Genomic DNA, 144,179 nt, shown 5'->3' on the forward strand with positions numbered 1-144,179 from the left:
TCACCACCATTATAAAAGGGACAGTGTAGGCTAGTTCAATTTCATGGCTTTCCCTTCAGGCGCCTGTTGCAGTATGGCCAGAGCTGATTACATAATCCCATAAGCCTCAGTTTCCTCATCTGCAAAATGGGAACAAATCAATGCTTGCCCCATACAAGTGCTTAGAAAAGTGATTGACATGATAAGCACTTAATATACATTAGCTGTCATTAGATCACGATGCAACCTTCGACAATACTGTAGAGGAAGGTATACAGTCGAGTGGTCAAACCCCCTCCCAAAGAGTAACCGCTGTCAACCTTGAGGGCGATGCCATCCAGTTTTGTTTTCCTAGGCATTTATTTTTAGTTTTTAGATAATGGTGATCGTTCCTGAGTTATTTTTTTTTAACACTTTAAGATTTATTTGAGATAGATATATAGAGAGAGATTGCCCATGTGTGCATGGGGGCGGGGGAGGGACAGAGGGAGAGAGCCTTCAAGCAGACTCCCCACTGAGCACGCAGCCTGATACAGGGCTCCATCCCACCACCCTGAGAGCATGACCTGAACCGAAATCAAGAGTCAGACACTTAGCGAACGGAGCCACCCAAGCGCCCCTAAGATTTTAAGTCATCTCTACATCCAACACGGGGCTCGAACTCACAACCCCGAGATCAAGAGTCACATGCTCTACCAACCGAGCCAGACAGGGACCCCAATCCCTGAGTTATTTTCAATGGTCTTCTGGAACATGGAAAAGGGCAGGTAGCCCAGTGACGGTGGAAGACAGGCCACCCAGGAAGGAAAGGAATCCTTCTTTCCTCCTCTGCTGTGATTCCCAGTGCTACAGAAGAGAAATATCAGAGCTCCAGACAGCTGTTCCTGGTGCACTAGGATACAGTATGTCTGAGCTGGCCTTGCAGAAGTCACAGGTTCTGTCACCGCCTGGGGGTGGACTGAAATCTCGAGGGGCCCTGGGGTCCCAAGAGACATGAGAACCCAAGGACTGGCTGTGAAAACAGACTCAGCTTTCAGACTTCACCCCACCACTCCTGCCCACCTCCTCCCTCTGAACTTGGGTCCAAAGACGGTGTGTAGATGGTCTGTGACTCTCCTTTCCCACCTTCTATTTGAGGAGGAGGAGGTTGCTAATGAAAACAAGCAGGTAGCCCACGACAGGGCAACTGGAGCCCAAGTTTCTATAGAAACCAAGTCATTCCTTCACCTCCCAACACATTTCCCTCATCTCCTGACAAGACTCTCTCCTTGGAGACGTGGACAGCTCTGACATCCATCCTACAACTGTCCCCTCCGGCCAACCAGCAAACATTGCCTGATGTGCACCTTGTAGGTAGAGCCAGCAGGTAGCTCGCGTGAAGACTGTGCAGCCATTATCCAGGCTGGTCCTCGTATGAACCGTACAGGGTAACAACAGTCACCCGAGTTTCAGACAGGGAAGTCTAGCATGTGGTTAGCCATAGCAGCTTTGCACTCCTCTTAGGCACAGATGGGGTGGCTTAAACGCCAGGAATTCATGGTCTCACAGTTCTGGAGGTCCGAAATCCAAAATCAAAATGTCCACAAAGTTGGTTCCTTCTGAGGGTTGTGAGTGACAGATCTGTTCTGGTCTCTGCCATTGTCTTGTAGATGGCCATCTTCTCCTGTGTCTCTGCCCATCATCTCCCCTGTGTGTCTGTCTCTGGGTCCTAGTCCCCCCACCCCAACTTTTTTTTTTTATAAGGTCACCAGTCATACTGGATTAGGGCCCCGTCAATGGCCTCACTTCAACTTGACTACTTCTGTAAAGACCCAATCCCCAAAGAGGTTACACCCTGAGGTACTGGGGGTCAGGCCGCCATCTTTTTTGAGGGGCCACAGTTCGGCCCGTAACAGGCTCTCAAGTCCCACCCTGAAGGGGTATCCTACTCTATCACTTACTGGCTGCTTAATCTCATCTTCCGTGTGGACTTCAGCGTGAGGACTGCATGAAATGTTTGGCACTTCCCGTGGTGCTTAGTCAGCCCTCATTACTACTGATGAGGGAGGCAGATGCTGGGGATTCTCCACCTCAGCTCTCAGGCCATCTGACTCTCCCTGTGGCTGTGGCACATGCAGATGCAACACCTGGACGAGAACCTGCCCCTCCCCGCCGCCACCCCGTTCTCTGCCTGGCGATTTCTTGGTGCTACTGAAGGTTGCTCGGCCCACACAGGATAGTCCTGAAGTGCCAAACATTTCACGTCTCCAGGGGCAACCCTCAGGCCCTGAGACATAAGCACCGGGAGTTAAAGTACCCCAGCTTCCCTGTCATGATTATTCTCAAGTGTATTCTCCGGGGTCCCCAGCATGGCTGCGCCCCCAGCTGCCCAATGCTAGCCCAGGCAGCCTTCAACTGCTTTTCTCCTTTCTCTGTCTTGTTCTTCCATTTAATGCTTCCTGGGGTCCCCTTCCCGGTAAACAAGCGGCACCCAAGTTCTTGTCTCAAGGTCTGCTTTCGAGGTACCCTGAGATAACGAGGAGAGAGTAGCTAAGAGAAGTTACATGACTTGTGCAAGGATACAAGGTCAGGAGGCAGGTGAGTCCACGATTTGAACCACGGATTCTTTGGCTCCAGAGCCCATGGGCTCGGTCACTGGTATTCCCTCCTCTCTAGTGCCCAACACCTGCTATGTTCCTATGCCCTCATTCTCTTTGTTCTCTCATGCTTTTATCCTCTTCTTTTTTTAAAATTTTAAAAAAGATTTTGTTTATTTGACAGATTGAGATCACAAGTGGCAGAGAGGCAGGCAGAGAGAAAGGGGGAAGCAGGCTCCCCGCTGAGCAGAGCCTGACACAGGGCTCAATCCCAGCACCCCGAGATCATGACCTGAGCCAAAGGCAGAGGCTTAACCCACTGAGCCACCCAGGCGCCTCTTTTATCCTCTTCTGTACAACCACGATAAGGAAGTCATTCTGTAGAAAAGGAAAATGGCTTCCCTCTATTTCTCGTGAGAAACTTAACCTAACCTAGCCCTCCTGCCATCCCCCTTGACCTCCAAGCCGTATCAGGGCTCTGAGTCATTGGGACGGTTTGTTACGCAGCAGTGGTAACCAAAACACCTTGCACTCTTCATGCCCCAGGTTCAGGAAGAAAAGATACTCAAATGCATGGCACAAATAAATAATCTTTAATTTCAATAAATAGCTCCCTGTTATATCAGACAAGAGGCTGTGGGAAAGATACAGAAGCATCCAACAGGGAGAGATATATTCTAACTGCACTAATTCCTTAGCATGAGAAAAATGACTTCGGTTCACACACAAACACAGAGAGATGCTCAGAGTATGACAAGGAAGGAGTCCTTTCGGATGGGAGTGTGGTGGCCATTTTAATCAGGTAACTGCTTTTGCAAGTCTTCCATGTGCCACAATCACCATGAATCAGTCCAAAAAGGTTACTTTTGCTCTATCGTATTCTATTTACTTGACATACACACATGCTGTTACTGAAGGTGGGGCCTTGACAGACAGGAGGAAATCAGGTGAAATTTCACTGGGGGGCGGGGCAGAGAGAAGGGAATGCTCAGGACTGAGGTCCTGCTGACCACCTTGCTCACTGGGCGGACACACAGGGACACACATGAGAACATTCCCCATGGGGAGGGTGGTTCTTAGGAATAAGCTAACACAAGGACAAATTCAGTCAAGCCAGGGAGGTTTCTTATACTGGAATATTTTTTGAGGCCATTTGGTTTCTCCAAATAGTCTGATCTACCACGTCCACTAAAGAGAAGACAAAGTACTTACACTTTCGGGGAAAGGTATCAGGTTTGAAGAACCCCAGGGAAGAGGAGCCTGTTCAGAAGCCACCCAATCGGCTGGTGTGCCTTTTGGGTGTGGGCGTCAGGCCTCCCACACACTGGCCAAGCTCCTGGAGAGTTTCATCTCGATGGAGTCTGGCACCCTTGGGGAGGCCCTTTCTCTGGCCTGAGGGTTTAAAGTGCATTTGGGGGAGGGGTATCAACAGTAGCAAGCACTGTCAGTAAGTCTCACAGCAGAGCCCACTCAGCTCATGACCTAGAGATGGAGTTTCCAGAAAGTTCTCAGGCTTTGCTCATTGAGGGCAACCATTTTGTGTTCAATAGTCAGCTTCCTCTCAGTTCTGAGAGGATTTAGTGTGTGTGTGTGTGTGTGTGTTGTGTGGATGTCATAGGCATGTGACACGTTTTCTCTGTCTTAAATTTTCTTTCTTTTTTTTTTTTTTTTTTTTTAAACAAATGAAAGCTGCTTTTGCTGCAGGCCTCAGGTCACCTCCAGCGAGGCAGGAGACACGCGGTCACACTCGGCCCGGGACCTCAGGCTGTGCCACTGCTCCACGGCTGTGCGGTGAGTGTTCAGCATCCGTCGCCAGTGGTTGGATTCGGAGGGGCCCGAAGAGTACTGGCCGATGACAATCCTTCCGATGAAGTCATTGCTGCTCTTCATGTTGTGGCCAAACACTGGGGAGCCAGAGGGACGAGGGCGGCGGGGAGGAGGTCAGAGAAGGAGAGAAACGGAACAGGGAGGCGGGAACAAGACAGAGGTCGTTAGTCTACTCGTTCCTCAACTGCAGACACTGGGCTCGTTGCTTTTAGGACATCATCTGATTCCTTTCATGGTAAGAATGCCCCACTTCCCTCATCTCATGCGCCTGCAAGTCCCTTCGCTCCAGGTATACCAGATGGTCGGCCGTTCCTCACCACGCCAGGCACGTTCCCGCCTCCTGGCCTCTGCAATGACTGTTCCTGCTGCCAGACAGCTGCGTCCCCCACAACAGACAACTTTAAACTCATGGCTGTTGCCCTACCATGCTGTGTACAGAGCACTACAGCTGGGGAGTTCTACGGGGACAGTCAGCCATCACTGAGTCTGGTTGAGTAGTTAACCTGGGATTTCTCAATGGCGGCCACCATGAACGTTCCTTGTCACAGGAGCTGTCCTGGGCACAATGCTGAGCGGCACCTCAGGCCTCTATGCACTCGATGCCATGAGCACCCCCTTCACCAGCTGTCACAATCCAAAATGTCTCCAGATGGGGCCCAATGTCCCCTGAAAAGCCAGTTTGTGCTGGAGAAGAGCCACTAGGTGAAGCCATGGGCCACCAGACATCCTCGGTGACCATGAGGCTAACTCTGCGACCTGAGACAAGGGAAGGAATCTCCCTGAGACTCAGTTTCCTCCTGGGTTAAAGAGGACTCTTGCCAGTACTTTACTTCAACTGTCACTGTAAGATTTTGAGGAGACAATTTGTGTAATGTCTCAGCACATGGTACCTAGATAAGCACTCAGTGAAGGTAATACTGCGATTCTGACCCCAAATTTCTGTCTGGCGGAGCCTTTTATAAAAGAGGCTTTATGTTTCCTCTGTTCCAGGAAATGGAGGCAAGTTCCTGAGAGAAACAGCCATGGCGATTTCTTCTACCCCTTGTCGTACTGCGTGTCTCTTTGGAAGGCTTCTCTGTTAATTCCGATGCAAGTTTAATTTGTGTCTTTCAAGCCTAATGAGATGGTTAGCTTGATTTATCTTCCCAGCCAAGTTCTGCCTAATTCTTTATCTGCGTGTGGGTAGTCCGGGCATGCCATCTCGCTAACGGGAAAGCAGGCTGCGTCTGTGTTATAAATGAAGGACTGCAGAATGGGAAATATCACAGATTCACCCAGCATGAGCCGAGCAAAAGCGGGCTGGATCCCAGGAGGGAAGCCGATTATCAAATAAACCAGCTAAAATATGCAGCCAAAAACAGAGTTTGAATGCTAATGAGCCTCTATTCTCCCCCATGGGGCTCACATCAAGAATTCTAAATGATAAAAATGGGGAAGGGGGTTAATGGGGGGGGGGGGAGAAAAGAAAAGTGGAAAAACAAAAACAAAACCCCATCCATGGTCTAAATACCAAAAAGACCCAGGGTGAACAAGACTAGCCTGTACCAATCAAGCCCTCTACCACTCCGGTATCCAGTGCCTGTCAGCAACGTCGACAAAAATTGCACCCTGTATAGTTTTTGTAACTTGGTGAAGTGTTCGGTACGCACAGGGGAACGTTTACATGAAGATCCCTTGTAGAAGGGGAAAACTAGGACAGGAATCTTCGCTTAATAAACAACATTACTAAGGAGCTCTCTAAGGCATTCCAAGTTTTTTTTTTTTTTTTAAGATTTTATTTATGTATTCATTTGTCAGAGAGAGAGAGAGAGAAAGAGGGCACAAGTAGGGAGAACGGCAGGTAGAGGGGGAAGCAGGCTCCCCACTGAGCAGGGAGCCTGATGTGGGGCTCCATCCCAGAACCCTGGGATCATGACCTGAGTGGAAGGCAGACACAACCGACTGAGCCACCCAGGCATCCCTTGAGTTTTTTGTTGTTGTTGTTTTTAAAGGTAACACTCAGGTTTGTTTTGAACGACGCCTAGTGGGCAGTATAAGGTTTGAAAACAAATTAAATGAAAATAAGTTACTGGAGTCCCCTTCTCTGGGGGCCTTGGTAAAGCAAGATCCTAGCAGGAGGCCATTCCAGGCTCTTTTTGGTGTTCTTCCTTGGGGGTAAAATGTTTTATCTTCTTATGCCTCTCCAAAGCTCAAAAATGAAAATGCAGAAACATCCTCAGAGATGAGTGTACTTTCCCCTTGGGAAAAAGGTTTTAGGAAAGGAAATCTCAAGCTCTCCCATGTATTGCTGGTGTAAGAGGAAGCTGGTTCAACTTTAAGGAGAGGTTCACAGTGGCTACTCAAAAATGTTGTAACTTGTGATCCAGCAATTCTATTTCTAGGAATATCCCATAGAATTATCTGCACAAATGGACAAAGATATACATACAAGGATATTCTCTGAATATTAGATATTGGATAATACCTGGGTATTAGAGCCTCTAAGCCAAATCTGGTCCACTACCTGAGTTTTGTAAATAAAGTTTACTGGAACTCAGTCCAACCCATTTATTAACACAATGTCTACGGTTGCTATGACACTACAGAAGCAGAGTTGAATAGGTGCAAAAGAGACCGTGTGGCCCACAAAGCTGAAACTATTTTCCGTCTGGCACTTTAGGGAAAAGTTTGCCAACTCCTGCCCTAAAACATTGTGAGAATAAAAAATGTAAATAACAAAAAGTGTCCACAAAGAAGTGTACCTGTGGCTGTGCCCTGTCTGCCCCCTCAGCCTACCCTAGAGGCTATCCCCCCAGCTCTCAAGCACCCCGAGCCCTCGCCAGTCTACACCAGCTATGCCTTATGGTGGAGTCTTTGGGCCACTCAACAGCAGTTTGACTGCTGCAGGGGCTGGAGACTGGAGTCAGCCATTTGGATGCCTACAGGACAGATCGCCTGATCGATATCCGATGCCAACGCTTGTGTGAACCTCCCTAGATGGCAATCCTTCAAGTGCGTCTCCCCACATCATTCCTGGGACAATGAAGTGCTGTCCTCACAACTCCACTGGGAGAGGGCAACTGGAAACTCATTACCTGTTCTCTCCTGCACTCTGCCCTCTGTGCCTCTTTCCTTTGCTGATCTTGGTCTGTTTCCTTTTTCTGTAATAAACTGTAACCATGAGTGTAATAGCTTAGCTAAGTCTGTGAGTCCTTCTAGTGAATCACTGAACTTGACAATCTCGGGGATCTTCTAGGCTGCAGTGACCCACTCATCAAATATCCCCAATTGGCTTGCCTCCCTTTTCCATTCTCTTAGCAGTACTTCCTGGGGTCACCTCCTTCGTAGCCTACTTGAACCCAAGTCATTGTCTTAGGATCAGCTTTGGGACGCACCCAGACGAAGACTGGCGGAAACTAATTAAATCGTTTCTGATGTAATAATACCATGTAAACCAATGTTGCTGTCAAACGAGATAGATCTCTCTCTCTCTCTCTCTCTCTATATATATATATATGAAATAGAAAAATCTCCAAGACATATTGCTAGGAGACAAAAGCAAGTTGCAAAATAGTATATGTAAACACAATCTCTTTTTTGTTTAAAAAAAAAAAAGTTAATATATAGAATAGAAAACTATCTGGAGGAATTTCACCAAACTGTTAAGAATGGCTCTCTCTAGGGAGGGGAAACAGGGAACTTTCTGCGTTTGGTATTATGCAAGAATGGTTTGCACTTCTTACAGCACATACCGTTTTGGAAAGGAAACAAAAGAAAAAAAAAGTTGTCATTAGAGAATCCACATCTAAATCGCCAGAAGGGAAAGAAGACTAAAAGGAAGTCTAATATCCTACGCTCCTTTTCCCCACTTGCAAAGTTACTCGGTGTGGTGAATCACTTGGCCCTTGAAAGGTAGGAGCTCCTCAGTGATTCAGCCTTTCGATGGGAAGCAGTTGCGGTTGTGACCATCTGAGTTAATTGGCAGGCTTCGGCACTTGCAATTCACTTGGTAAAGTTATGGCAATCTTCACAGACTTAAAAATCGAACATTTGAAATTCAAATTATAATAAAGTCAAAGCTGAATAACACTAATGACTTCTATGATAAAAGTCCCCTGGGAGAATGTCAAGATTTGCCATCTCTGTAAATTCCGGGGAGCATGTTGCTGGAGAAATGGGGAATTAAGACCGGATATCTACAGAATCCGGAGAGGGGCTCAGAGACACAGCGCCAGAGGCCCTTAGCCCCCCATTTGACAGATAAGGAAACCAAGTCACTGAGCTAGTTGGTGATACAACTTGAAGTATTTGCAGCAAATACCCCGGGAAGGAAGCCAATTTTTTTTGTCACTAGATCCCTACTGTCCTCCTCCTTAGAGACAATCACAATTAGAAATTTTGTCGCAAGTCATCCCCAAATATCCCTACTGGTGGTTACGGGGAACTCCTTCCACTGCAGTCATAGTGTCATTGCAGGACCATGCACCCTAGTCATCTGGAAGCAGCTTCCCAACACCCACACAACCCAGAGAGCAGCACAAAGGCATTGCCACCATCAGAACAGGTTCAGAATTCGTGCACGAAACCCATGGAGAGGGCTCCCCACGTTTTCCCTGAGAACCTACATACTCCAAATACACTTGGTCATCTCATTTCCCCCTCTGCAGTAATTAATTTTTTAATTTAATTTTTTCCCAAGATTTTATTTATTTATTTGAGAGAGAAAGCACAAGCCAGGGGGAGGGGTAGAGGGAGAGAGACAAGCAGACTCCCCACCATGCAGGAGGCCCGAATTGGGGCTTCATCCCAGGACCCTGAGCTCACGACCTGAGCCAAAAGCAAGAGTTGGACACTTCGCTGACTGAGCCACCTGGGCACCCCACGAAGTTTAAAAAGTACAGCAGAACGGGGCGATTTGGTGAAGGGGCAAACAGCCCTGTATTCACTCACAGAGCCAAAGTATACTCAACCATATCATCAGTTATTTTTATAGTCATGACTCAATCAGTCAGAAAGCTCAGGGCTCTGGTTAATGGGTCAAAGGAGGTGTGACAAGTTCTCTATCAAACACAGTAAAAAAATATGAAGCCTTTTTTAACATCAAAGGGGAGTGGATTCAGTCAGCGGAAGCTGAGCTCACACAAAACCCTTTAGTGCCCCTCCCCGCAAGGTTACAGAGTAGAGCAACCTTCCCGTCCAGCAAGGCGCTCGGTTACTGGTCACTGTGTTCCCTCCCTAGCCTCAACAAATCTCAATTGCCCTGATGCGACAGTCTCAGAGGATGGCCCTCCGTGCAGAGAGACAAGCCACCAATGTCCAGCTCTATCCTCAGGGCTTGGGTACTCCTGGAATATTCCACTTTCTGGAATTTCAGACTCAACTATCTCTAAAGAATGACCAATCTATTTCTGTGGCACCAATCACCATGCCAATTTAGGTGAGGGAAACCTCTTTGGCAAAACCAAAGCATGCTGAGAGGCACCCGCTGGGCTCAGGGACCAGGTTTTGAAGGAGCGCAGAGACTAACACTGCTTTATTAAGCACCTACTATAGGGGCGCCTGGGTGGCTCAGTGGGTTAAAGCCTCTACCTTCGGTTCAGGTCATGATCCCAGGGTTCTGGGATCCAGCTCCACATCAGGCTCTCTGCTCAGCAGGGAACCTGCTTCTTCCTCTCTCTCTGCCTTCCTGTCTGCCTACTTGTGATATCTGTCTGTCAAATAAATAAAATCTTAAAAAAAAAAAAAAAAGCACCTACTATATATGTATGGCCTGGGGCTAAGCACGTCATGTGGGTTAACTTGCCAAATCTCCCTGTCCACGCTGTAGGGTCAGGTTTCTCACCTTGAGTCCTACTGGCATCTGGGACCAGATCATTCTGGATTGTGGGGCTGTTCTGAGTGGTGTAAGATGTTTAGGAACATCTCTGGAAAATGCCACTAGCCGTCCCCTCCCCAGCTGTGACAACTCAAAGGTACCTCCAGACATCACTGTGCATCCCATAGGAGCATCCCCTAACCCTTCTCCACTGAGAACCACCGCTCTAAGACAGCTGCTACCACCGGCCCATTTTACAGCTGAGGGGATGGAGGCCCAGGGCAGTGCAGAGGGAGACTGCCCACTGCTCCGGTCCAAGCTTCGGTGCCCTGAGTGAGTCGGGGGCAAGCTGAGGCTTTCACATGTTGATACTTGCTGGGAAAATGAATCTGTCCTTCCCCGCAAGAGCTAAACTCTTTTGGTTGCTAATTTAGTTTGCCAAGGCAGCCGGTCTGGAAGGGAAGCTGGATGACTTAGCATGTGGGTGTCATAAACACTGCAAATTAAAAGGAAAAAAAAAAAAATCTCAACAGCTCCCCATTTTGCATATTTGGTTCCAAGGTAATACCCCCACATGCAGCTTCGAGGCTGATGGCACAGTGTAGGGGTGCCCCAGGTCATGGTCAGAACCCCATCTCATCACAGGCCCCACTTGGGTACTGAGTTGCACTACTGGTCCATTTCTGGGGAAAAAAAATGCATGAAGCCAGCAAAAAGCTGTTTCCCAGTCTTCCCTAATTCCTCAGCATGGAGGGATCCCCACACTTCACCTGGATTTTCAAGAGTTATCTCAACCCTCAGAAAAGCACCATAACAAAGTACTTGTCCCTCTTCCTCCTGTGCCTCCTCTCCAGAAGCCAGCTCAGATACACCCCAGCAAAGATGGTACCCATTCTCGTCTCAACTTCTGCAAAACTTTCTCAGCCTATAGCACTCCCTCTTTTTTCTTCTTCTCTCTGAAAGCTAGATGCTGTTTCAGGTGTTTCTTAAAAACAAGATAAATCACAACCTCTGCCTGGGCCTCAGTTTACCATTTATACAATGGGTGGGTTTATGTAGGTTTTAAGGCCCTCTTCAACTCTAACATTTCTTTGGTTCTAAGAAGTTTCATCTGTGACTTCAGAGTGCGGTTTCACATTTCTGACTGTGAGAACTGATCAATATTCTTATTTGATTTAACTTCTCCCCAGAATTTATTCTGAAATGTGACATGATATGAGGATGTTCTAAATAGATTTATTTATCCCATAGCTATCTATTGTCCCTGAATATTACTTCCCTGTTACTTTATGATGTATGTTAATTATTAAAATTTTTACACATAATAGTATTTGTTTTTGAGCGACATTTTTGCATTAATCTGTCTTTATATCAGCACCATAATATTTTAATGATTGTAGTTTTATACCATCTTATAATCCAGAGGGCAATTCTCCCCACTCAATACTCTGATTTCTCACAATTATGTTATTTCTGATGAAATTTATAATCACTTTTGATAGTTATTACCTTGCTCTCTGTACATTATGTTTAGTTACAAAACTAATGTATGCTTATTATAACAAATGCAAGTAATGCAGGAGTAAATACACACACACACACACACACACAAAGAGTGAGGTTTCATCTGGGCGCCTGGGTGGCTCAGTTGGTTAAGTGACTGCCTTCAGCTCAGGTCATGATCCCAGAGTCCTAGGATCAAGTCCCGCATCGGGCTCCCTGCTCCATGGGGAGTCTGCTTCTCCCTCTGACCTTCTCCCCTCTCATGCTCTCTCACTGTCTCTCTCACAAATAAATAAATTAAATCTTAAAAAAAAAAAAAAAAAAAGTGAGGTTTCATTTTGTGATTCATAGCAGCTGCTTGGACAGAACGTTTTCCTCCATGTTTTTCCTTCCAACGGTCAAAATAAAGAGTTTAGGTAACAGTATTATTGTAATTAAAAAACAACAATACTAGGGCCCCTGGTGGCTCAGTTGGTTGAGGGTCTGATGCTTGACCTTGACTCAGGTCATGATCTCAGGGTCATGAGATCGGGCTCTACACCGGGTGAGGAGTCTGCTTAAGATTCTCTCTTTAAAAAAAAAAAAATGCTCTCTTTCCCTGTCCCCCTGCCCCTCCCCCACCATTCCCCCCTTGTTCATGTGCGCACACACACATGCTCTCTCTCACTCTCTAAAAAAAAAAACCAAAAAACAAAAAACAAAACCTCAAAAACCAAAACCAGCAATACCAAATCCTGAGTCCTGTATGCTAGGCACTGAGAAGAGTAGTTTATATACATTTTTTCACTCAATCCACACCACAGTCCTGTTAGGGAAGGTACCATTTATATCCTGCTGCAGACGGAGAATGTGAGGCTTGCAGTGGTTTGGAGGTTGAGCGCCCGAGGTCACAGAGCCGGCACGCGGCACAGGACACTCAGAGCCCAGCAATACGTTTCCGTCTCTTGTCTCAGAAAAGTCTCACCCATTCCCCCTTGCACTGACCCCGCTGTATGAGAAAAACAAGACCTGGGGCAGAAATACATTGCATGCACATGTGTCAGAAGGGGAGGGAGCCCCCCAGGATGGCCTGTAGGGCAAGAGGCGTCAAGAGTCAGACTGAGCCTCGGAAACCCCTCGCGAAGGGGCCACACTGGAGACCGTCCCATCGTCTCCGCGGGGCCCAGCAGGGTCAGGTTTGCCTCCGTCATCTGAATGGCCTCTTCTTCAGCTGGCCAGCAGACACAGAAGCTGTCTTCTGTCTCCAGACTAGTGCTATGAAAACTGTCACACTAGTGCCTAACACTTGCATAGAACTTATCACGGGTCAGCCCCCGTTCCATGCATTCGCGAAGACACCAAATGATTTTACCCACGTGTCTATTCACAAGGAAGTCGATCATTATCTCTTGGGTCTAGAGCTCACACACCACCATCCTGGCCCACTTTCCTGACGAGGGCCTGGAGAGAGCCCTGAGCACGGGCTGGGACGTCACCTCGACTCGCTGGGCTTGCCTTCAGTCCTCTTGCCCCACTGAAAGCACAAGGCCCAGAGGAGAGGCCTCTTGTGGCCAGGTCTTTAGGAACTACCACCGGATTAAAGTGAGTTGTTTGATTCCTTGAACACAGGGGTTCTCGGCTGGCCCCATTCAGCTCCCAAAATTTACGGTGTAGGAGCCACTTGGATTGTCACCACTGGAGAGGAGATGCTGCTTGCCATCCTACGGTACAGCCTCACAATAATCCACCCGCCCCGAATGTCCACAGGCAACGGGGCTGAGAAATGCTGCCTTCAGGGGAAAGCATGCGACCTGGGGTTCCCCTTCATTAATCCACCATCATGAACTGGGGAGAGGAGGAAGAGGTCTTTGAGGAGAGAGGTGCAAGAGGTCGCCATGGCTTATGGATGAGGTCTCTTCCTCCTTCCTCAAGACCCAGGAGTCAAGACTGAAATTCCTCTTGGGGCACCTGGGCGGCATGGTGAGTCAAGTGTCTGACTCTTGGCTTCGGCTCAGGTCGTGATTTCCCCTCCTTTAGAGCCTGAAAGGGCAGAGTCTGCTTGAGACTCTCTCTCCCTCGGCTCTTCCTCCCCCCACCTCTCTCTAAATAAAATAAATCTTAAAAAAAAAAAGAAAAAGATTAAAATCCCTTTTAAAATTCCCTTGGACCACGGCTGGGCCGTTTCTTTACTCCTCTGTGTGGAAACTGAGCCATGCCGAGCCTGCGTTTATCAAGACGACATATGGGTTGAAGCATCACTTTAAGATCTGAATCACACCGTCTAGAAGGAAGCATTTAGAAGTGTGACGATAACGTAATGTGCTTGTTTTTACACGAACAACCAAAATTTGTCTGTCTGAAAGAGAACCATCCTTGTACACTCGTCTCAGAGACGCTGGCATTGCTCAGGGGGAAATACTACAAACCAGCTTCAGAGCCTGCTGCAAGACACCTGTTGAAGCTTCCGGGGGATAATTAACCAAATCTTCCCCCTCTCTGTCCTCTGAAATAACTGAGAAACAACTGGGAAAACAAAGGAGAAAGACCGCAGACATGTGAATCCCTGGGAAGGCTCTTAAAAAAATACTAGTTCCCAGACCCCAGCCCAAGAGGTTCTGTTGACAGGTTTGGGGCGCAGGGGACTGGATGCCAGTGTTTTTCACAAGCTCCCCGGGAAGTCTCATGGGGTCAGGTTAGGTACACTGTGTTGGCTGCAGAACAACGTTATCAGCAGGACTGGTAGTTCAGCTAGATTGTAGGAAGGGGCCTGACCCTAGTGTTTGTTTCCCTGGAATTAAACTTCTCTGACCAAACACAGTGCAGGCTTTGTCGGAGCATGGGCAGGCCTGACCAGAAGGCTCAGGGAAGGAGCTACAGAGAATGCTCTCCGTCGTGGGCATGTACGTCCCAGCAAGAAGAGGAGGGCTGGGAGACCCTGAACACCTTAATCCCATCCAGCAGAAGACCGTGGACCTTCAGATGGAAAGCTTACCAGGGTCCCAGTCAGGTAAGTCAATTCCTCCCTGGGCAAGTAAATACAAGATAACAGAGAATAAAGCAAATAGTAAAATGAATAGGGGCACCTAGCTGGCTCAGTCCATTAACTGTCAGCCTTTGGCTCAGGTCATGATCCCAGGCTTCTGGGATCAAGTCCTGCACTGGGCTCCCCGCTCAGCGGGGAGCCAACACCTCCCTGTCCCTCTTCCCCTCCTCCTCCTCATGCTCTCTCTCTCTCTCAAATAAATAAAATTTATAAAAATAAAAATGAATAAAGAAAGCCCAGAGGTGTTACTTTAGTATAAGGATAGGCAGACTTTTACCATGAAGAGCCAGACAGTAAAGATTTTAGGCTTCAAGGGCCTAGAGTCTCTGACCCAACTCCTCTGCCATTGTAGAAGAAAGAAGCCACAGCCTATATACAACTGAAGAGCCATGGGTGTGACGTAAATATATATATTTGGTCTCTGCCCCCACTTTCTGACACAAAGCTCCTAAAACTCTCGTAATTTCCCAAGTGATGGGGTGATAAGAACATCTCGTGTTATAATATTTGGTCTTAGTCCCGGGATCATGTCCCAGGAGCTTCGAAGTCCCAAGGAATCGTCAAGTGATGCGTATCCTCCCGTATACTAATGAGATGGTCGGTGGCGGAGGTCGCCAGAGAGTTTCAGGATGGGAGCTGCTGCCAGAAAGACCAAGGCGTGATGAGAGGGTTGGACCTTTCAGCCCATTCCAACCCCCAGCCTCCAGAGAGAGGAGAAGGGAGGGAGACGGACTTAACCACCAACAGCCAACGGTTTCATCAATCAGGCCTATGTAATGATTTTCTCTACGCTAAACTTCAACAAAAAGTCAGCTTTAAAAAACAGATGAATGGGACTAATGTTTGTAACTGATCTTGAAATGCTTGAAAAAAATATGAACTGAGAGACAGAGGGATGGATAGATGTGTGGTAAAGCAAAGAGCAAAATATTCATTGTAAAATCTAGGTGGTGGGAATATGGGTGCTGACGGAATCATCCTTCCAATTTTTTTTAAAGGTTTTCCATAAAATGTTGAGATCGTAAAAAACGAACACACAAACTCAACTGTTTCACTTTCATAGCTGTTAACCTGTTTTGTTTTGTTTTTTAAGTAGGTTCTAGGCCCAATGTGGGGCTTGAACTCATGACCCTGAGATTAAGAGTCCCATGCTCTACTGACTGAGCCAGCAAGGCACCCTTTTTAATCTGCTTCTTTATGCCAGAGAAATATCAGTTTTTAGGTCTGCGTGGTGACCCCATCCACAGACTGGTCATGGAGTTGTTGAATCCCAGACCAGAAGAGAACCTGGTGAGCCATTGGGGACACAGGAATGAACAAGGCTTCTCTACCTGGAGAGATGTCAAGCAGCGCCTGGTGGGTCCTGCCAGGTTATCCCAATGACCACAATAACCAGACCACATGTGGCCAGAACACTCTCCTGGGCCTGAATGGAAGGGTCCAGCACCCTGATATTCCGTCTGACCGCAACAGCAAACAAAAGATTCAAGTCTACTTTGGACCAATGAGCATACTGGATCCTGCTCCGGGCACGCCCGTCCCTTCCACGCCTTCCTCCTTCCACAGGTAAAGCCCATGAAAGATGTCCTATACCATGAGTCATCCAAGAAATGCAAAATAAAATCACATCCACATGTTTTATTTAAAGAAAAAAAAAATTTCCCCTTGGTTTTGTTTACTGAAGTATTTTTTTTTCCTAGAATAAAATCCACCCATTTTAAGCACACAATTGGATGAATTCTGATGATTGACGGAAATCATTTAACTACCACTACAATCAAGATAGAGTTCTCTCTCCCTAAAAAAAGTTCTCTCTTAGAAAACAAACAAACAAACAAACAAACAAACCCTCTTCCCTGACCCCTGTGGGCCAAGTTTCATTGTCACTAGAATTTCATAAAAATAGGATCATATAGTATAGACTCATTTGCACTCATTTAGCTTACTGTTTCTGAAATTCAGCTGTCTGTATGTGTATTCCTATTTTGTTCTTTTTTTATTGCTGAGTAGGATTCGAAGATACAATGTATCACAATTGGTTTATTCATCCAAGATGGGCACTGGCTTTATTCAGTCAATAATGGGCATTGGGGCTGTTTTCAGTTTTTTGCCCATTACAAATAATGCTGTCAGGAACATGGGTGTACAAGACCTTGTTGGACACCTGTTTTCACGTCTCTTGGGTAAATCCCTTCTACTTCCAGCAGCATCGCTGGTTTGTATGGTCAATGTGTGTCTAACTTCAGAAGCGAGCACACTAGCAGAGGGAGCGGCAGGCAGAGGGAGAAGCAGGCTCCCCACTGAGCAGGGAGCCCGATGCGGGGCTTGGTCCCAGGACCCTGGGATCATGACCTGAGATGAAGGCACAGGCGCTTAATGGGCTGAGCCACCCAGGTGCCCCTTTACTTTGCATTTCTAATGACTAATGAAGTACAGCATGTTTTTAGGTGTTTCTTTGCCACTGTTGCGTCTTCTTGCAAAGTGCATCTGTTCAAATCTTTGCCCACTTTTTACTGGATCCTAGACTGTTTATCTTGTTCCTGAATTACTCAATTTCTTTATATATTCTGGATACAGGCTCTTCATTGGATATGTTTTACAAAAAATTTCTCTTGGGATGTGCTTTGTTCTTTTATTTTCTTTACTACATCTTTCTTTCTTTTTTTTTTTTTTTAAGATTTTATTTATTCATTTGACAGACAGAGATCACAAGCAGGCCGAGAAGCAGGTAGAGAGAGAGAGGAGGAAGCAGGCTCCCTGCTGAGCAGAGAGCCCGATGTGGGGCTTGATCCCAGGACCCTGGGATCATGCCCTAAGCCGAAGGCAGAGGCTTTAACCCACTGAGCCACCGAGGCGCCCCTTAACTACATCTTTCAAAGGCAAAAATTTTACATCTTGATCAAGTTCATTTATCACGTTTTCACTCATTTCAAAATAAAATAATTGCACACCCTGGGCTTTTGAAGCCAGGGACCAATGTGGAACTGCTTTGCCTAGGCCAACTGAGAGATGAAAAACTAATCTAAGACAAATTTGGGTGGGGGGTCAATGACTGCCCGTGATTTTTTCCCCATATATGTTAAGTATTATACAAGACAGAATTAAAAATTAAAATGCTTTTTAAAGGTAAAAATTAACATCTCATAGTTGTTCAACACTTCATAATCTTCAAAGTCTGTTTATTTCTGCCTTTCAAGAATCCTTTTTGGGTGGGGAAAGGAGTTGGGGCCTTTGTGGGCCATAAAGGTGTAAAAAATTCGCCAAAGTCATCTGTTTCAAACGCATAGTGCAAGAAGATACAAGAGTAAAAATTGTCACTTTTTCAGGGGGACTGCAGATTTTTTAAAAATTATTTTATTTATTTTAGAGAGAGAGAGAGCAGAGGGAAAGGGAGACAAGCAGACTCCCCGCTGAGCAGGAAGCCCAATGTGGGGCTAGATCCCAGGACCCTGAGATCACGACCTGAGCCAGAACCAAGAGCTGGATGCTTAACCAACTGAGCCACCCAGATGCCCCTGCACTGCCCTTCTTGACGACAGCTACCCAAATGGACAAGCATACATGCTTCAGCCAAGCAAGGCCCACCGGTGTGTTTTTAGCTCATGGTACACTGAACATACCCACGGAGACATGCCGAGGGTGCCCACCCCAGTAATGTTCCTAAAGGGCAAAAAAAACCCCTCTGGAACGAATCCCAATGTTACCAACAGGGGACTAATTAAATACATTCCTCAACTCCTAGACTTAACGAAATATCACGTGGTCATTAAAAATAACGAGGGGGAATGTGCACTCCGCGTCAGCCACACCGACCTCCCCGCTCTCTCCCCCCCACCTAAGAGCTCTGGCCCTTGATACTCTTTTTGGCTGCGATGCTCTTGCACATGCTCTTCCACGTGGCCCATCTCCGACCTCCTTCCCATCTTGGCTCCAATGTCACCTTCTCCATGAGGCCTGGCCACCTTAGAAAAACCTGCCATCCTCCCCCAACCTTCACTATTCTCTGTCTCCTCCTTAGCACGGAACTGTAGACAGTTATTTGCTTTGTTTACTACCTGACTTCCCACATTCAAGAAGTCATCTGCTGAAACCACGATTGTTGTCTCATTTGCTCACTATTGTATCCACAGCACCTGGCCTGCGTATGTGTAAACATGCCAGCATGGAAAAATATCCCCGATCCAGTGTATGAAAAGAGCAAGCTGCATAAAAGTAGATCTATTCTGGACACTAACACTAGTGGACAGAGATACACACACACACAAACACACACTCCTGTATACCTGCCCCCATACACACGAACACACGGGCACATTTTCACACACAGAGAAATGTATCTGTTCTTAGAGTGAAGGCTTGTGAGGAGTGATTACCTTTACATAGGAAGAATTAGGGATTTTTACTTTTTAGTCTACTCTCTCCTATGTGGTTGCACTATATACACACATATATTCATACGTATGTATATATGTTTGTATAAATATATATTCTTTATCATAACAACACTGAAAAGCCACCAGAACCCCTTTTTCCCTTATAAACCCTCGGTGTCACCATACACAGGTGACAGGCACCCACCACAAGGTGGGGAGGAGCAGAAATCAGATTTAAACATCCTGAGCGGGGGGCGCCTGGGTGGCTCAGTGGGTTAAGCCGCTGCCTTCAGCTCAGGTCATGATCTCAGGGTCCTAGGATCGAGCCCCGCATCAGGCTCTCTGCTCAGCAGGGAGCCTGCTTCCCTCTCTCTCTCTCCGCCTGCCTCTCCATCTACTTGTGATTTCTCTCTGTAAAATAAATAAATAAAATCTTTAAAAAAATAAAAAATAAAAAAAATAAACATCCTGAGCGGGCTCCCCACCCCCTCTCCCACGGAGCCAGGCTACGGGCCATCTGTCCAGGTCACACCACCGGGGAGACGGGTTCGTGAGCCAAGCGGGCAGGTTCTGTCTGCCCAAATTCTTATGGAAGCTGGGAAGCCATTTGAAAAATCTGCACAGATGAGCACAGATTCCCTCGGGTTTCTGCCTCTGAATTCTTCACACTCAGGCAGCCAAAGAAAAACTGCTAGAAATGCAGAGAGGGGAACAGGCCATCGGGAGAATCAACAAGCCTCCGAGAGGGGCAGGACTGGGGAAGGACTGGGGCAGACTGGCTCGGAGCCAGCACCCCCTCGCCGACCCTCTCCGCAGACTCGGAGACCAGCAGAGACCACTGCCCAAGCTCGGGGGTGTCGCCACTGTGGGGTGGAGGTGGTGGCTGGTCCACGCACTGTGGGATGTGAGCAACATCCTTGACCTCGACCCACTACATGCCAACAGCGCGCCTGGAGTTGTGACAACCACGAACGCTTCTGGACGCCGCTGGGGGACATCATCAGCCCAGCCGAGGGCCCCGGGTCTGACGACTTGCCCACGTCAGCAGGTGTCCAGTGCTTCACAGCCTAAAGGTTATGTGGCGAATTCACTAGGAGGTCCGCTCTCGTCAGGCGGAAGTCCCCGAGGCTGGGGACGCTCACGGCGAACTCAGGGGCAGCGGGGGCTCGGGGAGACAGTGGACCAGGCTTGTTCGGGGCCCAGGATGGCTTTTATTTGCCACCTTGGGTAGCTACGGCAGAGGTGGCTGTGAGGTCACCAAAGTCTTTTCTTCTCAGACTATAAAGCCAGCCTCCCCCGCAGGGAGTTGTAGCCGAGAGGGTCGGAGTGGAAGTGGAAGGGATATTCCCAACTTCTAGACCCAGCCTATTAAAACTTCCCACACAATCCTCCCCTCTCTCCCTCTGCTAACCACCAGCTGGGGCGAAACCTTCCAAGGCCCGAAAAGATGGCAGAGCCACAAACCGGACAGGGCCTGGCTCGCTGAGTCCCTGCACGGGAGGCCACTCGAGAAAGGCCCACAGACACCAGTGCACGAGCAAGAGATGAGCTCTGATGGCGGTAAACCCCAAACCAGCACGGCCAACCCGCGCGACAGCAGCCTTTCCTGACCTCGGCTAACACAGGAACGTCTGACGAGTCAGCTGAGTTTGTTTCCTCCTCTGTAAAATGGGTGTAACTCTGGTACCTCTCTCATTCAGTTGTTGTGAGGATCAACTGAGAGAGTCCTTGGGGCTGTGCCTGGACTTACTAAGCCTTAATGGAGGTGCCTCTATTATGAGTGAGAAGAGAATGTACCCCCGAGTCCCTGCCCTTCCCATTACCCCTTCTGTGACTTCTTTTCTGAGTCACGCTCAATAACCTGGGAAAGGACGATTTGCCCCAGGCCTCAAATGCCTTAGCGACATACAGAGGCTTTAGGGAAACTTCTGGTAGTAAGGCTGGGGACCCTTATTTTCTCACACAGCTGTCCATGCATGTCTGAAGCGTACTGGCTCTTCCTTACCAAAGATACCACTGAGAGGCCAAGGTGACCTTGAATAAAAATGGAAGAGGATCTCACAGACGAATCAACCTTAAGGCTGTCCTTTTGCTTTCTCCATCCCCGATAAAATTAAGCAAGATAAAACCTAAAAGCCAGAGCACCTGGGGGGGCTCAGTCAGTTAAGCATCTGTCTTCTTCTCAGGTCATAATCCCAGGGTCTGGGGACTGAGCCCCGTGTCAGGTTCCCTGCTCGGGGTGGGGGGGGGCTGCTTCTTCCTCTGCTGCTCACCCCTTTGGTGCGTGTGCCCCCTCTCTCGTCCTCTCAAATAAATGAATAAAAATCTTTAAAAAAAATTCTCAAAAAATCTAGAAGCAAACACGTTAACAACTTTGGCCCTGAGCCAGTGGACAGTCTTCCTGGGCCTGCTCTGTAACTCAGGATCACAAAGACAGTGGCCATGGGTTAAGCCCCCAAAGACCCTGCCTCCCCTGGCCAGTGTGGGGGCACCACACAGAGTGGGAAGGCCAACCCCTGTGCCCACTCCGCTGATCTTTCACCCACCTGTTTGTGGGCGAATAATGCCCTTGGCTAGGCAGTCTCTAGAAATGATTGCCATTACAAGCCAACGACTTCCTGCTTTAGTGTGGGGGCTGGGAGCTAGGCAGAAACCCAGGGGAGCAGTTTTCACATCAACTTACACGCAGGGAAAGAGAAAATTACACCCACTGAGCATCTGCTATGTGCTAAGTATCCCCGCACACATATTATCTCACTCCTTCGTGAAGGCAGAAGCCACATCTGTCATGTTCACTAGTTTCTCCAGTGCCTAACAGTCTTAGGCACACAGTAGGTGTTCACTAAATACTTGTCATCTGAGCTTACCATGACCCCTACTTATTGCTCTGATCTCACGTGTAATTTACTCCCTGCATTAACTATGCTCTGGCCACTTTCACCTTTTTACTCACTCTGCCCCAGGGCCTTTGTACTTGCCAATTCCTCTGCCTAGAATGTTCCTCTCCCCAATCTTTGCCCAGCTGGCCCTTTCTCAGCTTATATTGCCCAGTTTAAAGGGATGCTCCAACCCCCGTCACCACAGTTCATTACTACTTAGGTATTGATTTGTCTCACCCAACTAGCATGCCAGTATCAAGGAAGGATTAATTATTTCTGCCTTTCTGCTATTTCTCCAGCAACTAGGCACTGCACTTCAGCATATTAGGGGCCTGATAAATATTCGAGGCCGTGTAACTCAGTGACTGAGAGCCCAGATTCTGGACCCACATCACCTGACTTTGAATCCTAACCCCAGGTCCTGGGGCACACTACTCCTCCGAGCACTGCCTCAGTTTCCCCAATCATAAAATGATGGTAATTCCTACATCACAGTGCTGCTATGAAGATTAAATGAGTTAATGCATATATGTCTGCTGTCATTTTTAGAGACAGAATGAGCCACCTCAAGGTAGATCTTAGATGTGTCCAAAAGACAGAAAACGCAGGCTCCATAAGATGAAAAGGTCCTGCTTGGGTTGATTCAGCAGCCAAGCTCTTTCGGACCTGGTTCTCTGACATCTAAGCCGAAGCTATTTTCACAAAGTTTCTCCAAGATGTAGGGAGAGAAAGGACACCCAGCCGGTGCCCCACAGTCCCTAGCCTTTTAAAGGTTAAGCCTTCTCCCCACTGACTGGCGGCTCAGGGCTGGAGCAGTAGAGAAGGCAAGGGACAGAAGGGCTGTCCGGAAAGGATATTCTTGGTTTCTGATTTCTTCCATGTGGCAGCCTTCATCTGACAGCCACCAGGCTCTGGCCCTGGCTGCTGAGCCCAGCTGCTTCTCGCCAGCTTGGAGACCCAAAGGCAAAGCTGAACCTGACCTTCACTGGCTCCCCTTTCACACTCCCAGCTAGGGCTCTGCAGGGACACATGTGGTTGGACAAATCCCCAGTCCCCTGATGCTTTCCCCCCTGGGGAGGTGCCTGGAAGGAGGGTCCATCCAAAGGCACCAGAATCATTACACAGCCACACAAACGGAATAAAGCTCGCAGGAGCCCTGGCAGCTGGACTGGTCTTTAAAGGCTGCCACCAGACCCCCAAATGAATGTTTAAGACCCAGCCAAGTTTTACCACCTGGGTGGATGGGTTTTGGCAGCTCAAGGAGCTCTCTGGAGGAAAGGTGAGGTGGGGGTGCCACGTGGGCTCTGTGCTCTGCCAGGAGAGCCCCAGGGTAGCAGCGGTCTGCTTCCATCTCCTGACTGCTTGGCTGGCTTTCCACCTCTACCCACGTCCAGGTTCAATGCCACAATCCACTGAGCCCTCACTAAGGGCCAAGCACTATTCTAAGCACATTACATACTTCATTTCTTTGTCCCTACAACACCCTAGGAGAGGGGGGGGCTGAAATCTACTGACGAGGAAATCCTCATTCAGAGGGTTAAGTAGCTTGCCAAAATAGAGCACTGTCCTTTATATCTAATCCATGAGCCCTTTCTGTTGACTCTGCCTCCTACATTATTTCCCACTGAGTAACTTCTCTGAAACCCTTCTGCTACCTCCCTGGTCCAAGCCACCATCCCCTCCCGCTTAGACCAGCGTCCCAGATGGTCTCCTGTGTCCCCCTCTTGTCTCCCGACAACGCCAATCTCCATTCAACAGCTGGAGGAATACTTTAAAAGAGGATCATAGCACTTCCTTGGTCAAAACCCTCCAAAGGTTTTTCTAGGCACTTAGGGAAAAAAAAAAAAAAAAAAATAGAGCTTCTACTCTTACAGGCTCTAGTCAACCTGCCCGGTGCTACTTTTCCAAACTCACACTGCCTTCTGTGCTCTGGACATATTGGGGTAACATAGGAGAACAGATGAAGTGTCTTCTTGCTATTTGAAGTGTGGTCTTTAGACCCCAGCATCAGCGTTACCCAGAGCTTACTAGAAATCCAGACACTGGGATGCCTGAGTGGCTCAGTGGGTTAAGCTGCTGCCTTCAGCTCAGGTCATGATCCCAGGGTCCTGGGATGGAGTCCTGCATCAGGCTCCTTGCTCGGCAGGGAGACTGCTTCCTCCTCTATCTCTGCCTGCTACTCCCTTGCTTGCGTGCGCGCTCTAAGTAAATAAAATCTTAAAAAAAAAAGGAAAGAAGTCCAGATGCTCAGGTCTCTTCCAGACTTACTGACTCAGAATCCACATTTTGACAAGGTCCCCAGAAGATTCCTACGCTCATTAAAGCGTAGTGGTTAAGAGTGAGGAAGACTTTGGAACCAAAGAACTTGGGATGGAAGCCTGGCCCAACCACTCACCAGCTGGGTAACTTGGCATCAGGGACTAGCTACTTCCTGCGTAGTGAAGAGCTCATCTTATCCAAAGAGAGACTTTGGCTCTATACCCCTGGCTCCTTGAAGGTGATTTCCAGGCTCGTGGAATATCTGGCAAAGGTGTCTTTGTTCATCTAGGGCTCTAGCCACAGGCAATGGGGTTTACAGCGACCGCTTTGGGGGCCCCTAGAGAAACTGATGACTAGAGGTATTAGCGGGACCTCCAACAGGCGCTGGAGACCAAAGGCCAGCTCCCTGAGAGTACAGGATTGAGCCGCAGCAAAAACTCTGGACACCTAAGGCTCAGGGAGCTCCCTTTGTTGGCAATATTCTGTGCACATGGCCCAGTCGGTAAGCAGGAGGAGGGAACACCATCCATGACTCCATGGGGATAAAATAATTGAAAGCTCCACATCCCATCCCCCGTGTGTCTCTTCCCTGGGCTGATTTTAATCTGCATCCTTTTGCCATCCTAAAAATGACAGATCTAAGAAGCACCTTCCTGAGTCCTGGGAGTCATTCTCATGAATTACTGAAACCGCATGGGCTCAGGGACCACGCATGTCCAGCCAGCTGGTCCAAAGCCAGCGCAGTCTTGTGAGGACCAGGCCTCCCGACTTTGCAGCGCAGTCTTGTGAGGACCAGGCCCCCCGACAGGAACTCTCTGGCGTTCCCTTCCCTGAGCTTCAATGTACCCAGCTGAAAAATGGCTACAGAGTAGCTCACACCTTCCACGTTTATCAAACGATTAAATGAGATAATGAACGCACCCGAGTTCCACGATAAACACACGTACGATGTCCCCCGTGGTTTGGTCAAGGAAACGGAGGGTCAGAGAGGCAAAGTCATTTGCCCCCAGTCAGAGGCTGAAGCTCGGTCTGACTGACCTGAACCCTGGTGTGATACTGTCTCCTCGTGACTTGCTATCGCTTTCCGGGAAGGTTCTGCTCAGCCCACGGTCCAGCCACCTGTTAAGGAAGTCATGGGGCCTGGGGGGTAAGTCGCCCGCCGCCGTACCAGGCTCCCTCCTGCTTCTCCTCGCTCCTCTTTTTGGGATTCGCATGACACGAACACAGGACACGAATACTTGGCTGCGTCAACATTGCTCCATAGGTTTCTTTTTTCCCCTTCTGTTCCTCGTTTCCCCCAATCTTTTTATTCTGTTGCTCACAGTGTGTACTTTCTCTCCATCTATCTGTATGTTCCTTAACTCTTTCCTCTGTCATCTGCATTCTGCCACGGACCCCATCCAGTGAACATTTTATTCGATTCGAAATTTTCTACTCAAGTTCTTTTCTTCTGTTTCTCTACCAACCCGCAGCAGCCTCCGTCTCAGCATACTTTTCAAGAGGATTCACCCTGCCTTCTTGGCGCATGGTAACAATCACTGCTCTAAAGTCTGTGTGACCATCCCACCGTCTGGGTCATCCCGTGGTGGGTGCCTGCTGATTATGTTTCCTCTGAGAATTCGCCAGACTGGACTGGTTCTTTATGAATCAGGTTGTTCCAGATGGTATCCTGGATGTCTTGAATATTAGAAGACTCTAGGTCTTGCTTGAATCCTACTAAATATGGACTTTTTTTTTTGGCTGTACCAGGCAACTGAGTAGGTTGGCTTCAGACCACATGTTCTAACCTGCCTTCGAGGAGCTGTTAGGCCAAAGTTTTTTGCAGTTTTCAAAGGGTCTTCAAGGGCCAGCTGCAGACCGGGGCAGTCATCTACCCTATAGTTCAGTTCTCAAAGTCTCTCTTATACTGTTCAGGGTCGTATTCACTCTGTGAGGGCAACTCCAGGGTGAGCCCAGGAGTTCATACCTGAGTCTGTGGGCCTCCTTTTGGAGCTGTGTCCTCTCTGTAGTGTTTCCCACACTCTGGCTCCCAGAGGCCCCCTTTCATTACCCACTGTCTAGAAAGTGGAGGCTTTGGTCCCCCCTGCTCTGCCGCTTACTTCCCATGACTGCGTCTGGGTCTGGAGCCAGGTACCCCCGCCAGCTCCCACCACACGCTGCCAACCCCAGCACCCAGCGGGGAGCACAGACCAGGCCGGTTCTGCAGCTGAGTGGGCGCAGCCAGTCCGTCCCTGGTTCCGGGACGCCAAACCAGCTTTAGGGCGATGGTGATCAGGAGCGGACACTGCTCAGGACGTGACCCTGGGCTATTCACCTCCAAAGAGCCAGCATTTCAACGCCGGAATTATTAAACAACACTGGAATTATTAAAATAATAGGCATGATTTTCCAAGGGGCTATTTCCGGGATGGGCAGGTCCACGTGCTGAGCTGCCTTTAGTTCCCATGAGAGGAATGATTTGCTATTTTAAACATGTTACACAAGACAAAGTCCCGGCTCAGAGAGGGGGAGGCATCTGCTTCAAGTCACACAGCTGGTTACCAGTGGGGCCAAGATTCCAACCAGAGTCTGCGTAATTCCAGGGTCTGCTCTTCTACGGCAAGGTCCAACAACACTGTCCTCATCACCATCGTCACCATGTTCAGTATTTGCTGAGCACGGACCATGCAGAAGGCACTGTCTAAAGTTCTATGATGTACTGAGGTGGGAAGAGAAGGAAACTGCATGACAGGGATGTCATTTGCCCAAGGTCACATACACCTGCTGAGCGGCAGAGATGACATCTGAACCAAAAGCTGCATCTCACTCCCACCGGTACTCGGAGTGGCCCCCCAACCGTTTCTCTCGTAGGCAGGGCTGGGCCTGGTGCCCAAGGAGTCGCGTAGGGAGAGAAGACAGAGGCTGTGGGGAGGCTGCAGGGAGGAGGTGGGGCAGAGGTGGGCTGAGGCCAGATGTTGGGGAACATCTGTGTCCCAGAACAAAGCCACAGCACCTCTCCATCTCAAGGGATCTTCTGGCCCTTGCAGAATGGGTATGTCCCTCTCAGAATAATTTCCTCCTCTCTCCTCTGCTGGAAACCCTCAGCTTCTCCAGGTCTGCTTTCGCAGCATGTCCTCTGGGGCTCATCCAGCCCTGAGGTCTTCCCGGTGGCAGCATTGCTCTCTACCTCCCCTCTCCTCCTCTGCCACCCCCCACCCGCTCCCCTCCCCTGCACCTCAGCTCACCAGCAGATTCAATTAACCAATTAAATGCTGCAGCCACAGAAAGCCAAGCAATTATGGAAGCAGACCAGGTACCTTGGAACTCAGTCTCACAGAGGGGCCTGGGAGGCCTCCAAGCAGACAGCGTGGTTGGGGGAGGGAGGCAGAATACTATGGGCAGTTGCTGCCAACCCTGGGCTGGGTCAGAGAGGCCACTGGGGAGCTATGAAAAACACACCTCTCGCCCCAAATATAGATGCCCTGGCCCACTCCGTTGCCCTGCCTGGGGCCTGGGCATCAGGATTTTTTTTACAGTCCCAACATAACACTAACGACAGATGGGATTAGCAGTCTAGTGGAGATGCAGGGGGAAGGATCCCTGCAGGAGCCTGATTCCTTCTAATGCACGTGGAATGACTGGTGCTTACCCAGCCGCTCTTCTGGGGTCTTCTGTGTATTCTCTCCCCCAAAGTGTGGTCTGCAGACCCACAGCATTGGCAGCACCTGAGCGCCGTTGAAAGGCAAGAATCCCAAGCCACAGACCAGGCTGACTGAATCAGGACCTGCGTTTTGAACAAATCCCTAGGAGACATGATGAATGGAGACTCCACACTCTCTCGTCCTAGCTAGACACTAAGGTTGGCAAAAGAGCTAGGAGTGTCAGTCACTGCCTTGGTTTCTCTTCTTGCGTGTTCCGCAACTGCCTAGACACTGGTTATCACTGGTGGACTTCCCCTCCTTCTGAGCCTGTGCCCAAGGTAATTCCCATAGCAGCTGCCTTGAGCATGGGGCTTCCCTGCTCAACCTGTCAGCCCCCAGGCTGAACGATGATGTTGGCCTCCACTTCCCTCCAAGACCTCAGTTTCCCCTCTGGGCTGTAGGCCTATCTGCTCTCGCCCCACTCCCCACAACCTTCCACGTCCAGCTAACCTATCACCGGCTCACTCCCCGGACAGGCTGGGCATTTGCAACACACCTTGCTTTTCTCCTTCATAACCTCTAGACTGATGCACAATTACGTCATGATTGCTTTGGTCTTGGACTGACGTCCGCCTGTCCCCCACTAGAATGAAACACCATGAGAATATAGGTCACAATAGGTGGGTGGCTCAGTTGTTGATCCTCTGCCTTCGGCTCAGGTCATGGTCCCAGGGTCCTGGGATGGAGGCCCACATCGGGCTCCCTGCTCAGCGAGAAGCCTACTTCTCCCTCTCCCACTCCCCCTGCTTGTGTTCCCTCTCTCACTGTGTCTCTCTATTAAAAAAATAAGTAAAATCTTAAAAAAAAAAAAAAAAGAACATGGGTCATGAACGTCTGGTTCTCTGTTGAATACATAATACACAGTAGGTGCTCAAAAAATATTCAGTCCGTGGAGACTGACACTTGGTCAGCTCCTGCCCCAGGGAGCTGAAATCTATCCCCACCCCCGCCCCTAACATCAGAGGCGGCTTCTACTCTCCTTTCTCTTTCTATCAATCTATCCACTGGAGGTACCTCATGTAAGTAGCATTCTCTAGTATTTGCCCTTTCATTTCTGGCCTACGTCCCTTAACAGAATGTCTCCAAGATTCACCCATGTTGTAGCATGTGACCATGTCCCTCCTTTGAAGGCTGAGTGAGTATGCCCTGAATGGATAGATCCCACTTTATTTATCCATTTATCCATCTGTCGATGGAGACCTGGACTGCTTCACCCTTTTTGCTACTGGGAACAACACTGCTAGGAGCCTGGGTGCGTGAATGTCTGTGGGGAGTCCCGCTTTCCGTTCTTTTGGGGATATTCCCAGAAGGGGACTTGCTAGATCACAGAGTGACTCTATTTTTAAATTTTTTGAAAAGGCCTCATCAAGCTGTATTTCTTTTTTATTTTTTTCCTTCCTTTTCTTCCCCCACTTCCACGAATAGCGCACTAACCTCAGTGGCCAATTCTACTCTACGTTTCCGGAAGGCCTCTGGGCCGCACGTCATTCTCTCATGAGCTGAAAAGCAATTTTTCCCCTTTTTTTAAACTTCAGCTGCAGAAATCACCTGACTGAAAACTGCAGAAAAACCCTCATCCCACACAGGAAGGGAAGGGCTTAAGCAGCCCCGCCCGCCGGCTGATTACGGGCTTTTACCGGGATTCTTGGCACACGCTCTAAATGCAGCTCAACCTTACTTTTTTTATCAAGTGTTTGGAAACAAGATAATAGGCTAGGTTTCAGAGCCTTTGCCTGGAGGTGACAGCTTTCCACTCCTACCTGACAGATAAAGCAAGTTAGAGCGTCATGGATTCGAATTCGGAACAACGGCAGCTTTGCCCAGACAGATCCCAGCTCTACCGGATTTATCACTACGGTCAGGGCCCTCTAGGTAAAATGCCATCCCAGCTGCAATTTCCATTCACAGTTATGGCTCCAAACCCTGACTCAGCATAGAAATATCTGCTTTTAAAAATACATAAACACAGATAGGGAGACAGCCAACGTCCCCAGCTGGTCATAGTCTCTGGGGTGGGGTCTGGTCACTGGCAGCCCTTTATGTTATTTTTTTCAAGATTTTATTTACCTATTAGAGAGAGACAGAGAGAGCGCTCGAGCAGGGGGAAGCAGCAGAGGGAGGGGGAGGAGCAGGCTCCCCACTGAGCACTGGGGATTGATCCCAGGACTCTGAGATCATGACTGAAGCTGAAGGCAGATGCTTATTAACACAGTGAGGCACTAAGGCGCTCCTAGAAGCACCTGAAAGCTCCAGCCAATTGTCAAGCGTAGTGCAAGCTGAGCATCCCTTCCTTAAGAAGGCAGGAAGACCTGCGGTCCTTCCTTCTCTAGAAAGAATATTTTCAATGGGCTTTAACCTGACGAGAGGCACCCCTGAGCTAGGGGCATGGAACCCCAACATTTAAACAGGAGAAGCAGGCGTTCCACAAATGGAGAGCACGGCCTTCTTTGATGGGTGGGCATGGCTGATGCCAGTCACCCGCCGTGCGGTGGGGCCCGGGGGTGCTGCTCCAGTTCAAGGCTTTTGCCTGATGGGATTCACATAGCAGATTCAAGGGGTTCAAAAAAAACCCCTCTCAATGGAAGGCAAAATTTTCTGTCCTTCAGGGTGTTTTTCTGGGAAGGGTGCCCCATAGTCTTGTCACCTCATCTCAGGTTCCGTCACACACTCCACACCTCCCCACATCCTCCCCTGCCCACCTCCGTGAGTAACGGAATCATTAAAAATAAATGGGGCACCTGGGTGGCTCAGTGGGTTAAAGCCTCTGCCTTCAGCTCAGGTCATGATCTCAGGGTCCTGGGATTGAGTCCCGCATCAGGCTCTCTGCTCAGCAGGGAGCCTGCTTCCTCCTCTCTCTGTCTCTGCCTGCCTCTCTGCCTACTTGTGATCTCTGTCTGTCAAATAAATAAATAAAATCTTAAAATAAGTAAATAAATAAATAAATAAAGAGCTAGGTCCATCCACATTTGCACTGACCTAGAGGGACTGGACACAGTCACGTGTTAAGGAAACAAAAGCCACTTTTTCAGGGTGGTGTCCACAGAATGATCCGCCAAGACCCCCCCCCCCCCAAGAGCAGGGGCTGTCCGTTTTGTTCCTGGCCATATTCCCAGCACCAGGAAACTGTGTCTGGCCCAGAGAAAGGGCTTCATCCCCACTTCCGAAATGAATGAGTAACGTCCCAAAAGAGCTGAATCCTCTATATGCGAAAGATGTTTGTGTGAATGATGAAAAAAGCATGAAATGAAGCATATCAGGACATTACGGGCAGTGACCTCAGGGAGAAGGGACTGGAAGGGGGATGAGAAAGAGACTAACCCTGCCTATTAAGAATAGTTCTTGGTTGGGGCACCTGGGTGGCTCAGTGGGTTAAAGCCTCTGCCTTCAGCTCAGGTCATGATCTCAGGGTCCTGGGATCGAGCCCCGCATTGGGCTCTCTGCTCAGCAGAGAGCCTGCTTCCCTCTCTCTCTCTGCCTGCCTCTCTGCTTACTTGTGATTTCTCTCTCTCTCTATGTGTCAAATAAACAAATAAAATCTTAAAAAAAAAAAAAAAAGAATAGTTCAAGGTTACTGAGTGCTTGTCTTGCACGAGGGATGGTGCTCAGCACTGATTGTATCTTGTTCTCATCTGAGCCACACAACAATCCTTCAAGACACCCTCGAGTGGTTACACCCATTGTACAGCTGAGAAAATCTAAGCACACAGATCTTGCTCAAGGCCACAAAGCCCAGACCCAGGCCCTGGCTCCACAGCCCGTGCATTTAACCCCTCTGCTCTTCTGACTCTCCGTCCAAACTCCTCTTTTGGTTGTAACACTCACTGTGACCAGCACATGCTACTTGTGTCCTAAAATCTTAAGTAAAATATAAAAGTGTCACAGCTTTCCTTCTGGAAACACTTGATGTCCCCCTGGGGTCCCTTCCTGATCTAAATGTGCAACCTAAGTCCTTCCCTCTCAACAGGGACTTGGGATCCATGCGTGGATCTTATCTCGGGTCAGCAGAGTTTCCACTGCCTAATCCATACCATTTAAAGATTCAGTGGAATCACGGTCTCTGGCTTTACCTGAAACCTTGGGGAGAGTGGGACCCGTGGACAGCAGGCATCCCAGGCTGCAACAGATAGGACTGTCAGACCTGCTTAGGGCAGGCGGGCCCTGAGTGGATGCAGACTCTCCGGGTGACAGGCCCTAAGAAAACCCAGAACCAACATGCCTCAGAGGAGTCTTGGAGCATGGAGCATTTGCCATCTTGGTAATGAGAAGCAGTAAGGCCGTGCAGAGGAAGCCTTGCATGCAAGGATTTTTTTTCAGCCATGGCCTTCTTTCTCGGGAGACCAGCAGCTAAGATGTTAGAGTAGATCCAAACAGATTAAGCTTCCGATTACTCTGGAGCACCACTCCTCAGTGTGAGCTCAGGTCCCCCCTGCCAGCACTCCCCAGATGTTTGGGGAAATGCAGACCCCCTCATCTTTAGATCGCGGAAGACCAGAGCTTAAATCTTGACTCAACCAGGAGGAGTCTGGGTGGACTGCTTAGGTTTTAAGCCTCAGTCCCCAGCCTTATAAGCCGATGAGGATGATGCAGACCTGACTGGGTGAATTACGATACATATTAGCAATAAGGTGAGTGAAGCCCTGTTGGGGACAAGACACAGGATATAACAACCATTACTTCTATTAACTTGATGCGGTGAGAGCCAGGTTCTAAAATGGCTCCCAGTGATCCCTAACTCCCAGTACTCACATCCTTTTCTAACCCCCTCCCCTGGAATATGAGCCGGACCCAGTGCGTTGCTTCTAAGGAATAGAATACTGCAAAAGTAAAAGGATGTCATTTCTAAGATTAGGTCACTGTAGGACTCTGGCTTCCGTCTTGCTCAGCTACCCACTCTGATGGAAACCATCCGCCATGTTGTGAGCTGCCCCATGGAAAAGCCCACATCGTGAGAAAAAGAGGAAGGTCACCGGCCGACATCCAGGAGGGAACGGATGCCTCCAATCCAATGCACCCTCGCTGTGAGGAACTGAATCCTACCAACCACTAACTACGCGAGTAAGCTTGAGGACAGGTCCTCCCCCAGATGAGCGTTAAGACCGCAGCCCAGCCAATACCCTGACTGCAACCTTGGCAGAGAGCCTCAGCCAGAAGCACAAAGAGAAGCTGAGTCTGGGTTCTTGACCCACAGGAACCATGAACTTAATAAATGTTGCTTTAAGTCATTATATTTGTTCTGCAGCAGTAGATAACTAATATACCCTGAAAACAATAGATCAAATTCAACCAGAACAGTACATGAAGCCTTTTAAAGTCCTCCTCTCCAAGTTAGGTCACGTGTTTCTCACGTTTCCCTATAAGGCTATAAGCTACTTGAATCACCATAGCGTCCAAACGAACAGAGTAAACACTTATTATTTTAGACTTGATTTTACTTCATTGTATAGTCTCACTGAATCTTACAAACCTACGAAGCAGGTACTGTGATCGCCCACATTCTATAGATGAAGAAACCGAGACTTAGAGGGGCCAAGCAACATGCCCCAGGTGTCAGCAATTATGTAGAAGTGCCAGGAAATCTGGCTCTAAAATTCACATTTGTAGTAATTATGCTTTATGGTTCTATGAATCTTGCCCAACTCCACAAATGGTAAGTGGATTCACACCCAGGTAGCTGAACACCAGACATGACCCTCTCTAGACACCTTCTATCTCTAGGACAATAAGTAGGCATTATGTCTCAACTGGAGTTCATCAGGGTCCCACTACCTACCTGTAAACACTAAGCTGGCATTTTCAAGTTCTTCTTGGGGAACTTTGAAGCTGAAGGATTCATTGTAGAAAGGATCAATTGTGCCTCTTAAGAAGGATGTCTTCTTTGTTTTCACAAGTTTGAGTCCATGTACCAGCTGGATTTTCACAAAAGGGTCTGAGAATTGGAGACAGAATTAAAGAAGGCTGGAGCTCATTAAACTCAGTCCATCCATCCAAATTCCCATCTGTCTGATAACCCAACCACCTACCTATTCTTTCTTCTCTCTTTTTTTCCCCTCATTCCACCAATCATTCCGTCCATCAGTCCAGATATCCACCCCTTTTTCCATCCATCCATTACCCATCCCTCCTTTTTCCCATCCAGCTGCTTATCTGCTCATCCCTATCTCTCTTCCTCCAACCATCCAAGACTTTTTGAGCTCCTCCCATGTGTCAGGCACTGTGTTCATTTTACAGATGAAGACACTGAAGACTCAAGACAGGAAATGGTCTGCTTAAGATCAGACTAGTGGAAGAAAATCCAGACCCAGAGCCTGCGCTGGTTTTTTTGTCCCTAGAAATCCATTATCATGTCAGTGAGCCCATAACTCCATACACGGGAGTATAGAGATGGCAGATTAGTAACTATCATTCTTAGATCGCTTTACAGTTACAAAGAGATTCATGTACACTATCTAATTTAATATTTGTGTAAGCAACCCCATGAGATGGATACTGTTGTTATCTCAATTTTTCAGATGGAGAAATTGAGGCTTAGGGAGATTAAGTATCTTCCCCAAGGCCACATCATTTGTGAGTCGTAGAACAAGGACTTGGTTCCAGGCCGTTTGACTCCAGAACCTTTTATCATTTGATCCTATTGCTTCCCCCATCGTGGTGAGTCTGAAACTCTCCAGCCTTAACACCATTCCCTCCACTGACCCCTCACAAATCTCTATTTTTATAATGCGGTTTCTGAGAATGCAAGTTGTCTTCTAGAGGCAGCTGTCAGTTTACGGCAAAAGTAATTTATTTTCACTACTGTCCTTAGAGGAGACAGTGGTTTCTCCAAGGAGCTGAAGAGGTCCCTGAGACCCTGGCTACTTTCAGGATAATATCCTTTGCTGTCATGGGAGAAGCTCCATACAGATGGAAAGTAATCTGTTGCATTTCATGAAAAGTCATCTTTGAATTGTTTTACTATAAAGTAGACATTTTAAATACAACAGTCTTTTCAGAGCCGGGATTGATAAAGATTCAAGGTACACTTGAAATGAGCTGAGGGCAAAAAAAACCACCTCAGGGCCTGTCCACCGCTCCGGCAAATGGGAATGGGTGGTCGGTGCACACTGGCGCCACCCGGAGCCTGACATCTCCATTGCAGGCACAGAAGCTGGAAGGGCGGGTCCCTTCCTTGGGGGCTTCGTGTGCGCAGAGGATCTGGAGGTCAGTACTTACCACACATGGTCTCTGTCAAATCCCCCATTCCAATGGGGTTACTGAGATACCATCATTTACCTGCCTCACCCTAAGAGACATCTGATCATTTATTTTCCCTCTTGATCCAACATCTTAGTTCTAAATGCTATCTGTTTATCCTTGCGGGGTTTTTGTAATAGTATCCGGAATGCAGAAAAAAAAAATTTGGCCCTGGGTCAAACAAACACAGACGTCTCGTTAAGGAAATGGGGGAAGAAGGGGTCGCACCGTACCTGAACCTTGGCTTACATCTGTCTGAAGAAGTTGCTTGGCTCGAATGACATCAACATTCAGTCTCCCGGCACTCGGGAGGTAATTCAGTGACAGAAGCAGCTCCCCCAGCTCCACTTCATTCTGCAGAGAAAGGACATGGTCGGGAAGTTGCTTTTTTCTAGTATTCCTTCTTGTACCTACTGCGCAGTAAAGTGATTTGACTTTCTTTTAGCCTCTGCCCCCAGTTATCCCATCTATCTCAGAAAGTTCTTGGGGCGCACAGGTGGCTCAATTGGTTAAGTGCACAACCCTTGGTTTTCGCTCAGGTCATGATCTCTCTTTCGTGAGATCAAGCCCCATGTTGGGCTCTGGGGTCCGTGCAGAGTCCACTCCAGACTCTCTCCCTCTCCCTCTGCCCGCCCCCTGCTCATGCTCTCTCTCTCTCTCTCTCAAATGGAAAAATATAAAAATCGTAAAGAAAAAAAGTTTTTTCTGTTCTTGGACTGCTTAACAGCAGCAACAACATACTAACAACAAAACTTGCATAATGGTAACACATAAATGTGACACATCAAGTTCTGTGCTCAGCACTTTATATGTAATAACTAGTTCAATCTTCATAATAAATCTGTAAGATGTTAGAATTACTCTTTTTTTAAAAAAGATTTTATTTATTTATGTGACAGAGAGAAATCACAAGTGGGCAGAGAGGCAGGCAGAGAGAGAGGAAGGGAAGCAGACCCCCTGCTGAGCAGAGAGCCCGATGTGGGACTCGATCCCAGGACCCTGAGATCATGACCTGAGCCGAAGGCAGTGGCTTAACCCACTGAGCCACCCAGGTGCCCCAAGAATTACTCTTATTTAATGATAAAACTGAAGATCAGAGCAGTGAAATGATATGTCCAAGGCCACACAGCCAGAAAAAGTGGTAGCCCTTGCATTTGGACACGGGGAGACTGATTTCAGGTAATCTGACCATTATCCTCTTCTGCCTCCCAGCAGGATAAACTGGGAGGGGGAGAACTGGGGGTCAGAACACCCTGCAGGGCAACTATGTGGCTGAGAAATCTATTCTCAACCTGCAGTCCACAACAGAGCTCATGCTTCCCATCTCACTGCACCAACACTCAGCCTGTGACACAGCTTGTTAAAAATTACTCATTCCATGGCTCAGATCATGATCCCAGGGTCCTGGGATCAAGCCCCACATCGGGCTCCCTGCTCGGCAGAAGGCCTGCTTCTCCCTCTCTCTCGGCCCCTCCTTGTGTTCCCTCTCTCACTGTATCTCTCTGTGTCAAACAAATAAGTAAAATCTTAAAAAAAAAAAAAAAAATTCCCTGGATAACAATACAGCCACACTGGTGGGAAATTCACCCAGGGCATAATTCCTTCCACACTTCTAAAAGTACCACGAAAACATGAGGCCCCCACTTCTTTGTCCCATTTTTATTATTTATTTATTTATTAAAAGATTTTATTTATTTATGACAGAGAGAGATAGTGAGAGAGGGAACACAAGCAGAGGGGAGCCGGAGAGGGAGAAGCAGGCTCCCCGCCAAGCAGGGGGCCTGACATGGGGCTTGATCCTAGCACAGCGGGACCATGACCAGAGTTGAAGGCAGATGCTTAATGGCTGAGCCACCCAGGTGTCCCTCTGACCCATTAAAAAAAAATTATTGTAAAAACTTGCAACCACATACAAATTACACAGGGCACTGTAACAAATCTCCATATACTCACCACCCAGTGGTAACAATTATCAGAATACTTTTGCTAAAGGCTGCTTCATTGTGTCTTAGTCTGTACTTGTCTTGGTTTGTATAACAAAAATACCATAGACTGGGTGGCTCATAAAAAACAGAAATTTCTTTCTCATAGTTCTGGAGGCTAGGAGTCCAAGATTAGGGTGCCAGTATGGTTGGGTGACGGCTGTCTTCTTGGTAACAAACTTCTCGTGGTGTCCTCATTTGGTGGAAGGGACTAGGGACCATTGTGGGACCTTGTACGTAAGGCACTAACCCCACTCAGGGGGGCCCCACCTTTGTGACCTAATCACCTCCCAAAAGCCCTATCTTGCAACACCATCACATGGGACGTTAGGATTCTAATATACGAACTTTGAGGAGACCCAAACCTTCAGGCCACAGCATATCTACACACTGACTTGCAAAAAATTTTAGTTGAATATTTTAAACCATGTCCCAGACATGATGTCATTTTACCTGTATATCTTTCAGGGTGTATCTCCAAATGGTAAGGACATTAAAACAAGTATTTTTAGCATGGGAAATTTCCAATCATATTCAAAAGAAAGCACAATAGTACAAGGAAATTCGCTCAGATTCAATAATTATCATCTCACAGCCAATCTTGATTTAGTTATACCGTCATTCAACTCCCCATACCATTGTGAAGTAATACCCAAACATAAAATTTTTCTGTAATATTATATATAAATATATGTGTGGTGTGTGTGTGTGTGTGTGTATATATATATAAAAGATCAGATTCATCTATGTATTTACCCAACCATCCACCAGCTATTCAGTCTTTGTCCATCCATCCACCATCCATCCATCTACCCATCCATTCAACCTTTCTTCCTCCATCCATCCATCCATCCACCCACCCATAATCTCTAACCATCCCTTTCATTATCAGTCATTCCAGCAAATTTATGCCAAGGGGCAGCTCTAAAACACAGCTTGGCACACAACAGATACTCAACTAACACGGGTTGACTAGATCCCCAGGCAAACCAAAAGATTTCTGTACTGAGCGAGCTAGTCCCCAAACAAGAAACAACCTCACACATTAACTCAGAGGTTGCAAACTATCAGCCCGTAGATGTGTTTTATTTGGCCCACGTCAAGCTTAAATGTAATTGCCTAATAATTACTTAACAATTCAAGAATCAAGATATCTCACACGTTCAAAAAAAAAAAATCTAGATTTCCTGCCTTGCTTGAAAAACGAGAAGGTCCAGCAAGGCTGGGCCCACATTCCTACCTGGCAACATCTGGTCAGAGCACAGCGTCCCCTTAAGATGGGAATTGCCTCCTTCATTTCGTTAGGTCCCCATTTATCCTTCACTGCTTTACATATGAGCTCAGAGGTTTTTCAAGACAGAAACGGTGAACTCAGTGTCCTGAGCGATCGAGGAAATTCCAAGCCCCTATACACAGTTTCTAGGGGTTTCCCCCTTGTTCATGAAGGCCTGGAAGATGCTGTATCCTCAGGGCCTGACCCTGCAGACATGTTTATCCTGAGACAAGAAATACTGAGAATTCAGCTGGCTCCTTCCTATCCTTGTGGAGTTAGCGCAAAGCCTTCCCTGCTTCTACAACTAACCTGTGGCTCATCTCATGATATAGCTTCACAGGTAAGGATCCTAACTTGTAATTCAGTCTGCTGACCTGGTGAAAAACGGATTTGGCCAATCTAGCGTCATCAAGGGTAGTTCAGGTAGAGATGGACCCAACTGAGAACAAAACAATGCGGCAGGAAATCAGCCTACAGACATAGACCAGTGGTTCTCAAACTGGGAAAATTTTGCCGCTACCACCCTCAATGTGTAAAGACATTTCAGATTGCAGAACTGAGATGGGGGATGCTACTGGGATCTAGTGGGTAGAGGCTAGGGATGTGGTTCAACATCCTCCAACACAAGACAGCGCCCCCCAGACCCCCAAAATAAAGGATGATCCAGCCCCAAATGGCCACAGCATTGATTGAGAGACAAGCGACAGAAGAGAGAAAGGGGGGATAGATATCTCTTTTACAATAGGAAAAAAAAGTCAATATCCGTTGACTCAATATTTCCATTTCCAGGAACTTACCCCCCTTACATACCTCACTGTGTGTCACAATGTGCACACAAGAATAAAAAATACAGGATCATGACCTTGACAGAGTGACTGTGGGCCATGACGTGCAAGGACTGGGAAGCAAATAGCCCTGCCTTCATGGAACATACACTCTGGCGGGGGAGACAGAGAGTAAACAGACTGAAAGAGACACAAACAAGGTGATTTCAGATACGGTGGAGTACTAGGGAGAAAAATCCAGCAAGGGAAGGGAGATGAGAGTCCTTTCTGGGGTGAGGGAAATATCTGTATCTTGATTGTGGAGGCAGTGACATGGGTACATTTGCCAAAGATCAACTATTCAAAATGCACAAATGTAATGTAAGCAAATTATACCTTAATAAAATTGATTAAAAGAGGGGGGGGGATTTGGGACGCCTGGGTGGCTCAGTTGGTTGGACGACTGCCTTCGGCTCAGGTCATGATCCCGGAGTCCCGGAATCGAGTCCCGCATCGGGCTCCCAGCTCCATGGGGAGTCTGCTTCGCTCTCTGACCTTTTCCTCGCCCATGCTCTCTCTCACTGTCTCTCTCTCAAATAAATAAATAAAATCTTAAAAAAAAAAGGGGGGGGATTTGACATAAGCAAATAGGGCAGAATATTATTAGCACTTGTCAAATCTGGGAGATGGGTACCTGGGGGTGTATCACTTTACGTTAGAAATATTTCGTTTAAAAACATATTAAACATTTAAAACATGTTTAAAAAAATAAATATTAAAAAAAACAAGCACAAAAACTTAGGGTAACAGAATGGTGACTGATAAGGTGCGCTTAGGGGCCACCAAGTCTGCGGCGGTGGTCAGGCAAGGCCTCCCTGAGGTGAGGTTTGAGGAAGGCCTGAAGGAAGTGTGGAGGGGAGGGGGACACAGGAGCATGGAGGTGGGAAGAGGGAGAAATCCAGGAACACAGTGAAGGCCAGTGCGGTTGGGGTGCGCTAAAATGTGGGTTCTGGAAAGGTCCACAGGAGCTAGAGAAAGCTGCCCAGGGGTTGACCTGTGGGAGGGTGCCCATCCCCAACCCTACAGGAGATCGTGGAAAAGGAATGAGGCCAGTTACCAGCTCTCATTGCCTAAGGAGGCCCTCAAGCCCTTTCCAGAGTGGAGAGAGTTGGGCCACTGACCAACCTTCAACAAGACAGCTGTCTGGTGTCATCCCCAATTTTTCTCTTTCTGAGAAGATTGTTTTTTCATCTCAAAAAAAAACCAAAAAAAAGGGAAAGTTATTTTCTTCCTCCTTCCCTTTGAGGACTACAAGCGTCTGCTCTCTCTGCCCCACCCCAACCCCAACACAAGCCTCGCAAGGTCTGCACGATGTATTTTTCCAAGGGAAGTTGTCCCATTGACCCAGCCCTTCTTTTCATCTGCCACGCTTTGGGAATGATCAATCTGCAAGACAGTCGTCTGCTCCTCAGGGTACAGTTGGTAGAAATAAAAAAGAGGGCTAATTGAACAATATCTAAAGGTTCACTGCTTTATTAAACAAACATTTATTCTACAGTGACTCAGTCCTAGGCACCAGGACCCCACAATCATCATAATTATGGCAAACTTTTACTGCGAAATCGCCCTAGGCCAGGCACTGGTTCTGCTAAGGCTAAATCTCATTTCTTCCCCTCAACAGCTCTAGGGGCTCCCAACTTTACAGATGAGAGAACCGAGACTCAGAGAAGCCAAGGACACCTCACGATCACATTCTGAGTAACGACAGGAGGCAAGCGCAGCCTCCTTTAACTCTTATACCACATTGTTGGTAGTGAAAGCACAATGCCACCAACCATTCAAGTCTCTCGGTGGGGAATAGGGAAGATATTAGGAAAAAAAAATCAAAATTTCAGTGGCCTCACACTCCCTAGGTTGGCTATGAGAATGCCACCACACTAACAGCAAAGAGAAAATAACAGGTGTCTGATGCAGGTGTGGAGAAAGTGGGAGCCTGTGCCCAGTTGGTAGGTTTGGAAAATGGCACAGCCGCTGTGCTCCGTGGTCTGACAGCTGCTCCTTAAAAGGTTACAACCAGAGTTACCATATGACCCAGCAATTCCTCTGCGCGGTATTTCTATTCTACCAGAATAGAAAAACTTGTCCGTGAATGTTCACGGCTGCACTGTTGGCAACAGTGGGGAAGGTGGAAATGGGCCAAATATCCACCGATGGGTGAACGGACGAACATAATGTAGCATATCCATACAATGGAATGTTACGAAAAGAAATGACCTATGATACATGCTATGGTATTGTGTAGCTAAACCTTGTTAACGTTAGAGTAGGTGAAAGAAGCCAGACACAAAATCTTATATGGTATGATTCCATTTCTGAGATATCCAGAACAGGTCAATCTCTGAAGACAGAAAGCAGATGGGTGGTGGCTGGGATCTGGTAGGAGTGGGGCTGGGGCGTGGGGGGCAGATACGGGCAGCGATCGCTTAGTAGGCACAGGGTCCCCTTCAGAGTGTTAAAAATATTCTGGACAGGGGACGGTTCTATTGAGAATGTACCAAATGTCACTGAACCGTACACTCTAAAATGGTTAGATTGATGTGATGGGAATTTCACCTCAATTAAAGCAAATTATGGGTCCGCAGTATTAATCAGCCATATAAACCTGACATACTGAAGCACAACCCATGCCGGTGAGGGGCATGGTCAAGGAAGCCTTCCTGGAGGAGGCCTTTAAGTCTTTAAAGATAAGTAGGATGTGTTAACTAATCATATCATGGTAATCACTTCAAAATATATACATGTATGAAATCAAGACATTGTACCTTATACTTACATAATATTATGTCAACTATATTCCAACAGAAGTAGGAAAGAAAAAAGATAAGTACAATTTTGTCTAGCAAATTTCAGGGAAGGACACCCCCTGTAGATGAAACAAAATGAGAGAATCTTTCCCCACAGTCCCATTACCCTTTGTTGTTCTTTTTTTTTTTTTTTTTTAAGATTTTATTTATTTATTTGAGAGAGAGAGACAGTGAGAGAGAGCACGAGCAAGGAGAAGGTCAGAGAGCAAAGCAGACTCCCCATGGAGCTGGGAGCCTGATGTGGGACTCGATCCCGGGACTCCAGGATCACGCCCTGAGCCGAAGGCAGTCGTCCAACCAACTGCGCCACCCAGGCGTCCCTACCCTTTGTTGTTCTGGCCCCGAAGTTCTTTATTTCCTAACAGAAAGTCCCAAGTAACTTACTATTAATAATAAAGCAGGCAAGATGATTAATCACTTGGATTTCTACAATAAATCAGTGAGTCTCTCCTTACAAGTAACATTACTGTCACTCATTTATAGTCTTGGTTTTTGAACATCGCTTTGTTTGTTTTTTAAATGGGAAAGACAACGCTGGCTTCACCCTTAGGCAGAACAGGTATGTGCTCTCAATGCCCCCAACCTCTATTTCAAATTAAAAAGAAAGAAAGAAAGAAATACATTTTTTGGCAAGAATATAATATCTGGATGTTCAGAAGTAATGGTGAAGTCATCACTATGGAGAAATTAAACCACTGCAGTTATCCTGAATGACTTATGATGGGAGGCTCCACAATTTTCAGGGCTTAGGATCTCAAGATCGTATCTTTACCCAGGCCAGGAGAAAGGAGAAGGTTCTCACTAAACTCAGGGTCTTTGTCCCAGAATATGTGATACATCTGAACAACAACATTCACTCAGACATCAAAAACTGCAGCTCTAAATAATCAGAGGGCAAAAATGTTCCTTGAGGGTTCCTGAAGACAGCATCTTCGTTGTCCTTCTTCCATAGAAATATCTGATGCTAAATTTATAAGCTGACCAGCGGCCAGATGGTAAGGAACTTAGATTATGGGAACAGAAAAAGTAGGACCATTTAGTCAGTAGCTCCCCAATCTGCTCTTCCTCCCCCAGAAGAATCACGAAATTTATGGTGATCTTTGTGGACCCCATTAAGTACTGGACCCTTAACCTTGTATCAACCTAGGGGCAATTTTGCCCTCCCCCACACCTCTAGAACATTTGGCAACGTCTGGAGACATTTTTTTGTTTTCACGAGTGGGATGAAGGTTGCTACTGACATCTACTGGATGGGGGCCAGGGATGCTGTTAAAAATCTTACAAAGTACACCCTCGCCCCCTCAATACAAATGATCTGGCCCAAAATATCAGTAGTACTGAGGCTGAGAAATCTTAACTACGATTCTTTTCTTATCTGATTCCAGCCTGAACGAATGTTAATAGCAACCAAAGACTGAATTTTTCTCCAAGAGATATGAGGACAAGTCCATTCACTAGCTCAGATGAGCCTCTCTTGGATCTTCTACAGACCAAAAGAGGACAGGGCACTAGCTGTACGCCAAAGATCAAGCTAAATTCCATCCTTTCTCTTCCTCCTTGGGCTGTTCTTCTTCACTGCAAGCAAAGACCCAAGTACCTGATACAAAACCCCTCCCAAGAAGTGGGCTCAGCTGCCCCAGGAAGAATGGACTGCTTATTCTGGGAGAGTCTCCAACACCAAGAAGTCTCCCTTCTCCCATCCAAATTTAGTCAGATAAGGTTGGCATGTCACAGCGAGAATAATTTGGTCCAACACTCTAGGTTTATAAAAGAAAACTGAACCAGGACATTCTCTCACTTCCCTATGTAATATCCTCTATCCACCACTCTTAGAATGAAAGCCAACATCTTTAGCCTCATCTAGAGGCATCTGGCTGGCTCAGAAGAGTATGAGACTCTTGATCTCAAGGCTGAGAGTTCAAGCCCCATGGTGTGTGGGGATTACTTAATTAAACATAAAAAAAAATAAAGAAAAAGTCCTAGCCTCATCTAACACAAGATTTATTTATCAGCCTCAGCATTACTTGGGGCTAGATCATTCTATGTTGTGGGTGTGGTCCTGTGTACTGTAGGATGTTTAACAGCATCCCTGGTCTCTACCTACTTGATGCCAGTAGCATACCAACCACCTAAAATGTCTGTATACATTGCCTAATATCCTCAAAGCAAAATCCCCCTACTGAGAACCACTGATCTACCAGGATCCAAATAATTGGACCACGACCTCCATCTCAGACCTCATCCACCAGCCCCATCTGTCTCCTTTCTCTATTCCTTGAAAACACAAGACCATTCCTGCAGCAGGGGCTTGCACCTGTTACTCCCTCAGCCTGGAAATGTCCCATTAAATGTCACCTCACTTCCTTTATCTCTGCATTCCCAGACTACCCCATCAAAAACAGTCCCCTGTCTCCCTCACTTGAATGCTTCTTTGCATTTTATTTCTTATTATTTATTTCTTATTATTAATTTATTTCATTTTATTTATTTCTTTCAAGGCACTTTGTCCTTACATGATGTTTTCTTGCCCTCCACGAAGGCAAGGACAGTATCCAACTCTCCATCACCATGTCCATAGTGCATGGAGCAAATTCCATCCAGATGACCATGAGAACTGGCTACTCAGGGAGGAACAAGATGGCAGAGGAGTAGGAGACCTAAATATCATCAGGTCCCAGGAGTTCAGATGGATAGTTATCAAACCATTCTCAACAGCTACAAACTCAACAGGAGAGAGAAGAGAAGAGCAGCAATTCTAGGAACAGAAAACCGATCGCTTTCTGGAAGGCAGGACGTGGGGAGAAGTGAATCAGAGCCAGCATTCAGGAAGACAGACCACGGGGAGGGGCTGGCTCCCGGCAAGTGAGAGAGCAGCAGAGCACAAAATCAGAACTTTTACAAGTCTGCTCCACTGAGGGATGTCACTCCAGAGGCTGGGGGTGAAGGTGGGGGGGGGGGGGAGTGGGGGGGGGGGGGGTGGGTTCCTCACAGGAACATTGTGGTCTCAGGACCCGCAGGGATACAAAAAGACCGGGGTGGGACGCCTGGGTGGCTCAGTTGGTTAAGCAGCTGCCTTCGGCTCAGGTCATGATCCCAGCGTCTTGGGATCGAGTCCCATATCGGGCTCCTTGCTCCGCAGGGAGCCTGCTTCTCCCTCTGACTCTGCCTTCCACTCTGTCTGCCTGTGCTCACTCTCCCTTGCGCTCTCTCTCTCTCTCTCTCTCTGACAAATAAATAAATAAATAAATAAATACCTTAAAAAAAAAAAAAAAAAAAGACCGGGGGTGTCTGAGTGTGGCAGAGCTGCCAGGTATAGATGGGGGCTCTCAGCTCGGGGTTACCTTTAACCATGATCCACGGCACAGTCGGGACACTGCTCTTTAAGCAGGGACCCTCCCCCCAAGACAAGTGGCAGATCTGGGGAGACTCACCTTCCTCCTCTGGGAGAAGCGCTACAGCAGCAAGCTGCAGGGATCTGCTGGGTTTGGAGACACCAAATGGTGCCGTGAGGCAGAGATAGAAACGCTCGGTCACAGGTCAGGTGAGCTTCGAGTGCGACCGGAGACCACGGAGAAGGGGGAGGGATTGAGCACCTTTCTCTGAGAGCGCACTAAGAAGTGGGGGCCCGAGCTCTTAGCTCCTACAGGCTGAAGAATGGGAGGCCGCCATTTTAATTCCCATCCTCCAGAGCTCTACGGAAAGCGTTCAGGGAACAAAAGCTCCAAGAGCGAACCTGAGCAGATTACTTAGGCCAGCCCCTGGCAAGGGTGGTGCAATTTTGCCTTGGGCAAAGACATTTGAGAATCACTGCAACATGTCCCTCCCACAGAAGATCAGTAAGAACATGAACCAAGACTAAGTTTACTGATCAAAGAGAACTGCAGAACTTCAGAGAAACGGGAAAGCAACACACAGAATTCATAGCTTTTCCCCCACAATCCTCTAGTCTTTTAAAGTTTATTTTTAAAATTTTTTTCTTATTCTATTTTTAATTTTTCCTCTTTCCTATTTGAACATTTTTAAACTATTTTATCAATACCTTTAAAAAAAATCTTTTTAAATTTTCATTGTTATAGTCATATTTTAATCCCTCCATTTTATTTAACCTTATTTTTGGTATACACATAGGGTTTTTTCCTTTAAAATTTTGGGATACAATTTCTTCTAATAAATCAAAATATACCCTAAATCTAGCACATGGCTTTGTTCTAGTCTCCAGCCGGATCACATTTTTTCCTCTTTTTTTCTTTTTCTTTTTTTCAACCAACTTCTTATCAATTCCTTTTTTAGAATCTTTATAAATTTTCATCTTTACAGAGCTATTCCATCCTTTCATCGTGTTTACCCTTATTTATATATATGTAAGTTTTTCTTTCTTTAAAATTTTGGAAGGGAATTTCTTCTTCTTTTTTTTTAATTTCTTCTCACAGACCAAAATACACCCAAAATCAAGTCTGTGACTCTGTTTTATTCACCAATCTAATATATATATATATATATATATATATATATATATTATTTTTATATTTCTTTTTATATTTATTTTTATATTTCTAGATTATTTTATATTTCTTTTCTTTTTTTTCCCCTTTTCTTCTCCCCCCTGGTTTTGAGTCTCTTCTGATTTGGTTTTGTATATTTTTCTGGGGTCATTAGTACGCTTTTAGTATTTTGTTCTCTCATTCATCTATTCTTATCTGGATAAAATGACAAGGTGGAAAAACTCACTCCAAAAAAAAAAAAGGGAACAAGATGCAGTACTGATAGCTAGGGAACTAATCAATATGGACATTAGTAATACATCAGAACTAGAATTCAGAATGATGATTACCAAGGTGCTAGCTGGGCTCAAAAAAAGCATGGAAGATATTTGACAATCCCTTTCTGGAGAAATAAAATCCCTTTCAGGAGAAATAAAAGAACTAAAATCTAACCAAGTTAAAATAAAAAAAGTTATTAATGAGGTGCAATAAAAAATGGAGGCTCTTACTGCTAGGATAAATGCGGCAGAAGAGAGAATTAGTGATATAGCAGATCAATGATGGAGAATAAAGAAGCTGAGCAAAAGAGAGACAAACAACTACTGGACCATAAGGGGAGAACTCGAGAGCTAAGTGATACCATAAGACAAAACAGTATTAGAGTAATTGGGATCCCAGAAGAATAAAAATGGAGAGGGGCAGAAGGCATATTGGAGGAAATTACAGTAGAGAATTTCCCTAATGGGACAAAGGGAACAAGCATCAAAATCCAGGAGGCACAGAGAACCCCACTCAAAATCAAAAACAGGTCCACACCCTGTCATTTAATAGTCAAACTTAGAAGTCTCAATGACAAAGAGAAAATCCTAAAAGCAGGTTGGGACAAGAGGTCTATAACATACAACAGTAGAAATATTAGATTGGCAGCACAGTGACCTGGCAGGCCAGAAAAGTCTGGCATGATATACTCAGAACACTAAACGAGCAAAGTATGCAGCAAGAATACTATATCCAGGTAGCCTGTCACTGAAAATAGAAGGTGAGATAAAAGGCTTCCAGGACGAACAAAAACTAAAAGAATTTGCAAACACCAAACCAGTCCTACAGGAAATATTGAAAGAGGTCCTTTAACAAAGAGACAGCCTGAAAGTAATAGATCAGAAAGGAACAGAGAAAATACACAGTAACAGTTATCTTACAGGCAATACAATGGCACTAAATGCATATCTTTCGATAGTTACCCTGAATGCAAATGGGCTAAATGCCCCATTCAAAAGACACAGGGTATCAGAATGGATTAAAAAAAAAAAAAAAAAAAAAAAACCGGGATGCCTGGGTGGCGCAGTTGGTTGGACGACTGCCTCCGGCTCAGGGCGTGATCCTGGAGTCCCGGGATCGAGTCCCACATCAGGCTCCCAGCTCCACGGGGAGTCTGCTTCGCTCTCTGACCTTCTCCTCGCTCATGCTCTCTCTCACTGTATCTCTCTCTCAAATAAATAAATAAAATCTTAAAAAAAAAAAAAAAATCTTTAAAAAAAAAAAAAAAAAAAAAAACCAAGACCTATCGATATGCTGTCTACAAGAAACTCATTTTAGACCCAAAGACACATCCAGATTTAAAGTGAGGGGGTGGAAAGCAGTTTAACGTGCTACTGGTCATCAAAAGAAAGCTGAGGTGGCAATTCTAATACAAGATAAATTAGATTTTAAGCCAAAGACCATATTAAGAGATGAGGAAGAACACTATATCATACTTAAAGGGTCTGTCCAACAAGAAGATCTAACAATTTTAAATATCTATGTCCCTAACATAGGAGCAGCCAATTATACAAACCAAGTCACAACAACATCAAAGAAACACATCAACAATAATACAATAATAGCAGGGGACATTAACACCCCCCTCACTAAAATGGACAGATCATCTAAGCAAAAGATCAACAAGGAAGTCAAGGCTTTCAATGATACACTGGACCAGATAGACATCACAGATACATTTAGAACATTCCATCCCAAAACAAGTGAATACACATTTTTCTCTAGTGCACATGGAACATTCTCCAGAATAGATCACATGCTGGGTCACAGATCAGGTCGCATCTGGTACCAAAAGATTGGGATCATTCCCTGCATATTTTCAGACCACAATACTTTGAAACTAGAACTCAATCACAAGAGGAAAGTTGGAAAGAACTCAAATACATGGAGGCTAAAGAGCATCTGACTAAGAAATAAATGGGTCAACCAGGAATTTAAAGAAGAATTTTAAAAATTCATGGAAACAAATGAAAATGAAAAAACACAACTGTTCAAAATCTTTGGGACATAGCAAAGGCAGTCCTGAGAGGAAAGGATATAGCAATACAAGCCTTTCTCAAGAAACAAGAAGGGTCTCAAGTACACAACCTAAACCTACACCTAAAGGAGCTGGAGGAAGAACACCAAAAAAAACTTAAACCCAGCAGAAGAGAAGAAATAATGAAGATCAGAGCAGAAATCAATGAAATAAAAACCAAAAGAACAGTAGAAAAAATCAATGAAACTAGGAGCTGGTTCTTTAAAATAATTAATAGGACTGATAAACCTCTGGCCATACTTATCAAAAAGAAAAGAGAAAGGACCCAAATTAATAAAATCATGAATGAAAGAGGAGAGATCACAACCAACACCAAAGCAATACAAATAATTATAAGAATATATTATGAGCAACTATATGCCAGCAAATCTGACAATCTAGAAGAAATGGATGCGTTTCTAGAGACGTATAAACTACCAAAACTGAACCAGGAAGAAACAGAAAATCTGTACAGCCCCATAACCAGTAAGGAGATTGAAGCAGTCATTAAAAATCTCCCAACAAACAAGAGCCCAGGGCCAGACAGCTTCCCAGGGGAATTCTACCAAGCATTTTTTTTTTAATTTTTTAAAAGATTTTATTCATTTATTTGACAGAGAGAGAGAGATCACAGTAGGCAGGCAGAGAGAGAGAAGGGGAAGCAGGCTCTCCGCCGAGCAGAGAACCCAATGTGGAGCTCAATCCCAGGACGCCAAGATCATGACCCGAGCCAAAGGCAGAGGCTTAACCCAATGAGCCACCCAGGTGCCCCTCTACCAAGCATTTAAAGAAAAATTAATATCTATTCTTCTGAAACTGTTCAAAAAAATAGAAATGGAAGGAAAACTTCCAAACTCATTTTTTGAGGCCAGCATTACCTTGATCCCAAAACCAGACAAAGACCCCACCAAAAAGGAGAATTAAAGACCAATATCCTTGATGAATAAGGATGCAAAAATTCTTATCAAAATACTAACCAATAGGATCCAACAGTGCATTAAAAGGATTATTCACCATGACCAAGTGGGACTTATTCCTGGGCTGCAAGGTTGATTCAACATCTGCAAATCAATCAATGCGATACAATACATTAATCAAAGAAAGGACAAGAACCATATGATACTCTCAATAGATGCTGAAAAGCATTTGACAAAGGACAGCATCTTTTCTTGATCAAAACTCTTCAAAGTGTAGGGATAGAGGGTACATAACTCAATACCATCAAAGCCATCTATGAAAAACTCACGAGAGTATCATTGTCAATGGGGAAAAACTGAGGGCTTTTCCCCTAAGGTTAGGATCATGGCAGGGATGTCCACTATCACCACTGCTATTCAACACAGAACTACAAGTCCTAGCCTCAGCAATCAGAAAACAAAAAGAAATTAAAGGCATCCAAATTGGCAAAGAAGAAGTCAAACTCTCACTCTTTGCAGGTAATATGATACTTTATGTGTAAAACCCAAAAGACTCCACTCCAAAACTGCTAGGACTCATACAGGAATTCAGTAAAGTGTCAGGATATAAAATCAATGCACAGAAATCAGTTGCATTTCTATACACTAACAACAAAACAGAAGAAAGAGAAATTAAATAGTTGGTCCCATTTAAAATTGCACTCAAACCCATAAAATACCTAGGAATAAATCTAACCAAAGAGGCAAAGGATCTATACTCATAAAACTATAAAGTAATCATGAAAGCAATTAAGGAAGACACAAAGAAACCTAGAAACATTCCATGCTCATGGATTGGAATAACAAATATTGTGAAAATGTCTATGCTATCCAGAGGAATCTACACATTTCATGCAATTCCTATCAAAATACCATCAACTTTTTTCAAAGAAATGGAACAAATAATCCTAAAACTTATATGGAACCAGAAAAGACCTCTAATAGCCAGAGGAATGTTGAAAAAGAAAGCCAAAGGTGGTGGCATCACGATTCCAGACTTCAAGCTCTATTACAAAGCTGTAATCATCAGTACAGTATGGTACTGGCACAAAAACAGACACATAGATCAATGGAACAGAATAGACAGCTCAGAAATGGACCCTCAACTCTATGGTCAACTAATCTTCGACAAAGGGGGAAAGAATGTCCGATGGAAAAAAGACAGTCTCTTCAACAAATGGTGTTGGGAAAATTGGACAGCCACATGCAGAAGAATGGAACTGGACCATTTCCTTATACCACACACAAAAATAGACTCAAAATGGATGAAAGACCTCAATATGAGACAGAAACCCATCAAAATCCTTGAAGAGAACAGAGGCAATAACTTCTTTGACCTCAGCCACAGCAACTTCTTCATAGAAATATTGCCAAAAGCAAGGGAAGCAAGGGCAAAAATGAACTATTGAGACTTCATCAAGATCAAGAGCTTTTGCACAGCAAAGGAAACAGTCAACTAAACCAAAAGACAACTGACAGAATGGGAGAATATATTTGCAAATGACATATCAGATAAAGGGCTAGTATCCAAAATCCATAAAGAACTTATCAAACTCAACACCCAAAGAACAAATAATCCAATCAAGAAATGGGAAGAAGACATGAACAGACACTTCAGCAAAGAAGACATCCAAATGGCCAACAGACACATGAAAAAGTGCTCAACATCACTTGGCATCAGGGAAATACAAATCAAAACCACAATGAGATATTACCTCAGTAATATACACCAGTCAGAATGGCTAAAATTAACAGGTCAGGAAATGACAGGTATTAGTGAGGATGCAGAGAAAGGGGACCCTTCCTACACTGTTGGTGGGAATGCAAGCTGGTGCAACCACTCTGTAAAACACCATGGAGGTTCCTCAAAAAGTTTGAAATAGAGCTACCCTATGACTCATAATTGCACTACTGGGTATTTACCCTAAAGATACAAATGTAGTGATCCGAAGGGGCAAGTCCACCCGAATGTTTATAGCAGCAATGTCTACAATAGCCACATTGTGGAAAAAAACCTAGATGTCCATCAACAGATGAATGGATAAAGAAGATACTATATGTATGTGTATATATATATGTATATGTATATGTATATGTGTATGTGTATATGTATGCGTGTGTGTGTGTGTGTGTGTGTGTGTATGATGGAATATTATGCATCAAAACTCCCCCAAAATATTTGCAATGATGTGGATGGAACTAGGGGGTATTATGCTAAGCAAAATAAGTCAATCAGAGAAAGGCAATTATCATATGATCTCTCTGAGATGAGGAATTTGAGAGGCAGGGTGAGGGATTGGGGGCATATGGAGGGAAAAATGAAACAAAACGGGATCGGGAAGGAGACAAACAATAAGAGACTCTTAATCTCACAAAACAAATTGAGGGTTGCTGGGGATGGGGGAGTAGGGATAAGGTGGCTGGGTTATGGACATTGGGGAGGGTATGTGCTATGGTGAGTGCTGTGAAACGTGTAAGCCTGAAGATACACAGACCTGTACCCCTGGGGAAAATAATACATTATATGTTAATATAAAATAAAAATTTTTTAAAAATTAAAAATTAAAAAAAAAGAAAGAACAGGCTCCACAGCCCCTCTGTGGAGGGTCACCACCGCCATGTCACAGTCTGAAGTGGGGTCCCCCCCTGGGTCTGTTGCCTGCCCTACTCAACCTCAAGAGAACTGAAGCTGTGTTGGGAGAAGAAACTGGGTGACAGGTGCCATTTCTCCCTTTTCCCAGTTTAACGCCATGTCACAAATAAACAGTCCTGGTTTCCTTTTTGAAGAGCCTGATGTGCTTAATTTGGTTGAACCACATGGGGTGGGCTTGGGAGAACCAAAATAGACCATCTGTAAATTACTCAAATGAATCCAGAAGCCATCCTACAAGCCCTTACAAGCAGCTTGTACAAATGCCGCTCTGCTCTCTACCCAGACAAAAACCCTCTCCCCCCACCACCCCCCGGCCCCACAGCCTTTGAAAACCACTAGGTTCTAATCAATAAAAAGGAACTCAAAGAAAACCATCTGGGACAAAGGACACTTTCTGTGAAAAACAATAGCCTGGCTCTCCTGGTAGACGTCTTTCGACATCTATCACGAGACAGATGTCATTGGACATTCGGAATGTTGCTCAGGCTCTCACACGCCTAGCAGAGGCTTCCAGATGTCACTTTCCACCAGGTCCAAACAAGGCTGTTCTGTGCTTCCCCATCTTTGTTCTCACAAGTCGCGAGAAATCTTTTGTCTCTTCACTTACTGCATGAACAACATTAAAATAGGAATGGATTTTTAAAAAAGCAAAACTCCAACGATCATCCCAGCCACACTGCGTCACGCCCTCTAGTCTCTGTTGCCTCCACCCTGTCCCCTTTGGAATTCTTTCGCAGTCCCTGTCAATACACAAAAATATTACTTGCATAACTGCACTGACGACACAGGCACATTCTGAACCACCCCCCAAACTTAAATGAACAGACATGCTTGTTTCTCATGTTAGCACCTAGACATCATAAGTATCTTATTCATTCATTCTTTCTTTTTTTCTTTTAAAGATCTTATTATTTGAGAGAGAGAGAGAGAGAGACAGAGACAGAGAGAGAGGTAACACAGCAGGGGGAGAGTGGGAGAGGGAGAAGCAGGCTTCCCACTAAGCAGAGAGCTCGATATGGGGCTCGATCCCAGGACCCTGGGATCATGAGCTGAGCTGAACAACTGAGCCACCCATGCGCCCCATCATTCATTCTTGAGTTCTTTGCCCAACATGGGGCTTGAACTCATGACCCCGAGATCAAGAGTCACATGCTCTACCCACTGAGCCAGCCAGGCGCCCCATTAGTTTCATTTTTAATGTCTACGCAGAATATTCCATTAGGCTAAAATACTGTAATTTATTTTAACCATTTTCCTATTGCTAGGTACTTAGGTTATTTTTAATGACCTAAGTGGGCATTAAATGACTTAAAATTGGCCACTAAACTCTTCTTTTAGATTATATCCTTTTTTTAAAAAAGATTTTTATTTATTTGAGAGACAGCATGAGAGAGAGTACAAGCAGGGGGAGGGGCAGAGGCAGAGGGAGAAGCAGGCTCTCCACAGAGCAAAGAGCCCAATGTGAGGCTTGATCCCAGGACCCTGGGATCATGACCCAAACCAAAAGCAGACACTTAACCGACTGAGCCACCCAAGCACCCCAGATTACATCCTTCTAATAAAACCCACTAGTGGTATTATGGGGTCAAAGAGTAGATCAAGATATATCAAAAATGTTTTTCTGCTGATATTTTTCTGCTGCTCAGTATGAACTGCAAGACCAGCCAAAAGGGCTGAACTTAATTTCATGACGACCAGCAGAAGGATAGGACAGAAGTCTCCCCACAAAGCCACCAGGACTGAATACTAACATTGTGACCAGGCATGGGATCCAGTAGGGCTGCTAAAATATTTTGTTTGAATGACTATCTAGTCATATACTGATTTAACTGCATTTCCTCTTTTGCACGGAAACGTTGATGTTCTTTCTGGGTGAGTTCAGTGCCCCTCTGTATGCCCGCGGTGTGCCTGGTAATATATATTTCAGACTGTACTGTGTCTGTCTTTTATGGCAAAGCTTTCTAATTATTCCTGTCCCCTGGAAATCTTATTCTGGATTTAGTTTGTATTTCCCTGGCCACTTTCATGTTCATCAGCTCTTTATACTTTCTCTTTCATGAAAACCCTGTTCATTTCTTTGTGCCCATTTTTCTGTTGTGTATTTGTCTTTCTCTTATTCATTTACCAAAAGGCCTTTAAATATTATGGCTACTATATTACCCATAGGTTATGTGTTGTTATGGGTTGAGTTGTGTGTTGCCCTGCCCCCGCAACCAAATATTCATGTTTAAGTCCCAACCCCCAGGATTTCAGAATGTGACTTTATTTGGAAATAGCATCCTTACAGATGGAATTACATAGGATGAAGTCATATGGGAGTAGGATGAGCCTTTAATCCAGTATGACCCGTATCTTTATAAACGAGAGAAACTGGACACAGACATGCATGCACATTAGAGGGAGAGCTATGCGAAGAATTAAGTTATGTTTCTAAAAGCCATGGAATTAACAGAAACCAGGAGAGAGGACTCCAGCAGATCCTTCCTAGAACCCTCAGAGGGATCGTGTCCCTGCTGACATCCGGATCTTGAACTGCTAGCTAGCCTCCAAAACTGTGAGACAGTAAATTTCTGTTGCTGAAGCCATTCAGCTCAGTTTTTAGTACTTTGTTACAACAGCCCTAGCAACCTAATATGTGAGTATAGCAAATATATTTTCCCAATTTGTGGCTTGACTTTTAATTTTTTTAACCATATTTTTTGATGAGCCGAGTGCAGAATTTTAATGTGGCAGAATGCACCTAATGTCTTCTTCCATGGCTTGTGCTTAATGACTTTTTTAGAAATGCTTTGCTATGCTCAAGTTGTAAAAACAGTCTCCTTCTCTTCCTTCTAAAGGTTTGGCCTTTCAAGTCTAAGTCCTTGGACCATCTGGACTTGGTTTTGGTGTATGGTGTGAGGTAAGGCTCTGTTTTCATTTTTTTTTTTTTAAGATTCTATTTATTTATTTGACAGAGAGAGATCACAAGTAGACAGAGAGGCAGGCAGAGAGAGAGAGAGGGAAGCAGGCTCCCTGCTGAGCAGAGAGCCCGATGCGGGACTTGATCCAAGGACCCTGAGATCATGACCTGAGCCGAAGGCAGCGGCTTAACCCACTGAGCCACCCAGGCGCCCTCTGTTTTCATTTTTGAGGCAGTAACCATCTTTCCTCCTGTCTTTCTGCCCCACAAGACAATGACCTCCTTGAGGGTAGTGATTTTACATTACTCTGTACAGACAGAGTCCTGATGAATGCTGCCGCAGAGCAATGTTTGTTTATATCCTGCAAATGAAGCTAAACCTTCCAGAGAAGACAGGAGAGCGGCTCAACGGAAAGATACGGAGTTTGGGTCTAGCATTCAATGGCCATCTAAATTCAGTCAACGTAGTGCAGATCCACTCAAGCATCTGAAGAGCGAGATCCTGACTCTATTGTAAATTGAGCTCCTCCTGAACATCTTATAGCCAAGATGTTTGTTCTAAGAGAGATTGCTCCAGAACATGCAACGGTATCCACCCAAACTGGAAAGGACAGCATGAAGCCTTGTCTCCTGCCACCCAGTGTCTGTAACAAAGGACTAACAGTGGATACAAATGACATTAGGGAGAGTGCCCCTCAAGCAGAAGGAGCAGCGGCCAGGATGGTCCAGGGCACTCACTGACAAGGGCGGCGAGAAGTTCTACCAGCTAAGGGAGGGCTTTTTTTTTTTTTTTTTAAGATTTTATTTATTCATTTGACAGACAGAGATGACAAGTAGGCTGAGAAGCAGGCAGAGGTGGGGGGGAAGCAGGCTCCCTGCCAAGCAGAGAGCCCAATGCCGGGCTCGATCCCAGGGCCCTGGGATCACGACCTGAGCCGAAGGTGGAGGCTTTAACCCACTGAGCCACCCAGGCGCCCCTAAGGGAGGGCTTTTGAGCCAGCACAGCCCAGTCCCCAGACCCTATTTCCATCTACTCATTCCACTTCTGTGCAGCATGTCCCTCTCTGCTTCTCTGGGTCTCACCATCACCTCCCAACCTCAGGTCCAGCCCAAGCATCCCATGAGTAGTTATTTACAGAGTATCCACCACATGGAGGGCACAGGGCTGGCACACAGTGGGTGCTCCATGATTATCCTGATGGTGCCAGACACAGAGGACACAGCAGTGAGCACGACAGTCCAGGTCCCTGTAATGCAGTTCCTGACAATGAGCATTATTTAATTAATTACCACGCATGACTAATGGATACAGGATGACTTCATTAGCACTGTGGTGTGTGCTCTGAAGAATAACAGAGCGTTGTGGGAACTGACCTTCCCAAGACACCCCCTGCAGAAGTAGGGACAGGGGTCAGAGGGCCAAGGAACAGGCACACACAATAACCCAAACGGCCAATACGGACAAGTGACGGGGGTAAGGGGGCCTGGGGTGAGGGGTGGGTGCAGACCTGAGGCTAGGGCAGAAGACAGGTCAGTTCCTGCTTTGTCGCCAGGTGAGAAGTATGGACTCACCTGAGAAACAGGGAGCCACAGAAGGCTTTAGGCAGGCAGTCACCTAATTAGACCTAACGTTTTAAAAGGACTTCTCTGGCTGCACCTCATTGATCCTCTGCCGTTTCAAGCCACCTCTCCTTCCGACTCCCGCTTCCACTCACGTTGCGCTTACCTGCTTCTCCAGAACCTCACGTAACAGACTCTTTTATGAGGCTCCTAGACTTTTTGTGTCCTATAATTTCTGCGGGGAGGGACCGCACACTCCATGTTTTCACGCACCCCTCTTTTCTGCCTAGCATTTGGGGTTAGGGTAGTTGTTACACATTAGACTGTTTCCATCAAAAGACAGGCTGAAACCCTAACCCGTGACATCTGTGAATATGATCTTACTGGGACATGGGGATCTGGTCATCTGTAATTAAGACGAGACCATACTGGCATTGGGTGGGCCCTGATGTCGTTATAGGAAGACAGACACACATGGAGAAGAACATAGCGTGACAATGGAAGCAGAGTCAGGTGATACGTCTGGAAGCCAAGGAGCGCCAAGGACTGCACGCCAGCAGAAGCCAGGAGAAGGGCATGGAACGGGATCCCCCTCGATGCCTCCAGAAAGGAACCAACTCCCGCCAACACCTTGATGTCGGACTTCCAGACTCCAGAACCACGAGAGAGCCATGAAAAAATAAATTCCTGCTGCAGTGGTATACCTCCCGATTTGTGGGAGCTTGTGACGCAGTCCCGGGAAACTAACACGGTGATAGATCAGGCAAAGGACTGAGGTCACAGTCCTACATTTCAATGCCAGCTCTAGCACATACTGCCTGTGTGGCCTTGGACTTGCGGCTGAACCCCTCTGGGTCTCATTACCTATCCTCCTGGGGAAAACGGGGGACATAACAGACACCCCCATGAAGTTCTATAGTGGGGAAAAACTCTTCTTGAAATTCCTGTTGATTGGATGACCGTGCTCCCTCCCAGCTTCCAATTCTCGGTCTTCATTGTTCTCATTCCCTTTCTTTTGCTCTTAAATGAAGCTTTCCCCAGAATTCAACCCTAGGGAATTCAACCTTTTCTTCCTACATTATCCAGTGTTACTGGGTGATTCTGTGCCAGGCACGGGATTCTGAGTCCTTTCCTTTATTTTCTCATTTAATCCACACCACAGGCCCCAGGAGAGGGACTAGCATTATCCTCACTGTACCCATGAGTAACCTGAGATGGAGGACGGCCAGGGTGTGTGCTGGACATCACAGCGAGGAGGTGGCAGAGTTGCTGTGTGACACAGTAAGAAACACATACTTGGTTTCTGTCCCCAGTTTCTGGCACACAGCTCCTAAAACCCTTGGAATTTCTGGGGAAGATAAGAGTGTCCTCTGGATGCTAATAGATGACTAAGGGCTGGGGGTCCCCAGATAGCTTCAAGAGGAAGGCTGGGTGCCCGAGAGACAAAGGCACATTAGAGGGCTGCAACTCTCTTGGCCCCAAACCCCATCCTCTAGAGAGGGGAGAGAGTAGAGGCTGAATTCAATCACCAATGGCCAATGGTTTAATCAATTGGGTCTACGTAATGAAACTTCCATTTAAAAAAAACTCCTAAATAACAGCGTTTAGAGAGCTTCTGAGTTAGTAGAACACATCAAGGTACTAGGAGAGTGGTGGACCCCGAGAGGGTCCTGTGCCCCTGCCCCAATACTTTGCCTTATGCTTTGCTTTCCATCTGGCTGCTCCTGAGTTCTATCCTTTAAAAAACAGAAAACAAACAAAAAAACAGTAAAATTGTCTCCCTAAGTTTTGTGAGCAATTCTAGCAAATTACGGAACCTGAGGCAGAGGTCAGGAGACCCCCTGATTGAGAGCTAGGTTTGTCAGAAGCATGGATTCACCTTGGGACTTGTAACTAGCATCTGAAATGGGGGCGGTCGGTGAGGACGGAGCCCTTCACCTGCGGGATCTGAGCTAACTCCAGGCAGTGAGTGTCACAACTGAGCTCAGTTGTAGGACAGGTGCCCTGAAATTAAGGGCGTGTGTGTGTGTGTGTGTGTGTGTTTAATAACAGGGCTTCTGAGGGCAGCCGACATAAGAAAGGAAAATAGCGGGGCACCTGGGTGGCTCAGCAAGTTAAGCATCTGTCTTCAGCTCAGGTCACGATCCCAGGGTTCAGGGATTGAGCCTCTCATAGGACTCCCTGCTCAGGCTCTCTGCTTGCTGCTCCAGGGGGGTCTGCCTCTCCCTCACCCTCTCCCTCTGCTCCTCCCCCACACTCACGCACTCCCTCGCTCTCTCTCAAATGAGTAAAACCTTTTTTTTTTTTTTTAAAGATTGTATCTATTCACTTGACGGACAGAGATCACAAGTAGGCAGAGACGCAGGCAGAGAGAGAGAGAGAGGAGGAAGCAGGCTCCCCGCCGAGCAGAGAGCCCAATGCGGGACTCGATCCCAGGACCCCGAGATCATGACCCGAGCCGAAGGCAGCGGCTCAACCCACTGAGCCACCCAGGCGCCTTTTTTAAAACCCCGCACTTTCTCTCAGTTTCAGGTTGTAGGGAGCCCTACAGGCAGTACGTGTTGTTCTGGTCTATTCGGCATCCCTCCCCACTTACTCTGGTCCCAGAACCTCTTTGGCTGTGGTTTGGGTGGGGCTAGGCCTGAGCATCTGACCCCACCAGACAAGTCCATGGGGCTCTGCTCAGGAAGGTCCCAGAGCTGCCCGGGTGCCTCGAGGTTCAATTAATCCTTTGCTTCTATGAACTACCCCACCACCCTTCAGGACGGGCCTTCTTTTTCTCCCAGAAAGCCTGGTATGAATCTCAGCTCTACTACTTATTCTGTGAGCAGATTCCCCAACTCCCCTGCCTTTGTGTTCTTATCTGTGCAATGGGATCATAAGAACACCTATCAGGCCGAGTTGATGAAAGAATTGAATGGGTTAGTAAGTGGGAAGAGCTCAGAGACCAGCATTTAGTATGTGAATCTGTTATCATTTTATTTATTCTTTCCCTTAAGCCGGCCAGACTCAGTTCTGCTGCTGCTGGAACTGAAGACCCTTCCCTTAGGGCTCCCCTCATTTTCACCTTGTATCCTAGTTATCCATGGCCATGACTGTTTCTCAGAGACCACTCCAGGAAAGGACGTGTTGAGGTCACCTCAGTTCAAGCCCTGGCTTCAACATTTACTCCTTGAACATCTGAGACAAGTCATTCACTGGCCGGGACCTCTGTTTTCTCATGTGGAACATGGGGATGATCACTGTACCTCACAGGCTTGCGTGATTCAACGGGGTCATGTACGGAAAATGCTTCCCAAGCACCGACAGGCTTGGTCACCATTTGTTATACTTAGAGTCTTGAAGGAAGGGACCGGGTGTCACGCTTGTCTGTAGCCCCAGAACCTGCCATGAGAACAGCCTCAGTCCATGGTGACAAGCCCCCTGAGACCGTGCACCTCTCCTTCTTGGAGCAGAGCCCCAACATTCTCCCTAAAGCTGATTGCCAGACACCTGGCCCACCCAACCAGCCAGCTGCTCAAGAGCTCCAACCTCCTCTGCTCAACCCCAGTTGGGGTTCACGAATTACTTGCTGGCCAGTGTTGCTTGAATCTCCTTGGTCACACGGGAGTCCAAGATCCCCGGCTAAGATTTCAGCACCACGATCACGGTGATGATGGACAGCAACATTTCCTGACGGCTTATCAGCAGTCAGCGCACCTGATGTGAGGACCTGTACGGTGCTGAGCCGCTGTGAACATGGCAGGCATAAGCAGATGCCTCCCTCCCCACAACTCTTGAGCTCCAGTTTGCTTTTCCTGCCATTTTCCACGGGAGGAAGCTGGGCCTCAGCGAGACAGGGTGGAGGCCGGGAGCAGACGCCAGACTGTGAAGTCAGACTCCCCCATTCACTAACTGCATAGCCCTGGGCGAGCTCCTCAGACTTTCTGCGCCTCCAGTTTTGAATTTAGTTTATTTTAAACTTTTTTAAAGATTTTTTTTTTTTTTAAGGTAACCTCTACCCCCCAAATGGGGCTTGAACACACGACCCTGAGGTCAAGCATTGTACGCTCTACCAACTGAGCCAGCCAGGCGTTCCTGTGCCTCGGGTGTTTAAAATGAAAAGTGGGGAATAAAATCCTCAGGGATTTTCAGATGTATATGGAAAGCCCTAAAACTATGGCTGGTCTACGACACAAAGAAGGAAGAGTCAGCAATTGTCATTACCAGCAACAGAGAGTAACCGCCCAAGGTCACACCACAGGAAGTGGCTGGGCTCCTGCTGGCCTGAGGACTTGGGGACTGTGGGGCTGTCCTCTTCATATGGCACCACTGTATACATACGTCAAGGCTCCCCACTTTCAGCCTCGAGCAAACTAGCCCCCTGGTAGCCCCAAAAAACACCCTGAGGTAAGTACCACTACGGTCAGTGATGTGCAGTTAAGTGTGTAGCCCTCCAGGAGGGGAAAGGGCTCTGATTGGTAGCATGGGTCCATTTCCTACACAATGGTTGACTTCAGTGTGAAGTTAATCGCCTTGTGAAATGCTTGAAAATTTACAATTAGCTCTGTGAGCCAGGGGAAGCTGGCTCCAGCACACAATATAAAACCCTCATTTTATAGACAAAAAAACCGAGGCTTAGAGATAACACCGTAACTCTCTGGGCCCCACACCTCTAGAGGGTATAAAGACCAGGACTTGAACTGAAGTCTGTATGTTCCAGGGCCCTCGGGCACCACAGATCCTTTCCCGTGTGAGGTAAACCAGTGTGCCACAGAGGTAAGACCTCCCACCTGGAAGTCAGGCCTAACTTGTCTCCAAAAGCTATCGCTGAAAGCTGTGTGACCTTGAACAAGTGACTCAACTGCTCTGTGCTGCAGTCTTCTCATCCAGAAAACAGGCTTGGACCAAACCATCTCTCGTTCCCCTTCTAGTTGACATCATAACTAGGAACCAAAAGCTCATTTTGAGGTCTGAGATGTAAACTCCATCTCTACTTCAGGACAAGAAGGACCACATGAAAAGAAACTTCTAGTTAATGCTGCCTTCTAAGGCTCTGGCCTGGGCCCGGCACTGGCTGCACAGTGTTGCCAAAACACAGGTGCTCACCAAAACCTAGGCGGGGAACCCTTTTAACACACAGAAAGGCCAGCATCCTATTGAACGAGTCAAGGCTGACAGCAGCTCAGGGTAAGTTAAAGAGAAATGCTCATTAAAAAACTGACATTTGCTTTGTCCAGGGCTTTTTGCCCGTTAAAGTATCTGGCGGTGAGCGATCTCAAGATCCAATATGCAGTCAGGAGGGGCTGGCGGTGTGTGTCACTTCTGGCAGTTTCCAGGTTCTGGGCCCAATCAACACATAACTCTGGGTGTCTGAAGTCATCACCGGTTTTTCCTTCTAAAAAATGTCCTAAAATTCTTTCTATCTCTATCTGCCTGAGACACGGTAAGGTCAAAGTAGCATCTACTGAAACACAAATCAGAACCTCTGGCCCATTCCTCATGGCCTCTGCCTTACTTGCTTCCCAATGTCTCCTTCCTCTTTTCGGTTTCCTTCTTCCTCCTTCCCCGCACAGGAGCTTCCAGACAGTCCTTACCCGGTGTATATTATATGCCAGCGGCTTATAATAAGCCCCTGATCTTGGTTTATCAAGATGGAATATAGTGGAGTAGAATGGCTAACAGCTGGACAGCCTGCGTGCAAATCCCAGGCCTGTGGCCTTGGGCATGTTACTTAATGCATGCCTCAGTTTCCCCATCTATAAAATGGGATGGTAACCATTGCTAATACAATAGAAATGCTTAGCCCCATGCCTGACACAGTGAGTACTAGGTCAGAGTCAGCCCTCTCTATTGTTATCCTCACATCACATCACTGCCCCAACTTCCTATGCTGTAAGCATTGCCTTGTTATCCCTAACTGACAGGTGAGGAGTGGGGCTCAAATTCACACAGCTGGTAAAGGGTGAGGCCGGGACCTTCACCAGGTCCCAACTCCTTTAGTCTAACTCTGAAGCTAATCCCCTTTACACAACAATATGTATTCAATTCAGAAAACATCTGATGAGTTCCTTCCCCGTGCCAGAAGCACCGAGAATACACAGAAGCAGAAGCTGATGTTACGGAGAGTCTGGCCAAGTCTTAAGCTGTACATCAACCGGACACGGAGGGGGACATCCCCTGCTGCACCCAGAACTGGCTGCCTGGGCCCACAGCTGGGAACAAGGGACAGGCACTAAGGAGCAGACAGCTGGTGGGGCCTAGCACCTCGCTCTGGGATTTCTAAAACGCAGAGACCATGTCCCGTAATATTCCAAACCATCCCTGTTCCCTGCCTCTGTGAGCAGAAGAGGAGACAGTGGCTGAGTGGGGAAAGCTGAGGGCTGTCCCCGCCCACCCACCCCAAAGCCGAGAGAGATTCACTTGCAGAGATCACACGCCCCGAAAGGAAGGGGAGACCAGCACCTTCTTCTCTACAGGCATCTGTTTAACCCGGGGTCTTACCCGTCTGCTTTTCAGCATTCTGACCGGATGAGAGGAGGAATGGAGAGAAGTGGCAAGCAGAGGGAAGGGAGAGCACAGATCTTGTCCTTGGAGCCCTCACAAGAGTGAGTGTGGGGACGCAGAAGGTGGCACCCGCCCGCGGGCCTGACCACATCCCTGCCAGAGACCGAGCTCCCTACTGCCAGTCCTACCTCTCCCCATCATGAGGAGTCTCTGTGGCCACCAGAGTCCTCCCTCTCCATGTCCATGAAACAGGCTGCAGGAGCCCAGGGAATTGAGGGTTTCTGGAAGCAGCCCTCAGCCTCCACCTGCAGGGAGCTGATGAGTAAAAGCTCGGGCGCCATCACCCCTGTACTGAGTGTCCAGGCGGATCACGACCCAGGTGCCCAGAGTGGTAAACTGCCCTATAACACATCCTTTAGTACAGGTCTCACCCTCCCGCTTCCCCTCTGGTTCTTCTTGGCATCACCCTGAAATAACAATACTTGCACTCAAATCTTGATCTCAGGTGCTTCGAGGAGAGCGCAGCCTAGGTCAGAGACCACTTGCCCAGGGCCAATGTGCCCTCTGATTGGGACCCATCCTTGAGAGCACCTCCCCCAGGGAAGGAAGCCCAACAGCGAAGAACCATGAGGTACTCTCCTCTACTTCCAGGAACTTCCAAAGACTTGACATTCGCCCGCTACCAGGGCCCTGCCTACTCAGCTTCTTCAGTTGGGGAGGTTGGCCAGGAAAGCGTTAGCCAGGGAAGTGGCAACAAAGAAAGAACGAACCGCAACCATGGCAGCTAAGTAAGAAGACATTCACCCTTCCTTCGCCCAAACCACGCTCACTCCCACTGCAAGGCTCCTGAGCAGTGGCCACCGGCCAGAATATGGATGTGGAACCACACGGTAGAAGAAGAACCAACCTTCTTCCATCATGTGGGCAAGGGCAGGACTCAAGGAAGGACGGGCTCCTGAGAATCCTCCCTGGGACTTCCAGAACTCACAGAAGAGAGGACCTCTCCTCCCCCACGTATGTCCTGGTTGGTGGAAGGGAAGCCTGGGCCAACTTGCGGCCACTTTGCTCCTGTGCACAGGAAGGGTCTTCCTGAGAAGAAAGACGACGGAGGAAGGCCGAGTGGAGGAACACGGCAGCTGAGAAAGATTCCCAAGGCATAACCTGAACCCCCCCAGACCCAATGGCACTGGAAAGCCCACGTGACCACAAGCCTTCCTCTTTGGCCAAAGCTAGCTTGAGATGGGTTCTGTCCAGTTTAACCAAGATTCCTGATATAAATAGACATTTTGAGGGCCACACAAGGAAAGTAAATCTCTTTATCTCAAGGTTATGCAATTTTTTTTTCAATTCCTCAATCAAAAAAACAGCAATCCCACACTGACATTTGTCTTGGTTCCCAAATCAGACTGTCCTGTGGACATTTTAAAAAATCCAGTCAGGGACGCCTGGGTGGCTCAGTTGGTTAAGCAACTGCCTTTGGCTCAGGTCATGATCCTGGAGTCCTGGGATCGAGTCCCACACTGGGCTCCCTGCTCAGCAGGGAGTCTGCGTCTCCCGATGACCTCTCTCCTCTCATGCTCTCTCTCTCTCTCTCAAATAAATAAATAAAATCTTAAAAAAAAAAAAAATCCAGTCAGTTTGGTGCTGCTGAGGAAAGCCATGCGCACGCCCCTTGAACTCTGAAGGCTCTGTTCAACAACACGTTCCAAGCAAACACAGAATTCCTTCTAAGATAACTCCAAAGGGGGAAGGAAGCAAGGCACATATTCATATAGAAATGTGGCTATACTTATGAAAAATGCAGTGCTACCCCCCTTGACTTACATAGGCTAGATCAATTTACAAAGTCATTGGCCAGGGCTTTCTCCTCAATAGATGATGTACGGGTGCAGGCTTAGACTCAGGCTCAGGTTCCATTTCCCATTCCAACTGTGCAACCATGGGTTAAGTACCTTAACCTCTCTGAGCCTCAGGGTCCCCCATCTATGAAATGCAAGTGTCATTACCATTGACCTGGTGGGGTAATGTAAGTGTTGCACACCGCCTAGGTTCTAGGATGTTTGAGGACCCAGAACATATTTACTGCTAAATGTAAATCGTTCAGTCTTACTTGGCAAAGGCAATATACACAGACTTCGCTTCCTAAGCCACGGGGCCCCGAGTGCTAGGCATCAAAAACTGAAAACACGTTCCTTCAGTCAGAGCAAATCTCAGGTGAAAGCAATTTTCAGAAACATAAATATCCAGCATTCCTGTGTGCAAATGTCACTTTTGACGTAACACATTTTCTTCTTCTGCGTGCAAGTCAAACACTGCTCCTCAGTGGAAAATCTGGCTTTGTAATAAAGGACACTACACGCCGTGCAACGCAGAATTATCCTCTAAGAACTTTAAAGAGCATTCCAACCTGAGTCTTCTCCTTCCCAAATGGCCCCATCAAACATAATCCTGATGGCAGCCAACGTTGGCCACGCAGCTCATTCAACCACAAGGGCCAGCCAGTGGCAGAGCCACGCTTCTGAGCCACATGTCCGGCTAGGACGGCTAGCCCTTCCTACTTCCCTCTGGCCACTCAGCATCGCTCAGCATGAGGACGCCAGCCCAGCTGCACCAGAATCTCCCCGCACATTCGCTGAGGTGTGATTCATCCAGGACTCAGGACTTGGAATCAGTGAGGCCAAAGTCTGGGAGCCTCTGCCCCTTGTGAAAAGACGAGAACAGCCAGCATGACAGCAGAATCCCCACTCTGTCAGGCAGCCTTGTTTACAGCGCCCCCAAAGCTGGCATTGAACATCTAAGGGCTGGTCCTGTGCCTTCTAACCGTCTCTCCACCTGGCCCCTCATGCACCTGTACCTCACACCAGGTCTAGGACATCGCCTCCTGCCTCTAAGACTACAGCAAATCCCTCCTAACTGGTGCCTCTGTTTTCTTCTCTCTTTGCACTCCAACATGTTATTATAAGAACTGTCAGATCCAGAAAAGCTGAAAGATCTGTACAGTTCCCTCCTTTATACACATCACCTAGCTTCTGCAATGCAGCTATTAATAATTCTACATTAATATTTTAAAGCCATGTTATACTTGCCTTATGGTGCATCTAATGATCTTTTTCTTTTTTTTTTTTAAGATTCATTTTTTTATTTGAGGTGGGGGAGAGGCAGAGGGAGAGAGAAAGTCTCAAGCAGGCTCCCCGCTGAGCACAGAGCCCGATGTGGGGGCTCAATCTCCCTACCCTGAGATCATGACCTGAGCCAAACTCAAGAGTTGGCCTCTTAACTGACTGAGTCACCCAGGCGACCCTCCAAAGATCTTTTTTGGAAGACATCTTAAAATAGGTTACAGACATTGGTAGACTTCCCCCTGAAGCCTTAGCAGGCATGTCAGTAGCCTGAGCTCAATGCATCTTTTTTTTTTTTTTTTTTTTTGAGCTCAATGCATCTTTACAGCATCCTGCCCCCCTGCAAATAACATTTATACCCAACAAGATGCACAAACCTTACATGTACCTGATGAGTTTGACAAATGCATAACCTGTGTACCAAAGGCTTGTCAAGATGCAGAACATCACTAATCGTCCAGAAATGCCCCTCCTGCTCCCTTCCACTCAATCCCCTCCCCTACTGTCCCCTTCCCACAGCCACTGTTCTGATTTTTTTCACCACAGATTAGTTTTGCTGGTTCTCAAACTTGATAAAAATGCAGCCGTATGTATGTGTTCTCTTGGGCCTGGCTTCTGCTTAGCATGATGGTTGCTCAGAAACATGTTCTACTTGGCATAATGTTAGTGACATTCACCCATGTTATTGTGTGTATCCCAGTACTTTGTTCCTTCTTATTTCCGAATAATGCTCCATTAAAGGAATATACCTTGGCTTGTTATCCTTCATCCTGTTGATGGGACACCTGGCTGCTTCCAGTTTGGGGACCTATGACAGGAGAAGGTACTGTGAATACCTCAGTGTGATTTTTTTGTGTCGACATAATGTGATCTCTTTTCGGCAAATACTTAGGCGTGGCAATGCTGGATCATGGAGGTAGATAAATGTTCAGTTTCAAAAGAACTACTATCACATTATACCCCTTTGCTGTCTGAGAGTTCCGGCTGCTCCACGTCCTCATCGACATTTGGTGTTGTCAGTCTTTGTAGCTTTTAGATATTCCAGGAGGTGGGTGTGTAATGATATTTCACTGTGGTTTGAATCTGCAGTTCTCTGACTGGCTAACAATGCCAAGCACCTCTCCATGCGCTTAGAGACCATCTGTATGTATCTTCTTTTGTGCAGTGTCTGTTCAAAATTGTTGCCCATTTCAAAATTGGGATTTTTTTTTCTTGAGAAGGAGAAAGAGAGTGCAAGCAACAGGGAGGGGAAAAGGGAAAGAGAGAGAATCTTAAGCAGGTTCCATGCCTAGCACAGAGCCTGATGAGCGGTTCGACCTCAAAACCCTGAGAATCATGACCTGAGCAAAAAGCAAGAGTCAGATGCTTAACCCACTGAGCCACCCAGGCACGTTTCTTTCTTTCTTTCTTTTTTTTAATTCTTGGGTCATTGCTGTTCTTTATATATTTGGGATGTAAGTATGCTGTCCCCCAATGATTTCTCTCCAGGGTAGCCTGACAGGGTCACCTGTCCTTCTCAAAACCCCAGGGCTTGCCATCATACTTACGAATAAAACTAAAGTCTTCACCTATACCTTTAAGACTGATGTGAAGTGACCTTTTACACCAATTCAACTTCATCCCCTATCATGCTTTCCCCCTCACTCTACTCTAGTCACCAAGATGCCAAACCAACTCCTGCCTCAGTGCCTTTGCACTTCCCAAAGTCACTATTTGGAATGTTCTTCCTCCAGACATCCTCCAGGCTCATGCCCTCACTCCATCTAGCTCTCTACTTAAATTCATCTCCTCGCCCATTTAAAATAGCTTCCTCGGGGCGCCTGGGTGGCTCAGTGGGTTAAGCCGCTGCCTTCGGCTCAGGTCATGATCTCAGGGTCCTGGGATCGAGTCCCGCATCGGGCTCTCCGCTCAGCAGGGAGCCTGCTTCCCTCTCTCTCTCTGCCTGCCTCTCCGTCTACTTGTGATTTCTCTCTGTCAAATAAATAAATAAAATCTTTAAAAAATAAAAATAAAATAAATAAAATAAAATAGCTTCCTCACCCTCACCCCCCAGCCGTCCCTCTCCAGCCCCTCATTCTACTTTGCTGACTCTCTTAGCAATGACAGTGAAACCCGGCATTATTTGTTAAATCGTTTATTCGCTACAAGTCTCCCTCCACCGGAATGTAAACTCCACGAGGGCAGGGACTTTTGGCTTGTGGGAGAGAACCAGCACAAGGCCGTGGTTATGGCACACCATTTTTTACGTCAAACAGTCTCAGTCCTACCACTTAGCAGCACAGACAAATTATTTCCCTCTCCCCAGTTCCCACATTTGTAAAATGGACCCTTGTTAGGATAAACTACTTGGGCCATGTACATCATTTAGAGCGGCACAGACACCAACTTACGGCTCTATCACAAGTCCCAGACCCTAGAACACAAAAAGCACCTGACAAATACAGAATGCATAACTGAATAATTTATACTGGCACACTATTTTTATTGTCGATTTACTGGGTCAAAATCATTATCATTCTCCCTCAGTTCAAGGGACTTTCACTTCCAAAAAGTCCTTTCTCCTGAGAAGAGCTCACATCCGTGCAAATGCACGGTAAGGGACACAAAGTCATAGGTACTAGGTCTCTGCTCGGCACAGGCAAACCAGTACCCACAGGTTATGTTACTCTAGCCACAAACCAGAACAAGAACTCTGCTCCCTCCTAATGTTCTGGGAGGTTCTGCTATGTCTATGCGGCATCTACTCTCCCCACCGCCTTGCCCATCCTTCCCAAAGCCACAGGATCTCACGAGAAAATAAACTGCCTTCATCCTGGGTAGGTTTCTGGCTCAAAAAAGGATTGAAGAAATACGTATTCACCCATATTCATCACAGTATTATTTACAGTATTATTATATACTGTAGTATAGGGCATATTAACATCTAATAATAGCTATCCCGTTTGTTACATAATAATATGTCAAAATATATGTTGCAATATCTACTACAGTATCACAAAGTTCCTCACAAGAAGCAGAAGGTGGAAGTGTCCACTGAGGGATGAATGAATGAGCAAACAAAACGCGGTATACATACAGAACGGGGCATTACGCAACCTTCAAAAGGAAGGTCGTTCGGACACATGCTGTGACACAGATGAACTCTGAGGACATTATGTCACAGAAAGACAAATGCTGTATGACTCCACGTATAGGAGGCACCTAGAGTCAGATTCATAGAAACACAAGGAATGGTGACTACCGGGCGCTGGCAGCAACAGGGGACGGGGAGCTATTGTTTAATAGGTATAAAGTTTCCATTCTGACCATGAAAAGAGTTCTGCAGACAGATGGCGGTGATTGTTGTATAATGCTGTGAATATACTTAATACCACTGAAATGTGCACTTAAAATTGGCTAAGCTGTTGCACTGTAATGTTAACTAGCTAGAATTTAAGTAAGAATTTTTTAAAAATGGGTAAGCTGGTAAATTTTGTTATGTGTGTTTTGTCATAATTACTAATTTTTTTTTTTTTTTTTAAAGAAAGAGTAGAGGGATGCCTGGGTGGCTCCGTCAGTTAAGCATCTACCTTTGGCCAAGGTCATGATCCCAAGGTCGTGGGATCCAGCCCCGCTTAGGGCTCCCTGCTTAGCAGGAAGCCTGCTTTTCCCTCTCCCTCCGCCCCTCCCCTCCACTCATGCTCTGTCAAATAAATAAATAAATTCTTTAAAAAAAAAAAAAAAGTAAAGTCTACAAAGATTTCACATTCAATGGCCACAGTGTTGTTCCGCTGCCGTCCACTTAGATGAGCAGAATTTCTCTCAGCGGTGAGAGTAACTTCACACCTGTTCGATCACCCCATATGCTTTCTATTTCTCTGCCCTCATTTTCATTATCTCCTAGCCAAACCTTATCAACGAGACCAAAAAACTGACAGAAGCTCCATTAGCCGCTACTGTCCTGAAGGCCAAGATCAAAAGATGCAATGTTCAAAGTCACGAAACAGCTGGGACGTTCTGCCGCGAGCCAGACTATGCCTACACGCCGGCCTCACCCGCCACCGCTCCCGTGGGTTCTCCAAGGCACTGACATGCAGAACTCAGCCCTAATAGCCACACTGATCCCACACCGGCGAGGCAGGCTGAAAACAAGAAACTGCCAAGCTCTGCTTTCCACCCCCAGACACGGCTGCATCTATCCCTCCCATTCAGTGCTCGCTCGGGGGAAGGCAGACCCTGGCCTGCCAGGAAAACCAGCATCAACATCCAGTGGCCTCCAGGGCACGGTGTGAGGATTTTGTTTTCTGTCTCCAAGGCAGGCCTCCTTTGCACAGTATGGATTTTGGTTCAGAACTAGTATCTCCTTTTCTACGTTTGGGATGAAAACACACTTACCTGGATGTCTGCTCCTAACACCCTCCGCCCCTGGCTCTCCCTGCTTCCCAGCGACTGTTTCTCCTGGAAAAAACGCTCCCCAGCCTTCGGGGACCAGCCCTGCCCTCATCTTGCCTGCATAGCAGACCCTGTTGCTGTCCTTGAACCTCCATTTCCCCTTCTTCCACTGTGGGCTTTCTCCCTCTGGCACTACGGACGCTTTGGGCTAGAACATTCTTCGTGGTAGGGGCTGTCCCGTGCACCGCAGGTGCTCAGCGGCATCCTGGACCTCCACCCACCAAACCCACAATGCTTCCCAGCACCGTCTACCATCCTGAGAGCAAGACTGGCCGTGGCTCAGAACCACCATTCTGCAGGACAGCAGCTGCAGGCAGGCCCGGGGCCACCCCCCTGAAAATCAGATTTCCCTGTCGGGTCCCAGCCAAAGTCTGACTGAGGTGGGAGTACCAATGACTGGCTCCCAGTCTGAAGGAGGAAGCGCCCTGCAGCACCATCCTGCGATCCACAGTCCGGCTCCCCACCCACAATCAGGGCGAGGCTAAGCCCACATCCTCCCTGGGCCATCACCCTTCCCGAGACTGCTTCCCTCCCCCCTCCCCTGCAGGGCATTGTCCTAGGTCCTGTTGTGGGTTCAATATACCCCCCAAAAGACATGTTATCATCCTCACTCCCATCAGTCCAGAATGTGACCTGACTTGGAAATACGGTGGTCGCAGATGTGATTATTTGAAATGCGAACATAATGGGGTAGGGTGGGCCCCTCATCCTATAGGACCGATGTCCTTGTGAGACAGAGACGCACACAAAGAAGGTCACGTGACGACAGAGGCGAGATTTGAGTGATGCACCTATAAGCCCAGGGACGCCAAGGATGGCCAGCAACCATCAGAAGCCAGAAAGTGGCAAAGAAAGATTCTCCCCTATAGGTTTCAGAGGGAGCATGGCCTTGATCTTGGGAGATAATGAATTTCTATAGTTTTAAGCCTCTAATTTGTGACATTCTATCACAGCAGCCCTACAAACGAGTCCATACCCAAACCCTTATCTCGAGCTCTGCTTCCAGGGAACCCAAACCTCGGACAACTGGCCTTTCTACTCACAGGGTGTAATTTCCAGAGCCAGCCCACGAAGGGAGAGGGGAGTCCACTCTTCCCTCAGCCAGCTTCCATGAGCCTTTCTTAGAGCGAGATGCAAGGAGGGAAGGAGGGAGAGTGGCAGGTAAGAGAAAGAAACTCACTTTGGGGAATCCTTCCTTCCCTCCATCCTTCATTCATTCAACAAAGATTACTGAGCGCTACCTGCCACATGCCAGGCACTGTTCTAGGCACAGGACATGGAGAAGTGGACAGAAACGATAAAAATCTGTCCTCGTGGGGTTTGCATACTAGCAGGGGAGACATACCAGAGAATGTATGACGACGGGAAGGGGCCAGGGAGGGCCTTAGGTGGGGGCCACCAGGCCAGCTGAGCGAAGCGGCAGATGCCACCTCTGGTGTCAGCTACACCGTCCCAAAGTCCTGCTGGGGCATGGTATCAACTCGGGCAGACAGCTGTCCCTGAGGCTGTGTGAGCGCACCTGACCAGCAGCCAAAGGGCCATTCTGGCCCAACGACCCACTGTGGCCTTTCCCTCCTTCCCTGTGTTCTCCTCACCCCCTCACTCCTGCTTCCTGGGATCACCTCCTAAATAAACCACCTGCACCCAGGGCCTTGTCTTGGCCTCGGATTTCGGGAGAATCAAACTAGGGCAGATGGGCCAGGCCCCGCTGACTGAGACTCTAACACTTCACACTACAGCCAAGGCAAGGTGTGCGGGTGGTCCAGATCCTCTGGGTGTCCAGGGTGTCCACTTGAATGTGTACAATCGAGCTTGGCCACACAGAGTCGATGTGGTCCAGTGGGTCTCCCTCTTTCAAATTTCTTAATGGTTGGAAACCCAGTGAGAAGGCTACACAGAAAGCTCCACTATGTTCTGGTCATGTGATGGGAAGGAGGACATGGGATTACAGCAAACACTGGTAACACCTGGACCACCCCGTCCCCATCCCGATCGCTTCAGTGCATGTGGGCCCAAATGCGGCTGCCAGCTCTCGTACTTTTTTCTTTTCTTTTCTTTTTTTTTTTTTTTGCATCTGTGGATATCAAAGTTCTCTTTATCCACCAGTGTAACAGGTCAGAAATGCCAGGGAAGAAGCGTCTCCATCCCCCACAGCCCTCATTCAATGGCTGATAGGAACTGGCGTATAAACACCCCAGCTCCCCCGTCCCCCAGGTGGAAAGACTCGTAGGCATGTGTCTAACACTGGCTTCTCCCTTCCCTAGCTCGTTTTGGCTCCATTCACCCACAGCGGTGGCCGGCCAGGTAATAACACACGTTATGTGACTGTCCCACTCCTTCCTGGTGTGTCCTCTGATGTCACCTCCCTGATAAATTATTTCCCTTGCCTTGGGACTTTCTCCTTCTTGGGGGATCCAAATGAAGAGAAGGATAAATCTATCTTTGAATGGAAACACACACACACACACACACACAGTAGAGCAACCCCTCTGGTCCCCACGTTTAAAGCCTGTCCTTGGGTGTGATGCTGGCTCATCAAATCCCTGACCAGGAGAGCTCAGCTCTGAAAAGCACCTTGGTATGTCAGACCTAATGTAATCCTGCCTGCGTTACACATGACTGTCACTCTCGGCGTGAATGGATGACACTGGCCTCCAACCGGCTGGGTCTTTTCCTTCCCTGGGGTGCCCACCTCCTCCTTCCGCCCCCACGGAGTGCACTGTCATCCTCCAGTCCACAGAATGCCCAAGCGAGGGACGCTCCCAGCCCACTGGGGACAGAGCCTGGTCCGTGGGTGGCTTCCCCAGCAGCCAACTGCCTGTCTGTGGGCTGGTCGGGGGAAAGAAGCCAATCTCACAATTTGCCTGAAACACATCCATTTATCATCCTGTTCTTCAGCCCTCATTTTATTTTTCCCAAATCAATTTCTGAAAGTCAAAATGACTGATGGCTTCATACCCTGGACCATCATTCTCCTTATTAAATAACCCGGCATCGACAACAAAAACCTCTCGGGGTGGTGATGGTTACGTGAATCTGTGCATGTGATAAAACTCCATGGAACTACATAAACACACACACACGCGCGCACACACAGTGGTGCGTGTAAAACTCTGCAAAAATCCAATAAGGTCCGGAGCATCGTGGCCAGCGTCACTTTGCTGGCATTGCTGACACACTCTGGTTGTGTAAGATTTGTGACCAGGGCTGCTGGGTGACAAGAACATAAGAACTCCCCATGGCGTCTGCGACAGCTTGTAAGTCAAAACTTATTTCAAAATTGAAAGTTTTTTTAAAATGCAAAGGCGATTTAAAGAACGAAATAAAAATCAGCTTTAAAAAAAATATATATATATATCTCCCAGCAAATAAGACCGCCAACCTGCCCCTTACCTGAGAACTGGGGACCAGCGCCTTCCACCAGTGCCCGCCTTTCACCAGGTCAACCTCGCACAGGGGCACGGACACCTTCCCAATGACACAGTGGCGGGAGAACTTATCAAAATCCACCACGGTCAGCAGCAGGGTCCTCCTCTGCGCTTCTAGGAAGGGGATCTCGAAGGTGTAACGCTCCTCAAACACGGGTTTCTGGGTCTTGCGTTTGACCCCCGTCTGCTTCGAGTTCTTCTGGTCCGGCAGGAGACAGATCTTGACGTAGGGGTTTGAGTGCGCCGTGTCCTGGCGCGAGCCGTCGTGGCAGATGGGGGGCGGCAGGTCCCTGGCCTCGATCACCCTCACGGTCAGGCGGTTGTACGGCAGGTCGTACTGGGTGCTGAAATGCAACATGCCCAGCTGGTACTTGGACAAGATCTCCTCATCGGTCAGGAAGTCCACGTCGTCGCTGCTGGAGTCGAGGGAGTACAGCTGAGGCTCGAACTTTCTGAAATAGTCGTCCGGGGTATAGGTCCGTCTGAGCACCGAGGGCTGGATGGGCTCCTTTTTGGCGCTGAGCACCCCAAACTCGATAGGCTTAATATCAATGAGCGGGGAGCTGGGCCGTCTGGATTCAAGACCTAAACAGCCGCCAGAAAGAACAATGAACACCGCCACATGTGGGCCCGAACCACATGCGGCTTCATGAGACTGGCAACACTTCCTAGATCCTCACGCTGTTCACCCTGTTTCCTAAGGCTCTTCGCCACCTGCCCTCCATACCTCGAGATCCTCTTACCGATTCTGAGACGCAACACGGCGGCATGACCGTCCCCATCACAACCAGCCACTGTTCTCAACGCACTGACATATCAAGTCACCGATCTCTACAAGACAGAGATCCCTATCTCTAGGAGCAGCGATCCCTCCTCAATAGGTGAGGAAACAGAAACTCAAAGTAACTCTCCAGAAGTGACGTAGGTAGTAAAGAGGCAGAACCAGGAGTCAAGCCCAGCTTGTCTGGCCCCTGAGTCTTGAGGCTAACCGTGACCCTATACTGCCTCCACTTCCAGAGAGTGGACTCTGCAGCCAGACTTCCTGGGACTTGGGTTTCCCATCTGTAAAATGGACTCAGTCATGGCACCTGCTTCAGAGGATGGTGATTCGTGGAGCCAACACATGGAAAGGGCACGGCACAGAACGTGCCCAGTAAGAGTTTACTAAACGACAAGTTACTGTACTTCTTCAAGGATCACATTTGGACTTTCCCATTCATGGGGCACCTCTCCCCTTCCCCTCAACCAGCAGACTTCATGGCTCCCAAGTCCGTCATTCGAATCTTTGCTCACCCCTCGATTCTAGTAATGAGCTCATGGAATTAAAAGAAAGAAAGAAAGAGGGGCGCCTGGGTGGCTCAGTGGGTTAAGCCGCTGCCTTCGGCTCAGGTCATGATCTCAGGGTCCTGGGATCGAGTCCCGCATCGGGCTCTCTGCTCAGCAGGGAGCCTGCTTCCTCCTCTCTCTCTCTGCCTGCTTCTCTGCCTACTTGTGATTTCTCTCTGTCAAATAAATAAATAAAATCTTTAAAAAAAAAAAAAGAAAGAAAGAACAATTATTTAACTGAGGGACAACTAACACACAAAAATGCAGTGCATATGAGCTCAGAGGGAAGTACGTACCCATGAAGCCATTGCCACACTCCGTGCTACAGACATACCCATCACCTCCCAAAGTGTTCTCCTGCCTTCTTTATGGAATTTTTCTAGGGATAAGGACCCTTAACACAAGATCAAGTCTCTTAGTAAAACGTTAAGTATACAACACTGTTAACTTAGGCACCATGCCGTCCAGCAGATTTCTAGAACTTACTTATCTTGTGTAATGGAAACCAACACTGCCCCAGGTCCCGATCCCTGCAGAACCCGGTAACTACACTTTCCTCTCTGCCCCTATGAGCTTGACCACTAGATTGTACACATAAAGCAGGGTCATGTAGCATTCGTCCTTTCACAACATTCTTATTAAGTACCCCAACACCTGTCCTGTCTGCTAACATCATGAGACGTTGGTCTGATGCATGGTTGGTACTCTGGTAACTCCTAAATGGAAATCGTCTGTGTACAGAGCTGGGCAGGAGACCTAGGAATCATCTAGACGGGTTCTATCCAAGACATATATAATGGGGTTCAGAAAGACAAACGACATAGGTAACGTAAAACCGTCTCATTTGTAAGAGGGCAAAGAAACGGGTGACATGAATGTTAATACGTTCAACATCTTATCAAAACGAATACATTGTAATGAGACAGTTTAAATTCTCTCGTGTTTCCTGGCTTCAGAATCGTGGGTATTTAACACATAGAGCGTGTCTCCACGGGGCTTAGCCCCATTTAAATGCTCACCAGTGACATGTGGCTGGAGGTCGCTGGACTGGACGGCGCAGGTCGAGAACAGGCCTCTTGTTTTACAGATGGAAAGACCAAGGCCGAGAGGAGCCTCAGGTCCCCTGTTTCACTCTTTCAAGCCCTTGAACTTTTCTCTACTTCCTCCCCACCACATACCCCCGGGAAAGATCCGACACGAATATTTCGAGTGCATTTACTTTATGAATTGTAAGCTTTTCCCCCTCTGTTGGGTGAACTGCAGACAGCTGAACGAGAGAGGAGAGATACTTTCGGGGAGTGAAAGGAGGCTGGGAGCCTCTGGGCTTCATCCTCTTCCCTCTTCCTCACCCAAATCATCCCAACTTGTCAAACACAGATGCTGTACATCCGAGGGGACCAACTGGGTGGGGGGGGAGGGCGTGTCTGTGGACCCTATCTGACCCTGAGATACATTCTGTCTGGGTTTAAAGCTGAAGAAGTTTCATATAAAAACCGAGATTGCCAGTTTCTCCTCAGAAAGGGCAGGCACTACGGAGCCCACGGTCTCGTTCGCACGCCAAGAATGAGTCGCAGCTGTCCCTTTCAGTCGGGGGTAGCTTCCCAAAGGGGCCACAGTTCCCACCCTGCCCTGGCAACTGAGGCCAAGTCAGCTGCCACTTGTCACTGCGTTCGAACAATCCTCATCTCTGCTCAACCCTTTGCAAGTCACTCACTGACACGACCCGCCTGGCCCTGAAAGTTACTCGAATTTGCGCCCTTTGGGGTCTGAAATGATACACGCGGCCCACGTCAATCAACTGAGCCAACTTGGTGAAACTTGTGATCAGTAAAAAGAAAAACTGATCAAAGTAAGTGCTTCTGGGGCGCCTGGGTGGCTCCGTGGGTTAAAGCCTCTGCCTTCGGTTCAGGTCATGGTCCCAGGGTCCTGGGATTGAGCCCCGCATCGGGCTCTCTGCTCAGCGGGGAACCTGCTTCCCTCTCTCTCTCTGCCTGCCTCTCTGCCTACTTGTGATCTCTGTCAAATAAATAAATAAAATCTTTAAAAAAAAAGTGCTTCTGACTGAACCCCGCAGAAATCAGGGGCAACGCACTCCTGTCACGTCGCCATTCTCCCTCCATCCTCTTGTCTCCCGGCCGCCGTCCCACTGGGCCCCTCTCCAGAGACAACCCTGTCCCTCCTCTTTCCTTGGGGATGCCACCAAGTGTCTGGGAAAGCCAGCTCTCTCCTTTGGTCCTGAGGGCTGGGCTAATGGGATTTTTAAATCCGGGGAACTCACATGGAAGGGGAACGGCACAGGACCCCGTGAGCCACGACCCCTAGGCAGTCACAGCAAAGACACTTACTTGAAATCCTCCGGGTCAGGCTGTACGTAGACTTAGATGTGTCTGAGGACGAGCATCTTCGATCTGGGGAATTGGTCCGTGGGGTCAGAGGGACTTCACTGCCCGTGTGGACGGAGTCCCCGTCCTTGTCACTGCTCCGGCTGGCCATCCTATAGGAATGAAAGAGGTCTCAATGGTGGTTAAAAATCCCCAGGGACTGGCATCTCTGTCCCTGGGAGGACAGCCCCATGATCAAACAGCTCTCAGATCCAGTGTCCACAACTTGCAGTAACACAAACTTGGATCAGTGTGGCAGGCCTAAACTCTCAGTAATGTCTTACTTTTTGCATAAAATGTGAAATGATATGAATAACTTCTGTCAAGAATGTGCATAATTTCCAGAGAGGACGGTGGGGAGGGATATGTACTTATTCAGGCTATTGCCACATGGGGGCGCCACGTTGGCTAAGTCAAGTCAAGACCTCTTGATGCTCAGTCTAGAAGGAACCACGGGGTTGCCTATTCTCGTCTGAACTTCTGCAAATGGCTTTTGGTGGAAATGGCCTGCTATTTCAATCCTGTGTCTATACTTTAACATCTTTAAAAGTAATCTACGGGGGCACCTGGGTGGCTCAGTCATTAAGCCTCTTCCTTTGGCTCAGGTCATGATCCCAGAGTCCTGGAACAAGCCCTGCATGGGTTTCCTGCTTTGCAAGAAGCCTGCTTCTCCCTCTCCCACTCTCCCTGCCTGTGTTCCCTCTCTAGCTATCTCTCTGTCAAATAAATAAATAAAATCTTTTAAAAAAATAAAGAAAATAGATAAAAGTATCCTATAACAGTGTCAACTCAAGAGTTCTCTGAGTCGAGGTTAAAGCTACAAAATGACCCTGAGAATCAATGACTTAAGAGCAACAATTTGATGGGAATAAATAGCTAAAAATGAGCAGCAGCCATGATCCAATGCGCTTCCAAGGAGGATGAAAAATACTAAAAGAAAAAGCACTGGGTCGGGGTTGGGGAGTTACAAGGTAGTAATTAAGAGCACAACCTCTTGGTGTGAACTCTGACTGGGTGACCTTGGGCAAGGCCCTTCCTTTCTCCGTGCCTCCATCTACCCATCTGTCAAATGGGAATAATAACAGTACCTACCTTAGATGGTTGCTCTCAACACTGTATGAGTTAGCACATATAAAATGCTTAGAATAGTCCTAAGTAATAGGTATGTGCTCAATACATTTTGGCTGGTATTATTACAATATTTAAGAGCCCCCAGTCACCAAAAAGGTAGGTGAGGATGCCATGGGGAGGGGAAGGGAAAGGAGGGTTAAAAAGGCGGCGGAGTGGCTGAGAGACTGATGCTGCTTTTGACCCGCCCCTAAGCTACCCTGGCTGTAGATGGATACCTTCTGAGACCGCACCCCCCACTCCCCCCCTCAGCTTGACATTTAAGCCTGTGCAGAAGCTAGTCTTGAAAAAATGCAAGTTTCCAATTCTAGGAGGTCTTCAGATACATCCTGTGCATGAAATGAGATGGATCTGATGTTCTCCCAAAGCAATATAAGGGTCACAGCCAGGACAAGACCGGGCATATGATGAGGTGAGGGGTGGGGGTGGGGGGCTGCAGAGGAATGCCCCGTCCTTGCTTGCCTCCCGCTCCCGGTCTGTAAGGGGTGCACGTAGCAGATGGAATGGCAGGCAGTGGGGGGGTGGGGCAGGGGAAGGCACAGAAATGCAGCCATACTGTATGCTTGATTCTTCTCTCGAAGGTGGAACCACCTCAGGCACCCCCAGCCACGTGCCTGTTTCCTGGAGGGCCGCTGCTGTAGGTCAGTGCGGCGGCCACCTCCACCTGTGAAGTCTCACCCAGTTTTCAAGGCTCAGCTGAAGGGCTGTGGCCCCTGAAGCCTCCGATGAGTCCTTTCAGACAACGACTGAGCCACCCCTGCTCCTCTGGACTCCCCGGGCTTCCCAGCCCTTCCCCCGGCACACTGAGCTGAGCCACGCTCTTCCCTCTGCCCAGAACACTCTTCCTGTCTCCATCTCCTGTCCGGTTCCTTCTCATCCTGAATCAGGTCTCAGCTTCAACAGCATCTCCTCGGAGAGGCCCCACCCTGTCCCTACCTATCGCCTCCCCCCCCCCAGCTCTTCCCTCCCTCTTCAACAACGCACGGAGCACACGGAATTCGTCTTTAGTTGTGGCTTATCTTCTGCGTCTGACACTAAATTCTGACTCAGTGTCGCTCGTTCCCCACAGCCGACCTTGCCCCAGTACAGCGTCTGGCACGTGTGGGGTCTTCCACATTTATTTCTCAGTAAATGAAGGAATGAATTCACCCTTCTTAGGATTCTTTTCTGATGTATCTTGTCTCAAAATGATCTGAGTGCATATCTTGCCGCCGCCCCCACCCCCCCACCCCCCCAACACCCCCCAACATCCCCCCCCCCCCCCCCCCCCCCGCCACCGCACAGCAGGGTACACTCCTTAATGGGGGCATCTGTACTTCCCTTGATTACAGGTACCAGGTGTTAGGCACCCAGTATGTGTCAGGCACTGTGCTAAATGCTCTGTCTGAACCACCTCATTAATCCTTAAAACAATCCAGAGTTTACTTGTTATTAAGAAGGTTTACCCCATTCACACATTGGCGGGGGGGCGGGGAGGGTGTGGGCGGGGGATGGGGTGGATAATTATTTTGCACTGTCCACTGTCACACTCCCAATGCAGTCCAGCAATACCAGCATGCCCCCAACTACTGAGCTGGGGCTCCCTTGTGAGACCTGTCAGAGCTACGGACATGATAGGTCCTCGATACGCGCTTGATGGACAAAGAAATGACCTGATGTTAGTTCACTCTTCAACGAGGGTCTTTCTGGCTTCGCTCCAAAAGCAGCCAGCCGGACTGTATACGGTTTTCCCGACCTTCACCAGCCCGGCCCTGCCAAGGAAAGCGGGGGGACCCAAATGACAGGAGCATGTGTGAAGATGAATGGTGTGGTGTGTTCCCCAAAATTCCACACACAAAGGACTAGCACATCTGTGACAGGCCGCCCCACGGAAAGGTATGTCCTGTGGTTCTTAGCTCAAATGTCACAGTAGGAACGGCACTGCAAAGCCTGTACACTTGACATTTCTACTCCCTGCCTGTTTGATAACATGCAACTGCCCACTTGGTAAATAAATCTGGGGAAAGCGCAAACTGCAAATCCACTTTTTGAATGATTTAACCCGCCTCCCCTTTACAGATTTCTCTTAACATTTTGCATTACGTTGAATGCCATAAATGTATACTGAGGTGCTACCCAGGATTTGATATTCATCCTAAGCACGGAAAGTCATGTACTGTTGTTCAGGCTCTAGACTGCAAAGTTCTAGGTGGTATTCATAAGGACCACCAGGTGAACGGGGCCTTCCGGAGTTGTGTGGTGTGTCGGCCCTGCCGGGAAGGTTCCTGCCGGGAAGGTTCCAGCCCTCTTCTCAGCCTGTGGCAAAACCAAAGCGTCTTCCCAGAGGGTCTCCACCCCTTGCCCCCAGAAGGAGTCCCCCACTTGCACAATGGGTCAGCAGCCAGGGGAAAGTGCAACTGTCCTCCAGCTCAGTGCTAGAACCTAGGCCATGCATCTGTAACACTCAACATCTGGGCATCTGCGGTAAACAGGTAGCTGACTGTGATTTTCAGGGTCCATCAGGATTCTGCACTGGCTCAGCGGCCAACTCAAATTCCTGATCTGGCATTCAAGACTCTACAGGACCTGAGCTTACAGGCTCATTTTCCATGATTTCCCCAACTCTTCCTGGGTGCTGTGGAGTTCGCCACCCTGGGTCTATTCCCTCTGTAACCGCTCTGGTTACAGCACCCAAACTGTCTATTACAAAAATCGGCAAACTATGGGGCCCAATCTGCTGCCTGACTTTGAAGTAAGACAGGAACACAGCCATGCCCGTTCAGTAACGCAAGGTCTATTGCCACTCCCACACTATGTCTAGGAGCGGTTGGGACAGACTAAGCCCGTTCTAGGAAAAGTTTGCCCGGCCCTGGTCTACAAGCTTGGTTCACGTGTGTCAGGGGGGATGGCCCTTTCCCTGGTTCCAGGGTGGTCCGACAACCCAGGCATGATCCGAGCACCACGTCCTCCAAGCAAAAGTGACTGGCTCAACTGATTTGGCACATGACCCAAATCAGACAAATGAGACAAATTCCTGCTGTTGAGAATGAAGCAAAGAAGCAAGCAAGCTTAAGAATGAAGCAAATATGGGGGTGCCTGGGTGGCTCAGTAGGTTAAGCATCTGACTCTTGATTTTGGCTCAGGTCATGATCTCAGGGTTGTGGAGACTGAGCCCTGCACTGGGCTCTAAGCTAGGCATGGAGACTGCTTAAGACTCTCTCTCCCTCTCCCTCTTCCCCTCCCCACTCCTCAAAAAAGAATGAGGCCAGTGTAGAAGAAACGGGGGTGGGGGGGGAGAAGAGGGCACAAATGCATGCCCGTGACAACATATGACCCCTGGCTCCAGCTATGCCTGAAGCCACTGTCCCTGGATTTTTCTCTATGAGACTATGCAAAACTGTCATAAAGGTGTACAGGGTGTGAATGCACAACTCTTGGGGGTGGCTGGACCTACGTACCTGCCTTATCCCCTCTACCACATTTAAAATCTCCTGAGCACAGTAATCAGACTCTATTGAGTCTCTGCATCCCACAGTGCCTGGCCCACAAAGCATACCAGAGACATAGTTACCGAAGAAACAGATTAAGTTTTCAACCAGATGACTGGCACTTTCTGCCTATAAGTTCAATTTCTGCCTACAGGTTCATCAGCTGGTCAATAACCATTTTTTGGAGTGAACAACACAGATAAAAACCATGCCCTCACTAAGCTGGCATCCTTCTGAGCACGGCTTTCAAGATACCAGATGCGCTGAGCCAACCTCAGCGACACAAGGCACTAGACAGTGGGAACGATCTCTCCATCATTCACCAAACATCTCAACTCCGTGTGTACCTGCAGGATTCAGGCTATATACCCCGTGACTAATGAAAGCATTGCTTAACACTGTCTTTACACCAGTTTAAAGAATCTCCATCCATACCTACAAATTCTGGAAAAAAAAAAAAAAAAAGAAATGAACACTTACTACTCTGTGAAGCATGTTATGTGCACACCTCATTACTCTGAATCACAACTCTATAAAACAAGTTCTATTACTATTCTCACTTTACAGGCGCAGAACCCAAGACCAAACGGGGTTAAGGCGAACCACTTACATTAACGCTTGCCAAGCAAATGTCAAGCATTTGTAAATGCTTTTCTGCGTACAAAGTCAGGCAGTCACCACAACCGCCATATGACATAAACCCCATTATTTTTATCATCCCCATTTCACAGATGGGAAATCAAGGCACAGAGATCTAACAACTTGCTCCAGGTCACCGACCTGGGAAAAAGTAGGAAACACAGGATTTGAAGGCGCAGAGCCTGACACAGAGCCATGTTGCTATGGCAATATTTGATGCTTCTAAGAAGAGCAAGTGAGAGGACGGAGACGTGACCCGCCCCCCCAGCTTGGAGGGAAAGTCCACAACTTCTGGAAGTCCACTGTGGACTTCCAGATCCTGGAACAGCTCAAAGACTGAGCTGGAACAGCACCGGGTTCCCACTGCGGCTCTGGCTGTGGGCCCTCGCATTGCCTCCTGCCCTCTCGGAGCTCCCAGCTCTCACTCAGGAGGAGCTGGACTCAGTGACGGCCAGGCCCTTCTCGGCGCTGGCCTTCCAGACTCAACCCAGGCTCTCTGGCCGAGTTCTTCCCTTCGCCACCGAGAGGTGGACCAGACACATGGCTGAGAAGCTTCAAAACTATGTTCCCAAAATATCTGAGCGACTGGCAGATGGAGACGTTGTGTGCAGGCGCGGGAGGAGCACGAATTGGAAATAAAATGAAAGATGCCAGAGAGAACATAAACAGCGTTGGAGGACAGGATGGAGCCTGGCGGTGCTTTTCTGCTTGCCTGTGCCTGAAGTTCTCGTTCAGACCAGCAAAAAGGCACCTGTTTGTCCACTCGGTCTACCAACCGGGCAGCAGCTGGACCTGAGCATCAACTCTGTGCCGGCCACTGGGTCAGCGAGGGCTAGGACCATGGGTCGTTCTGACGTGGACAGCCGTCCTTAGAATCTGGACATCCCTTGAGGAATGCAAGTGCTCCCAGATCTCTCCTTCCACGTGGAATGACACTCAACGTTGATTAAAAGCACGCACAGGCTTAGCACTGAGCGGTTCGCGTCTCAGAGGAACTGAGGGAAACGGAGGGGAAGCTGGAGGCCGGCCACAAAACGACAGGCGCGCAGCACAGAGGTCCAAGGACGCCCGGCGTTTCCCCTCTTCCACGCCCCCGAGCCCTCCTACCCGCACCCCCCACACACACCAACAGAGCAAAGCAAACATCTCGAGATCGAGAGATGCTTCCAAGGAAGTTCAGAGCAGTTTTTACTTACAGCCAGGGAGGGGTCTGGGCAGGGAAAGGTCCCAGAATTTCAACTTCATCCTCACTCGACTGACAACAGCTGGATTCATAGCACCTCTGACAGCAGTGCCTGCAAGTCCATCTGCACAGTAGCAGATCGGAGATTCTAGAAAGAAAACCCTGAGGCCATCGGGGGAGGTGGGCGGTGGAGAGGGGGCGTGGGGGGGGAGGGGGGAGGAGGGGAGAGGAGGAAAAGGAAAAACACCCGAAAATTACAAGCGGCCGATCCCTGCTGGGAAATAAGGACATTCAGGAGGTCTGTCTCTGCGGCTGAACACTTAGAACAAAATGTTTTCCGTTTCTATTTACCAACTGCAGGCCCCAAGATGGCAAACACCAACTCGCTGAGCCGTTAATAGCGAGCAAAACATTTGCAGGTATTTTCCTGGGTAGTTTACGTGAATGTCTTTCTTGACAGGTGGGTGGTTTATACAACATCGGGAGGGCTTATACAATATGTTCTCGAGACACAATGAATATTACTCTGCCTTCTTGAAAGCAAAGCAAAAGAGGTTTTTTTAAAAAATCACCTCAGTGACGTGAAAGTAAACAGAGGTCACTGAACGGAGTAAGGAGGGGGTAGGTGGGGAGCAATCTAGCCTGTCTACAGGAGTGTCTCCTGGTCCTCGGGATCTCCCTCCCTTCCGCAGAAAGGCAGCAAAACCACTGTCACTCTAAGCATCCAGTCGTTCGTTAATACCGAACAGCCCCGCAGCCCCACGTAAGACGCCAAAGCGAAAGGCAAGCACCTCTTGATCAGAAACCAGACCAAAGGAATCATCGAATGAACCCACCTCGTTCAAAGGTTCCAACTGCCCTTTTAGAGATCCACGAAGAAGCCACGGGGCGTCGGGGGAGAGAGGATTAGAAAAAGAGAGACAAGACCAGTTTAGCAATATTCCAGCAACTCAGAAAAGAAAAAAAGAAAGAAAGAAAGAAGAAAAGAAAAAAAAAAAAAAAAAAAAGCCTGCATCTTTCCAATCTTTCCACTTACCATCCTGGGAAGGGAGCTGACTCCCTAACAAGCTGCTGCTGTCTACGGGGCTGCCAGTAGCCTCCTGGCTAACCAGCACCGAATAAATGGGAAACTTTAGCATTTCGATTTGATTTGCACCGTATGCTGTTATGAATCAGAGCGGGTGGATAGATAGTCATGCTATCCAACGCAGCCACACTTCAGAAGAGCAAACCTTCCCATACAGAAATAGCCATGAAGCCAACCCAGAAGGACATGATTAGCTAAGAGGCAGGCAGACACAATGTGTGACTTGGGATGTGATTTGGCTTCTCCCACCCTCCCAGGGCCCTACCTTAAAATCCTGCTCCAATGGTGATGGTGGGGAGTTCCATATGACCACCCACAAACACAGGGAGCAGAAAAGGAAGCCATAATCTGGTCCTGGGAGGGGGTGGGGGGTGGGGCTACCTCCCTTCTCAGCCCCACCTTCCACAAGGACTTCTTCTCACAGGTTCCCCAGGCATAGACTCCCTCCCCCCACCCCCCACCGCCAGGGAAGAGTGGCAGTGGCTTAGGAACCAAGGGGCCAAGTAAACCAGATAGATTAGGAGGAGTTCCGCATCCCAGCCTGGGATAAATCCCGGAGATGAACTCAAACTCAGAACGTCAAATCCAGACAAAGAAAGTTACCCTCTTTTTCAGTTCTCTCGCAAGTAGGTGAGAGTCTCAGTTTGGTACCACTGCACGTTAACATGTTTCTAACCCTTGTACATCTACCCCCTCACCCCCAGCCCCTCTTCCTTTCTAAACAGAGAGCAGACCTCAGCTCGGAGTCTTGGACATAACAAATATGTGGCATTATTATCATTGTGTTTATTTTTCCAGCTGCCTTCTGTTTATGTCAAGTGATCCTGGTTTTCTATTATGGTAGTGACATCAAGTTTCCTTTTCACACGACTTTAAGTTAAAAAAAAAAAATTGAGTCCCTTTATAGGAAAAAGTATTAAGTAAATATAGTACAAGTGGTACACAGCTCATGAAAAATTAAAAATCCTTGAAGTGATAAGGGAATGGCTGCAGCTTGGGAAAGAAAGTCTCAGGCACTAATCAAAAACTCTTCCAAAAGCAAAAGTTGAACCACACACAGAACAAGACCTGGAGATGCCTGGGGGCCACGCAGAGCTGAGAGGATAAGTGTTAGAGCCGGCTTCACCACCAGCTAATCATGTGACTTGGGTAAAGCAGGGGGCCACTCTGAACCTCAGTTACCTCTTTTCTTCAATGAAGGGCTAAGCTAGGACTCTCTGAAAATGCCTGCATGTGCTGACCAGCTACAAAGTATCTGCACTCTTTCCCTGGCTTTATGAGAATAAGGTGGTTTTGTCAAGAGCAGCTGGAACCTATTAGGCATCAGAGACTGTCCTGGCCAATACAACAGTGAAAAGGCAGCAAAAAGCTACATACACCCTCGTGAACTGACATGAGAAAGTGCTTGAAGATGCTTACAATAAAGTGCAAAGATAAAGGGCTGCTTTTTCCTTGGAAAACAGTCCCTGCCCATTCTTTTCTAAGAGAAAAGCATTTCTTGGGTATGTGGTGATCAAAAGACACTGTTTATAAAATCATGTGTGTAGAGACAAGGCCACCACAGGGCCCAGTCATCCAGCTTTCTCAAACCCCAGGTACAGGAGGAAGGTCCAGGAGCAAAGACAAACTAAGGAAGAAGAGGGGAGGGAACGTGTTTTTACGTTCCCAGCATGCTAAGTCTTTCTTTACATTGGGTCCACGGCTTTCGTATATTTGACTGGTTGGAGGATCATTGATTCAAGCCAGAAAGAAAGAAGAAGAAGGAGAATCCAGATATTCTAGAACAGGGGTTGGCAAGCTATGACTTAAAAGGCTACATCTAGCCCCCAACCTCCTTTTGTATGGTCCTCCAGTTAAGGATGATTTTTGTACATTTTAGAATGGTTGGAAAAAAATCAAAAGAAAAGGAGTACTTCTTGACGTAGCACACAGTATATGAAATTCAAATTTCAGCGGCCACAAGGAGTTTTATTGGAACACAGCCACGCCCATGCATTTACTATTGTCTATGGCTATTTGAAGCCTTACTCAGACTTGAGTATCTGTGACACAGACCATGTAGTGCTCCAAGAAAAATATTTACTATTTGGACCTTTACAGAAAAAGTTTCATACCTTGTTGCAGAAGGAAAGTCAGTTTCACCAAGCCAGACTCATTTTTGCTGCTTAACAAATCCCCCACTGATCCCCACCATCTCCCTTTTAGATTCCACCATGACCCCTAAGCAGCTGTGTGACCTTGGGCAAGTCACTGATCTCTGTCCTGAAGGTGGTTATTAAAAACCACAGAAGCCTGTTCTAATAATGTGTATTTCGCACCGGACTATGCATTCTGAGGGGCAGCCTGTGCGGTTTTCACAACTGTACCCCAGCGCTCACATACAGTAGGTGGTCACTCACCTATTTATTGAGTGACTACTGAATAGCACCCCCCCCAACATTCAGCATGCAGTAAATGTACAATAAATATGACCTTCACTGAACTTGAAAAGAGGACCTAAAGATTCCACAGAAGCCAAAGGAGCAAATCTAAGCCAACCAGAGAGATGGAAAAGACCAAGATGGGTGACAGAGCACAGAGTTCCTGCCAGGTTGTAAAGTCTGAGGACAAGATGTGAGCCAGTGGGGAACCAGGAAATCAGCAGCCCTCCCAGCTGTAGCCGAGGATAAGAGATGTGAGCCCAGATGCACCCTCAGTGTGGGAACCTGTAGGCTTCGCTGGGCAGAGAGGAGCCAACCCCAGAAAGCAAGCAGCTCAACGGGTCTGACTGCAGGTCTGACTGCATGACCTTGGCGCTGACCTGTCGCCACTTCCCCGCCTTGCACTGAAGGGAAAGGTCTCTTGTCAAGCAGCCTCCCCCCAAAAAGGATGCCTGGAAATTATTTCGGTCCAAGAATTCTTGCGAGAGTTTCCTCAAGGTGATGAGGGTCCACAACTACCAGACCCCAAAGCAATGGCCGAAAACGACCGGTTGCTCCCGCCCCCACCAACAGCGCTTCTATAGTATATCCCCCACCCCTCAGCACCCAGTGCCCAGGAGAGACGACGTCCTTGTCCCTCCAGGCCGGAACAGCTGCCTCAGGCTCGCTCCGCCGGCCAATTAGCCAGAGCCGTCACCACGGCAACGGCAGCTGGCGGGCCGGGCGGCTGGCGCGTCCCGGGCCGCCCTCCCCGCGGCCCCTCCCCTGGGGTGGGGTGCAAGTGGAGGGGATGGGGGCAGAAAAGTCCGCCCCACCCCCACTTCCTCCCCATGAGGTGAGGGCGCGCATGCAGAGTCCACAGGGGCCCTCCGCCCCGGGGTGTGGGGGTCCCCAGCCCCCTATCCTGGGTCGCACCCCCGCCACTGCACAGGTTGCGTGCCCTCGGGCACCCTTTTTCTCAAGGCAAGTTTGTGGGAGCCCCGCCGCGTGTCCTCCCTTCCGCGCGCTCACGGCCGGAGGGGGCGCGGCACCCCCCACCCGCACCGCGGACCTTGCCCCCCAGCCTCAGCCCTACCTGGATGTACGCCATTTTCGCCCTCGCGCACTCACTCCGGCCCGGGCATGGCGCCGCCACGGCCACTTTGCCCTCGCCAACAGGGGAGGGGGGAGAAAGCAAAGGGGGAAAGGAAGAAAAAGGCAGCCGGGTGGCCCCAGACGTGACTGGCGTGGCTGATGAGCGGCGCCCGCCCCTCTGCCGGCCGCCCCGTCCTTGCCTTTCCCTGCGTTCCGGCTCCCGGAGTCGGGGCCGCCTCCCAGGTTGGGAGAGCTGGGGCGCCCAGAGCCCCCGCCTCGGCCCCTCTCGCAGTCCGGCGCTCCCCCCGAGGCGCTGCCCTGGCTGGAAAGAGGCCGGGGCGCCTGGGGAAGGAGCCCGGGGCAGCCGCGGGGACTGCAGCGACCCCGGCGCAGGCGGGGCTGGAGACGCGGGGCCCGAGCGTGCCGGAGGCGGGGGAGGGGATTGGGAAGGGGGTGGGAGGGGGCGGTGCGCGGGTCGGCCCATCCGGTCGGCACCGGGGCTGGCACCTACCCAGAGCAGAGCCCCCGGGACGGCCTTGAAGCCGAGGGGATACAGTCCTGCCCGCTGTGGAGTCTGGAGCGGGGAGGGTCCTCCCCATCCAGCCCTCTCCCAGTCCGGGTTGGGAAAACTTTATTCCCGCCCCACCCGACGCGCCTAGAACTGTTGCGGCGAGGAACGCGGAGGCCAAATGAATGGGAGCCTTAAGTTCAGGTGGGGCCTAGGGTGCCCGGAGGAACATGCCGTGGCCAGGGCCGCAGGGGCGCGCGGAGACAGCGGAGCGCCCCTTTTACCCTAAACCTGCCCTAGATGCGCCCTGGGCTCAACAGGTCTGGAGCGGGGCGGCCCGGCAGCGCCACCCAGCGTCGAGCCCGCGACATGCGCTCCTCTGCCCGCTCAAAGCTCAGCGAACGTGCGCCCCCCCCCGGGCGTGTCCACCCTGTCCCGCCCGCCCGCGTGGCTGGGGCTCCCTGTGTCTGGAGTCCTCCCCGAAACCGGTTCTCCGACCCTCCGCGGCGTCAGAACTGGGGCCCACTCCGCTAGTGAGGGATTTGAAGTGGAACATTGCCCTCCGCTGGTTCTCTTTTTAAAATGCCCCGCCGTCTCCCGTTGCCAGTCACCGGTTTATCAACCTTTTAACTCCCCAGCGCCTCCGCCTGTCTTCTTCATCACTAAAAATGGCATAAAATCTCTGTCCTGCCTTTTCCCCAGGGCCGTTTTGTGGGGATAAATAAGGAACGTGGAAGTAACAAAAGGCGTAATGTGCGTCTGTGTGTTTATGTTGCGTGAAAATCTAACCAGTACACATTTTTTAGTTTGTCCGTCGTATTTGATTCGTAGCAAGTGGCCTGCAGCACATGCTGAGCACTTATCATCTGGGAGACACCGTGATCACAAGCACTTCACAAGCATGATTTCATTTTATCGTCCTCTGCCTTGCTCACTATGTGTCTAGCACACCGCCTGATCAGAGTGGGCACTCAAAAAATGTTTTTCTTGTTGGCTGTGGACTCCTCCTAACTATTTGAGGGAGGTGTTACAGTTCTCCCCAGTTCACAGATGAGACTGAGGTACAGTGAGGTAGGACCACCGCCCCCCGCCAAACACCACAGAAGCATGGCGGGTATCACCATGTTTGAAGCCACACAGTGTGCCCTCCTAACAACTTAATTGTGTTTACCAATAGTGTTTCTTCAGCATTGATGGAAAGGGTGCTTGGTGGGGAGAGGGCTTCACAGAGGAGGGGTGATTACCAGGATGGGAGCTTTTGGGGAGAATTTGAGAGAAGTGCAAGAGGTTGCCAGGTGTTTCCAGGAAGAAGAGCTAACCTTTTTGAGACTGTGGGACAGGCTCTGCTTTAGGCCTTTTACACAAATTGAATTCTCAATTCCCTGATGACCATGAGGTGGGTACTATTATATCCCAGTCTCTAGATGAGAAAAGAGGAGGCATAAAGCTGTTAAGTAACTTGCCCAGGGGGTAAATGTCATTGAGGGGCTGGGATTCAAACTAGACAGCCTACACCCAATCTGTCCCCTAGCCACCGCACCACACTGCCTCACAGTACTGGGTATTGGGGAAAGGGAAGGAAATCCTTAGGATTAATTTGATACCTTAATCCCTAAAGACTTAAAACTGTCAGAAAAATAAGCACCCCTCCTCCCATGAAGGTTATTTTAAATGGGCATAACGGAAACTACTTCTGGAGTAATCAATCACTTCTCCATGTGTAAAGCACCTGGCATACAATAGGTGCTTAATAAATGCTTGTTGAATGCATAAATGGGTCGATGCTGCCAACTCTTGAGTCATTATTATGGTTGAAAGCTGAGCACTTCGCATATGTTCCTTTGTAATCCTCGCCAGAGCCCTACAAGGTGGACACTATCATTGTCCCATTTTCCTGATGAGAAGGCTGAAGTTCTGCAAGAGAAAGTGAGTCACCCTAGGTAAACAAGTGAAGAATGACAGGGACAGGACAAAAATGCAGATGTGCCTAATTCTGAAAGCCCAGCTCCTCAGAGCTGTGCCATCCTGCCTCCAAAGGAAGAATGAACAAGAAGTCAGTGCTACATCATTTGTCAGATGTCCCTCCAAGACTGGCTTTCAGGGTCCCCAGCTCTGGGAGCCTCTCCCTGCTATTCCCAGGGAACTGTAGTCCTGCTTTGCTTTGAAATGTAATGTGGGCTCAGAGCAAAGCTGTGCCTGTTTGGACAAAGCAGCTGGCACCAACCCAGATCTCAGGAGAAGCTCCTACTTCAGAATTCTGTGGGGCTCCTAAACTTAGGAAGGAAAAAGAGTTACATCTCTATTGTCACTAACATCTACGTGAAATTCAGTATCGCCTTTCATTATGGATGCAGGCAACAAACCACAACAGCATTAACATTTACCTGGGTTTGTCCCCAGTAGAAAGAGAAATAGAGTAGAAGAGAAATAGAAGTCAATAGAAATCAGGTACATTCGTATTACATTTCAGTTGTGGCAAATAACTTGAAATTTTATTTACACTCTTTACTGCCTGAAAAATCACAGCTACTACATCTATTTCATGCATTAATGAGGAGGCACATACATTACCATATTTAAATTGGTTTTAATATTTTGATAAGGGTCTATCAATAGAATTGTCATTTCATGATAATCTATGTATTCCATTCTATTGTTTAAAGACATTATTCTGAGATGGGGTCTATAGGCTTCAGTAGACTGGGGCCGGAGGCGGTCCATGGCACAGAAAGGATTAGGAACCCCTGGCAAGTAACATGTGCATTAGCTCAGGGGTGAGAGTGGGAACTGGCAAGTAATTCTCTGGCTGAAAGGAGGGGAGGATGGTGCCAGGTGAGGCTCAACAGGTAGGAGAAGCCAGATGCCCTGCGGACTGGTAAGTTACTCCATAGAAGAGCAGAAGGGTCTGGCCTGGAAGGATTTTGGCAGGGGTGTGTCTGTCTGTCTGTGGACACGGAGTAGACAAGCCTGGAGGCAGCAATCCAGGTATGAGGCGATTTGGGCCTGAGCTTTGGTCATCGCAGTGAATCAGTGCCTGTAACTGAATGAGCAGTGATGAGGTAGGTTGTGGAAGGCAGAGGAGGCTGGAGGAAGGCAGGTTTGCTGGGGGAAGAGCTGGGGTTTTATATCTGGATATGTCGAATCTCAGATACGTATTGTGTAGAGTTCCTGGGAGCAACTCCATCCCATCCATTGTTTTGTTGAGCAAAACAATCTAAGGACTCATGAACTGGGAAGTCCCAGGGCCAGTCCTATAGTCAGGGCTGGATTTAGAGACGCAGAAGAAGTTACGAGGCCTCACTCTCTCCATATCTCACCTCTTCACAGCTTTTCTCTGAACGTTGGAATTTTTTCTCCTGGAGGAGGTCTGCTCCTCGCGGCAGAAACATGGCCAGTAGTGGACTTGAGCTTCTGGTGTATTCGTTTATGCTCCAAAAGCAAAAGAGACTTTTAAAGAAATCTTAAGGGAAAAACTCGAATTGGTCCTGCTTGGGTTAAGTTCCTATACCTCTGGACCAAGCACTGTGTCCAGAGAAGCCAGCACCCTTCTTGAGTGCACCGAGACCCGGCTGAGCTGAGACTACGAGCCACCATGCCAGGCGGAAAGAAGAGCGTGGGAGTCTCTCGGAAAGACACGCCCACTGGGGCGTGGCTATGGAACCTGGGTGGGGGCGATGATGCCCAATGAGCAGATGAATTGGTTCCAGACCTCAGACCCTCCCAAAACAGAATGGTGCTTCCAGTTAATCGGGAGATAAGGCTTCTGTCATCTCCTGGGTACATTTCTGGGCTCACTTCGGTCCACATTTTCTTTCTTTCTTTCTTTTTTAATATTTTATTTAGTTGGTAGAGAGACCGCGAGAGAGGTAATACAAGCAGAGGGAGTGGGAGAGGGAGAAGCAGGCTTCTCTCTAAGGACCCTGGAATCATGACCCTAGCTGAAAGCAGACATCTAATGACTGAGCTACCCAGGAGCCCCAGTCCACAGCTTCTAAAAGGAACCTGGCCCCTCACCTTCTCCCCTCCAACCCCAGAGGGCAGACACATAATAATGGTTTTCTCTTTAGGATCCTTAAGAAGGTAGTTAGGAGGCAGGGCAAACCACAGACCTCAGGATATCTATTATAATTCAAAAGCACCAGAACAGCAAAAAGCAGACTCTGGCAAGCATATGGGCAACACACATTCTGGTTAGGTGACTTTCTATTCCTGCCAAATAGGCTGACGGCACTTGTCTCCTAAGTCAGTCTTAATTACACAGCCTCCTGAACATGTCATTCTGATCCTGTTTTAGCTCTGCCCATAACCCTGGGCAGTGTTTCCAAACTCTGGGGAAGTGAGAAGGCTCTGGGCTAATTAAATAGCTGCTCTGGTAAAAGGCAGAACAGCCACCAACTGTTAAGTATGATACCTGAGGCGGACATGACCAAGTAACCCCCCATAGGACCTGGAGTCCCTTCTTGGTCTTCACCAAGGGCAATGTGGTTTGATGATAGCAAGAGATCTGGATTCCTGTCCAGCCTGGCCTACCCAAGTAGCTTTGTGGCCTCAGGCAGGCCGCTTCGTCCCTGGGAGCCTCAGTTTTCCTCACCAGCAGAATGGGTATAGTACTTCCCTCTGAGGGCAGGTGTGAAGTCAAGCAAATGAGAAAAATGCATGTGAAACACCCGTGTATGTTCACAATTAGTGGTTCTCTGTTCTTTCTCCCACTACATTGAATCTGAGGCCATGGCATCTCTTATTCTATTTTATAGTTTTAAGGAAATGTTGTGTTAGGGAGGAGGAAGAGACAAAGTAGAGGTTAAAATCCTGGCCTGTGGGATCAGCCAGGCCTGAGTCTAAATCATACTGACTTCCACTTAGCAGCTGTGTGACCTCAGATCTCTCTCTCTGTGCCTCAGTGCCCTCTTCATGGAATGGGATGCCAGCAGCCACTGTTTCATGGAGGTGAGGAGTCCACCGGATATCTCCGTTAACCCTTGGCACAGTGCCTGCCACGGAGGAGTGCCTCAAGAAAAGCTAGTTAGGACTATTTTTTATTTTCAAAACAGAATCATAGCCCATGAAGTTGCTTTAATTACTAATACCTGTACTAGGTGCTTTATATACCCTGATCAGTTTCTCTTTTTTGTTGGTGGCCAGTACTGGGAAGAGAGAGCGCCATATCACACACTGGCACAGGCATTCTCAAACTTGAGTGTGCACAGAAGTGGGGGGATGAATGGGGATTTTTGTTAAAATTTTTGTTAAAATCCCCATTCTCAGACTCCTCCTCCGGAGAGTCTGATGCAGTAAATGAAGGGCTGGGGTCTGGAGGTCTGCTTCTCCTAATACGCTTCCCAGGAAATGGCTGATGCAGGTGGTCCAACATCTGACCTTGACCTCGGCAGGCTAGGACGTCATCTTTGTAATGTTTGCTCACTTCCTTCTTAGGAGGACCCTCACCCCCAGGGCCTATCCGTTCGTGGGAATGAGTCTGGGTGGAAGATGGCACTGGGGCAGGCGTGCGCCTGGTGGTGCCCATAATCCCTGAAGATGTTTGGCTCACCAAGGACACCTCACCTCCCCCTGATCTCGGCATTGCACCAGAACGTGTCAACTCGCCTGCCGTCGGCTGGCATCGCTCCCAAGGATCTTGCTGCAATGAAGGAGTCCCCTGGTCTAAAGCCCCCACACTGGTTCAAGAATTTCCACCACCAATGCCCCTGTCTGCGGCTGGTAGCTACAGTCAACCAAACCCTCTGCACCCCGTGATTCATAGAAGGGTAGCTAATTATTTAGTCTTCAAAAAGGACAATCTGAGGGCGATTTAATAATGGGCTGCACGCATCTGTAGACCTATTAGCAGGGCACTGGTGACCACCTGTTCCCTCTCTCTGCCACAGCTAGGAGACACAGAGATGGGATTTAGCTACACAAATAGAACAGAGAACCAGGGTAGGCATCGGGCACGGTGATGATGTGGTTTTAAGGGACAGCACATAAAATCTACTTTCCCAGGACTTGTGAAAAGGCAAGAGCTTTGGGTCTGATGTGTCATCTTCCCCCAGAAGCCAGGAGCAGGGTCTGATGTTTTGCACAACTTCAAGAGAAGGATTTTGTCTTTCTCATCCCTGTACCTGGCACCAGGCAGAGCTTAAGCCGGCAGTTCTCAAAGTGTGGTTCCCCCGACCAGCAGGCATCCGCATCTCTGGGACCTCTCTGGAGATGCAGAATCTCAGTCCTCACCCTGCACCTACTGAACCAGAAACTGCTGGGGTAGGGAGGGGGGACCACAAGCTGTGTTTCAACCAACGCGCTCTGGGTAATTCTGATGCTGGCTGCAGGGTGAGAACTCCTGAGGTTCCAATCTTCCTGTGCATTCCATTTGCCTGCGGATCTTGTTAAATGCAGTCTCTGATTCACCAGGTCTGGCGTGGATCCTGAGACTGTGCACGGCTAACAAGCTTCAAGGGTGAGCGGCGTACGACAAATACCGGCTCATGTCATTCCTCTGCTGGAAACCTTCTAGTGACTCATCTCACTTAAGGGAAAAGTCAAAAAGGTCCGACATAACCTGGCCCCCCATTACCTTGTCTGCTGTCCCGATCTCTGCTCTCCTACCCTTTGCACGTTTCACTCCACCCCAGCCCCCTCACTGTTTCTTGAACCCTCCAGACTCCAGGGCTTCTGCACTTGTTTCTGTTGACTACTATGCTCCCCCATGGCTCACTCGTTCACCTGAATGACAGGCAGCATACAAGATGGCCCAAAATGATTCTGCCTCCTGGTATGGACCCCCTCACCTCAACTCCTCCCAGTGAGTATGGGCAGAACTTATCACAGGTGGCAAGATATCACTTCTGTGATTAGGTTATGTAAGGCAGTAATTTTTGCCTTGGTAGCTGACCCCTTCTGCATGATCCAAGCTCCCACGTTGGAGAGACCCACATGGCAAGGAGATGAGAACACCCTGCTAGAAACTGAGACCCCAGTCCAACAGCTAACATTCTGACAATCATGTGGGCTCAGAGGTGGATCCTTCTCTGGTTAAATCTTTGGAGGAGACCCCCACCCAGGTGACCCCTTGATTAAAGACTTGAGAGAGACCTTGAAACAGAGGCTCCAGTTAGGTCGTGCCCAGACTCCTGAGCCATAGAAACTGTGAGATAATAAATACGAGTTATTTTAAGCTGCCAAGTCTGTGGCAATTCATTAGATAGCTTTAGATAATACAACCTCTTTAGGTTTTGCTCAAATGTCACTTTTCAGTCTGATTTCACCAAATTTCCTCTTCAAAATAGCAACCTCTCCTCTCTCCCAGGAACTCCCTGTCCGCCTTCCCTGCTAAATTTTCTCCATAAAACATATCACCATGTGATATAGCTTATATTTTCCCTCTTTTTTTTTTTAAAGATTTTATTTATTTATTTGTCAGAGAGAGAGGGAGAGAGAGCAAGCACAGGCAGACAGAGAGGCAGGCAGAGGCAGAGGGAGAAGCAGGCTCCCCGCCGAGCAAGGAGCCCGATGTGGGACTCGATCCCAGGACGCTGGGATCATGACCTGAGCCGAAGGCAGCTGCCCAACCAACTGAGCCACCCAGGCATCCCTATTTTCCCTCTTTTTAATGGTCTCTCTCCCCAACGAGAAGCGAGCTCTATGAGTTTAGGGTTTTTTGTAGTTTTTTGGTCTGCTTCTCCCCCACCTGCATCCTTAATACCTAGAACAGTGCCTTGCAGATGGAAGGCATTCAGCAGTATTGTTGAATGAATGAATGGATTTTGCCAACAGTCTCCTTCCACATAGAGGACAAGGGGCACTTGTGCATGCCACCTTTGCATTTTCTCAGCACAGCCACCCCACTGAGAAAAGAGATTTTTCCAGACATCCATATGTCTGTCAATCCAGGGAGAAACTAATGGACCCCACCTGGGTCTGATCCCACCTTGTTAAGAGACACATGGGGAAATCTCCTGTAGAAGGACCAAGACCTTTTGACAGCCCCTATAACAATTTTGCCTTCTCCAGGGTAGCAGATGAGTTTGAAGACATTACCCATTATTCAAAGGAAGGTTCATGAAGGCCTATGTACTCTTCTACGAAAGAGCCTGTTTCTCTGCAGTGAAAAATTCAAAGTTATCTGAAGAGCCTTTGTTCTCCATGGAAACTTGTATGCGATTCTTCACAGCAACATTTTTCGTTATTGTCCCAAAGTGAAAACAATGGGTAAATGCATTCTAAAAAATGAAGTAGAGCCCCACAACGGAATACTTTACAGAATAAAGAGAAAGGAATGATTGGTACGTGCCACAATGTGGGTAACCTCGAAAACACTGGACCAAGTGAAATAAGCCAAGATAAGCAAACCACATGTGATGTGGCTCCGTTCCCAGGAGATGTCCAGAAAGGGCAAAATCTACGGAGACAAGAAGGCGAACAGCAGTTGCCTGGGTCTGGGGGTGGGAATGTGGAATGGATACAGATAGGCACGAGAGTTTTGGCGGGGGTGATGAACATGTACCAGAACTGTTTCATCCTATCGTGCATTGCTGGAAATCCTTGCATTGTACATTCAAAATGGGTGAGTTTTACAGTATGTAAATTACATAGCAACAAAGTGATTTTTAAGGAGAAAATAAAATGAAATCTCTTGCCACAAGGTTTTTTGTTGTTATTGTTGTTCTATGTCGAAAGGCTCTCCTCTCAAATTCCCGTTGAGATTAAGTTTCCTCACTTTCTAGATATACTTTTTTTTTTCAGTTTTTTCAAATTTTTCTTATTATTATTTTTAGATATACATTTCTATGAAAGAGCAATGATAGGGCGCCTGGGTAGCTCAGTCGGTTAAGTGTCTGCCTTCAGCTCAGGTCATGATCCCAGGGTCCTGGGATCTGCCCCGCCAGCCCCGCATCGGGCTCCTTGCTTGGCAAGGAACCTGATGCAGGACTTGATCTCAGGATCCTGGGATCATGACCTGAACCAAAGGCAGATGCTTAACTGACTAAACCATGAATGCGCCCTCCCCAGAAAACCACTTTAAAACGTCAGAATATTATAAACCTTTTTGGGTCTTATTTGGGGCAGAAATAAGGTCTGGGGGCGCCTGGGTGGCTCAGTGGGTTAAGCCGCTGCCTTCAGCTCAGGTCATGATCTCAGGGTCCTGGGATCGAGTCCCGCATCGGGCTCTCTGCTCAGCAGGGAGCCTGCTTCCCTCACTCTCTCTGCCTGCCTCTCCGTCTACTTGTGATTTCTCTCTGTCAAATAAATAAATAAAATCTTTAAAAAAAAAAAAAGAAAAAAAAATATTAAAGAAATAAGGTCTGTTTATAACCTTCATTTGTATTAACTGGGAAACCAATGGGTATATTCATTGATTTTTTTAAAAAAATTTTTACTTATTCACTTGTGAGAGAGAGAGAGAGAAAGCACAGAGGGAGAGGGAGAAGCAGACTCCCCATTGAGCAGGAAGCCTGACTCAGGCTCAACTCTGAACAGAATCCCAATCACTAGGGCTTTCGCTGCGGGATGATATTCAGTAACTACTCTGCTTATTGAGCACTCACAGTGTGACTAAGCACGGCCCTCAACACTTGCATACATGTCTTCCTTACCATCCTCACACCTCTGAGCCAGACACAGAGGCAGTTTTCAAGAAAAAAACTGAGACCAAGAGATACTCAGCAAATCATCCAAGACCACTACCAAGGGGCAGAACTGGACTTCAATGGCGTCTGACAGTGAGCTCTTTCTGTTAGCCCGAACAATGCCTGATCATTCCATTTCCGACCCCACAGAATCCTGGAGACATAACGTAGGACAAATGAAGGTGTTATTATCTTGGCATATTCATGCCTTTTACAGTGCTCTAATTCCATTAAACCTGATCAACTTTGAAGGTTATCATGGAAAAAAAAAAATCAAAGACCAACCACAGCGCTTTGGGTGAGGACCAATGTCAAACCCTATTACATGACCCATTGCTCTAGGTATTTGTGGGTTCAGAGATAGGATCTACGAAGCCTGAGCTGCCAATCTTCCTGAAAAAATCAAATGCCTGATCAGTAGAAATAAATGCAAAGCATCCTACAGAGGAAGGGTGGGCCAGAGATTGCTTTGGGGCAGTGAGGAAGAGGCTAAAATAGTGGAAACTCACCCAGTTCTTCCTAAAACACTGCATAGATCATTTATTCTACCAAGTGTATTGAGTACAAACTTCTACAAGCCAGGCATTGTCCCAGTGAGGGTATGGGAAACACTAGGCATGTCAGCGCCCAGTTCAGAAGCCGTCTGTGGCACCCACCCTGCCTACAGGATAAACATCAACTCCTTCCCTGGCAGGCAAGGCCTTCCCTAACCTGACCTCGTCCCACCTTGCAGAGGGCATACACACAGCACAGGGAAATCTGGAGAAGAGGAAGGATCATATGGGAGAGCTGAATTTAAGAAGTGATGTCAGGCGTTAGGAAGGGGATGTATCCCCTGCCTGTCGCACCGAGGTTAGCAGTGGATCCTCTTTGTGGCTGGGCTGACTTCATTCTCTGGGGGAACCACATTTTGTCTCCCTGACCACGGTAAACACAGACTACCCTGAGAAGGGGATCAGGTGACTCACCAGAGTCTCAGACACCTAAACATGTGCCCCCCCTTGTAGGGGGTGAAGTTCAGCTGTGCAGTCTAGGCTTTTCCCGGGATCTGGCATGACCCAGAGAGTCTCTCAGCCCATCGGGGCCCCTCCCTCTCCAAAGTAAAGGCTGCAGAGTGAGCAACGATGCAATTGTAATTACTGGTCTGCTCAATTCCAGACCTGCCCTCACTCTGTAGGTTCAGCCAGTTTCTCAGAGAGAGAGGCGCCTACCCACCCGTTCCCCGGCCTCATCGATCTTAAAGGGATCTCTATAACGCCTGTGAGCCTCCCACCCAACCAAGGCCTTATGAGGTACAGACCCTTTCTTATCTCAGACAAACCTTCATTTGTTAAAAACTGTTGATGCCACATATGCCAACCAAGAAATACCCCGAACCCGACTTGACACTATAATTCACTTGTGCAAAATGAGAAGTTTCCTTGTTTCCTTCCATTCTTCTATCTGGATCTGATGCTCACTTTCTAGTTCAGGAAACTTTACCCATTCATGATAATCTAGTCTCTTCTGATCCCAAAGAGTCTTTTTCCAGGAAACAGAGTGAATAGAACTCTCCATCAGCTCAAGGGTTGGGGGGGGGTCCCCAGGACTGAGCCTTTTCCAGGATGGGGGAAGGGACCATGTCAGAATCCCCACAGCAGAGTGGGAAGACTGTGAAGTCTGTGGGAACTCAGTGTAGGGGGGGTTTCATCCCTCTTGTCTTTGAGGGGGGACTGGGGCTGGGGTGAGCACCCACACTGTATTTGCCTGACCCTGAAATTTTGCATCCTTAGTACCTCCCTTGCCTGACCTCAGTCGTGGCCCTGTTTTGCATGTGGGCTTCTGTTCTTGCTGCTTTTCCCTGAGGAGTGGCAGGTCTGGACTACGTTGGTTCCTGGATTTCCTGCTGGAACCCATTCCCCATGCAGTAAATGGGTCCTGCTTGGGTCCCTGTGATTGCTTTTGCTTCTTCCCAAGCCCAGACTTCTAACGACCCACAGTAACCTTTGTGCCCCGCCCCCGCCCCCCCCAGGGAAGGGGGGATTGTTGTAGACTCCGAGGGACTTTTTTCCAACACTCAGGACTCTGGGAGGCTGCCCTCTGGGCCACCCTCACCCCCGATATTCCCTCAGTCTTAATCTACTATTCCCATGCCACTCCGAATTGGTGACATGACAAAGTGGGCTTCTCGAAGAGACCTGCAATCTCTCTAGGCTGTGTTATGCTGAACTGAATACCACCTCCGACTCACTCAGGTTCCCCAAAACGGTGCTGGAGACTGCTACAACTCACTGTCCTTTGCTACTTCCTCCAGCAAGTAAGAGTGAAGATTTTTAAATCTGATCTCTTACCTCACTTCCTCTCTCTCTCTCCCCGTTCCTCCCAGTTAGATGGAGGTTCGACTTCCCCATCCTGTCTTCCCCATCCTTCTCCACTCCCCATTACCTCATAACTGTTTTCTTCCTGCTCAGTAGTTCCCAAAGCGTGGTCCCCAGACCAGAACATCAGCATCACCCAGGAACTTGTTTAAAAAAAAAAAAGCAAACTCTTAGGGCCAAACCCAAACCTCTGAATTGGAAAGTCTGGGGAGTGAGGCCCAGCAATTTCTATTCTGATAAGCTCTCTAGAGGGTTGTGATGCCCGCTCAAATTTGAGAACAACTGCTTTAGGGTCTGAATCAACGGTTCTCCCTCCTGGCTGCTTTAGGATTACCTGGGAGCTTTTATTTATTTATTTTTATTTATTTATTTTTTTTAAAGATTTTTATTTATTTGACAGACAGATCACAAGTAGGCAGAGAGGCAGGCAGAGAGAGAGAGAGGAGGAGGCAGGCTCCCGCTGAGCAGAGAGCCCGATGCAAGGCTCGATCCCAGGACCCTGGCACCATGACCCCAGCCAAAGGCAGAGGCTTCAACCACTGAGCCACCCAGGCGCTCTACCTGGGAGCTTTTAAAGTATATTGATTGCTATGACCAATTAGATTTGAGGCCCATGAAGAGACACAGTCAAAATCTACCCAATCCCGTCTAGATCAGCAAACGTCCCAGATGACCCACAGGCACAAAGCATGACTGTTTCAGGGGATTACGTTTTGGGGATGGTTTATTATGGAGCAGTCGCTAACTGATACACAGCCTGTGGTGTCTGAACGTCTGCTGAGATCATGACTGGTCTCCTTACTTTCCTCCAGCCCCGCCCCCACTTCCGTTCGGAGCCTGCTCTCCTACCTGCTCTCCTAAGCTGACCCTGGCACAAGTCCCCAGGTCGGAACTCCCCACTTCTCTGTCCTAGCCTCGGCAAGGGAACCTGACTTGTGGCTCCCAACAGGGGCTGACTATAGAAATATAATGTAAGCCACAGATTTAATTTCAAATTTTCTACTAGCCACGTTTTTGAAAAGGTGAAAAGAAACCCTGAAATTAACTTCAACAATATACTGTATTTTATGAACCATTGTCCTTATATGTTTTACACGTTTTCTTTAACCCAGTATATCCAGCATACTCTCATTTTTAAATTTTTTTTAATTTTTCTTTATTTTTTTTCATAGTCTCATTTGAACGGGCAGTGCTAGGCGCAGCGCAAGTGTTGACTAGCCACGTGTGGCTAGTGACAAACATATTGGATAGAGCAGCTCCATGCAGATGCCTACACATGCCCCTTCCAGATGTCACCCTTCCAGGATGACAGCAGGTGTAAGAAGCAGAAGGAGCAGGAAGAGCTGAGTCTCTGCCAACCCCACAACATACTAAGTCTTGACACGAGAACAATTTCACCCAGCATGCCGCCAGTTGTCAAGACATCTGCTCCTGCTGTCGTCCCCCAATACTTCTTCCCATTCTGCCTGACTCAGCTCAAATGACACCACCTCCATGAAGCCTTCTTTGAATACCCACAGCACTAACTTCAGAATTCTAAGACAGCTCTTAATAGCCTATCCCAATGACTGCTACGGTTTGTTGAGCATTTACTCTGAGCTGAGTGCGTAAGCTGAATTGTACCATTTGATGCGGAGACACAACACCATAAAGTAGGAATGATTATCCTAACTGTACAGAAGAAAAAACAGAGGTTCAGAGAGGCAAAGAAGCTTCTCTATGCTCACCCAGCTAGTAAGTGAAGGAGCCAGGATTTAAACTGTGGGAGGTGAGGCTCTAGAGCCCATGTTTTCAATGCCTGGTCCTCTGCCAATTAAAATGCTGAAGCCACAGCAGAAGCAGCATCTGGAGCTTGTAAGAAACACAGATCTCAGCTTGTGTCCCAAAGCTGCTTAGAATCTGCACTTTAAGAAGCACTCGGGTGATCTGTGGGCATATTAGACTCTGACAGGCACTGGCCAATGCTAGCCGTATTTTAGTTGCTTGTTATATGTCCGGTTCCTCCCAAGGCCACACACCCCTTGAGGGTGAGGACTGCACATTTTTACCTCTTTCCTGAGCGCCTGCCCTAGAAAGCTGCTGGAAACAGCTATTGAATCAAGTTCTTCTTAACCTACCCATTGGCGTGTCCTTGTTTTTGTTTGTTTTTAATTTTTAAAAATTTGCTGTCAGGGTCTTCCACAATTGCCTTTAGAAGTGCAAGGTTTGGCAACGTCCTAGAGTTCCTGCAGCCCAAGATAAATGACCCCGGTTACAGAGCTAACGCCTGAAAGCGGCTGGAAGCCAGGCCGGGGCTCACTCTGGCGCTCTAACGTTTGCTTTTCAAGAAAGCATTCTCTCCAGACAGAAATCTTCCTGCTATCTTAGAAAGGATAAATCTTTAGGGGCTCCTCAGCAGATAGCCCCAGAATTTTTACACAGGGAAGGGCATGGGTCTCTGGAAGGAAGGAGGACTTGAAGATGTTTAATTACTACATCAAATTAAGACAACGTCGGGGCGCCTGGTTGGCTCAGTCAATTAAGTGTCTAATTTCAGCTCAGGTCGTGATCTCTGGGTCCAGGCATCAAGCCCCACATCACATCTTGGGTTCCCTGCTCGGTGGGGAGTCTGCTTGTCCCTCTCCATTACCTTATGCCGCGCCCCCCATTCTCTCTCTCTTTTAAATAAATAAATCTTTTTTTTAAAGCCAATATCAGTTGCCCATATTAAGGAATGCACTGATGGAAACTGAGGGATAGGGAAGACTAAAACTCCCTAGTGCTGTCCCCTTAAAGCCACCACTGGTGTTCAGGTCTAAGGACAGGAAACCACAAGCCTTTGGGAAGATGAGAACTTGGGGTTCGGTGTCAGTCTCAACCACCATAGGAGAATTTTAGAACATCAGAGCTGGGTGTGACATGGCACAGAATGGGTATCTCAGAAATAGTTGCTAAAAGTTGAGCAGGAATTGGCTGGGTTGGGATTTTGCTCATCTTTTTGATGCACTGAGACCAGGGATCCGGGAATGCCTGAAACTCAGCACTGTCAATCTCCTTATCCCCCCTCTCCTACTCCACCCAGATCTCAAATTTCCTTAGGGAGCCATATACAAGGAACTGAGGCTAGACTGGAATCAAGACATTTCTTTATTAAGAGTTGAACTTGAGGGCACCTGGGTGGCTCAGTGGGTTAAGCCACTGCCTTCGGCTCAGGTCATGATCTCAAGGTCCTGGGATCGAGTCCCGCATCAGGCTCTCTGCTCAGCAGGCAGCCTGCTTCCCTCTATCTCCCTCTCTGCCTGCCTCTCTATCTGCTTATGATCTCTCTCTGTCAAATAAATAAATAAAATCTTTAATAAAAAAAAAAGAGTTGAACTTGAGCCTATTAATCACCAATGTAGAAACCCCTTAAAAAGTTAGATCAGAGCACTGAGTTTCAACGCTGTACTAAAACAGGCTCCCTAACTCCCTACCTCCAGTCCATGAATATAAATCTTGATGTCTTACCAAACTTAATACAGAGCGCAATCAAATGGCCACCAATTTCCCAGGGGGAAAGCGCAAGAGTTCAGGCAGGTACTAGATGGGAGCCCTGCCCAGCCTCAGGAAGTGGGAGAGGAGGCAGAGCAGAACCTCAGCTGTGGTGATGCAGTGACCCCTCCCACCAGTGAGGCATGGCCCAGAGAATGTCCTGGACTCTGAAGGAGCCCGCTAGCACCTTCCCCTTGGACAGGAGCTGAAAGGGTGATGGGCAGAGGATGCTTAGGGAAGAGGTCTGAAGAGTCCTCTTTGCCTATCGAAATGAATGAATAAATAACCTGTTGGGCACCATCCGACCCCCTCCCCCAATTTAAATGAGAAAACTGAGATCCGAGGGGCACCTGGGTGGCTCAGTGGGTTGGGCCACTGCCTTCGGCTCGGGTCATGATCTCAGGATCCTGGGATCAAGTCCCGCATCGGTCTCTCTGCTCGGCGGGGAACCTGCTTGCTTCCCTCTGTCTCTCTCTGCCTGCCTCTCCGTCTACTTGTGATTTCTCTCTGTCAACTAAATAAATAAAATCTTTAAAAAAAAAAAAAAAAAGAAAGAAAAGAAAACTGAGATCCAAAAAGGAAAAGTGGCTAGCCCAGGGTCATACAGCAGGACCACTGGCACCCCTGGAAGGAGAAAATGGGTCTGTGATTTCTGATTCCGAGCTTAGGCAGGTCCTCTTCCTAGCTGGACACCCAGAGCCTTCAAGAAGTCTGAACTCTGTGAAAGAATGACCAGGACTCAAGCATAATCAGCTCTCCTAGAAACAGAGGCAGAACAGGCTAGAACACGATCACGTGGCTACGCCTTGGCGTTAAGGAGTCTGGGAATGCAGGCAATGGGATTGCCCAGTTGATTGGCTTAGTGACCAACCGTGAGCCATAGCCCAAGTCCACTCCTACCTGGAACAAATTCATAGTATGTAAAGAAGTGGGGGGTGGGGCTTGGGCAAATTCTAAGTAATGCCGTCCAACCCAGTGATAATATTCCGTTCATATTACAAATGAAGAACCCACTACTGGAGAAGCAGAAACGATTTGCCTAAGGTCACAGCTAATTAATGAGCAAATCACATTTCTTCCTTGATTCCGGAGTCTGAACTCTTAGCTGCAATGGACTACCGACTTCCAGAAAGAACACAAAAATATGAGATGCTTCAGAAAGGTGAGGGTCATACTTGGTAAAGCTATGCTAATCTTCTTTAAATAATCTGCTGAAAAGTACTTGAAATTTATACACATTTTTGATTCAAAGCAACAAGAGATCATTTTTTTTCTTCACAATAAAAGCTTAAATGATGAGCCAACAACACAACCCCAGTGGGTGCTAGTCACAGGGGACCTGCATGAACAGCACGCTCAAAGTTGTGCAGTGCACAGCCTGCCCAGCCACAGATACTAAACCGTGCTGAATTTAACCTGCATGGTCTCTCCAGTTTCCTCATTTGCAAATTGAGCTGGTGGTTCTGGATGATTCTGAGGTCCCTTGTGAGAGCCTGTGATACTGTGACAAACCATGTGTATTCACACAGGAGAATGATAAATAGCCAAGAATGCAAAGATGTCTTTTGCCTTCCCAGGAAGCCCGGCTGTCGCTTCTCCAGAGTGCAGAACAGAGATAGCTCCGAAAGTTCCCATATTGCCCATAATACGGCCTTTTAGTATGTAGAGCACCCTTCTCAACAATCCAGAATTCTCTCAAGCTTCAGTTGTCAGAAATAAAGTATGTACTTAGAATCACATGAAAGGATTCCTTCCTCCTCCTCAGACTAACAGAGAATAGGGCGCTGATCTTTGAAGGACACTATTTATGGGCATGACGCCTGCTGTGAAACGGCATGACCTTTCTTCCTCCTATCTGTTTAGTCTCCAGAGGGAGAGGCCCTCTTATTACATTTTCCCAGCCTGGAGTTTAGCTCCACGGGCAAACTCCTGTCATTTGTTTGTCTGATGGGTATTATTTCTTCCAAGAATCTAATTAGGATCTTTTAAAGGATTGAGCCTCAGAGTGCGGGAATTAAATATGACTCAGAGTGTGTGCTTCCCAAAGCCAGGAGAAAAGTGAGATGATCATTCGTTTGATTTATTCATACATTATTCAGCCTATAAACCCTACAAGCCTGAGAGTGCACCTTTTTTCTTTTCCTTTTTTTTTTTAAATTGGTGCCAACCTATGGTGGGAGTTAGGCAAGTGGATAGAAATGGGTGAGCTCTCTCCACCTTGGGGTCTTACCTGGCACATAGTAATTGATCAATAAATAATGTTACTATCATTTCAGCTCAGATGCAAAAAGACACGTATGCATGCAACATGCTCCTATCAGCCCAGATGGTAACAAATGCAAAAATTGTCTGTAGTAATCAGTGCCTCAGAATTTGTTCTTTTTTGCTGTGGGTCTCCCACAAACATTTTGCTACCCTATAAACACTTAGTCGACTATTTGCAAAATCTCAGGAAATTGCCCTTTTATAAGCAAACGCAAATAGAAACACCCAGCCTCACCTCCCAACAGAGGAAATGTTAGAAGAAAATCAGAGATATTAAATGCAATGTGGTATTCTGGATTGGGTCCTAGAACAGAAATAGGACTTCCATGGCAAACTTGGTAAAATCCAAATAAAATCTGGAATTTAGTGAATACTAGTGTACCCAGGTGAGTTTTTTAGTTCTGATGAAAGCACATGATTCTGTTAAAGATTAACATTAGGGAACTAAGTGAAGGGTATACTAGAACTCTCTATACTATCTTTGCAACTTTTGTGTAAATATAAAATATTCCAAAATTAAAAATATTTTTAAACATCAGTGCTAATGTCTTCCAGGTAATATACATCAGGTGAGTGTATGAGTAGGCTAGCCACATAAAATAGAAGCCCCGTTAAATTTGAATTTCAGAGAAACAACTTTTTTTAGAGTAAATATGTCCCAAATACTGCATGGGATATATTTCCACTAAAAAAATTTATTTACTTGTTCATCTGAAATTCAGACTCAACCTGGGTGTTTTGCATTTTTATTTGCTAAATCTGGCAAGCTTCTCCAGATGTACTACTGATAAAGAAGTATGAATAAATCTTATTTTAGGGGTGCTTGGTTGGCTCAGTTGGTAGAGCACGTAACTCTTGATCTCGAAATTGTGAGTATGGGCCCCGTATTATGTGTAGACATTACTTAAAAGTAAAATTTTTTTTAAAAACCTTATTTTAGAATTTTAAAATATCACGTAATGTAGATTTCAACATGTGATAATTAAAATGAAAAGCATCGCTGCACATTTCACTTATTTGATATTCATTAATTATAATAGTGAAACATTCTATGTGAACGAGTGATTAAAGGGGTTCATGGAAAAAAAACAGGAGAAAGAAGGAAAGCATGAGTGTGTAAATAAATAAATGAGTGAGTGAATAAATGAGTGGTATATGTCCCCAAATCCCAAAAGAGAAAAAATTTTAAATATTAGAAATATGATAGGGCTAGCTAAAATGCCTATAATCCAGGATGCCTGGGTGGCTCAGTTGGTTAAGCGTCTGACTTCTGGTTTCGGCTCCGGTCTGGATCTCAGGGTTGTGAGACTGAGTCCTGTTGGGCTCTGTGCTCGGCAGCGAGCCTGCTAAGGATTCTCTCCTAATGTCTCCCTCTGCCCCTCCCCCGTTTGCGCATGCTCTCTCTCTCTCTCTTAAAAAATAAAGTACCTGCAGTCCACTTTATGGATTGAGACAGACTGGGGTAAATGGGGAACCACAGCTGTGTCTGTGTCTATTAATGTGGCATCAAGGTTGCAACTTTTTAATCAAGAAGGAAATGCAGGCCTCCTGGCTGGCTGAGTAGAACTCTTGACTCTGGATCTCAGGGTCTTGAGTTCAAGCTTCATACTGGGCATAGAGATTACCAGAGATAGTAAACAAATAAACTTAGAGAAGAAGAAGGGAAAGAATCCCAGGAGCACCGGGGAAACCATTCAGAACATGGTACCCCAGGCCCACTGCCTTGTTCAAGAAACCTATGTAACCCCCTCTCCCCAAAAAGATAATCTGTTTCGCTCATGCTTTTTCCCTCCAAATTTAATATAAAAATTTTCAAACGTATCAGGAAGTCTAAGGAATTCTGCAGTGATCACATAGGCTCTACTGTTAATATTTTATGCATTCACAGTATCGTGAATCTATTTCCATCTGTAGGTCCATCTTGAGCTTTGATGCATTTCAAAGAAAGTTGCAGTTAGTAGTTCACGTCCTCCTAAATACTTCACCAAGATTCGTTCCCTGGATATCAATATTTGTTTATAGGTGAAAATACATACAGTAATTTTCAAAGATTTTAAAGTAAACTGTTCAATGGGTTCTGACAAAGAAACCCAGCTGTACAACCCAAGCCCTTCTCAAAGATACAGAACATCACCAGCACCCCAGGAAATGCCCAAGTTCATGCTTTGCTCGCCTCTCCTGGTCTACCTTAGTAAAAATACTCATAGGTAAAATTAAACATAAAAGCATGTAGTTCTAAAATAATAACTCAGGGGCACCTGGGTGGCTCAGCCTTTTAAGCGCCTGCCTTTGGCTCAGGTCATGAACTCAGGATCCTGGGATCCAGCCCCGTGTCAGGCTCCCTGCTCAGTGGGGGGTCTGCTTCTCCCTCTGCCTTTGCCCCTTCCCAGCTCATGTTCTCCCTCTCTCTCTCTCAAATAAATAATTAAAATATTTTTTTAAAAAAAGAATGAAATCTTACCTTTAAAATAATAATAATAATAATAATAGGGGTGCCTGGGTGGCTCAGTTGCTTAAGCAGGTGCCTTCGGTCAGGTCATGATTCCAGGGTCCTGTCGAAGCACGCATCAGGCTCCATGCACAGCAGGAAGCCTGCTTCTCCCTCTCCCAATCCTGCTGCTTGTTTCTCTAGCTCTCTCTCTCTGTCAAATAAATAAGTAAATAAATAATCTTTAAAATAAAAGAAAAGAAAAGAACAACTCAAAGTCCCCCAAGCTGGGGATGGTAAGCTAGGAGGGTAGGGGTTGTGGATCACTGTGAATCCCAGCAGTTCTAGGGGTTCTGAGCAAATCTCTGCTTTGAAAAGCATCCTGCCATCTGTCCTTTTCTCTCATACTCAGGAGGATACAACTGAATCAAATGAGGGAGAGGGAGTTTACTTCCTCTATCCCTACCTTTTGCAGATTGCCCTACTTTGTTATAAATAAGTAATACACCACCAGCCACATCATGGCCCCACCGTGAGGCCATGCACCCTCCCGTGCAGGGTGTTAAGTATGTCAGCTTCTCTCTCCCGACACACAGCCATTCATCAAGCATCAGTCCAGCTCTCACCTCCAGGCCGGGGGTGGGATGAGGGTGGAGGGGGCAGGAGGGACTCTGGCATGATCCCTAGCTTCTAGTGTCTGTCAGTCCAGTATGGGGACAGACACTCGGGTCCCCTGGTATATCCCAGCTCCTGGCATGGTGCCTGGTGCTATCAGAGCTCAGATACTGCTGGTCGGTTGAGTGTATGCATGACCTCATTCATTCAAGACACACTTACCGAGCACCTACTGTGACCCAGGCACTGCATATGCAGCATTGAACAAAACAGACTCCTCCCCTCCCCCCAAAAAATCCCCATCTGTGCATATCCCAGTGTGAGTGTGGGTGACAACACACACATAAATCAGCAAATACCTGGATTTCCAGATAGTCACGGGTGCTATGGGCCATGAAGCAGGGGAGGGAACGAGGGGATCAGGCAAGAGGAAGTGGGGTTGCAATTTTAAAGAGTGATCAGGAAGCTCTGCTCAGTGACAGCTGCCCACAGACCTACAGGAGGCCAGCTGGACAGGAAAGTATGAAGAAAGGAGTAAATGTGTCCTTCTGGAAGGGCTACCGCAGCAAAATACCACAGACGGGGTGGCTTAACCAACAGAAATTTCTTTCTCAAAGTTCCAGAAGTCCAAAATTGAGTGCCGGCAACATGGATTTCTCTGGAGGTCTCCCTCCTCAGATGCAGATGACCACGTTCTCTCTCTGTCCTCTGTCTGGGCCCTAACCTCTTAACGCTCAGTCACACAACCCATATGATTTCACTTTACCTTAATTATCTCTTTAAAAACCCAATCTCTAAATACAGTCACATTCTGATACGGTGGGAGATAGGACTTCAATATATGAATCTGAAGGAGTGAATGCAATTCAGTCCGTAACAGTGAGTGAAGGAATGAATGGATGAATGAACGAATGAACGAATGAATGAATGACAAATGAACTAGTCCTCTGCTTCTTTTCTGGGCAGGAGAGTGAGGGTGGTCAGAGAAACACAGAGCCTGAAGGAACAGTGGACAAGGGACAAGTAGGAGCCACATGAGGAGAAAAGCCAGGGATTTGATGTGTGTTGGTTTTTTAAATCCTTCTTGGCCAATGCAAAATTGCTTTTGGGGCGGGGGACATCTGGGTGGCTCAGTTGGTTAAGCATCTGCCTTCAGCTCAGGTCATGATCTCAGGGTCCTGGGATCGAGCCCCATGTTGGGCTTCCTGCTCAGCAGGGAGCCTGCTTCTCCCTCTGTCCTCTGCCTCCTCCCCACTGCTCCTATTCTGTCTCTCCCTCGCTCTCGAATAAATAATCTTTTTTCAAAAATGTGCTTTTTTCCTGGCTCTGACTCTTAACTATTTCCGGAGACGGTTTTATTGACTGCTGGCTTGCTGCAGCATGTGTTTGAGGAAAGCCCTCACCATGGACCAGGAAGGGCTGGGTTCTGAATCTTCTGAGTGACCTTAAGGAAGTCACTTAACCTCTCTGACCCTTCTTTGCTTCATCTATAAAATGGAAATGAGAACACTCCCCCTCACAGAACTGCCAGAGAAATGAAGTGAGGCAGCCAGCAAACACATGAGGCTCATAGCAATAGGGCTTTGTAAACAGGAAATGTAATATAAATAAAAACAGAAGGTATTACTGTGAAGCTGGGAACTTCCGGCCATTTCCAAGAGAGCTGATTTATTAAATTCCAGCCCCTGTCCTGGCTGCTTTCCCTCAACCCCCTGCTCCCCAGGGCAATCAGAGAGTGTGGGGCTGGGAACAGGGAAGCCTTGTGAAATGCAGTTAGAGAGGCTGATCCCACCTGAGATGGAGAGCTGGCCATGCCTGCCTCATCAAGGATTCTTCATAACATAGATCTATAGCTACACGTGTAGGTGTATACGAAAGCCGGAGATACTTAATGTATGCAGCTTGATGTGTTTGGAGCTAAGTAAGTAAGTACGCATCGTGAAACCGTCAGGACCATAAATGCTGTAAACTGACACGTTGCCTCCAAAAGCTTCCTCCCATTCCCTTCTGTTTCTTCTCTTCTATAGTAAGAACATAGAACATAAGATCTACATCCTAGCCTATCCTTAAGTATGTGCTATAATATTGCTTAGTATAGGCCCCATGCTGGACAGTAACTCTCCAGGACTTATTTATTTTGCATAACTGAGACTCCTACCCTGTGACCAACATCTCCCCATTTCTCCTTCCCACAGCCCCTGGTAACCACCATTCTACTCTCTGTTTCTATGGCTTTGACTATGTCCGGTTCTCCATGAAATGGAGATCATGCAGTATTTGACTTTCTGTGTTTGGCTTATTTCAATTAGCATCACGCCCTCCAGGTCCATTCCCGTTGTTGCAAATGGCAAGATTTCATCCTTTTTAAAGGCTGAATAATATTCCATCATATCTATATCTACATCCACAGAACTCACACATTTATTCCACACATTTTCTTTGTCGTCAAGGATTCCTGGCATAGAGAGCTGACTTTGATGGGTACCATCTTTGCCAGAGTCTATGCTAAACCCTCTCCAGGCATCAATTTGCTAAGTCCTCTCAGTACCCTTTGAGGTTGGGGACATTATCTACCCATTTTTCAGATGAAGAAACTGAGGCCCAAAGAATATCAATAGCCTAGAGTCATATGGCTCTTAGGAGGCCAGACTGAGCCTGAATCAGCTACTGCATTAACTTTAACCTACCCCCGCCCTCACAAGTACACCAAAGGCCCTGAGGTGTACCTGGCATTTAAGTGTTAAAGATATTTAAGATGTCTAAATTCTCCTGTTTGAATCCCTGTTCTGGCATTGCCCAGCTGTGTGACCTTGGACAAGTTACTTTTCTTCTCAGAGGACCATCCTGACCACTGCTGCCCAAGTGGGAGTTGGGGGTTTGACCCCTTTCAGAACTTTGTAACAAGAAAATAATTACCTCAGCTAACGATGGGCTATTTTCCTTTGATTAGAAAACAAAAAATTGTGTGAAGCATCCTGTTTCCCTTTTTGCTTTGCCCACTAGAAAGCTCAGAGCTAAACTTAATAATGAGTGAGAGTAACTGAAGGAATCTGGGCTGTCTTCCTTTTATGTCATGTGCATTTTAAATTTTCTGTTCTATTGACTTCATTGTTCCTATAACGTTTAGAGTTAATGTGAAAAAGTCATTAATGCAGCCACTTGAAAAATAGGCCAGGTAGAAATGAGCAAGACATATTATGTAGTTATAGTTTAAAACAGTGCCTTTGAAATCAAAGCACTACCCGTGACTTGAATTTCAGACAAAGATAAAAGACACTGAGATACCGGAGATTAATTTTAAGGTGGAATTGGTTCAGACGAAGCTTTTAGGGGGGAAAAATTGTAAATCATCCCAGAGCTGGTCAGTCCTGTTTGCAGGCAGAGAGGGGGTCAGCTCTAGCTCCCTGGGCTCCCCCAGGGGTGGCACTCAGCTATTTGAGTCCCATCTCGCAGAGCCCTGCCCTGTGTTCCCATGCCTCGAGGGACTTCCTGTTTATCTTCCCAGATCCGGTGTCCACTAGCACAAGATGTGAATCCACAGCAGAAACCCAGATGACAGGAGCTATTTCTGTATGTCAGTTCCTTGTTAAACATGCTGGGGGTGAAGGAAATTTACATTTAAATGAAACTTTGATCACGTTTCCATTGTCTGGAGTCTCCAGAAAGAGTGTGTATGTGTATACATACAGATGCAGTATTCTGGGGCGCCTGCGTGGCTCAGTCGTTAAGTGTCTGCCTTCCGCTCAAGTCATGATCCTAAGGTCCTGGGATCAAGCCCCACATCAGGCTCCCTGCTCAGCGGGAAGCCTGCTTCTTCCTCTCCCACTCCCCCTATTTGTGTTTCCTCTCTCGCTGTATCTCTGTCAAATAAATGAATAAAATCTTTCTAAAAAAGTGCAGTATTCTATCTACATAGGCTTTGCAAGGGTTCTGATCCTGCGTTGGGGTGGTGGCCAAAAGACTGGAAACAATATCAAGTTAATCCATGGGAACTGGTAACATGATGTGCCCACGTGATGGGAAAGGATGCCGGCATCACTGAAGAAGAAAACACAACCACCTTGGAAAACAGTTTGGCAGTACCTAGTTAACCTCAACATACACGCGATCTGGGTTTCTCGTCCTCTCTCAGCATAAAAACCGAAATCCTTAGCCTGTTCTACAACAGGCTTCCTCGACATGTGCACTGTTGACATTTGGGGCCGGATGGTCTCTGTTGTCGGGGAAAGAGAGCTGTTCGGTGAGTTGCAGGGTGCATAGTGGCTGTGCCTGGACCCCACCCTCTAGATGCCGGCAGGACCCGCCACTCCAAGTCGAGACAGCCACGTCTCCAGACATCGCTGAATGTGGTCACATGCAATAACATGAATAAATCTCACAAATACAGGTGCCTGGGGGGCTCAGTTGTTAAGCGGTTGCCTTCGGCTCAGGTCACCATCCCAGGGTCCTGGGATCGAGCCCTGCATCAGGCTCCCTGCTTGCCAGGAGACCTGCTTTTCCCTCTCCCACTCCCTCTGCTTCTGTTCCCTCTCTCAATGTCTCTCTCTGTGTCAAATAAATAAATAAAATCTTAAAAAAAAAAAAGGCAAAATGAAGACAGAGCTAAACTTATAATTTAGCTTATAATTATAACTTATAATTATGATTCTGCTTATAAATGATATTACACAACACAGGGAAAGCACACACACTTTCTAGGGAGTGTAAATTGTGAATCATTGCAGAATCACTAGCCCTCACTAACACTAGGGTTGCCCACACCTTGTAATTCAGCACATCTGGACCTCAGGGATGTGTTAGAGAAACTCCTGCCCATTGCTCAGGGAGATAGAGATAGGAATTCTGGACTATCAGGATAGTGGACTGAAGCTCAGAGATGTTAAGTAACTTGCTGAAGATCACACAGCTTGTGAATCTGATCCCAAGTGCCTGAGGGCTGCTTTGAGGGCTCTAACGGTCCAGAACTTTCTGCTGTCTTGCACAGGCGGTAGGCGGTAGAGTGTCCCACGACAGCGGGCTGAGAGCCCTCGGGTCTGAGCTGCAGGTGCTCACAGAAGCAGCCTTCAGAGCGGGAGCGAGCACAGCACCGCTACACTATGCTGAGGGTGACCTCTGCCAGCATATCCCCCAGACGTCAGTAGGCACAATGTGTCTGTCTCCTCCTTAGTCTTGAGCTATGCCACAAAATTCCCTCTTTTCTATTGCCTTTTCCTTAGGAGGTACCAGCCTTGGGAAAACGATGGGGCAAAGGAAAAAAAATCCACTCTCCCCTGTGCCATGGGCTAACCCGGGTTCCCCCTCCTCAGTGCACTGCCTACCTTGCCCTCAGCCCCAGACTGATGGAGGAGTGACAGCAGACAGCCTGGGCATGACAGGTCCCAACGCCTTGTGGAGGGATGCCAAGGGTGCTTGTGCCTTTGGGAAGGGAGAAGCTGTGAGCTCCCTGAAGAAGATCAAAGGCAGCCCCATCTTCTGGGAAAGCAAAGAGCTGCTCATACTTTAAAAGAGAAAAATGAAATCAACATGGCAATTGTCCCTGGACCGACAAGAAAAGTCACCCACAAGCATGATCACACCCAAGAAACTCTTGCTGGAGCCCAAACTGTGCCCTGCTTTCTCTCTTTTTGCTTTTGGATCACCCACTGAAAAAGTAAAATTCCTTCCCGTGTTGAAAATAATGGTAATTAGGGCGCCTGGGTGGCTCAGTGGGTTAGGCCGCTGCCTTCGGCTCAGGTCGTGATCTCAGGGTCCTGGGATCGAGTCCCACATCGGGCTCTCTGCTCGGCGGGGAGCCTGCTTCCTTCTCTCTCTCTCTGCCTGCCTCTCTGCCTGCTTGTGATCTCTCTCTGTCAAATAAATAAATAAAATCTTAAAAAAAAAAAAAAAAGAAAAGAATGGTAATTAGTCCCAATCATAACAGAGCTCTCACAACGGAGACTGGTGGGTATCACTTTGGTAAGAGCTTTACATCTAGCGATGTCTCTAATCTTCCCACTTTCCAAAAAGCCTAAGAAAGAGGTTCTGGGAGCGCCTGGGTGGCTCAGTGGGTTAAGCCTCTGCCTTCAGCTCAGGTCATGATCTCGGAGTCCTGGGATCGAGCCCCGCATCGGGCTCTCTGCTCAGCGGGTAGCCTGCTTCCTCCTCTCTCTCTGCCAGCCTCTCTGCCTGCTTGTGATCTCTGTCTGTCAAATAAATAAACAAAATCTTAAAAAAAAAAAAAAAAGAAAGAGGTTCTGTTGTTAGCCCCATTTTGCTAAAGGGGAAACTGAGGCTCAGAAAACACGGGTCAGGGACCACAAACTGAAATGCCTACAGGAGCAGGGAGGCAATATAAATGGGGTCGTTGGAGGATATAAGATATCAGCTGTGATTAATGAGGACTGTGTGAAGTGGATACAGACGCTCATGCTGAGAATAAGGTGACAGCTCCTCCTCGGTCCCATCTCCAATGTTGCTAATTGAGAACGTGGGCCCAGTGTAGCCAGATCTTATTTTTTCAAGTGAAAATAGAAATCTGTATTCAAATGCGAGTATGACATCTTCCCATTTTTGTAAGCAGCTAAATCAGCTAGGATTAGGTTTTGCTGCTTACAACAAAACTTCAAAATAACAAGTCTAGGATAAGAAAGTATCTGGAGAATCATCAGCTCGGAGTGGAATGGAGTCTTTAAGTTGTAAGCAGGGATCCAGACTCTATATTCCTGCCCAGCCATTCTCAGCTCATGACTTTCATCATCAAGGTCACCTCACAGACCAAAACAGCTGCTGGTGCTCCGGTCATCTCTCAAAAATGGGAAAATGAGCAATAGCTGAGCAGATCGCTTGATTTTCCTCCCTATACTTGGTCCTCTTCATCTATATTGTGTATCATCCTCAGTGGGCATTTGAATCTGTAAGCCTTGGTCTGAATCTAGGGTGGGAAACATAGCCAAACTCCAACTGAGTCTCTCTTAATGGGGCTCTGTCTCACCCCAGATTGTTGACAGGAACTAATTTGATTATTACCCATGAACCTGGGATGAATGTCTCCTTAGCTGAAAGTCTGGGATAAAAAGACCAACCTTTTTATCATGGATTGAAACACTTTGCTACAGTATTCTGCAACACCTACAGTCAAGAGGTGGGGTCTATTTCTCCATCACCTGCCCCTGGGCTTGGCACATATTTTCTTTGGCCAACAGAATGTGGCAGAGGTGGTGTATGCGTTCTGGAGCCTAGGCCACATCAGGCTTTGCAGCTTCTACTTTTGCCCCCTTAGAACCCTGAGACTGCCATGCTGTGAAGAACCTGAGATGGAAGACAACATGGAGAGAGGTGCAGCCATCTGACTTTCCCAGACAAACCTAGCCCCCCTGGATCTGCTAACTGAAGTCAGCTGCCTGAGCAAAGCCCACATGAGACCCTAGGAAGAACTGCCTGGTCAATCCACAGGACTGTGAGAAATAATAAATGATCCTTCTGGTAAGCCACTACCTTTTGGGATGATTTGTTAGGCAGCCATATCTAGCTGATACACTTTTCATTTCTGTCTACCCCCCTGTCCCACATCCTTGCAGGAGTCTATAAATTTGCCTACACCTCTGGGATAAGACATTAAATCCTCCACCGTCCCTCCTGATACCAGTTTGGAGACTTGAACCCAGTTGCTCCCTCCTGTAGCCCCTCCCAGCTCCCAGCTCCCAGCTCCCACCACAGTCCTCTATTCTGATCATCTCCAGTCCTGTATGATTTGAGAACCTGTCTATTATCATTTGCTAGGGCTGCCATAACGAAGTACCGGAGACTGAGGGGCTTAAACAGCAGGAATTTATCTTCTCATCATTCTGGAGGCTGCAAGTCTAAGATCAAGGTGCCAGGAAGGCTGGTTTCTCCTTGGCTTGCCAGTGGCCACCTTCTCATTGTGTCCTCGTGTGGCCTTTCTCTGTGTATGCACACCGCTGGTGTCTCTCTCTCTTCTTACAAGGACACCAGTCTTATTGGATTAGAGATCTACCCCATAGCCTCATTTTAACATAATCACCTCTTCAAAGACCCCGCCAGTTACATTCAGTTGAAAAAGACTGTAAATACAGTTACTTTCTGAATACTGGGAGTTAGGGCTTCAACATATGAATTTTGTGAGGGACACAATTCAGTCCCTAATACTGTCCATCAGCCCCACTCACCTGCAACCTCCTTAAGGAAGGTGGAATTCATGTCTGGTCAGAGAAACTCTCGTGCTTTTTATAAATGAGTACAGGTATAATGGGTGGAATCTGACATGCATGGTTTATTTTTTTAAGATTTTTTAAGATTGATTGATTGATTTGATTGATCGATTTGGGAGAGAGAGCACAAGCAGAGGAAGAGCGAGAGACTATGAAGATGATACTTCAAAGGCTGGAGTTGAGGAAACCCGATTCTGAGAGCCAGCTCTGAAGGCAGGTGACCCTGACCTTCTTTCCTGGCACTCCGGCTCCTTAACTGTAGGACCCTGGACGAGTCACCTGCCTCTCAGAGCCCCAATTTCCTCATTTATCTGATGAGGATTCTAAACAGACCTGCCCCATATGGCTCTTCTGAGCCCTACACCAGCTTCTTGATATGGAGCAGGTGGCTCTGGAAACAGCCCATCCTGCCTCCACTGCTTACCAGCTGTGTGACCTTGGGCAAGTTATTTGCCTCTCTAAGCCTGCTTCCTGTTCTATAAGAAGGGCGTAATGGGGGGCACCTTGGTGGCTCAGATCAGTCACGATCCAGGGGTCCTGGGATCAAGCCCTATGTTGGGCTCCCTGCTCAGTGGGGAGCCTGTGCCCTTCTCCCTCCTTCTCTGCCTCTCCCCCTGCTTGTGCACTCACACGGTCTGTCAAGTAAATGCACAAAATCCTAAAAAAAAGAAAAGAAAAGAAAACATATGGTACCTAATTGCTAGAAGTTGTCACAAGGATTCAATGAGTTAGTTCACGTCTGACTGATGTCTGGCACATTGTGAGGGTTCAATCAATATCATAATTATTAGTCGCTCTGGGGACAGCTCTGGATGCAAGTTGAAATGGTCCCTCACCGCCTGGGTGGCTCAGTCATTGGGTGTCTGCCTTTGGCTCAGGTCATGATCCCAGGTTCCTTCACTGGGCTCCCTGCTCAGCAGGAAGTCTGCTTCCCCCTCTCCCACTCCCCTTGCTTGTGTTCCTGCTCTTATGTCTGTCAAGTAAATAAATAAAATCTTAAAAAGAAAGAAAAGAAAAGAAAGAAACGGTCCTTCACAGAGGCCTTGATCAGGGGAAAGTCCCAGCTCCAGGCCAAGCCCTTGCCAAAGAGGCTGATGTCAGAATTTGCTGGGACTCCCTATCCTGCCATTGTCCCCAACACCCCAGCTCCAAGGCAGGAGATGATATCATGGGAACTGAAGTTTCTTTCCTGAAGGGATGGGGTGGGGCAGCAGGGCGTATGGGAGGAGGGGCACTTGCTAGGGCAGCCCTTCTCTCCCACTCCTTCTCTGTGGGGGGAAGCTTGGCCCTGAAGATCTCCACCTCTTTCTCATAGGATTCAGCATTATTTGAACTTTTTATTTTATTTATTTTTATTACATCTATGGCCACAAACAAGAAAGCTATTTTTATTTTGAAGAATGAATCCAAGGCCAGTGTCCACCCTTTTAGACAGATTCCCAGGGTCAGTTTCTGATTGATCTGGGTCACTCGCATCTTGGCCTGGCTCTCTGAGAAAATAATTTAACAGAATCAGGAAACTTCTGTGGTTCCTTCAGCTGCAGACCACTCTGAGTTTACAGTGGAAGTAGGAACACGAGCTACCTCCTAGGCCCAAATGAGTCATAGCCTGAAAAGTATTTAGCACACCATGGGCACCAGATAAATGGCACCTTTGTTATTTTTTACAAGTGTCCCTCATGTTCTGTGCCCAAACCATGCATGCTTTATTTTATTTTTTCAAGGTTTTATTTATTTATTTGTCAGAGAGAGACAGAAAGAGCACAAGGGGTGGGGGCGGCAGGCAGAGCAGTCAGAGAAGCAGGTTCCCCACTGAGCAGGAAGCCCTACGCAGCATTCGATCCCAGGACTCTGGGATCATGACCCAAGCTGAAGGCAGACGCTCAACCGACTGAGTCACAGAGGAGTCCTTACATGCTTTATTTTAGGGAAGGTTTCCATTTTATAGATAAGAAAAAAGGGGGACCGAAAGGGATGTTCCCATTTGATAGATAAGGAAACTGAGGCTCAGAGAGAGAAAGGAACTTTACTCAAAGTTCTGAAGTCAAAGCACATTGTGTTTTCTGTGATGTCTCTTCATTTGGCCCCCTTGCCTCATCTGCCCCTACCCAGAGCAATAGTCCTTGTAGCTCATTCTCTCTTACTGTGCTCAGAGCTCTGTGTCCCTACCTGCACATAGGAATCATCGGAGGAGCTTTAAAAAATCCTCAGTTCCCCAGCTGCAGGCTGATCAATGACATCAGAGTCTCTGCGGTGGACCAGTCCCTTGGGAGCGGGATGGCGTGTTAATCCTGGGGGATTTACCAATACTACCCCCGTGGTTCTCGTGTGCAGCTAACATTGAGAACAGGTGTTTTAGAGTGATTTGTGGGTTTGTCTTTACTTTCTTTTTTTTTTTTTTTAATTTTAATTATTTATTTGTCAGAGACAGAGGGAGAGAGAGCGAGTGAGCACAGGCAGACAGAGAGGCAGGCAGAGGCAGAGGGAGAAGCAGGCTCCCTGCCGAGCAAGGAGCCCGATGTGGGACTCGATCCCAGAACCCTGGGATCATGACCCGAGCCGAAGGCAGCGGCTTAACCCACTGAGCCACCCAGGCGTCCCTGTCTTTACTTTCTTAAAAGAAGGGTCAAACTGGGACGCCTGGGTGGCTCAGTTGGTTGGACAACTGCCTTTGGCTCAGGTCATGATCCCGGAGTCCCGGGATCGAGTCCTGCATCGGGCTCCCAGCTCCACGGGGAGTCTGCTTCTCCCTCTGACCTTCTCCTCACTCATGCTCTCTCTCACAATAAATTAAAAAAAAAAAAAGAAGAAGAAGAAGGGTCAAACTATAGACACTTGGGTCTCTGTTGTAAAATTTTTTAAAAAGGGTCAAAATAGGGGGGGTGACTAGCTGTCCAGTTGGCTCAGGACTGAGGAAGACTCCTGAGACACGAGATTTTCAGCGCTGAACTTGGAAAACCCTGGACAAACCGAGACACGCTGGTCACCTCGGCCACAGCCAGGTCCTCTGGTCAGCAAGACCCAAATGGCCCAGGTGCCAGGCCGGCATCTAAATGTGTGAAGGAGCTAGTGGAAGGTGACAGAAGGTGGTGTCAGAGAGCAGACAGAAGAAGAGAGCATGTCGTGCCGGCGCCTTCACATGTCACTGATACAGACATACAAAACAGTGCTGAGCTGGCAAACCAGACCCACTTGGTTTAAACTTGCAACAGACAACCTTCAACTTCTATTCTAGAGCCACCAGAAGAATTTTCCCCCTACACTGGGATCTCAGTGGAGCAGTGGTTTTCAAGCCCACATTAGAGTCACCTGGGTTTTGTTTTGTTTTGTTTTGTTTTTAAATCAGGATGCCCGGGCTCTAGTCCAGACCAACTGAATCATCATCTCTGGGGGTGGGACCCAGTCAGCAATGTTTTTTAAAAATCTCCCCATGTCACTGTAATGTCTGCCTAGGACTGAGGATGGCTGGAATAAGACGATGACCAAAGGAAGGAGGAAAGATGGACATTTCTTCTCTGCATCTTCGATGTCTCTCTGGCATCCTTGGTGTCTCACTCATAAGGCTTGGGGAGCATTTCTGTTCTACCTGCTTTCTACAATGAATACTGAAGCCACCAAGATGTCCTTCAGTAGGTGAACACATAAATGAGCCGTGGCATATCCAGATGACAGACTACTATCCAGCACTAAAAAGAAATGAACTCTCAAACCGTGAAAAGACATGGAGGAACCTTAAATGTGTATTACTAAGGGCAAGAAGCCAGTCTGAAAAAGGATCACGTACTACAGTGTGAACAGGGTTCCAACTATCTCACCTTCTGGAAAAGGCACAACTATGGAGACATTAAAAAGATCATGGTCGGGGCTCTGGCTGGCCCAGTTAGTAGAGCATGAGACTTTTGATCTTGGGGTGGTAAGTTCGAGGCCCATGTTCAGTGTAGAGATTACTTTAAATAAATAAAATCTTAAAAAAATAAATAAAATGATCAGTGGTTGTTGGACATTATGGGGAAAGGAAGGATGACTAGACCGGACACACAGGGTATTTAGGACAGTGAAAATACTCAGAATGATACTATAATAGTGGATACAAGTCCTTATACATCTCTCCAAACTCATAAAATGTTCCACCCAGGAATGAACCTTGAGTTAAAAACTAAGAACTTTGGGTGACTGTAATGCATCAGTGTAGGTTCATCACTTATAACAAAAATGTACCACTTTGGGGGACCGGGGGCTGTGAAAGGGGAAGGCCATGCTCGTGCAGAGGCAGGGGATAGGTGGAACATCTGTACCTTCCCACTAAGTTTGCTGTGAACCTAAAACTGCTTCTGAATGAACCAAGTGTCTTCCAGACAATCATTACTGAACTAGTAATGAGCTGGTTCTAACTCATCCATTTATCCAGCAGCCCTGAGCCCCCTGCCAGCCCCGCTGAAACGGTGGGGAGTTAGCGCACAATGCCAGCTCCGAGGAGTCTGTTGTGTGACCCTGGGCAACGAACTTGACTTCCCTCTTCCTCACATCGCACATCAGCAAAGGCGTGTGGGTCTCATGCCCATGGCCATTCTGAATGGGGCCAAAGACTCAGGGTCCCGGGCCTGTGGGCCTCTTTGTGTGCAGAGAGACTTTGCACAACAGAAGGAAGGCAGGAGGGCTTTCTGGCCTCAGGACACCTCGTGCAAAAGCAAGAAGTCACTGGAACCAATTACTGTGGTCAACGGAGAAGGATCAGGCTGTGCGCACATGTGTGTTCATGCAAGTACATATGTGTGATTACATACGTGGGCGTGGACAGTGTGTATGCCTGGAGTACGTGTGTGTGTGTATCTGTCCGTGCATATGCGCGAACATGCATGCATGTGTATGTGACCTTGCTTGAGGACTTGGTGTCTGCAGGAGGATGTACAGATGTGACGGTGTCACCGTATAAGGATGTGAACTGCAGATGTGGATGTGATGGATATGTGTGTAATGTATGACGGTGCATGCCTGGGTATATTTGTGTGATTGAGTGTGTACGACGTTGTGTGTATCCCTAGCTGGGTGTTGCTGGGCAAGTTAATGAACCATTCTGTGCCTCCATCTCCCTATGTCCAAAATGAAAAGAAGTACTTACTCTGGTGGATCAAAGGTGGCTGCAAATACTTTACCGGCCCAGCCACAGATAGGTGGGGTCCATTGTCACTTCCCCTTGAACCTGGTCTGGACTTGTGATCTGTTCTGACCAAAGGAATCTGGGCCTTAGAAGATCTGCAGGGCCTCTACATTTGCAAATGTGTAATGCTGCCTCTTGGAACCCCATGGCCGAGCTCTAAGATGCTAGAGGGAGAAAATAAGGCCATGTGGAGGGAAACCAAGGCATGCTGTGGGCCACCGGTGCCCACTGAGCTCACAGCCCACGGCAGCACCTGCTGCCGAATTTGGGAGCAAGCCCTCCTGGAAAGGCCTGTGGTTCTAGCTGACATCACAAGGAGCTGAACTGCAGTAGAGCTCAGTTAGCACACAAAATCATAACATATAATAATGGTGGTGGCTGTTTCTAAGCCATTAAGTTTTAGGGTGATTAGCTATGCAGCAGTCATACTTTGCAGTTTTGAAGCACTTAGAACAGGCGTTGGCCAGGTAGTAAATATTTGGCCATAAAGGGCCAGGTAGTAAATATTTCAGATTTTGCAGGCCGTGTAGATGCTGTGGCAACTAGTCAACTCCGATGAGTAGTGTCAAAGCAGCCACAGATAATGCACTCATGAATTCGCATGGCTGTGTTCCAATAAAACTTTATTTACAGGGGGTAGTTATGGCAGGCTGGTTTGGGCCCGCCAGCAATCAGCAATCATTTGTCTGTACCTAGAAGACTGCCTGGGATACAGTGAGTGCTTCCAGTGTTAGCCACGAGTGTATGTGTTAGCGTTTGAGAGTAGGTATGTCTGCGCACACACGTGTGTACACACACGTCTGCATGGAAAGCGCGTGTCAGAATGAGTGTAAATGTGTCTATACGTAGAATCAGTTTAATCTTTCTGTAAGGCTCTAATCGGCTAACATTTCGATGCAGCTACCTCAGGCCTTCCTGCTTCTGTTCTGGGGAGAAAGGAAAGCATGGTACAAAGCCAAGAGGAGAAAGATCTAGTATGTCCCTATCGTTTTCATCTGGGTTAAGTCTGGAAGGAAGCCATCATCTGTCAGTGGCTGGGCTACTGTAGGGCCGGCAACCCACGCCTTCCCGTCTGCTGAAAGGAGAAGTCAGTCCTCTGGAGAGAGGGGGAGGGGACACTGTAAAAATGAAAAAGGAACGCTGGAGATTTTAAGGAGGGGTTTGGGAAGTGGGGAGAAAGCTATCCCCCCCTCCTATGGTGGCTGACTTTTCCAGGCTACTTGTAAACATCTGCCTGGTGGTTTCATTTTGACCTCCCACTGTGGGCCTCATGAGGGGTGACTTCCTGCATGACTAACCTCCTTGGCTCTGGTTTGCAAGGGCCAGAAATGAGTGTGTATTGTAGCCAAGAAGATGTGGATTCAAATCCCTGTTTGTACTTACTGTGTGGGGTATGTGGCCTCATTTTGCTGAGCCTCAGTTTCCTCACCGGTAAAGTGGGGTTGGATAGTAGTTGTACTACCTCCTAGGACTGGTGCAGTGGTCAAGTAGGGATGGCATGTGTCAAGTATTTGGCGCAGAGCTCTGCACTTAGTAAGTGCTCTGCAAGGTGGCTCCCGGAGTCAGACCATCACGGTTAGGGTGCCAGGCTTCAAAATTTTGGAGAGGCCTCCTCTAATTCCCTGGGTTGCCGTAAAGTCCCTTCTGATCTACAGAGTCATAGAAACCTCCTTCCCGTCAGGCATTCACCTCCGACAGTTACTCACCCCTAAGTGGCATCCTTTTGGGTCCAGTGTCTGTCTCATCCAGCAGACTGAAAGCTGCAGGCAAAAATAAGATGGAGGCTGTTTTGCTAACCACTCTGTCCCCAGGGCCAGCAGCAGTCCTGGCACATAGTTGACACTCAGTGATTCTTTACTGAATGAGCCAATGGAGATGGAGCACTTCATAACTGGGAGCCTGGGAGAGGGCATCTTCTCCCCGTCTAGAACAAACATGGCATATGAGGGGCTCACAATGGGATCTTCCCAAATAGGGTTACGATAGGAGCCCTTTTCCATGTCCTGTTGCATGAGTAAGTTCAGCTCAGCTTCTCTGCAGCCACAAAGAATCCCAACATTTCAGTTCAGAGAGGCTAACATCACAAAGGTTTATTTTTCCTTCATGCAAAGGCCAGCACGTGAGCCTCCCGAACTCTTTGTAGTGACTCAGTTCCATCTTGTGATGCCACCATGTTCATGTGTGACCTTTAGCGCCTCTGCAGGACCATGAGAAAGTCCCTTGTGCTCCCCGCCCGTTGCTGGGAACCGGTCAGCTGACCCTGCTTGATTGCAGTGGGGCGGGAAATATAGGGTTACTCATCAAGCAGGAGTGTCTCTGTCGCACCTGGGAAGGGCTCAGACTCCTCCGCTGGTCTCAAGGGTCTGTGTTTAATGACAGGACAGCCAAATGCATTTTGAATCCTTGGAAAATGAAGATCTTTACTAAATAGACTGCTTTTGGAAACTGGGTATTTATCAGAAAAAAAATAATCATCACAAATCCTCTGCTTAAAACAGAGAGGAGCGTTTTCAGCCTGCAGTTTCTGGCCACCTAAGACTCCGAGGGCACCCCCACCTCCAAATGCCACCCCATTTTTCTCCGGGGTTGAAATATGTCTTAATAGTTTTATTTTGATAAGGATCGACAGTCATCAGAGGCTTAGCTCCTAATTTGGGGAGACCGATGATTAAATAAACCATGAAGATAAAAATCTTTTGATAAGGTCTTTAAAAGCTTTTAGTTTGAGTCTGGCACGCAGTAGGACTCCTTATTCCCCCCATCTGCCCCCTTCCCCCAGCTTTATTGGCAGGTGCCTTGATGGACTTTAATGTTTCTTAAGTGCAAGCTCAAAGTCACTGCATCAAAGGTGGTAGTGGGGGGAGGAGGGAGACTGAGACAAAGTGTGGGCAAAACCATTGAATATTCATGAAAAGAGCCAGCATTTTGTAAAAACAGGCTGTATATGACCTGTGTTCTCCCCAGGCTAGAAGACAAAAAGAACAAGGGCAGTGTGCCTCTGAAGCGAGAAGCTTTTCTTTCTTTCTTTTTTTTTTTTTTTTCCTGAGAAGTTTCAGGATGATTCTGATGCCTTTTATAAATTAATTTTTTTTTCTGTTTCCATCTCCTTGGGTTTGGAGAGAAGGGGAACTGCCAGTGGGATTAAATCCTATGCCTGTGTAGTGATATTTTGCCCTGTATCTCAGCTGAAGAATTCCATCCCAGACTCCTATATTTTCACCTTCATCACTGCCCTTAAGCTGTCTGTCTCTGCCCCAAAGCATACCTCCCACATACCAGCTGGTGTTTCCAGGTTCTCTGACCTAAGGGCCATCTCACCGAAGGCCCCATGGTTCATGACCCTGGCTGCATTCCACAATCATCCAGGAAGCTGTGGAAAACTCCCATACCTGGACTGCATTCCCTGAGTTTCTGACTTCACTGGGCCAGGGTGGAGTTCTAAGCAGGGACATTTTTTTTGAGATAGAGATAGAGATACAGAGAGAGAGAGAGAGAAAATGAGAGATAAAATGCAAGGGGTGGGGGTGGGGGAACAGAGGGATAGAGAGAATCACAGGTAGGCACCAAGCCTGACGTAGGCTCGATCTCACAACCCTGAGATCATGACCTGAGCTGAAATCAAGAGTCTGACACTTAATGGACTGAGCCACCCAGGCACCCCACTGACTGTGGATAATTCTACAAAGCCCCTCATGGATTGTTATAGAGCCAGGATTGAGAACCACCCGCTTGAGCTTTCCACCTAGGACTCAAGCAATGAAAATGAAATTTCATTTGAGAAATGACATAGAGGGAAGACTGGGTGGCTCAGTCGGTTAAGTCGCTGCCTTCGGCTGGGATCAGGGTCCCGGGGTGCTGGAATCGAGTCCTGCATCAGGCTCCTTGCTCAGCGGGGAGCCCGCTTCTCTCTCTGCCTGTGCCTGTCACTCTGCCTGCTTGTGCACTCGCTCTCTCTCCCTCTTTCTGATAAATAAATAAATAAATAAAATCTTTTAAAAAGAGAGAGAGAGAGAAATGACCTAGAGAGAAAGTATATAAGAAAATGACATAATTCAGGGGGGCCTGGGTGGCTCAGTGGGTTAAGCCTCTGTCCTCGGCTCAGGTCATGATCTCAGGGTCCTGGGATGAAGCCCTGCATCGGGCTCTCTCAGGCTCTCTGCTCAGCAGGGAGCCTGCTTCCTCCCCTCTGTCTGCCTGCCTCTCTGCCTACTTGTGATCTCTGTCAAATAAATTTTTTAAAAAATCTTTAAGAAAATCACAGAATTCAGAAGAAAGAGATATGGGGTTGGTGGATCCTTTCCCTGGATGTCCTCCCTCCTCGGAACAAATATTCAAAACTGGGGCTCCCTCACAGGCCTGAAGGAGAGGAAGCTTGGTGGTGGGGAGGTGCTGGGCAGAGTGCCTAAGGGTGACATTCCCCCCCCCCAATTAATAAATGGATTCAGCTTGGGGCATCTGGGTGGCTTAGTGGGTTGGGCATTTGACTCTTGATATCAGCTCAGGGAATGAGCCCCACCTGGGGCTCCGCTTGAAGTCTGCTTGTTCCTCTCCCTCCCCTACGGCCTCTCCTCCTCAAATAAATTATATATTCTCTACTTTAAGATTTTATGTATTTGAGAGAGAGGGCAGGAGTGCGGGGAGGGGTAGAGGCAGAAGCAGGCTCCCTCCCCACTGAGCTGGGAGCGGGAGGTGGGGCTGATCCCAGGCCCCGGACATCATGACCTGAGCAAAAGGCAGAGAGAGCTTCACCGACGCAGTTACCCAGGCGCACTTAATGACTTCTTCTTTGACACCCTCTTCTGCTATTTGTTGTTAGCATTTCTGTGGCAGAATCTTACTTACCCACTGACATCTACTCTTCTTCCTATTTTGCTCAGCGCCGCTCCATGCCGAGCACCAGGCTTTCTTTCCCAGCATCCCTTGCAGCCAGGAGTGGTCACGTGACACCATCTTGGCCAATGAGATGGAAGAAGAAATCGGCCGCGTTGCCTAATCTGTTCTCTTCTCCCGGCCGGATGCGAAGCCCGCAAAGGCAGTAGCAAGTGTGGGCTCTTTAGATGACACGTAGGAATGGCGGAGCAGAAAGAGGCTTGGGTCCCTGATGCATCCCCGAGCTGCTGGCTGTCTGTAGCCAGGCTCCCGCAGATGCAGAAAAATCAGCCGCTATTTGTGTAAGTCACTATAGGTTAGGTTTTTGCAAATTGTGGCCAATTTTTTTTTTTTAAAGATTTTATCCATTTATTTGGCAGAGAGAGATCACAAGTAGGCAGAGAGGCAGGCAGAGAGAGAGAGGAGGAAGCAGGCTCCCCGCTGAGCAGAGAGCCCGATGCGGGACTCGATCCCAGGACCCTGAGATCATGACCTGAGCCGAAGGCAGCGGCTCAACCCACTGAGCCACCCACGCGCCCCCCCCTTTTTTTTTTTTAAGATTCTATTTATTTAGGGGCACCTGGGTGGCTCAGTGGGTTAGAGCCTCTGCCTTCGGCTCAGGTCATGATCCTGGGATCCTGGGATCAAACCTCACATCAGGCTCTCTGCTCCGCCTGCCTCTCTGCCTACTTGTGATCTCTGTCAAATGAATAAATAAAAATCGTTAATAAAAAAGAATTCTATTTATTTATTTGGCAGACAGAGATCACAAGTAGGCAGAGAGGCAGGCAGAGAGAGACGGGGTGGGGGGGGGAAGCAGACTCCCTGCTGAGCAGAGAGCCGGATATGGGGCTTGATTCCAAGACCCTGAGATCATGACCTGAGTGGAAAGCAGGAGCTCAACCCACTGAACCACCCAGGCACCCTGTGGCCAAATGTATTCTTAACGGATACAGTTTCCTACATGCCCTTCAATGCTGGTGTTTACTTTCTTTACACCGCCCGGCTGCTCAGGGGCCCAGGAGGGCATCCCACTGCCGCTGAAGCTTGGCCACTGTGGGCACGTGGAATCAGTGTCCCCATTGTATTACCTAGGAGACCTGGGGCATGTTGTCCCCTGAATCGGCACTTTTGTTTTCCCGGCCTCTGCTTGTTTTTAGAAGATAAGGGCAAGTGCGAAAACACAGTCAAACAACAGTGTACACACACATGGCACAAAGATGGGGCCGTTTGCCCAATTCATCACCCAAAGGAAGGCCGACACCCCGCTGTGGCAACTTGTGAGGGAAATCTGGATTCCTGTGGGCAAGGTGGTTTGGGGCGTCAGTCAAGCACTCAGATCTAAGTCTGGCCGTTTCCAAAGTCAAATGTCCCGAAGTCAAGGACAGCCTGTGTGTAACTCTGTGGCATCCCATGGATGCCAGATTGGCCTTTTAAGCTTCCAAATCAGTTAAGCTATCCCTGAGCCACCAACTACCACTTACTGTGTGGCTTAAAGCAATGTCTATCATGTCTCAGAGGTATGGGCCTGCTAAGTGCTTCTGCTAATCTGGGCCAAGTGTGACTGGCTTTGGCCGAATTCACACAGGCGTTTCAGTCCGTTCGTTGTCAGGTCGGTGTGGGATGGCTTCATTCCCATGTCTCACAGGTGGCTGGCTATCCGCTTTGGGGACAGGGTTGATGCGGCCATGCGGTCCCTCATCCTCCCCCAGGGTAGTTAGTCACACGGTGGCAGAAGGCTTGTAAGAGGTCAGTCAGAGGCAGACAAGGCCTCTTGAGTCCCACGCCAGGAACTCACGAAACATCCCTTCTGCCACCTTCTACTGACTAAAGAAAGTCACAGAGTCATTTCCGTATCCGGGGTAGGTGAGAAGCCTCCTCTTCCTGATGGGGGAGACCGCAGAGACATCAGGGCAGGAAGAGGAGGACAGGGGCCATTTTTGTCATTAGTCCACCATCGTACCCAGAGTGAGAGAGAGCCTTTCCTTGAGCAGACTGCTGTGGACATCAAGGAAAGAGATGAACAAAATTGGAGTAGCTTGAGAGATGGTTATGTGGACAAAAGGGAAACCACCCTTTTCCGGAAACGGAATGAGCCACACAAGGAACAGAGGAAGAGGTTGGAGACGTGGACTAAATCGAACTTCCATTCCAATAATTACTCCTACACTGACTGCCAATTCTGGTGCTTGGAACATGGAACACAATCTCACTAAATCCTCGCTCACTCCTACGAGGGAGGTTCTTCTATGAATCCCACCTTCTAGATGAGGGAATCAAGGTTGCGAGAGGATTAGGTAATTGGCAGAGACACATGCGGATGAGAGACAAGGCACGCAAGACTTGAAGACACATCTCTTGGCGTCAAAGCATTGGCCCTAGCCAGGACTCTATTCTGTCTTTAGGGCAACTTGTTTCTCTGTCCCCAGCTTAGGCCGCCTGCCCAGGCCTGGACTGCTGCAGCATCTGAAGACTTCCCAGTCTGATTACTTCCAGCCGTTTTTTTGTTTGTTTGTTTGTTTTGTTTTTCTATAAAGGGCCAGAGAGTAAATATTTGCAAGACTGTATTAGTTATTCAGCTTTGCCAGTGTGGGCTGACTTGAGCCAGGGATAGTATATAAATGCATGGGCATGGCTGTAAAAATTTTATTTATAAAAATAAATACATTGCCAACCCTTGCTTAATCCATTCCCCTCCACCTTGCAGCCAGAGTGAGCCAAACTCAAAGGCGACCCTGCTGCCATTTCCTGCCTAGAGTGGTTCACCAGTATTTGTGGGGATCATTCCAAACCTTTATCAGGGTGTCTAGCCCTGTGATCAAAGTGTGGCCCCCAGGGCCAGCAGCGTCACCATCACGTGGAGCTTGGTAGGAAAGCAGAATCATCAGTGCTTTGCACAGTCCAGCTGGAGAAGCTCTGGCTTCAAGACCCCTATATCCAGACACTTTCCTCCCTCTTCAACCTCATTCTTTGCCGCTGGAGATTCCTCTCGCCCGCCCACCCCCACTTTCCAGCCAAACTGAAATGCTCCGTTCATTTCTGTCCTTGATACCTTGCTCTCCTGCCCAGCTCCCTACACTTAGCAAATTCCTACCAGCCTCTAGATCTCAGCGTAGATATCACTTCTTCCAAGCAGCCCTCCCTGAAATTCCCAAAACCCATGAGATGCCCCTCTTCTGTGTTTCCACAGCCCTTCCTCACCATCACCCACCACACTGCATGGCGACAACGGAACTTCCTCTCACAGGGAGTTTGCGAGCTCCTGAGAGGGAGACCCCTTTCGTTTGGGTCACTTCTGCATGTGTCCTCAACACCGGGGACAATACCCAGTCACCAGCTACTTGTTGGAAACTGAGCAAGACACACCCACCGCCTCTGCCCAGTGAACTCCTGCTTCATCAGCCTGTGGCTACAGGTTCTCTCAACTTCCACCGGGCTCCAAGACTTCGAGGAGTCCTACATCGTCTCCAAGATTCCATCTTTCACTAAGCCCCGTGGTTTTTCACTATTAGCAAATGTTTACCATTTGGGGAGCGCCCGAGGGCCTGAGAGATTACTGAGCAGAATTCTTGAGCAATAAATGAGCCACAGGCCAAGACTTGAATTGTGTTACAGGGTGTGTGTGGGGTGGGGGGGGGCAGGCAGAAGGTTCTAGGCAAGGAAAAACAGACTTGAAGGCAGGACCCTGGGCTGCAAACCTACAGGGCTGTGAATTAACATCCTTGCCTGTCTGCGTGCAGTGTCCACTGTATACAATTATTCTAGCGTTGTTGAGTGAGAAAGACTCCCAGGCACCCAGATGCTGAAAGCGAGTGAGCCTTTGTAAGGAATCATAAGCCAGGACTGCCCTTCAGAAAGAGGAGAGCCCTCCCCAAATCTGACATTCAGTCTAGAGTTTTCTACAAGTTCCTTTATTAAGAAAGCAAAGTATAAAAGAACAAGCCCCCCCCCCCAATAAAACCTCAAAAGATTAAAAGTGCATATTTACTCCAACCTGAAACAGAAAACAAAAGGCTGGCCTCAACTGTTTGGGCCACAGAAGTGGGGTGTGACCTAAAACTCCTTTTAATCACACAACTGTAGCAGCGGGATCGTATTTGATTGATTAACCCTTTGGTCTCTGTTATTGGAACAAACCATATACTATGACTGCAGCCAACAGACTACATTCATAATACACAGTTGGGGTCAGAATACACATTTAAAATAACAATAAAATAAGAAAGAGGAATGTTTTAAAGTCAAGTCACTGAATCAAGGCACAATTTTTTTTTTTAAAGCAAAAGGTGCTAAAAATCTTCCTGAATATCTGATACTTCAAAAACCAGATTATGTATAGTTTTTTAAGGCTATTCTCTCTATATAGATGATTGCATATTATCTTCACCCTCTCCCAACTTATACTTGCTAAATTCCCATCAAATCATGTGCTAGGTAGGCATAAAAGAAAACAAACAGTAGTGTCTAAGTAACAGATATGTGTTTAAAAAAAAAATTAACAAACACCAAGATGATAACACTGAACCTTTTTCCCCCTCTCAAGGATCTCTGGAAATTAGTAAGGTTCATTTCCCTCATTACTGGGGAAGGAGGTAATAGCCTTCCTCCATGTGGGTAGTTAAATCTTCTTCACCAAGTTCAAAGGCCACATTTTACAGAAAGAGTGACTTATTCCAGGAGGTTAAAAGAGATGCTCTGGAAGCATGCATGTTAGACTCACCCCTTCCGAATGCCAGGATGTCAGTTTTGGTGGGAGTCAACAGTGTTCTTGGTGGTAGGAATGGTAACAAGCCTAAGAAGGTTGGCCTGAAGACCCAGCCTTGGTTTTCTGGGGTCCAAGACCATCCACCATCACTGCTAAGCCACAGACTGGCATACTGCTAAAATAAATGATTAATTTTAAAAAGAAGAACAAAATACAAATAAAAAAGAAACAAGTTATTCTGCAATCCTTCCTGATTACTCATCTGTGAACTCTGAGGCAGAGCAGAGGAGTTTAGCCTCCACTCACCAGGAAGGAAATGCCAAGAACTGACCCCCAGTGGTTTGCTTGGAGGCTGTGTAGCTGGACAAGAACAGCTCCGGGATGGAGGGTCCTTCTGGGAATTTTGAGTTAAGTGTTATCTGTGGCCTTGTTAATTTTTTTTTTTTTTTGGTTTGTTTCTACAATAAAGCTTAGCTCTGAGAAAGAAGGACTTGGAATATCACACCTCCAACTATGTATAACAACAACATCTCCAGAACAATAAATATAACCTTATACATACTTGGAGGGTTCAGCAGGGTCGCAAACTGGTGGCCCCAGGCTCAAGCAAATGTTCTGTTTGGCCCACGTGGTGTTTGGGACAATTCAAAATGATTTTATTTAAAATTGAGAAAGTCTCCCTTTAAAAAAATTCCTGATTTCTAGCCCCTCCTTACCTTTTTCCCAGCACAGAGCTGACCAATGGCTGCCATGCTTAAGAGGGGCACAGTCCCCACTATCCACCCACCCACCCCTTCCCATACTGATCTCCCTGCCTTGCTTCTGCAGGCTGCTGAGTTTGCGACCCCTGGTTTGAAATAGCACATACCTAAAAATGTGTTTCCTACCCAAACCTCTTACACCCTCATGTGATTTCCCCCTGGGGTTCCCCTTCTCTCCATCTCTTCCTTCGGTTCCCTCTTAAGGACTCCCTCCTGAATTCTTCAGATTTCTCTTGGTTCTCTTGCTTCCGGTCTTTCTTATAGCTTCTTCCACTCCTCTTGCCAAAAAAAAAAAAAAAAAAAAACAAAACCTCCTTTTCTCAGCCCACAACCATGAGCCTTGCAGGATAGCTCCCAAGACAGGTCAGTGGGAGTTACTGAAGGGTATCTTTTGGAAAAATGGCTGAGTCGTCCTCCCCAAAACTTTTCTTCAGGCACTGGCTGGACAGTTAATCTTTTCTTCCTCTTCTTCTTCTTCTTCTTCTTTTTTTTTTTTTTTTACCATGAGCAATATTGAGGCTTCTTGTGTAAGAATCTTTGCGTACGTGAATCTCTAGTACCAAGTATACACCAAAAATGTGCACATTTCAGATCAAGGAGATGGCGGAGCCCTGATAAAAGACAGAGATGAGCTTAATTTAAGTGCCTCGGGCAACCATCACACCTGGCTAAAATGTCGTATTATTTCATTTGTACACAGTACATGTTTGGGATCACTAAATATTGATCAAAATTGATCGAAATCTCTAGGTTTTGGTTGCCATGTACAGAGAACTATCACTCAGCATGGCACTTAAATAAAACATTAATATTTTAACAATTCACAAACACAATGCCCCATTAATTAAAAAATAATAATAAAATTTAAAACTCTTGAGGATGGATGAGGCTTTGGGTAATTAGCCTTAAAATAAAAATACTAAAACACTAGAAGAACAAAATGTTACCAGATTTAAATTTCAAAAGACTAGTTAAGATTAAAAAAAAAAAAAAAGGAACCTATCAACTCAACTAGAGACATTTGGAAAGTTCCGCTTTTAAAGCTCTATCATCCCTCCAACAGCTTTGCTATTCCCCACTTCAGTAGACTTAATGACTACAGGGGGAATTGGAGCCAATATGGAGACAATATAAATATATATATATATATATATATATATAGACAGAGAGATCTACTTACTCTTTGCATCTGTTTTAAAAAGTAATTTTAAGAAACATGCAGGAAGCTGGTAGACTGATCCCTTTGCTAAACTCAGTACCTTATAACCTAACGCTGACCTTAAAAGCTGGGAATGACCTTTGTGATATCAAGAGGAACTGTCCTCAGAACAACCTCAAAGAGAAGGCAGGACATTTGCAACTGTTTCTCTTCCAGTCCAAGGCTGCAAAAGATCTCAGTCTCTGCAGCTCCCGAGAGGATTCCCTGCAAATCATTTATTCACAAGGATTTCCTGCCGTGGCCAAGTAGGTCCCCTAAAGAAAGTTTAAAGAATTCCCTCAAAATAACTCAGAAGTTAAACAATGGCCCTATTCAGGTGGCTATTTCTGTCTTCCAAGTTTTACCTTTAAGAGTCTAAGGAAATACATGTCTCTGTCAAAAAAATTTCAAAGTCCCAAAGTCTAACACTGGGTGGGACTGGCTGCATTTTCTATTAGGCAAGTAGATGATGGACTATTCTGAACCTAAACTAAACCTAAAGTGAGTTGGGGATATTTATGTGCCAAGGGGGGGAAAAAAAAAAACCAGACTGCTGGCAGGAGGCGAGGCCCTCTCCCCTCCTCCCTCGCTCTCTTCTGCTGACTGCTGGTGGGTGGTCAGGGAGCACAGAGCCCAAGATACTGAATTCTATAGGACATGCTTTACAAGACGTGGGTCCAGTCAACTGCTCCTCCAAGTTGGCCTTAGGACCACTTAAAGGCTACCAGGGCGATGGGAGGAAAACGTGGTAACCACTAACCATAACTGAGCACTGACCAAGAGAGCTAACTACACTCAAGGCACTAAGACAGGCATTTGTGCCTTATCTCGTGAAACTCAGAGACTCCCATGCAGAGGAGTTTGTTCAAAAGGCTTCAAACAACAACAAAATGTTTCTGTCTCCAGCCAGCAGCATGTCTGGTGAGTAACCTGGATAGGCAAAGACTGAAATGTATCTTTCTCAAAACCCCATGTGTTTTCCCTGTGCACCAGTGTGGTCCTAAACATGGATCTTTTGCTACTTTGCACCGTGCCTGGCTCACGGTGGGCTTTCCATGAATGGGTATGGACTGGTACATATTCCAGGGTGGGCCTGTAGGGATGTTAGGCAAGCCTGCTTTTTAAGACTGCACATTTCTTAATAATAAATGTAACTGGCCTCCCTTTCCGATGCAACACTTGGCAGTGGCAATTACCACAAAATGAAAGGACTGATCAAAATAAAGTGCTATTTGCTCTGGAAGTTTCTCTAACCAACTCTTGACTGCCTCTCAACCCATGTGACTTAATTCTTTGCAATCCTGTCAAACACCCGTGATGGTACCACTTAAAATAACACATCAGTATTAATTTGAATAATGGAAACAGTGTTCCTCAGAACATTAGCCCCTAGAATAGAACTTCAATTCCAGTTGTAGATAAAGATTCACACTTTTTAAAAGACAATCAGGAACCCAGGACAGAGCAAGTAGTTACAGCAAAAAAACAAAAAAACACATTAGCTTCTTTAAATTTGGGAGCGAGGGCTCATTCTCTGCAGCTAGTTCTTACTTCCTTCATGGGGCTTCCCTAAAACTTTTAGCTGGATCCTTCTGCAGAATCATTCCACACAAACCAACATTTGAACCAACTCTTAGCTGCTGGTGTTGGAGGCCTTTCTGTAGCTCGCTCAGAATATGTCGGTGGGAGTGAACAAGATGCCATTGCTATACTGGATTGTGGGGCCGGGGGGACATATCAGCCACCAAATGTCACTCTCCCAATTTTCCAACACCTTTGGCACCTCATTTTCTTGCATGAAACTGGCTTCATTGCCAACCCCACCCCATGTGGTGGAAGAAGCTTTAGGAGCATTAGGCCAGGTGGGGAGCACTATCAAGGTTTATGGTTGATCTTCAGGGAATCCCTGTGCCCGCTGACTCCGGGGTGGGGGGCACCTGTCAAGGTAGCGAGGACCTCCGTAGACCCGGAGAAGCTGGGGCAGCCTTCGCCAAGTGGACAGCAACCTCGATGCGGCAAGTTCCCGGGCTTGCCTGTCGAATGCAGCCAGGAGGTCAACAGGGGCGGCCTCACGCAGTACCTTGGGCAGGGGGCCCACCTCGGCAGCTGCCCCACCAGGGCCCAGGACGCAGTGGAAGAGCGTCTGGCGCCGCAGCAGGCAGTCCCTAAGAAACTGCACTAATTCTTCCAACCGATCGCACAGGTGTGCCTCGTCCCAGCCTTGAGCAGGAACCCCCTCACGCAGCAGCACCGCCAGCAGCGCTGTCTTGAGCATATATGAGGACAGGATGCGTCCCCACTGGGCTGTGGCCACTGGGTCCAGCCCGCGGGCGCCCAGGTCTCGCAGAGCTTTAAGTAACTGTAGGCACTTGAGGTAGCAGGCACCTGGAGGGGCCCGTTCCTGCACCCAGCACAGCAGCTTCTGCTCCTGCCGAGCTGTGTTCACACCCCACAGTGCATCCGTGCGCAGGCCTCCCGGGAGCTCGGACAGGGGCCCGACGGGTGAGGGTGAAGGTGGCGGTGCCACGAGGAAAACGCCATCACCCAGATGTACAGCGGGGATGAGACGCACTGCCATGGACAGGCGGCAGCAGCCATAGTCGGTGCGGCAGGGCAGGATGTGCAGGGTGGGAGGCTGTTCCAGGCCGCCCGGGGTCAGGCTGACCCGACAACGCCCCTCCAGACTGTAGCGCACGGTGGCCAGGGAGCGCTGCAGGTGCGCCTGGAACCAGCGCAGCACCAGCGGGGCAGAGAGGTGACGCCGCCCGAGCACATCCACGCAGAAGCCGTCGGCGAAGGGTTTGCAGTCCCGGAGCCACTGGCTCCCGGAGGCCCCCGGCGGAGCCTTGAGGGCGCACACGAAGCAGCCGTGGAAGGCTGGGGCCAGCGCGGGCTCAGGGCCCAGACTCCTGGGCTCCAGCGCCACCAGCGGCGGGAGACGCAGCGGCACCAGCACGTCGAAGCCGTCGGGCCGCCGGATTTTATGCTGCTCGTAGGCGCTGCCCACCTGGATGAAGTCTCCACGGAAGGCCAAGGCCAGCGCCCCGCCGGGGATGGGGCCAGGGGATCCCCGGGCGCGGCCAGCCCGCACCAGCTCGCCCACGATTCGGCTCACGTGCGCCTTGCTGTGGCCCAGCACGTGCGGGGACAGGCGCAACTCGTGCTCGTAGTAACTCTCCAGCAAGATGCCAAGACTCGGCTCTGGGAAGTGTCCAGGAGAGAAGGTGGAGTGGCTCCCCAGGCGAGGAGACCCTGGGAGGAAGCGCTGCCGAACCGCGTGGCGACAGCGCAGGAGGATGTAGCCGAGGAAGAGCAGGACCGCTACCTTGAGCAGCGGGAAGCCGCCGTCCGTACCGTCGGGGGGCTCGGCCCGGGCGCCCCCGCTTCCCCGGAGGACATGGTAGAGGCACACAAGGGCAGTGCAGAGGCCGGTCACCAGGGGCCAGAAGACGCGCAGATTGAGGGTGTAGTGCACCGACATACCGGGCGCCCGGGACAACGGCGGCCTTGCAGCCCAGGGCGCGAGCCCCGGCGGCGCCCCCGGCCCAGCATGCGGGCAGTGCCCGAACAGCCCCGCGGTCCGGGTCTCCTTCGCCTCCGCGGTGGCTACCCCCTCGCAGGGCGGGGGGAAGGCGCTCTCCAGCTCGGCCCCCTCTCCCAGCTCAAGTTTTCCTTCCAGCTGCGGCCCGCCCTGCCCTCGCGGGCCCCGGGCCGCACCCTGGGCCGGCTGCACGCCTGGTCCCGCCCGGCGGCTCTCCCCGCCCGGCGCCCCGGCTCGCTGCCGGCGGCCAGCTTCTGACCCGGCCGGGCTTGCCTCCTACCCTGGGCGGCACTCCCGGGCTCCCTCTCGGCGCTCGTTCTCGCTCTCCTCCGCGCCTGTTCCCGTTACTCGGCCCCAGGAGTTTCCTCTTGCGAGGGGAGAAGAGTCCGCGCCAGCTAGCGGGGAGGAAATGCCGAAGTCTGGAGCCGTGCGCGGAGCCGGCGGGTGGCGTGGCCCCCTCCCCGGCCTCCGCCTTAAAGCGACGCGGGGCGGCGGGAGGGACTTCAGGACGCGCCTGGAACTGGCTTCTCGCGGGCCACCGCCCCTCCCTTCTCCCCAAAGGCAGAACCGGGAAGGCCCTGATTCCGGGGCGGTGGCCTCGGCCTGGGAGCCTCTGGAGTGGTGCTCACATAAAGTTACACGGGGAAGTTGAAAAGCGGAGAAAAGGGCTCACACCCAGCGTGTCCCTCCCCGCCCCCAGCCAAGCAAGTCGTGGCACTGGTGGCGTGGCAGGCTCTGGCACGGAAGTGGCCGCTGCCACGGGGCTGCCGTCCCTTATTCAAGCCACTATTTACTGAGCACCTACTACGTGCCAGGCCATAGGCTAGGAGCTGGGGAAACAGTAGTGGGCAAGATGACCCAAGGTTTCTGCTCTTCGAAAAGCTTACAGCCTTTCTTAAAAAGGAAACCAAAAGAGAAAGGATTCTGTAGCAGAAAAAAACGTGAAAGAAAAAAAAACAAAAAAAACCTGCGTGAGGGAATGAGAAGGCGGGGGTGGGGTGGGGTGGGGTGGGGGCTGCCCCATGGAAGCCCGAGGCTCACCATGCGCTGAACCAGGAGGAGCCACCCTTGGGGATAACAATTGCAGCTTTTACAGAGGACTTACTGTGTGCCAGTACTGTGCTAATCACCTTACACATACCCACTCCTCTTGTCAATCCTCTGAAAAGTACACTATTATTTCCCCATTTTTCAGATGAGGAAATGGGCATAGCCAGGTAGGGGGACTTACCCAGGGTCACACAGCTTTAGCAGAGCTGTGTCTTGAATACAGACATCTAGATCCAGAGAAGCCAGGGGGTAGGACCCCGGGAAGGGTGCCAGAGAGTCCCCCACTCAGCTGCTGAGAATTTGTCTCTGTCCTTTGTCAGGACCTGCACTGAGACCTCAGTCCTCAGGAAGCTTTGGTTCATTTCATAACAAGGAGCACTGCCTGAAATAATCTGGATTTGTTTAGTCAAATGGAATTTATTGAAATAATTATCTTTACTTATTTATGCTCATTGCACCTTCCCACCCCACCCCCCAAAAGAAAACATTTAAGGAGAGCAAAGGTGAATGCATTAAAAATGTCAGAACTCAGCTGACCTCTGGGGCTCAGGACGCACAGGGTGGCTACAGCGTTAAGCATCGGGATGACTCCCAGGAAATCCTGGGCTGAGCCTCTTGGAGCTAAGGAGACCGGCTTTCAGCCCATGGTCTACTAGTCCAGGTTCTTCTGATGCAAGTGACAGACACACAGCTAAAAGAATAACTTACTGTGTCACATTAACTGAGACACTCAGGGAAGCCTGCTTTGGTATAGTTGAATACAGGTACTCTCCTTCCTTCTTTTTCTTCTTCTTCTTCTTCTTCTTTTTTTTTTAAAGATTTTTTTATTTATTGGACAGATGGAGATCAAAAGTAGGCAGAGAGCCAGGCAGAGAGAAAGGAGGAAGCAGACTCCCTGCTGAGCAGAGAGCCCGATTCAGGACTTGATCTCAGGACCCTGAGATCACAACCTGAGCCAAAGGCAGAGGCTTTAACCCACTGAGCCACCCAGGTGCCCCTCTCCTTCCTTCTTAACTGTTTTTTTCTAGGTAGGGGGCATCTCTGCCAGGCCTTCTCCATATGCCCCTGGCTGCTCTAGCCTTATCTCCTATTAACCTCTGTGCCGAGGAAAAGAGAGCTGTGCTTGCCTGAAAATTGTAGCAAATGCCATTTCTAGAGAGAGTCTTGAGAAATATGCTAAAAGTGACCAAGTCCAGGGTATCTGGCTGACTCAGTTGGTAGAGCATGTGACTCTTGATCTTGGAATTCTGAGTTTGAGCCCCATATTGGGGATAGAATTTTCTTTTTTTTTTTTTATTTTTATTTATTTGATAGAGAGAGATCACAAGCAGGCAGAGAGAGAGAAGGAAGCAGGCTCCCGGGTGAGCAGAGAGCCTGATGCGGGGCTCGATCCCAGGACCCTGGGATCATGACCTGAGCCGAAGGCAGCGGCTTAACCCACTGAGCCACCCAGGCGCCCCGGGGATAGAATTTTCTTTAAAAAAAATTATTTTTTAAATAAATAAATGGGCTCCGTGCTCAGTGGGGAGTCTGCTTCTCCCTCTCTCTCTGCCCCTCCTCCTCCGCTCCTGCTCTCTTTCTCTCAAATAAATAAATAATTAATAAAATCTTACCAAAAAATAAAATAGGAATGTCTCGGTGGCTAGGTCTTTTAAGCATCTTCCTTCGGCTCAGGTCATGATCCCAGGGTCCTGGAATTGAGTCCCACATCTGGGATCCTTTTTCAGTGGGGAGCCTGCTTGTGCTTGGGCTGTCTCTCTCTCTCTCTGGCAAATAAATTTTTTTAATATAAACAAACAAACAGTGGCCAAGTTAGAGAATGCACTGATAAACCTGGCCTGGACTGAGTTGTGTCCCCTCAAAATTCATATATTGAAACCCTAACCCCTAATATGACTATCTGGAAACAGCTTTTCCGTGTTCATTAAAGATAAATGGTTATAAGGATGGGCCCTAACACAGCAAGACTGGTGTCATTATAAGAAGAGGAAGGGTCAGGGGCGCCTGGGCGGCTCAGTGGGTTAAAGCCTCTGCCTTTAGCTCAGGCCATGATCCCAGGGTCCTGGGATCGAGCCCCACATCGGGCTCTCTGCTCCGCAGCGAAGCCTGCTTCCCTTCCTCTCTCTCTCTGACTGCTTCTCTGCCTACTTGTGACCTCTGTCTGTCAAATAAATAATAAAACCTTAAAAAAAAAAAAAAAGAAGAGGAAGGGTCCTATGGGTGACTCAGTGGATCGAGCCCTGACTCTTGGGTTTGCTCAGATCATGATCTCATAGGTCCTGGGAGGGCACCCCAAGTGGGTCTCTGTGCCCAGTGGGGAGTCTGCTTGGAGATACTCTCCCTCTGCCCCTCCCCCTGCATGTTCACTCTCTCTCTCTCTCTTTGTCTCTCTCAAATTAATCTTTAAAAAAAAAAAAAAAAGAAGAAGAAGAAGAGGAAAAGACAGAGAGGCCTCTCCCCATTCATATAAACACACACTAAGGAAAGACCTTGTGTTGGCCAGGGAGAGAGCTTGCACCAAAAACCAGACCCTCTGCACCTTGACCTTGGGCTCTCCAGCCTCCACAACTATGGGAAAATAATTTTCTGTTGCTTAAAGCCATTCGGTCTGTGGTACATGGAGCCCCAGCTGACTAACACAGTTGAAGTTGGGGGAGCCCTGCCCAAACCAGGGGGACTATGGGAGGGGTATCCCTCCTAGAAAGTCACAGCTGGTATGCTAGAAGAGGGGGGGAATGTTTTGGCATGCAAAAACAACAGGTGGCCACCATTGGGGATAAATCTCTTAATCTCACTTTGCTTCAATCTCCCCTATAATCTCTGGAGGAGAGTGGGGAATTTAATAGAGTAACATGTTCTCCCTAGTGGAAATGGTGGCGTGCCGTCTTCAGCCATATAACGTAGGGCAACTCTCGATCACAGGAGAGCAAACATTTTGTGTAAAAGGCCAGAGAATAAATATTTCAGGCCCTACAGTCTTTGCTCTGACTACTTGGGTCTGCTATTATAAACCCAAAGCAACTGCATTCATTTCCTGGGGCTGCCATAACAAAGAACCACAGGACGGGGCGGTAGGTGGTGGGGGGTGGGCTGTTTAAAACAACAGACATGTATTCCCTCACAGTTCTTGAAGGCAACAGGGCAGCGCTCCCTCAGAAGGCTTAAGGGGAGGATCCTTCCTTGCCTGGTCCAGCTTGTGGTAGCCCCAGGCCTTCTTTTGCTTGTGGCCAGATCACTCTGCTCTAATCCCTGCCTCTCTCTTGCCATAGGCTTCTCCTCTGTGTCTGTACCCTTTTCTGTCTTTTGGAAGGACACTTGTCACTGGATGCAATCCTGGTGATCTCATCTGGAGATCCTTCATTACATCTGCAAGGATTCCCTTCCCCGATAAGCTCACATTCATAGGTTCCAAGGACAGGGACTTACCTCTTTGGGGGAGGGGACTTATTGGAAGAGCCTCAGTTTTCCTTCTTATGTGTCTCCTTTGCTATTCACACTGCCAATCCCACTTCTGGCACTTCTGGCCACCAAACACAAGGAGCTTATCCCCCCCACAACAAACAATTCTCTGTCATACCAGCTGGGTGTCCTACAATTTAACTTGATTGTGACACACTATCTCCCTGGAGATGGTATCAGATCCCACAGGTTAAGAGCTCAGTCCCACCAGACTGCCCCCCACCCCCGCCCACACCTCAGACACCAATCACAAGTAGTAGGTCTCCCCAAATGACCCACTATTCTGTCCAACTTGGGTGCACATTGGAGGTTCCTATAACCCCCTCCTCAAGTTTGATTAGTTTGCTAAAATAGCTCACAGAACTCAGGGGGGCATGTCTCCCAGTTTATTAGAGGACACGATAAATGTACTTCCATCCGTATGGAGTTGGGATGCCCCCTTTTTTTTTACAGGGGGGCATGTCACCCTCCTAATATATGGATGTGTTCACCAGCTTGGAAGCTCCCCAAGCCTGGTACTATTGAGATTTTACGGAGGCTTTCTCACGTAGGCATGATTAATTTTTAAGATTTTATTTATTTAACAGAGAGAGAGAGAGCGTGCGCGCACAAGCAGGGGAGTGGCAGGCAGAGGGTGAAGAAGAAACAGGTTCCCCACTGAGCAGGGACCTTGACACAGGCTCCATCCCAGGACCCGGAGATTATGACCTGAGACAGATGCTTAGCTGTCAGAGCCCTCTGGGGCACCCCCAGGCATGATCAATTATTAACTCAATTTTAGCCCCTTGCCCCTCTCTGGAGAAGTGGTAGGGCTGCTGAAAACACGAAGCTTCTCTTTTTTTTTTTTTTTTTTTTTAAGATTTTGTT

At 47.8% G+C, this 144,179-nt stretch overlaps 2 protein-coding genes and 1 non-coding gene across 7 annotated transcripts; all 3 read right to left on the reverse strand.

Moving 5' to 3' along the window:
- Positions 1-3,127: 3,127 nt before the first annotated feature.
- On the reverse strand, positions 3,128-89,431 carry SYT17 (synaptotagmin 17). 5 transcript variants are annotated; one of them, XM_044233033.1, is made up of 8 exons: positions 89,060-89,431; positions 85,314-85,331; positions 84,491-84,639; positions 78,025-78,173; positions 74,319-74,938; positions 35,356-35,476; positions 33,663-33,818; positions 3,128-4,459 (listed from the first exon to the last, which is right to left on the reverse strand). In XM_044233033.1, exons 1-8 carry the CDS (start codon positions 89,072-89,074, stop codon positions 4,263-4,265), a joined length of 1,425 nt encoding a protein of 474 aa, XP_044088968.1. In that variant the 5' UTR covers positions 89,075-89,431; the 3' UTR covers positions 3,128-4,262. The 5 variants fall into 5 exon arrangements, with proteins under 5 accessions (XP_044088968.1, XP_044088971.1, XP_044088967.1 ...); XM_044233036.1 differs by lacking the exon at positions 89,060-89,431 and adding an exon at positions 85,830-85,906; XM_044233032.1 differs by lacking the exon at positions 89,060-89,431 and adding an exon at positions 85,514-85,804 and having other exon boundaries at positions 85,314-85,336.
- Positions 53,534-53,606, reverse strand: TRNAK-CUU. The gene has a single exon. It is a non-coding gene; the product is annotated as a tRNA-Lys (tRNA).
- Positions 89,432-132,493: 43,062 nt separating the features above from the next.
- Positions 132,494-139,544, reverse strand: ITPRIPL2 (ITPRIP like 2). The gene has a single exon (XM_044233074.1). The coding sequence runs from the start codon at positions 138,741-138,743 to the stop codon at positions 137,145-137,147; it is 1,599 nt and encodes a 532-aa protein (XP_044089009.1). The 5' UTR covers positions 138,744-139,544; the 3' UTR covers positions 132,494-137,144.
- Between the last annotated feature and the right edge of the window lie 4,635 nt (positions 139,545-144,179).

Source organism: Neovison vison, chromosome 14, assembly GCF_020171115.1.
Source record: "Neovison vison isolate M4711 chromosome 14, ASM_NN_V1, whole genome shotgun sequence".
Lineage (NCBI taxonomy): Eukaryota > Metazoa > Chordata > Mammalia > Carnivora > Mustelidae > Neogale > Neogale vison.

Excerpts from the sequence above, each read along its gene's own strand:
- ITPRIPL2 (XM_044233074.1), bottom strand. The coding sequence starts at position 138,743 with ATGTCGGTGCACTACACCCTCAATCTGCGCGTCTTCTGGCCCCTGGTG.
- SYT17 (XM_044233032.1), bottom strand. The coding sequence starts at position 85,616 with ATGCTAAAGTTTCCCATTTATTCGGTGCTGGTTAGCCAGGAGGCTACT. Across the intron at positions 74,939-78,024 it reads CCTGACCCGGAGGATTTCAA|GTCTTGAATCCAGACGGCCC; the intron begins GTAAGTGTCTTT and ends GCGGCTGTTTAG. Across the intron at positions 35,477-74,318 it reads CGCTGGTCCCCAGTTCTCAG|AATGAAGTGGAGCTGGGGGA; the intron begins GTAAGGGGCAGG and ends CTTTCTCTGCAG.